Source organism: Emys orbicularis, chromosome 22 (genome assembly GCF_028017835.1).
Source record: "Emys orbicularis isolate rEmyOrb1 chromosome 22, rEmyOrb1.hap1, whole genome shotgun sequence".
NCBI lineage: Eukaryota > Metazoa > Chordata > Testudines > Emydidae > Emys > Emys orbicularis.
Window position 1 is genome coordinate 21634077 of NC_088704.1, and position 144179 is coordinate 21778255.

Genomic DNA, 144179 nt, shown 5'->3' on the forward strand with positions numbered 1-144179 from the left:
TTTATCTAAAACTTTCCAGAAATGAGGATGCTGGTTTGAAGTCTACTCAGTATTACCCATTAACACACAATAATCCACATCTAGAGCTGATTGGGAAAATGCAGACAAATTTTGCAAAAACTTTTCATAATTTTTCACAGAAATAATCATCAACTATGACCCCAAATGGAAACAGTAACCAGATTTTCATCCACTGTGGCCTATACAAATATAATTTATTTGTTTGTTTGTTTTTGTTTAAATCCTGCTAAAAGTAATGCGGGATCTTTTTCGCAGGCCTGCTTGGACAGTCCTCCAAAATGAATTAGACCTAATGCAAAGAGAATTCAGATCTTCTGCTCAAAATGGGTTGTTGAAAACCTCTGCCTGTGTTTTTTCTATACACTGTCTGTCCTTCACAGTTCTGTATTCGGTTTGTCCTTCATTTTTTTCCCCACTGTGCTGTCTGCATGCAGCATTCACACAGCGTTGTCACAGTGCTGTATCTCCTGGCAACTAGGCATTCATTCCCAATTAATTTCCATTGACAATAAGAATAGATGATCATATCTGTGCAGGTTTTATCACAATACCAGCCAGCGCTGCCCTACTGGAAACAGTTAAGAGAGTATTTTGTCTGGTTTCCTACTAAAGATGGCTGATAATGTGAAGAACAGTGACGAGACCTGCAACAGCAGCTTCTTCAACAGCAGATTCACAGAGTTTAATGCCAGAAGAGACCCATTGAATCATCTAGTTTGGCCGCCTGTATATCACGGTATTAAATTTCGCCCAGTTACCCTTGTATTGAACCCAATAATTTGTGTTTGACTAAAGCAAATCTTCCAGAAAGGCATCCAGTCTTTATTTGGAGACATCAAGAGATGTGCCTGTTTATTTACCACTTCTCTTGGTACTTGTTCCAACGGTATTAATACACAGTGATCACATCACCTCTCCATCTTCTTTTTCGATGTGAAACAGATCGAGCTCTCTAATGGTAAGGAATTTCTCCAGCCCTCGAATCATTTTTGTAGCTCTTCACTGCACCCTCTCCAATTTTTCAACATCTTTTTTACAATGTGAACACCAGAACGGGGCTCAGCGTTCCAGTCGCAATACTGCTGTATCGCCTTCCGGCTCCTGCTCGCGATCCTCCTGTTCATACACTCAAGGATCACATTAGCCCTTGTGCCACAGCATCACACTGGGAGCTCGGGGTCAGTGGTTTGTCTGCAATGAGCCCTAAAGCCCTTTTGGAGTAACTGCTTTCCAGGATACAGTCCCCAATCTGTAGGTGTGGCCTGTATTCCTTGTTCTAGGTGTGTAACTTTGCACTGGGCTGTATTCAAATACATTTTAATTGAATGGGCCTAGGTTAGTTTATGTTTTGAAGTCTATCAGTTAGCCAGTTCTAAATCCACTTACTGTGTGCTCTATTAACATTGTATGTGCTTATTTTATGCCACGCGTGGTCCCCACCAGGCCCAATGACTTTACCAAGTGCAGGGAAGGTTGTTAGATCCCAAAGCAAAGCTGAGACTTATGCCTTGTGGAAAATGCTCCTGTTAGAACATACGAGATTCAGCCAAGCACAAACATGGAGAAAACAAGAGAACACAATCCCTGTTCTTGCCCTTTGGGTGTCTCTGAGGCTGGATACTCAGTCTTTCCCATGCCCCACTTTGGCTTGGGCAGGGGGGAGGGTTGACGGAAAGTAAGGGTGAGACACGCCCTGCATGAATGACTCTTTCGTGCTGCAACATGGCGCCAGTGATTAGGGCAGTGCCACAGGCTCACCAAGCAGGATTTGGCACCAGCTCCCTGGCTCCAGTCAGTCAAAGGCCCTTTCCCCCTCCGCACCCTCCCTCAAGGCAACACCTTCCTCAGACCCACCTGCGAGCTGAGACTTGCGAGGTTGCTATTTCTGCCCTGGCACCAAGAGAAATGGGATTCGGAGCCTGATCTGCCCAGCCGGCCTTGCCCACCCACCCACCTTTCGATGCAATCTGCTTTGTACTTTCCCTGTTCCCGTTTCGGTGCCCTCCGCAGAGGACTAGCTCTGCGGCCGGCTCACTGCTGGCAAGAGCGCCCCCTGGAGCCTGATTTACCTTACGCTGTGGTTTCTCAGTGCTTGGTTACATGGCTGGTTTCAAATTGAAGCCATAAAACATGGTGGAAGCCTAAAAATATAGAAGAGAACTTTGTTCCTTCCTCTTCCCAGTGGTTTTCCTGAGATTGCAGCACACCTCTCCCCAGGCCCTTTGCTCTAGGGTCATGCTCCACTACATTATTATTTGTTGTTATTGGTACTGGGGGAGCCCCCAGGAGCCCCAGTCATGGAACTGCACCCCACTATGCCCAGCGCTCTACAAACACAATCCCTGCCCCAAAATTATTTATCTGCATCGGGGATTTACACAGCACCAATTCCCATACCGCACTGAGATACCATCTCCTGCTGTACGTGGCCATGGCCCTATAAGGTAGATAGAAGGCATCAAACAGAGCCCAACCCCAAAGATCTTGTGATTTGTTAGTATGAGGCCCCATAAATGCGCAAGGTGCCCCATCAAAAGGTCAAGAGACAGTCCCTATCAAACAGCATATAATCTAGAGCCTTGAACCTGCTCTCATGGCGAGTAACTCTAGTGAGTTCACCAGGGCTACTCCTGATTCACGCCAGTCTAACTCAAGCCAGGTCAACACTACAGACCTAATCGGTATAACGACGTTGCTCAGAGATATGAAAAATCCACACCAGTGAGCGATGTAGTTACACCGACCTAACCCCCCATGTAGACATCGCTATGGTGACAGGAGAGCTTTTTCCACAGCCATAGCTACCGCCTCTTGGGGAGGTGGATTAACTGCGCTGATGGGAGAAGCTCTCCTTTCAGCGTAGGAGCATCTTCACTACAGCGCTACCGCAGCATACCTGCACCGGAGCAGCTGCGCCATTGTAGCGCTGTACATGAAGACGAGCCCTAAGGAGAGAATAAGGCCTAGGTTAGGTATGGTATATGGCGGGGAGATATGGCCTTAGGCAAGGTGCAGCACCTTGCCTGATGCTATGTTGAGCAATGGGGATGAGGGATCATGAATCGTTGGCATAGACTCCAGAGGCAAAAGGCAATACAATATTGGAGAGGAGCAGCCTATAACACAGAGGTGCACATGGTCTTCACAATCTCCCCAGATACTGCCCCGTCACGTGCCTGAGTGTTCTGACGGGACAATCCCAGCAGGTGAAAAGGCAGTTCCTCCTCATGGCCTCCCTGCTGAGATTGCCAGCAAGGGGTCTACCTGTGAGGCTGTATCTGTGCACTGGGAAATGGACGGAGACTACCCACTCGTTTCACATAAGCCACTGCAAATTCATCACCCACTCGTCTACCACTCCCTTGCCTGCGGCTGAGCCAGTGCCCTAGAGGCGATCTTCTCCATTTTCAACCCTCTCCGTCAACTCCCTTTGTCTTGATTTTTAATATTAAACAGAGTTAGCCCAATTCTATCCCTTGACCTGTGGCCATAATTAATCTCTTTATTCCTACGTGTACTGTATCGCCTGATTCATGCTTTCCAGCTCCCGCCTTTGCCTTAGATCTGCAAGGGTCCCCTACCCTGAAACTGATACCAGATTTGGATGCTGTGTGCTCATAGATTAAATGAAATTCCGGTGTCAGACAATTTTGACATCTCTAGTACTCACCTTTAGAAGAGATTATCTTCTGTCAATTCAAACAATGCACAAGCTCCGAGCTGACTGAGTGATTTGAAATCACACAGAACCTGCTGAGCCTTTCTAGCCCCTGGGACAGTTCATAGAAATGCAGGTGATGGGCTGGATTGTGGAGAGCTTCTGATCTGTCATTTAAAGGGATTAGCGAGAGGAAGGGCAACCCAGATGCTTGCACCAGCATGCAATGGGGAGCTACTGGCAAACAGAAGCCTTGGAACAGAAAACTCTATGCTGCACTCCGTGGGTTCTGTGCAACAATTTAGATGAACTGGAATGAGTAAAGTACCATAAAATTGTCATCTTTGTGTACAAAATTCAGTTAAAAAACCAAAATACTTTAAACACACATATTCTGGAAATGCAGCTTTTAAAAATCTGTTAAAAAAAGAATTAAAAAAATAAAAATCCAAACAAGCTCACGGCCCAGCAAAGAATAACAGAAATAGTGACAATCGTCTGGACCGTGGCATATGGTATAAATATATAGGGATTAATTTACCATTTAAGTAGAACAAATATGGCTGTTACATCATTGGAGGTCATGTTAGTGTGCCAAGAATTCAGTCGGACAATAAATCATAGTGACTTGGCCATGGCTTGATTAGATAGAGGCAAACTGCAAAGAGGAAGGAAACACATCCTGCCAGCATGTGGGCTAGGTTCACAGAGCAGCTCAATCGGTTTTCTGTCTACAAACAAACGTGGTCGAGGAAATTCAGAAACAGAAAATCTATGGAGGGAAAAGTCTCTAAAGCTGATAACAACAGGACTCTGTCTCTTGGTAGGTGGAGTAAGATGAAAGCTTCGACAGATGCTCCAGGAACACGTCATTCTACTGACCCTCAGGCAAAGCCTCCTCTTTATTGATAGGCAACCTTCACACAGAAGGTTTCTTCATTCTTGTCTTCGTGGTCATTGATATAAATCAGAATCTCCTCCTCCCCGGTGCTCTGGCTTGGTGCAAACCGCAAGCCAATTGTGTACATCTCCCCTCCTCCAATCTGCAAAAAGAGTGAGATGACAGCGCTAAACATCTCCATTCTCCCTACACCAGCACGGCTCGCACTAGCACTCACATGTGCATTTGGCACCAAGCTGCAAGAGGGGTCTGTCAGCTGACAAAACAGGCATGGGAGGTGTGCCCGACAGTAACACATAACATGTCCCTGTGTCAGACATCCCAACCCACTGAGTTCACACAGCACCATCCTTCCCTAGCAAACCCTTACAGAGCACAAAAGAAGTCTGAAGTTTTCAAACCGCATGAAGCTTACTCATCTATTTCCAGTCTCCCTGAGCAAATGATGCCGTTTCACTGTGAGTGGAACATGCATTCTAGGATTCATGGTAAAAACCAAATGATGGACCACAAGAGAGCACGACATGCAGAAAAACATTCTCGGAGTGATTTTCAAACGTGTTCACCTCCCAGAACTCCTACTGAAGTCAATAGGTGCAGCCACTGGGCATTGGAGAAAATCATTAACTTTGGAAAACCTTTGAGGATTGAAAACCAGAGAGACAGGCAGGCCTGCTGCAAGGGTATCTGAGCTTCTCCCGCCACTCTGTTTGGTTTGCTACCTCAAAGGAATCCTCCTTGAACTGCAGCAGGTCAGCTCGGTTGGTATGCAGGAAGTACATCCTCCTGGAGGGATATGGGTTCGTGTATGTGATCCGCTTGTTGGAGCCTTTCCCTCCGCCGGCAGGGAGTGTTATTTCAAATGCCTGTGGTTACATATAACAAATCACAGCGTTGTCATTTCAGTTCTGACACAGGCCAAGTCTGAGTAAAAGCACAATGGTTTCCCATATAGTGTAGTAAACACCCCCAGGAAGATTTCCCTTTATTCTGGAGTCACTACCAAAATGTTCAGTAAATTTGCAGAGAGTAAGGACTACTTTATGGAACCCAGCAATGAGTTATTAGAACATGGAAGTGAAGTGATTATGACCCAATCGCAGATACTGTTCAGGCCATTTATGGAAGAAATAACAGAGACGTCTTCTGTTCTTGCTGCCAGGCATATAGACTAGAAGATCCGAAAGGAGCTATCCAGTCCCCAGTATCTATCGTTCTAAGGCTAACTGTGGATTCAAATCTCCTAGGACCATGTTCATAGGAACAAGAGGCAGGTGGGTCCAAAGTACTCAAGGCTGGCCTGAATCTGCTCCCACCGAAGCCAGTGGTCGAACTCTCATTAGGCCAAGGCTCAGTGTTTTTGAAAATCCCTTTCAAAATGTTTTGACCAGAAACTTTAAGGGGTGTCTTCAGGCTACCCCGATCAGCCCCCTCTCTCCCCACTGCACACCCCATGGCGATGGTGTCCGTGCTGGTTGCAATGCCTCGTGTCTGTTCATTAGTGCTGGTCAGAGGAACTTTTCTTCCTCAGTGGATCCTTTGTTAGGCTATTCCCAATGGGTGTGCCAGAGAGGGCCCACTTGAAACCCTTTATTGAAGGCTAAAGTGCTGCATAGGCCTTGCACGGGGGAAACTTTCACTCACTCTGAACACATTAGTTCCCTCACCTCCCCCTGCTTTCCTCTCAGCTCCCAGGCAGCTCCCCCAGCCTGAATTCTGCAGCGAGTCTTTTGTATATACGGGGTTATTAGCCTGAATGACAAAGGGACTCAGCTGGGATCATAGCCAGGCTCCTTCGCCAGCTAGCTAGCTAATTTATTTCCATTAGGACAACCACGGTGCTAATTCCCTCACATGGCATACGGGAGTGGTTCTGTCGTTACGAGGGAAGTGTAGCAGTGCTGTACTGTTGCGCTTAACTTCCCCCAATATGGAGTATTTCAGGGAAACGTTTAAAACTGAACAGTAGTTAAATGGGAAATCCAATTTACTACTTTGGCCCGAAATCCCAGAGCAGACGGGAGTCAGCGCTAATAGGAAATACCCCTGCTGTGACTGACTTTCAGAATGGGGGCTCTACAGGTGGAGCTACCTTCAAAACAGAGGCCGAACATGATTTTCTGATGGTTTTCACTGGGATTGTTCACAGGCTGAAAGTTAAGCACATGCTTAAGTGCATCCTAGATCCAGGTCACAGTGCCCAGCACGATGTAACCCATAACATACAGCAGGTTCCCGCTAAATCCTCTATGATATATTCTGAATACAAGAGCTACCCACAACTGTTACCATAGACACACATGCCACTACAGCCCTGATTCTGGAAAGCACTTAAACACGTGCATAAAGTCCCGCTGACTTCAGTGGCAGTTAAGCACGTGCTTTCCTGAATAGGCATGGATTTGTGCTTCGGTGCTTTCCTGACCTGGGGCCTGTATACATAAAATCGGGAGAAGGAGTAGTATTTATGTACAAAGGGAAAATCCACTAGTGCTTCCTCTGGTTATACCCAGGACCATATCTAAAGCAGCTGTCCAGACATAGTAATATAAAGTTATTATTATAATTCCTATGGCAATTTGATTGTATATGGCATGTGAAGGCAGTTACTTTGAGGCTAGTTGCTGTTAAAAATATTACTACTTTAAGGTGATTAACTCAAAGAATAAAGTGGTTTTGTCACTATCTGTCCCAGATGTTTAGGAATCAGTTTTATGATCCTATAATCTATTCCTGGTGAAGGGAAGAGTCTTTCAAGGTTGAAAAGACTGCAAAGAAAGAAAAACACTGTCCAAAGAATAATTTTAAAAAATCAAAATTTTCTACACACATTCTGGAGTTCTAACAACACGGGACAATAGTCTTGTCCTTCCTGTACAATGGATGATTTGGAAGTTTTTCATACTCAATGCAAGGGACTGATTTCTGACGAGAAGTGGTGGCTAAAGGCTATGGTGATGGGTGACAGAGATAGACAGTAAATAGATAGCTATGGATGGTAGTGACCGTTCCGGTAAAACTAGTCAGCTCACTTTACACTCAGGGCAGTTCCATCTTTGGCAAATAAGATTTAACTAGCAGCTAACAGCCCATGCTGTCGCACAGGGTAATTTGTAGAGTCAACATGGCTGAGAACTTAAAAATTTGATGGTAACAGACCACAAATCCCAGTGATGACTGAACTTGGCGACATTCTAAACAAAAAGAGCTCTCAGCCATGCTTGTAGCTGTTTCCATCACTTCACACTGACTCAACAGACATTCTAGGCTTACGAGTGACACACAGACAGAGTGACCTGCCTGGAATGTTGTTATATGGGTGCACCCAGGTACCTTGGAAATGACAGGCTGTCGGCAGGAGACACACACCAGCCAGGACGAAACAAGCTGGTGGTACTCCACATCCACCAGATTGAGGTAAACAAATCTGCTGCCAGCTTTCTGAGGCCTCACGCCGATATGCAGGTCCTGCACCCCGTTCGGAGGGAGAATAAATGCGCCTTTGGGATCCACCTACAGGAAGCGAGCAAAATGGAAACAGGCAGGAATGCCCAAAAGTTAGTGCAGCAACCAAGCTGTAGGAACACAAATTCTACACATGCCGATAGGGCCTCTCTGCCTCTCAGGAAAGACAATGAAAAGGTTTAATTAGAATCCCCAAATGATGTATCTCTCGGGTCCTGGGAATTAGGTCTCAATCTGGTACATTCCAGCTCAAAATGTTTTATATTAAAAATGCAAGAAAATCAGAATTGTCTAGATGAAAATGAAAGATGGTATCAGAGATGATCAAAGTTATCGGCACTGTTAATATAACATGTTATTGGGATAGTCTCAGCATGAGAGACAGTGGAGGAGAAATTAACCCAAACTTTTACATGTGCCATGAAAGATCTTTTTAGAGGCACCAACCTGGTGTCCTTTGATCAAGTCAGAAGGGAAGCTAATCTACTGTACCTTCTAGACGCCAGTTTGGAATATAAATTAGACACTGATCAAATGTCGAGAAATGTGTGTTTCTGAGAAGGAAATTAAAGCTGGCTGCATTAATAAACTAGGCTCTAACTTCATTGTCAAATCTCTGTCTGAGTTGCACATTCAGAGTCTGTCTGCAGAGGAACTTTGCTTAGCAGAATGAATTTCAATAACAAAAATGTAGTTAGCAACATCTAGAGTGCTCATCTCAGCTAGAAATGTTAACCCTGTTACTGCCCTGTGGATGCCTGATGCAGGATCAAAAAAATGCTTTCAATAGAGTGCTATACACTGAAGGTATACTTGAGGCATGAGATGCCATGTGCAAAACAGATGGTCTCTGAATATATTTGGTTTTGTTGAGTTATGTACTTTAATGTTACAGCCATCATTTTTATTTTATACACACACACAGCAAAGATAGTTCTGGCATTTTGTGTTTTACTTAAAAATTCTTTTCTGAGAGCCCTATCAATATGATATTGACTACCAGAATACCGTCTGATTAGCTAGAAGGAAAGTTATTTGTAGAGCTGGAACTTCCTACTTGAAGTGGAAAAGATACTTTGAAATATCAGAGTAACAGACACTTTCATTTTAGGTGCCAAACAGATTCATGAATCAGATAAAAGACCCATGTGACATTACACAGCAAACAAGGGGGGGAGGGGGTGTTTAATCTCCTGAGAGAGGCCCCAGAGCCTTATCTGACAGGGTCTAATGCTTTCCTCAACTGCTGACAAGCTCAGCTTCTTCACATTAGCATGATATTCACACTCCGAAAAGGGAGATGCTTATCAACCTGCTCTAGGAAGGAGAGTCTGGAGCTAGTCCTTAGAGTTCAATGAAAACCATTTGCTAAGGCCGTCAAAAAGAAACCTGCTTCACTTAGCACAGGCACAAGTTGTGAGATCGAGGCCCACGTTTTCAAAATTCTGTGTGCCTCTGTCGCTTGTTGGCCAGTTTTTCAGACTCACGGGGCCTGATTTTCCGAGCTGGCAAGCGCCCCAATTTCCAGCTGAGAGCAGGGCGAGTTATGGGTGCTCAACGCCTCTTAAAATCAGGCTCTAGGGGTTTCAAGCTAAAAGTTGGAACAGCCATAATTAGTGGACACTTTGATAATTTGGTCCTGAACTAATAACATTGATGGAGCAAAGCTCAAGGAGTGTCAAGAGGGTTTGGAAGAGGCCAGTCTAAAGGCAAAGCGGCGTCTATGTAAAATCTGAACAGAGTTTGATGTGCACGGTCACAGCGTGGCTGGCCCCTGTGCAGTAGGCCTAGCTCCCCTCTGCCAGGGCAGGAGTCCCCATTTGTCCGATGAAGAGGGCAGGAGGGCAGCACGTGGGTACTAATAAAGGTCAGGAAGAGGCCCAGTGAGTCAGAGCAGACTGGTTCAGTCAGGGGCAGGTTACACCAGAGGAGGTCCCAGAAGGAAGCAGAAGGTGATTCCTAGAAAAGGCAGGAGATCAGCAAGCGGTGTTTGCTGGCTGGTGTGTCCCCAAGCCAGAAAGCCAGGGCTGGAGGGCTAAGGAGGGCTGAAAGCACCAGGAGGAGATGGCTGTAGGCTCTAAGCTGAAGATCTGCAGCCAGGGCCACAGAGGGCTGAAGGCAAGGGAGCAGCAAAGGGGCTTGCCCACTGACATCTCCAGGGCCAGAACTGGACCCAGAGCAACCATGAGAGGGTCAGGGGGAATGAGGGGAGCTCCCCTGACAAGAATGTTCCCAGGAGAGAGGCTGTGGGGGTTCCCGCTGGGAAAAGAGGGTTTGCACTCTGGGTGGAAGGATGGCTGTTCTGGTACAAGGACAGGAGAGGGCTGTGCTGGAGAGCCGGGATGTGGTGAGGGACACCGGGGCTGCACTGGAGAGCTGGGATGTGGTGAGGGACACTGGGGCTGCACTGGAGGGCTGGGATGTGGTGAGAGACACTGGGGCTGCACTGGAGGGCTGGGATGTGGTGAGAGACACTGGGGCTGTATGTTACATGTACTAGTTGGACTATGTTGGGGGAAATCTGGACTCTGGCTGTGGAACTTTTGCAATGATTTATATACATGGGACTTTTGTAATAAATGAACCCAACAAGACCTATATTTACAGTAAGAAAGACTGTTTGGATTGTTTTGGAGGACTCTGAAAGGGGAAACTGAGGGTGCTCCAGGCAGGGGCTGCCTTCTCACACATGCTTCCCTGCAATGTATTACAGTTTTAATTACCACTTCAGCCAACGACAGCCCAGCCCCTACGTCACAAGAAGCTAACACAGAATTCAAGATGTACAACTCCCAACCATAATTCAGGTCACTGCAATGAAAGCCGCCCATTGTGGTAACTGAGCTCGCTTTGGACGCCGTCAAGGGGATTCATCTCCACGTTCTGCCTCAGTGAGGACAACATTTAAACACGGATTTCTTTATTTCCTAATTTATGGAGTGGCAATGGAATTTGTGTGTCTTTTATTATTCACATTTATAATTACGACTAAATGAATTCTAAAGAAATTATTAGTCTTCAGATAATCTCATTAATTCAGATAATTTGCCCCCTGGGGTTTTGTACCAATGATCCTACACATGACGACTTTAATCAAAAGATAATTATAATGAAGACTTTATGGCAGTAAATTGTTCATAATTCCTAATGGGATTGGTTTCATATTGGAGGGTTATTTTCACTGGGACTGTCAATGTAAGTCCATTCATAATTATAATTGTGAAGGATTTCACTAATTTTCAACTCACCCCTAACTACAGACTCTTCCAAATGAAAAGTTTCTCTTTGTGGTGGGAAAGGAAGAGAGGAATTGGCAGCAAACACTGATGAGTCCAATGGCAGAGCCTACCTTCAGCTCCTGGGTATGCGAGGTGTAAGCTCTCACTTTCCGGATGGTTTGGGTGCCCCTGAGAACCAAGGAAAGGCGGGTCAGCTGGCCAGTTATGCAGCTAACGTCCACACGTTGCAGCGAGTGAAGGTAAAATTGCCAGATCTGAATGGGAGCAGCAAGCCAGGCGTCCCTGGAGCAGAGAGAAGAGGCGCCTGTCATGACTGTACCAAAGGAAAAGGTGACACTGGTTCAGGAGGCATTTCCAAAATGAATGAAAACATACAACTGCAGATGGGAAGGAGGCAATTGTGCTTCCGGTTCCGAAGTGTTTGCACATGCTCTCACGTACACCTTGTAAAAGGCATGCACAGGAATTCCAGAGAAGACAAGTTTGGCTGAGATATGTGAATCGACTTCACTCCCAGGCAACCTTACGCAGGTGAAATTTTCCAAAGCCCCTGGCTGTTTCTGGAGTTTCAGTCCCGTTGAAAGTCAAGCTGAGCTACTGCCCCAAGGCTCAGACAGGCCCAGAGGATACGCAGGGTGCACACCCCGCAGTGATCAGAGAGGGGATGGAGTGAGTATTCTCCCCACCAAGCTGTACAAGGCAACCCCACAGAGCCCAACTGTGGGGAAATAATCCATTAAGCGAGACAAGATGGATTTGTCTAAAGCAACTAAAGAAAAAGCAGACAGCCAGAGGGAACTGCTGTTATTTCGTCTCACCTCAGCCCTCATTCAGAGCTCAAGGGGACATCAGCTGCCACAGACACAGATCACTGTAATGAACAGTTTCTCAAGAAGTGGGCTTTCTCGCTGTGGGTGTGCATTCAGTCCTCACTATATGTGCGTGTGTTTTCTATTGTCTCTTGTACAAAAATCTTCAGAACCCTCTAAACATCTTCCACCCTAGTCTGGGTTTTGCAAGCAGACGTATTTCAAGAGAATCATACAGATCTTCTTGCAGATTTTTGCTTGTCAGAAACATAAGTCATGCGCTGGAACCAGTGTCCTAGGAATGTTCCATGTGCATTTCCTTATCTGCTCTGACAAGGTTTCTGGAGAATTCTCGCTCTTCTACTTTTGGATTCTCCTACTTACGTGTAAATAGCAACAAAGAATGTTTTGATCTGTGGGCTTGGTCCTCCAGCTACTTTTAAGAACACATCCTGTGGCTCCCCGGGACCCTGAGTACAGAAATCAGAAAGCATCATTAGAATAGTTAACTGAGAGATCAAACCAGCTAACGAGGACCCCAGGGGTTCCTTTTCCCTTTATTTTAACCCCCCACCACTTCACTTCCACAAGCAGAGGGTTCCAGAACCCAGCTAAACTACCCTATTAAATTATTATACAGCTTGGCTTCTTCCAACATTTTTAATTACAAAAGAGGATACAAATGGCTCTCACATTCCAGGTCTGTTTCAGTAATTAGATTTTGCAGAGTTTTCCCCAAGTTTTCTAACAAGCCATAATCCAATTACCATGCTAGCAGATTTCTGCAATGGCAATTAACAAGCACCTTCATTACCATCCGCATTTATGTGTGAGTTTGTTTTTCATTTAAATCCCAACCGGCTGAAAATAAAACCCAGGAAACTTGGAATCAGAGCTAAAAATTACAACACAGAGCACATCATGAGCTGCTTTTCTATGCATCTCCCTCTGATGGCTTGATCCAAAGCCCATTGACAGTCAGTGAGAGCCTGTCATTAACCTCCGTGGGCTTTGGATCGGGCTCTGAAAGCGTCTCAGTTATGAAGTAGATACACTGACGGCCTGATCCAAAACCCATTGACAATCAGAGGGAGATGCAGGAGAACAAGCAACACTTGTGTGATGGAGAAATATCATCGCCTGAAAGGAAAGGGATCAGAAGTTAGAGCGATCTGTTTATTTATTGATTGATTGATCGTGTGGCCCTCCTCCTTGTAGTATCTGAGTCTTGAGCACTTGGATGCTGGCTTGGAATATGACACAAAGAGCAGCACCGCAATCCAGTTGAGGTTTTGCGGTCTATTCAGTCAGGACACATTTTTATTTCTTTCCTAACTGGTCGTTTTAGAACCTCTGATTTCTGAAGAATTCATCTGTGGCACCTAACTGGAAAGCTGGTGTTTCCATAAGTGGCAGTTTCCACCAGCATTTCAAATCTGGCCTTTCTTCACATGAGCAATGCAGGGCAGCATGACGAATGATGGTATAAATTGCGGTATTAAACACACGCTGCAAACATGATGAGATCAGGCTAGAGAAGTTCTGTTCCTTTTTGACAGGGAGTGAGGCAGTCACAACCTAGTAACACCCAATATTCTATCATTACAGATCAATGAACCATTGGTGCATGGTATCTCTGCTTTAGATAAAGGGATCAATAGAAAAGAGATGGTGAACGTGAAGGATACACTCCATTGGATTTCCGCTTGATTTTTGTAAGTAGTACCATTTTTTTTGTTTCGCAAATGATGTTGGGGTCACTGCAGCGGACGTACATCTCCGGTTCCCCACCTGGCATTCCTGCTGGGGCACCTGGGGAAAAGAGCATAAGATGACCACTCTCCCTGCTGTTAGGCATAGGCCCATCTCCTGCCCCTGTTATCAGGAAGGCCTGCAAGCTGGCAAATCTCTAAGCATGTATCTCTTTAAAACCTACAACCCTGCAAAACAAAACATGGAAACACAAGCAGACACAGTATTTGCATGCCAGTTCTCAGCTGGATGCAGACAGTTACCTGGCAGGGTGTACCATGGAGGTAACCGTATGGACTTCTTCAGGAAGGTGAGCTCCGGGTGATAGAATCGGAATGTCTGATCCACCACGTGGGGCTGAGGCTCCACATTAACACTGAGAATTGCAATGGGTTTGTCACCATTTGCCTTAAAGGAGATCTGTGCAAAACAAAAATAACAATGAATTCGCCGAGAGAGAAAGAAAAGAGACCGTCAACAAATGCTACAGCAGGGGTTGGCAACCGTCCGCATGCAGCCCATCAGGGTAATCCGCTGGCGGGCCACGAGACATTTTGTTTACGTTGACCGTCCGTGGGCACGGCCCCCCGCAGCTCCCAGTGGCCGCGGTTCGCCGTTCCCGGCCAATGGGAGCTGCAGGAAGCGGTGGCCAGCACGTCCCTGCGGCCCGCGCCACTTCCCACATTGCCTGCCTACGGTCAATGTAAACAAAATCTTTCGCAGCCCACCAGCGGATTACCCTGATGGGACGCGTGCCGACGGTTGCCAACCCCTGTGCTACAGCAAGAGAAAATACCATCTCTGGCTTTCATTCTGCTCAATAATGGGAACAAAATCAATTCTCAATCTGTTTACAGCTCTGAAGTAGTTACCACTGAATAGCATGGGACCCAGGATGCTATTAAGAAAATTCAATTTAAATAAATATGTGAGGGTAAAATCTAAAACTGTGAATGGAATCTCCAGGGCATTAAAACCATGTATTTCAGGGGAGTAGCTTTAAACCAATACCTGATAGAGGAATTAAAAACCAAGCACAGGATGCTGACATAGAGGTCAATAGATACGTTTGCAAACAAAATCCTTTTTAAAACAATGCTTGCCCTGGCTGTAAAGTCATTGTCTTTTGCTCTTTTCATAACAAAAACTGTATGAGAAGCCACACAGACAGGACTGGGTCCTAAATAGCCATGTTCTCTAAATATATACAAACACATAGAGCCTACCCTGCCACACTGGTTTGTGGTGGCATTTACAGCAGAGAGCACACTGAACATCAGCAGAGGGCTCACAATGCATTAAAAGGGATACTACCCTATTTCTATACACTACAATAGACATCCAATGAAATTCACAAAAGTTTATTTCCTGATAATGAAAAACCTTATGGCCTGCCATAAATGGGCAGTTAAAAGGAATTATATATGTGTAGGCTCAATCGTTGTCACAGGGTTTTGATCATTGTAACAGGCTGTAAAACTCATTGCAGTCCACCTAAACGACAGCCAGGGCCAGCTCCAGCTTTTTTGCCGCCCCAAGCGGCGAAGCGGGAAAAAAAACAAAGAGAGATAAAGCCGCGATTGGCGGCACTTCGGCGGCAGCTCTACTGCACCGCTTCATTCTTCGGCGGCAATTCAGCGGTGGGTCCTTCGCTCCAAGAGGGACTGAGGAACCTGCCGCCGAATTGCTGCTGAAGACCCGGACGTGCCACCCCTTCCCATTGGCCGCCCCAAGCACCTGCTTCCTTTGCTGGTGCCCGGAGCCGGCCCTGATGACAGCACTTCTTTTTGCCTCTGTTACCTTGATGCGTTTTGTCAGCATGGCACTGGACTTCCAGGGGGGTGCAGCTTCTGTGCCTTTATTGAATCTCAGCTCAGCAGGGCCCTGCTAGAAATAAAGAAGCAATAATCATGCAAAGAAGCAGTATACATCATGTCATGAATGCATTCTTTGGAATTTTCACCACTGTTTTGATCTAAATCTATAATGTTTAAGAAATCGTATCACAATGAAAACTAGTAAAGGTAAAATTCTCCTCCCAGAGCCTCCAGCTGTCCCTCTGCTCTTGATCAGCTGCTCTTTACATACACAGATCAATGAAAGTTCCCTGCACGTTGAGAGAGCAGAGATCCACTATACAGATCTGAAAGATAACGTTGTCCTGTAAAACAGGAAGTGCTCTGCTCTCCTTTGCACCTGGGAATTCAGGTACTAACTTTAAAACACCGTGAATTGCAAATTCCTTGCTGTTCCTGGCCTCTTTGCAGTGTTGTTGAGGAAGTGAGAGTTGCTTTTCTATATTTCTGCATGTTCTCATCATCGGTGGCTTTGCTAAAAACTGTGAACATCAATAAAATACTGCACTGTATTGCAGACAGCATCAAGAACCTGGGAGGAGGACTGTTATCATTTGAACCCTCTCTTCTGTCCCATTGCTGAGAGTTAAAGGAGCACTCTAGGATTACATAGCTGGCTTGTACCTCTGGCCTAACCACTCTGAATTCTACAAGCACCCAGCAGCTTTGCCTCGCCTATTCATTTATTCTGTGGCATTGAGCTAAAAAGGGAATAAAAGGGAACAATTTGGATACAATCTCATTTTAAAAGCCAGTTTTATGCTTCTAAAGAGCAGACTAAGGGTCACATTCATCCCACTGATGGAGTTACACCGATGAATTTGGCCCTAAATCTTAACACACAAGAACTGAGAAGCACAGGCGGACGTGAGCCAGTTGCAAAGGTAGAGGGGATTGTTCCCCCTGAAGCTAGCGCCCTGTCTTTAAAATTCAAGCCCTCTCTTTTTTAATCTTCATGTGAGCCTCACAACCTCACAACCACTGTGTGTTTGTTTGCTATGATTCAATCACAACAGATGGACAAGCCACTTTGGCCTCGAAGGTTGAGTCCCTTCTTATTTTTTCCAATTGTGTGTGTTCTTTGTTTCCTGGTTCTGGCTGGGGCCAGAAGAGAAAAGATTACAGAAAAGCCTCTTCCAGATATTTCTGACGTCTCCCAAAGACATTCAGCCATTGCTCCTCTGCAATAAAGACCTGATATTTTTAGGCCTCCCCTTATGAGCTAAGTCATATTTCTGTAAATTTCTTGGTGTGATACCAGACAGCAGGAACAGAAAAGTAGAAATGCTATAGAAAGCAATATAAAGAACAGCTGATGTTAAGCGATGTGGCATACTACCCATCATCACCTGCTAGAAATAGCATTGGTTATAAAATGGGCATAGAAGTTTATACAGTTAGCATCATGTTTAATTCTAAATAATGATGATAGGCAAATGGACCTTTTCCTCATTGTTTTATTTGTCCTATGTCATAATGTAGTAGAAGAGAGAGGGTGATATGTGTACCTGCATCATGACAGCGTGGTCCACAGAGAAGGTCTGGTACTTAAATGGAATGTGAATGGTCTCTTTGGGGCGCAGGTAGACCTGAGGCATGAGGTTGTCCTGAAGATGGAACATGTCCTCTTCTACTGGAGTAGTCATTGTTTGGGTCAGCTCTTTGAAGTGTCTCCACTCCCTACTGTCCACAATAACACTGTGGAAAAAAATCATAGGCAGAGTTACTTTGGGGACAGAAACCCGGGAGCTGGGGTTCCCCCCGATCCCAAAATGAGGCTGTGAGTTATACCTAAACCTCAGTGTGCGGGGCGGGTGGGGTGGGGTTGGAACAAAGACTGTGGCTGGAATGTGCACGCACCCATTAAATGGAAAGAAAACTCCAAAATCCACCACACCTTTGATCTGGGAAATGAAGACCTCTCCTCTCCCCCAATACACCCGCCCCCCGGAACACTGCACAGTGAGGCACGTGAATTACAGATGGTGGTTGCATTGGTCACTGCTAGCGGCAGGATAACTAGGGTGGCAACTCCTCTGTGCTTAGCTTCTCGGTAACTTGCATTCTCCCATCCCTTTGCATAGTGATACGGGACGTGGGAAGAAAACAAAGAAAAGTGAAATCTCTGGAGGGGTGGGAGCAGGTCATTGGTATATGATGGAGCCCTCATATAGACTGACCCCCTTTCCCAATAAAGCCTCAAACGCTAGATGGAAAAGCAACAAGCTCGATCCCAAAGACACCTCTTGTCTCGCGCTTCCATAAGTGCCTCTCTGCTCTGGGCTGGCTTTCCAAGTGTAACGTGCAGTATTTGGGAGGGGAGAATGTCTCTGCCTCCTACCTCAGCTCAGGGTGGTCGATCTCGATCGTCACCGTGTGCTGGACGTTGTATGGGTTTCTCAGGGCAAACTCAAAGAACTCTGCTGTGCCCAGCGTGGCATAGAGCGTGTAGTTGGTGGTGATGGCCTGAATCAGCATGCTAGAGATGCTCTCGGCCTTGATGCGCTCCCGGTAGGCATCAATAATCTGCAGGTCCCTGGAGTGCTGGATGCGCTCCTCACGCCGGCCCTATCGAAGAAGAGACGCCTATGACCAACACACTGATGTGGGCCCCTCCCCTGCGTGTCTAAGGATTCATCCGAAGGAACCCGACCCCAGCCCTGACACGAGAGATGTGACAGGGTGTTTTGTCAGGCCTGGCTCCCATTTGCTCTCTGGTCCCAAGATCGTTCCGACAGCGCTCCGTGCTCCTCACCATGCGGCTTGCTCTCCTCCCACCGACGTCCTCCTGGGCTTCGAGCTGTCGCACCATCATCATCCTCTCCAGCTTCCGCCTGCGGATGGCGCTGGCCTCGCGGCTGGCGTGCTGGAAGGCCGTGCTCACTTCCTGCAGGCGGCTGAACAGCATGGCAGCCAGCTCGCTGTCCACGTCCGCCAGCTTCTGGGCTTGGGACACGTTCTTAGCTGGGTGCAAAGGAAACAAGGGTCAGAGTCTGGGGCTGAGGGAGTCGGGGTGTGGACCCCATTGGGGGCTGTGCAGTAGCCAGAGGAGATGGAGATGGATGGATGACATGGGCAAACAGACGGATATGCTGACTTGAGTTGCCTCAAGCATGCAGGTGTTTGAAGCCTTCTAGACCGGCAAGCTAAGTGAAGCGGTAACCACCAGGAAGGGGAGCCGAGGAACAGCCACTTTGCGGTACATACTGTTCTTTCCTTGACCAAGCCTTAGTCTGGCCTATGGGGCCGGTTAAAACTGAGTAGTCCCGGTAGAAGCCTGGTAGTAGGTGGAATTATACCAAGGTCCCTCTCCCAGGGTTTGGCACTGAAATTGGCAGTGAAAGCAACACGCCCAGGGCTGTCAGGCAGTTTTTTATATTATGCAGTTTCTGAAGCTTTCCACAGACAGCCGATAAATCACATCTCTCCTGATGTGTGGCCATCATGCCAGATCTGAGCAAGAAGGAAAGCCAAGCGACACATTGCGCTATATTAATTCTCTCTGGCCTGTGGATCCCAACTGTGGCCAACAAAAGTTCCTCTCAGTAGTGACAACGTAACTACGAGGCCTGGATTAAATACAGAATAAATAACAAGCATCTGGGATTTATGGGGTTCTGGGTTCATCTGGATATTCTGGCGATTGTATAAATCAAACAATCTCAAGCTACCAAATGTTCCAAAAGAGAATTCTGTTCCTCTCCCTTAATTCAAAACCTGCCTGTTTCCTGCTGTACACTATACACACATCTACATTTTTATTAAAATGTTCTTTCGCTCCCCTCCCTCTCATTTCTCCACAAAATTGCCACTGGAGCAGCTCCCAATTGAAGTGCCAGCCAAATATTTAACATGTGAAATACAATCCACTACCAAGCACTTGATGCATGGGATTAAACTCTCTACATGACGTGTAACTCCACACATAGGCTGTTTGAGTCTTGCTGCATTACATTTTCTTAAAAAATTGGTAAACAAGGGTTATTTGCAAATTACCCACCTGAATTTAATTTTAAATCCATTTAACTGCTTCCCAGACATGGCAAATTGGGTTAGACATCTTGAGCCAAAATGCTCGTATTTTAGCAATAGTCATATTTCGGCAAGTGTCCACAATGTTTAACCTTATGGGCCATGTCAAAAAGTTAATGGGAAAGGAGGATGCCTGGCTGGAAAAGCCTGTCTCAGTAGGGGAGATTCTGCAATTTAAAAGCTGAATGTTCTGTTATCAAAACCATTCCACGGAGGGTGCAGTCATCCAGCGTGCACAGCTCAGCACACGGAGCACTCCACCTGGAGTGTGGCACCCAGCCGGGCATTTACATTTCCCATATCTCTGTGCTTCCTAACTCCTGCTGAATTCGAAGAACGTGTGCTGTGCGAGAGAGGATTCAGAGCGGATTTCTGAGCCACCGGGGAGGAGAGGAAATCTTGTGAGGGAGCATGTTTTTGAGGGATTTCCAGGCCAGAGAATTTGCTTCAAAATCTAAACCTTTGACTTTTCTCTGAACTGAACCTTATGAGGTTCTCTGGTGAACAGACACACACCAGAGAGGCGGTCAAAAAAGCAAACAGGATGTTAGGAATCATTAAAAAGGGGATAGAGAATAAGACTGAGAATATATTATTGCCCTTATATAAATCGATGGTACGCCCTCATCTCGAATACTGCGTACAGATGTGGTCTCCTCATCTCAAAAAAGATATACTGGTACTAGAAAAGGTTCAGAAAAGGGCAACTAAAATGATTAAGGGTTTGGAACGGGTCCCATATGAGGAGAGATTAAAGAGGCTAGGACTCTTCAGCTTGGAAAAGAGGAGACTAAGGGGGGATATGATAGAGGTATATAAAATCATGAGTGATGTGGAGAAAGTGGATAAGGAAAAGTTATTTACTTATTCCCATAATACAAGAACTAGGGGTCATCAAATGAAATTAATAGGCAGCAGGTTTAAAACAAATAAAAGGAAGTTCTTCTTCACGCAGCGCACAGTCAACTTGTGGAACTCCTTACCTGAGGAGGTTGTGAAGGCTAGGACTATAACAGAGTTTAAAAGAGAACTGGATAAATTCATGGTGGTTAAGTCCATTAATGGCTATTAGCCAGGACGGGTAAGGAATGGTGTCCCTAGCCTCTGTCTATCAGAGGGTGGAGATGGATGGCAGGAGAGAGATCACTTGATCATTGCCTGTTAGGTTCACTCCCTCTGGGGCAACTGGCATTGGCCACTGTCGGTAGACAGGATACTGGGCTAGATGGACCTTTGGTCTGACCCAGTACGGCCTTTCTTATGTTCTTACACACACTTGCATGCGTCCTGACACACATGTACACACATGCTCTCCACAAGATGTGGGCTTGATGCGAGAATTTCTGTGCTTTGCAGGAGATCAGACTAGGAGATCATAACGGTCCCTTCTGGCCTTAAAATCTCTGATTCTTCTTCTCCCTGCATCACATTTTTTAACACTTTGTGCAAAATGTCTAATTATTTCAATACTTCATGTGCCTTGTCATAGAATCATAGAAATGTAGGACTTGGATAGATCATCTAGTCTGCACTGAGGCGGGACTGAGTATCATCTACAATCCCTGGTAGGTGTTTGTCTAACCTGTCCTGAAAAACCTCCAATGACGGCAGGATAACTAGGGTAGATTTGACACAAACCTCCAATGACGGAGATGCCATAACCTCCCTAGGTAATTTGTTCCAGTGCTTAACTACCATTACAATTGAAAAGATTTTCCCCTAGGTCTCTGTTGCTGCAATTTAAGCCTGTTACTTCTTGTCCTGTCCTCAGTGGTTAAGGAGAACAATTTATCATTCACACTTTATAACAACATTTCATGTACTTGAAAACTGTTATCATGTCCCCCCTTAGTCTTCCCTTCCCCAGACTAAATAAACCCATTGTTTTCAGTCTTTCCTCATTGGTCAGGCTTTCTAGACCTTTAATAATTTCCATTGCTCTCCTCTAGACTTTCTCCAATTTGTCCACATCTTTCCTGAAGTGTAGTGCCCAGATGACCGCCCAGGTTGTTTCATTGGGAATACAGCTGTTGTATAAATCGCTCACGCACAATAGGGCACAATGGGACAACCTGTCCTATTGACACTCATCAGAAAGTCCATTAAAAGCATGCATAGATGCATAATAGTATTTCTGTACCCCCTATCTCCCCTGGGAATTCTGCTTATGGGCAGCTCTCTTTAATTTCACACACCACCTGGATCTCCTTTGGGAACAGGTGCTTAATTTGGTAAAATATTTCAATGACTCTTACTCAAGAAATATACCCAATTCCAGCTGCACAAACGCATCATGAATAGCACAGGGCAGAGAATGTATATGTATGTGTTCGTCTGTGCTCTTGTGCACTTGCATTTCGGCACAGATGTGCATTTAGTGAGCTGACAAGCAGAATGTGGAAGATTAATTTATCTCTCTAAGAGCCTGATTCTCATCTACACGATGGCGCAGACTCACTGATGCTGCGAGAGCAGTGTCAAGGAACCTAAACGTAAATGACAAGCAGGCCCGAAGTGTTTGAAAAATCTTACATGCCAGGCACTGACCATTGTTAAAGGCAGGGCTGGGTGAAATGTATGTTAAGCTCATCTGAACCTGGACATAATAAGGGGTTCCCATTTCCTGAATGCAACACACACCCCTTCGCAGGAAAGAGTTAAATTTGGGCCCAAGACTCTTTGTCCAGGCCTAGGTAAAGGCAAGCAGGCCTCTAAACTTCAATAATTACTTAAAGGAATATAATATTCAACTTGAGCCTTCCCACCTCTAAATATATGGGCTGTTGCTGCTCTCTGATATAAGGGAGTTTAAATCACCACTAGGCTGAAAATCAACAGCCATCTTTCATCCCCAGCAATTGCAGACTAACAGGAACGTAAATTCCACGTATAGGATCCCAGCTATGCAGGCTCAGAGCTGCAGAGTAAAGCTTGATTTTCACAGCGCCAACCTCAGCAAACACTTTGTCTGATTAAAGAGGTGAGAGAATAGGGCCTGTGAATCATGGACTCAGCTGATGGAGGCTCATACAAGTGTTTTTCTGACAACAGCTTCATTTCCAGCAGACAAGCAAGGGGATGGGCTTCTCCATTTACTAAAGGATGGACTCGATGCCTCAGTGCCTTAACAGCTAAGGATTTACCTCCTGGACCGGACCATATCTGGGAACTGGAACAAGTCTGGTGAAAAGCATCACCTAAGATTGGCCGATCATAGCTCAGCCTCTCAGTGTATGTTTGTCAGCACCCGCTGAGCAAACATCAGGTTCTGAACATTCACAGCACAGGGGAGTGAATCAGGCAGCAGCCGTGGGGGTAGATAATTTGGGGAACAAAATCCCCAATAACCCACCAGCAGATGGACCACTTCACACTGATAGAACATATGTTTGTAACATGATATTGTGGGAGAAAAGGGGAAACACCGAGTCCAGGGACCCAGTGCACACGGTACTTGTGTCTTTGAACAATCGTCACCTTTGGTACTTTTAATAGCGCACAGGAGAAAAGCTATTGCCAGGCCACAATGAGCTAGGAGCCAACGGGACTTACCCCCAGGCGTATGGAGGGAGAACAAGCTGCCTCCGTGGAAGTTGCTGGTCCCATCATGCGAGGAGACAATGCGAGAGCGGGAGGGTGGCAAGGAGTTTGATTTCTTCAGCCTCTGCTCACACAGGTGACCTGCAACAGAAGCACAGAGCTGGTGAAGCCGGGCAGGCGGGCTCCAGCCATGCCCAGAAAAAATGCCCTTTGCTAAGGGGATCTGCCTTGCTAGCGAGGAGTTGGAATGACTCCGGCCCAGCAATGATCCCCATCCGCCACAGGAGAGAGGCGTGTCTTAAGTTGGACCCTGAGGGTAGGATTTTCTGAAGTGCTCCGTTAGCCTAACTTGGCTTCCATTAAAGCCAACGGGAGAGTTAAAAGTGACTGCAATATTAACAGCAATACCTAGCACTTGTATAGAACTCACTCTCAGCAGATCTGAAAGCACTTCACAGAGGAGGGCAGGATCATTATCCCCATTCTACAGATGGAGAAACTGAGGCACAGAAAGGTTAGAGTGACTTGCTGATGGTCACCCAGCACGCCAGTGGCAGAGTTGGGACTACAACCCCGGTCTCCCCATCCTGTGCCCTGGCCACTAAGCCACTGAGCACCCACAAAAATACCTTTGTTTTTAATAACAGTTCAGTGCTCAAGAAGGTGCCAGATGGACATCCCTGGATCCCAATGCCTTCTGTTCATCTCCAGCAGAGACAGCAGCATTGCAAGGTTCACCCACACACGGGGTTAACATGCTTCAGCCCGGCCCTGGTGGGACCACCTCTTGGAGCCAGGAGAGTTTTGTCTGCACGGTCCACACTCAGTATTGCTAGCCAGGGGCCAGTTAGTATCAGTAGGGACAATGGAGCCTGACTGAGACCACTGTCTCATTTCACACTCCACCCATAGGTGACATTTATTCTAATACAGCACACTGTTCCTCCCATGGGTACCTGCTGCCAGCTGCTTCATGTCACTGCAGGACACAGATACCAGATCACAACATGCAGTAAAAAAAATTCCCTGCTGCTATAAATTGGCAAAATTCCAGTGAAATCAAGAATTTGGCCCAATGTATCTAACTTCTATCACAACCATAGCCCAAAACTAACCAGTTCTCTGGCAAGAGAATAAGAGCAACCATTTTTAAAAAAAATTGTTTTAGCTAATTCCATTTCTCAAAGTACTGTGATTAAAGTTCACTTTCCCTTCTCGGGCTGTGTATTTTTCTTTCCCTTTTCTCAACTCTCGACAAACTTCAGGCTGGTTCCTTTCACAGAACCAGAACAAATAAGCATACGAAACAAATCGACATACCCCAGAGCAATGTTCATAAAATATCCATCTGCACCAATGCGTGTGACTGAGCAGAGAGAGAGCTGTGTTTACAGCACGGTGCAGGACAGTTATGGGGTAGGAATGTTACACATATTGATCCAGCGCCCCCACCTGAACAGTTAGCCCGTATAATTTAAATACAGACGCATCAGGGCTTCCCTTTGTCAGAGCGAAGAGTGTTCCTATTACCCTATTTGTACTCATTTTTCATTGATTTCAGTGTTTCATTGAGCAGAACATAGCATGTGCTTTGTGACCTTGAAACATAACCGTGGATTTCTGCAGTCACTTAAGCAGACTCCAGTTCATTTATTACTGTCAATCATGTTGATTACAGTAGTGCCTCATGACCAACAAAGAGTAGGGCCGATTGTGTTAGGTGCTGTACAAAAACAGAGCAGCCAACAGTCCTGCCTCGAACCGCCGACAATCAAAATAAAGCAGACAGATGCAGGGTCGGGGAGGGGGAGACCAGAACAGCAGAGTGAACTATGGGATGGCTGCAGACAGCCTGGGGGTGCCCCAGCTGAGTTAGGTAACTAGGAGGTGATCAGCTGAATGGTAAGGACAGAGAAGGGGGCTGTGACGTTAAAAGGAAGAGGGGTGAAGGGGCAGGCCTGGGGAGAAGAGAGTGGGAGAGGCAGGTGTGTGGGAGGAGAATGGGGAAGGTTGGAGCAAACAGCCAGTCAACACAGGGAACAGCGGGTCCGACAGAGCTGTAGGAAGTTCCCTGAATGGCTCTGGCTGCTTCTGCAGCTGCTCTGACCAGCTGGAGCCTCGTCCTGCACCTCGGGTGCTTCGTTTCGCGTCGAACTGGAAAAGCGTCACGGACTATCCAAACCATCTTCCTTCTGACCCAGGGAAGGGTGTCCAAGGAGGTACCGTTAGGCTTTTTATAGATGCATGTCCTTGATTCTCGGTCCACAGGAGTCCTCACAGAACCTCACTACAGCCACTGCAAAACCTGCACTCTCTACTGGTGTAATGAAGTTCAGATTTAAGGAGTTGAGGCATCATGTATCTACAGAAAGAGATTTGCTTCCCCAAACACACACACTGCTGCATTTTAAAGTCAGTTTGCCCAGGACTGAAGTAGACAGACATATTTCTTCTGATTTTGTAACAGCCTCTCATGAACTTTGCCAAAGTTTTTCAGGTTTCAAAAGCACCACTGAAAAAGGAGCGTCTCCTCCTGCTAAATCTTTTATCACTCCAGCTTACTTCTCAGATGAAGTAAATGCAATTTGGAATTTGTGAATGTTGTTATGAGGAATGGAAATTACCAAAGGAACTGATTGGCTGACAAGACTTGCACTGGATAGGCCCAAAACAATACTAAACATTTTGGTAAGACAAGGTCAAGTTTGGGAGACTTAAAACATTGTCTTGCTTTCTGAGTGAAATTTGCACTCCCCAGTGGTTGCCACCGTAGAAAATACATACTGTGCATGCCAACATGGCCACAAGAAAATGTGCCCATTATAGAAAAGTTCTGTAGATTTTAATAGCAAATGATAACTTTTCTACAGGTCTTTTGGACCTTGCTATGAATTTAATAGAAAATTATATCCCTGCTATAGAATTCTGCAGGATGGTTTAAAAAAAAAAGTCAGCAGTAACCATAGATTCACGTCTCTGTTACATTTTCTAGATTTTAGGGTGACTGCTGTAGAACCCTATTAGTTTCATCACTGTTACATTTTATAGGACTTTTCCCATGAGGGACAGGATAACTGTTCCCATTAACTAACGATTTAGACACTGTTGGATTGTTACTATGGGTCTTTGCAGTATGTAAGTGACATTTTCTTTATTGCTACCACTGAAAATACATATCTTAAAAGAGCCAATAGCTGTCCAGAGTCCCTGGAGTCAGGGTGAGGGGCTTTCATTACCGACAAGAGGCCCAAATACTCCCTGGCATTTGCTTGTATCACTGGCAAAGTTTGTTATTCCAATGTCTCTTCCTCCCACATACTAGCTCATATATCAAGTGAAGAAAAACTAGCCCTAACACTGATCCATTTACTGTCTTGTCACCTCTCTGTGCTGCTGTAATTACATCCATATATAGGCTATCCCAAACTGTACAGGACGAAGCTATAAAGTTGTCTGCGGATTCACCTAACCTACAAATGCACTCTGTCCTTCAGATAAAAGCTCCATAAATGTGGAGAATTGGAGACATTTGGCTGCAGCACCTGAAATTGACTGTCAGTATTTAGGGCTGGATTCCAGTGGGCCCCGTACAAGTGTCTAGGGGAGGGCCCGACGTGCATTCTCCTCCCCACGCCCCTGAGCCTGGGCACACCCTCTCTAGGGAGCAGAGGAATTGCACCCAGCTGGGGCAGCTCCAAAGAGACAGGACCATGCCAGCGCCCCCAACGTGCAGAGAAGAGTGCACCCTGCAGGCTTGCAAGAGATGGCAGAACTGCTGATTCAAGGCACGCCTCCCCACAGCAAGCTGGGAAGGATTCTGGCACAACAAAGAGCCAAGTGGTAAAACTGCACAACCCTTAAAATGTGAGCTGTGATGTCATCTGCGATGAGACCATCCACTTTACCGTTTGTAGGACTGTCTTTTGTAAACACAGGCAGTAACGTATTGTTGCAGTGTGTGATGAACTGTCGGAAGACAGGATACCGACGAGATGGACCACTGGTCTGACCCAGTATGGCTGTTCTTATGTCTTAGGACCTACAAAATATAGGTACTAAGGTGACTGGCACTATGCAAAATACAACAGCTAGATACAGCTTTTGAATGTAAGGACACTCTATCAGTTATACATGTATACTCTTTTCATGTGTACAACTCCTGCAAATGCGTCATTAGCAGAAATAGCTCAAGCTGTTTAGGCATCTGAGAATATTAACACGGACAGTGAGAACATGAACATTATCCACCAGGGCATGTGCCCCGAAGCTCTCACAATGTTAAGGACAGTGTCAGTGCAACTCTGATCTAGAGTCTGCCTCTGCCAGCTCTGCTGCGAACACTGCTCCCAGGCTTACAGTAGTTCACACATTCTCCCACTGGAAACCTGCAACCCTACGGAGCTCATCTCTGTGAGATATGAACTTCGTTATTTAAAATTACCTTGTTGATCATTTCTAAAGCACCAAAAATCAGAAAAATATCATGCTATAAAGATGCCATTTAACTCCATTTACAGCTAATCCCGCCTAGCGCTTCAGTGTGAATGGCAATAGAAGGATTAGCCACTCTGAGTAGCAGAAGCTTCTTTTTCTGCAGCTCAGTTTAAAGGGTTACGGTTAATTTAAAAAAAAATCACTTTGATGGAGAATGTTCTGAGTAACAGCCAAGATTCCTAGAACGGAAGGAGATTTCAGACATCTTTTCCAGTTTGGTTACTGTGCAGGACAGCACTTTGTGTTTAGGCAGTATTGCCACTGCTCCTGGATGGTCAGTTTCCCTTTATTGTTTGTGTGGGTCTTTCACACAGCAACCAGGGGGAAGAGCATTTAAAAAAAACAGGAAAATGAGGTTGCACAACCATGCAAATGGGCAATGGGACCCAGGGGGAGGGGCAGTATCTGAAATTGCTTTGAACTTGCTTTCTGAAACTGCCTAGATTTCAAACTGATGATGTAGAACGGAGCAGAAATGGGTGTAGCAGGCAAAGACTGGAATACAAATGCCCTTATTTGGCTATGTTTAGCCCCATTTCTGTCTCTCTCTCAACACCATCCAGTTTACAGAACAGGCCTGCTGTTCAATGCTTCAAGCCCCAATGTTACGAGGGATTTAAAAAAACATACTAATAGTATTTTGAAATCAAACAAACTTTTCCAGAGAAATCAGAGTGGCAGCTGTATTGATACAGTATGGTGGGTGGGTTTTTGTGGTTGTTGTTCTTGTTGTTTTGCTAGTATTTGTCCTTTGTTAATCAGTTTCCTTTGCTGGGTTTGCATTGAACTGTTCTCTGGGTTATGAATCTCAGACTCTCCTTCCTAGGAGCTTATCACACTCTTGCAGGCAAAGTATGAAAATGACAATTTAAGATATCATATAATGGAGCTAATCTTTCTTCTGAAGATAAGATTTTAAAACCTGGAGTCACTGCACATTTATAAGATGGTGAATTAAATATATATAAAAAGTACCTAATAAATTCTAGGAAGCATAATGTTCTTACAAGTTTGGTTTTCTTATATGTACAGCTTTGTGCATCTTGTCTGTTTGTCCCATGTTTCTGAGTTATTTTGCTAGCACCTAATTGAGTGTCGCTGTTTCCATATTGTCTGTTTCAAAGCTGCCTCAGCCTGTACATTTGTAAACAAGCAGGCAGAAAACTCAAAACAGAAGTAATGAGCTGTGCATTTCCTCCTCTTTCTGTAGCCTGGTGTTATTACTTATTGTAGGCAGAGGGTGGGTACAGGATAATAGGAGACTGGCATTTAGAACCTGTTGATTTTTTTCAAGCAACTAAAAATTCTCTAAACAGCCCAAGCCCAGAGCTCTGCTGGGTCTCAAAAAAGCATTTTCTTTCCTCAGATGCACAGGAACCTCTAGGGCCAGATCCATCGCTCCAATGGTATCATGGGGGTGCTTTGCATTTTGCCAGAATAAAACAATTTTGGGAATACTGTCAAGAGTAACAGCCATTTTTAGTGCAGAACCCACTGGTGGCAGTGGGCACAGGCAGTTCTGACCCAGCGTAGCCTTGCTGTGACTCTCACAGGCTTCCGAAGAAAGACGAGAGCAGTCTGCCCTCGGTACGGAAGCAGGTGCAGAGGGATGGCTGCTTGAGGCGTTATAAAAGAAGTGTTTAACAGAAGCTACAGAGGCACTTGCAGAAGCATTGAAATTAGACAAACTTCTAGCACCACCATCAAATTATCCCCAGCTCCCATTTCATGGCTGGTGAACAAACACAACACAACTCAAAAATGCTGATAGTTGGCTAATGGAAACTCTGGAATAGCCAGGCACCAAATATGTCCCTCGGGTTGCAATGTCAGGATCCTCCCTTGTGTGTGAGGCTCCTAAGCTTTGCCAGCTTCCAAACAAGCTCATGAACACCACAAGAGCTGAGATTCAGCCCTGAAGGCCAGTGGGGCAACACTTCTCATGGCTACTAGCATTGAGATCACATTTCAATAGACCTTTCACTAACACGCTGCTGGATGTCTAGAGCTGTGCTGAGCAATCGTATTGCTGGAAAAGGAGCATGGAGCAGAAAGCTGGCCACTGCACTGGGCTCTGCTCCTGGCTGACCCACCTTGCGCAAATCTGATTTTTAGAAGTGCTTGTCACCTGTAAGTCCTATTGACCCTCACTCAACACCTCTGAAAACTCAGCACCTTAGTAGCCCCAGCTGTACAGCGGGGACAGCATGGTTTTCGTACCTTAGCACCTGCATAGCTCTTTTCAACTGTATCAAATCAGCGTGCAAAGTATTATTGCATCCTGGGGCAGGTAAAAGCATCTCTGTTTTGGGAGGTGATCGCTATGTGAAAATGGAGGGGGGAAGGTAACAGATCAGCCACCAAAGAGATTCCCAGCTATGCCCCAGAATGGTGCTAGAACTGCAATGATGAAGATAACCAGCAGAGTTAAGTGTCTAATGAGCATGCTGAAGAATACATGAGAAACCTTGAGTTACTCACTTTCTGAAAGAAACAAATTTTCATCAGAAAACATGGTGAATCAGCCAAAATAACTGGGATTCTTACCAACACTGGCCAAACTCAGGTGAAGTCGGCCTTTCACAACAGCATAGACTCCTATGGGCTTCACAGTGCCATGTCTGAGAACGTCCCCACTCATCACTGTTGTGTCCTGCTCGTATTCAGTTGTCATCACCTCCAGCTCATGATGGACCTGAACTGCTGTCCGACCCTGGCGAAGCAAGTGCTGTGGGGCAAGAGGAACATATCCTGAAGCCAAAAAACGTGTGTAGCTGTTACTGTCAGGAGGCACTGTCCAGAGTGGTACATGCCCAAGAGAGACCATTGGTTTTATCTCGCAAATGGTTTGTTACATCTATGCAATTCTTTGGGGGAGTTGAGAAAGGGGGTTCCAAACAAATGCTTTATCCAAAGCCGGCAGCCCCAGTGCTCAAGAGCAGTGTCTCAGTGAGCCGGTGTGTGCACGTGACACAGGAGAGATGGGAAAGGGGATAGGTTTCATTTCTGATCTCCCATCAAACAGTGAGATAAAAGGATATCTGGTAAATTATGAAAATTCTCATGACTGCCTCCCCTTCCTCAAATCAGATCTCACCTTTTCCTGGCTTATGCAAGAGCCCCCGACAGTCCTTCCTGGGTTCCTGCACCTGTCACCCTTTGCTCTTGCAGATCATGCTGAGCTCCCGGGTTGCAAACATTAACCACATTTAAGAACGGTTTGCTTTTACTACTTTTGTTTTGGTTTTAGGTTCCAAGAAACTCTTGTTTCACTTTTCCCCTCACTTGACTAGCACATCCTTGCTGTGAAGTGTAATACAGTGGGTACTACACCACACCAGTTAAAAGCACCTTTTTAGCTTGTGTACATTTGTGACATCTTTGGGGTTTTGTGAGGCTCAAAAGAGCTTTACTGGGAGGTTACTGTTTTGAGATGAGACAAATCAGCTGGGAGAAAGAACTTAAGAGAAAAATGTGAATGGTAATTGGGAACTGTTTGAGAATAGAGGCCCAAAAATCATGGCCCGGCCAGAACTGAGGTCACGCCAGTGTGGCCAGCTGCAGGGGTTAACGGTTAAAGTCTGGTTAACAGTAAGCCTAATGCTTACCAGTTAAACCTTTACATCCCTAGTGCCAGTATTTAAAAAGGTAAACAAAATGACCCAGGTAATTATAGATCTGTCACCTTGACATCAATCCTAGGCGAAATAATGGCTGATACAGGACTCAATAAGATATTAAAGGAGGGTAATATAAATAATGCCAATCAAAATGGTTTTATGGAAAACACATCTTGTCAACTAACTGGATAACTTTTTTCTATGAGATTACCAGTTTGACTGATAAAGATAACAGTGTTGATGTTAGCCTTGGTACTACACAACATTTTGATTAAGAAACTAAAATGATACAAAATCAGCATGACACATATTAAAAACTGGCTAGCTGATAGATCTCAAAATGTAATTGTAACTGGGGAATCATCATCAAGAATGTGTTTCTAGTCGGGTCCCTCAAGGATCAGTTTTTGGCCCTTGGTATTTAACATTTATATCAATGGCTTGAAATAAAACAAAATAATCACTAATAATGTTTGCAGATGATACAAAGATTGGGACAGTGGTAAACAATAAAGGGGACAGATCAATGATCTGGATTGCTTAGTAAGCTGGGCACAAGTAAACAATATGCATTTCAGTGTGGCCAAATGCAAAGTCAGATATCTTGGAACAAAGAACATAGGCCATATTTATAGAATGGGAGGACTCTATCTGGGAAGCAGTGATACTGAAAAGTACTTGGAGTCACAATGGATCATCAGCTGAACATGAGCTAACAATAGGACATTGTGGCTAATGCAGTGTTTGGATGTATAAACAGGATAATATCGAGTAGGAGTAGCAAAGTTATATTATCTCTATATTTGGCATTGGTGTGACCAATACTGGAATATTGTGTCCAGTTCTGATGTGCACAATTCAAGAAAGATGTTGAAAAGTTGGAGAGGGTTCACAAAACAGTCATGAGAATGACAAAGAATTGGAAAACATGCTTTATAGTGGAAGACTCAAAGAGCTCAATCTATTTAGCTTGTCAAAAAGAAGGTTAAGGGGAGAGTTGATCACAGTGTATGTCTAGATGAGGTACAAAAATGTGATAATAGAGAGCTCTTCAATCTAGCAGAAAAGGTGCAACACTTTCCAATGCCTAGAAGTTGAAGCTAGACGAATTCAGACTCTAAATAAGGTGCATTCTTTTCACAGTGAGGGTAATTAATCATTGGAACAATTTACCCTGGGTTGCAGTAGATTCTCCAGCAATGGAAATCTTTAAATCGAGATTGGCTGTGTTTCTAGAAGATGTGCTCTAGTTCAGATAGGATTTAACTCAGGGCAGGTCTCTGGCCGGTGCTATCCAGGAGGTCAGACTAGATGGTCACAATGGTCCCTTCTGGCCTGAGAATCTCTGACTCAGGCAAGAATCAGAGAAACTTCCATAGGAGACGTAAATTGCTGTACAATTAAACCTGATAATGAAACCCCCCATTCCCACCACACACACAAGGGAGTCATATTTTCTGGACATAGCACAACTGTTGCCTACTTAACATAGTGTAATAGTACAAAGAAGCTCTAGAAATGGAGACGATTGTTCTGGCCATTTGGACAGAAGGCCATTAGCACTGGTCACTGCATTCAGGAGCGAGGGGAGGGAAGTGGATGCTTTAGGCGATTCAGAGCAGGATACGAACCTTCCACCGCTAGGTCACTGCGCTGAATCCAGACAGCTTAGCAGTGAATAGAAATTCCCACTCCCCCGGGGCTGTTTGGTGGCCTGTTTGCAGGGAATTAGGGGGTCTCAGACCATTTCCCGGGGAACAAGTGTCTACACCACAAACCATCTCCTGCCATTTGGCACTGGTTTCCCCCTTCGTTGGCAACCTCAGTGGAGAAGCAGAGGAGTCAAGGGGCACAGAGACTGGCCCAACCTTGCAGTGCAGGTGGTGGTTCTCCAGAATAAGAATGCGGCACCCTGGCGGGGCCAAAGTCACATGTGCTGCTGCTGCCCAGAGTGAGCCTGTCCTGTGACTCAGCGGGGAATGTTCATGCTCTAGTTCTGCCCCCGCAGGCCCTCCAGCAGCACAAGGAACCTCACAGCACTACCCCTTTTTTTTAAACATTTTACACACTATGACAAATTGTTCAAATTTTAACACCAAAGAAATCCATGCACATTTGTAAGAAACTTCCTGAACTTACCCTATCCAGTAGCCATCCCTGCCAGCTACAGCATCGTTACTATTTTAATATTTATTTGTAGAGCAACAGAGCCTAGGGCTCTTCCGCATTGTGCTTGGTGCTGTACAAACACAACCAAAGAAGGTTCCTTCGCCAGAGTTCTTGTACTTTGTAAGTAGAGGTTCTGGCCTTTTTCTCCATTATCAGCAGCTATGGATTTAGTCTGGGAAAAGTTTCATACCTTCAGCTTAACTGCAGCAGATCCAATGAGGAGCAAAGAATCTCCATCCCAAATATCAATCTGTAGGTTATGGTCAGCTATATAACGTATAAACCAGCGTTGTTCTCCTGGCTTCAGAAAACCAGGATCCACCATATACTTTAGCTGCAACCCTGGAGATTCTGCAGGAAAAAGAATGTATTCCTGACAACGTAAATTAATCCTCCATGGCTTCTCAGGAGACTCATTGCTATCGAAGGGACCCCTGTGACTCCCAGTACCACTGTCTCTGAGAACCTCACAATCTTTACTGTATTTATCCCCACTACACCCTTGTGAGGCAGGGCAGGAGTCCTGCCGCAGGACAGGGCCATTATCCCCATTTTATCAATGGGGAACTGAGGCACAGAGTGACTGTGCCCAAGGTCACACAGGAAGTCCATGGCAGAGCAGGAATTGAACCTACGTCTGCCAAGTCACACGAGCACCCTAGCCACTGGACCAGCTTTCCTCTTTATAGCTGTAATTTCATTCTCATCAACCTATGGATCAAACCATTTATGAACTCCCTGAATCAGTCACTTTCAAGTTCATGTTGGGATTGACATCCACCCACAAAAAATTAAGTTAATGTGGATTTTCCTTATTAATTTTCATTAATTATTCCACATGGGGAAGGAACTTTACAAACTAAAAATGCTCTGTAGGAGGTGGGAGATTAGTTTTGCATCTCTTGGGACAAGAATTTAATAAGACATTAAAAAAACCATTTTGCTGATTGCATTACTACAGGTTGGTTGCTTAGATGTTTTCTCTCTCTCTCTACATCTGCTTAGCTATCGCTGGAGTCAGCAGTCTACATTTCTGAATCGTGTCACTGACACTTATTGATGTTTTGCCTTATGGCTTGACATTTTGCACACTTTTAATTATATGGTGTATAAACTAATGGAAACTTGATATTATAGCAGATACTAGTCCATTACCTTGACTTGGAGCTAAGCCTAAACCTGATTGACAAAAATCTCATTTGAACTATTCAAAAATGTAACTGAACTCTCCCAGTGGATTTTCCTCTTACCATAACATACTAGCCGAGCAAGAAAGAAACAATTTTGCTGATAAACTGCAAGAAAGGCTTAAAGCATTGACACGTTTCAGTATTCATTTTTAAACCCTAGAGAAAGGCCCAGGTGATTGGAAGAATTTAGCACCCAAAGAATAGAGCTAGAAGGCTTGTGGGTCCATCTGATCAAGCCTCCCATCTCCAACAGGCAGACACTTCAGAGGAAGGTACAAGAAACCCCATAGTAAGGAACTAAAAAATGATCAGGCCATAGGGAGGTTTTCTTCCTAGCCCCAATCAGTTAGCATGGAGATTTATACCCCTTATAAATCTGTATCCTCTCTGCCGTAACTCTGGTTTTCCATATACTTGTCTAGTCCAGTTTTGAATCCTGTTAAACTATTGGATTAAATGATTTATTGTGGCAATGAGTTCCACAAGTTAGTTACACATGGTATATTAAAAGGTTTCCTTCTATCTGTTTTAAATTTGCTGTCTTTTAATTTCATTGAGTAGCGCCTTGACCCAGGATGATGACAAAGGGTAAATTAGAATGTCTTATGTACCACCTCTACCCTGTTCATTATTTCATATAGCTCTGCTATGTCTCCCTTCAAACTGCATAGACTCTGGAGTATTTGGACATCTCATATAACTCCCAAACAATTGGCTACAGCCTCCAGGACTTCCTCAGAGGACATACCATCTGGCAAGTGCTGTAACATCCTTCCTTTTTCAAACACCCTTCCACCACTAGAGCTTACCACTCCTAAGGGTTCCATCTTTGTTGATCTGGAATAAGATTTGGGAAGATGCAGCTGAACTGGCTGTCCCAGACTGGTCCATCTTCACCAGCTGCAATCGTGGTGTTGTGGCCGGTGGGAAACGGTAAAACTGGAAGGTGAAATACATAGTCTTTGGCCACGTTGTCCCCATGCCATCCTGTGGAATCCTTGACCAAAAAACATCTCTGGATTAACTCCTCTTGTTACAGACCCAGTAATTTGTATGTGCTTTGCAAGTGCTTGTGAACCATTTGAGAAGCAGAAGAACTGGGGAAGATCTATGATATTAAGTGTATTCAAATTGGTTTGGGAGGCTTCCTTTGAAGCCATCATGACAGGAAGGACAAGGTTTTTTTTTTGCTTTCAATGAACTCGTAGTACATGTGACTTCTGCTCTTTGGTACAGAGTTCCCAGCTTCAAGACCAGGTGGGAATGGTATTTTACTTTCAGAATTACAGTGCACTGTAGTCAGTGGTAAATACACAAATGGTGCATAATCAAGATAAAACGACCATCACAGAAAAGCCTTTCCAAGTGAAGCTTTCCTGTCTGTAAATAAGGAGTTACTCTGTAATTAGTTTTACATTACAATCTGGCTAATGTGAACAAAAAAATTAATCTGGAACTGACTCAATGCATAAAACATCTAAAATGGAACGTTCATTGTCTCACAGGCACTTCTGGTGCTTTTGTTACCATGGCAGTTGCTCAGACGTGCCTCAGCCAAGCAAGGTGAAAGTCCTAAGGAAGGGGCATGGGAGATGGATACAAGGACCTGTCAGAATCATCAAGCCAAAGAGCAGCACGCAGATCAGTATGGAAATGGATGCTATTGCAAGAAGAGATGTGAATCCAACCTGAAAATGGGGCAGTAGGATTTCAGGGCATTACCTGGTGAAGGCAAGGAACTGCAAAATGATTTCATTGCTTTGCAAGAAGTCAGCTTCTTCCCTTTGAGGGTTGAAGTTCACAGGGTCTGCAGGGTCCACAACTTCTGCTGGCTCCTTGTTACAATCCAGGATTTCTGGAAAGCCAGCGGCATGCAAGCGAGACAGAGAGGCCCGAGTGAGGACAGAGCTAGAGCTGAAAGAGAAATGGCTTTGAGTTTCCTGGGACCCAGACGCCATTGGAATCCTGACCCTTTCTGCCAGGTCCCTCCTGCCACCCCAGCATCTTCCGGACGGGGTTCTGTGTGAGGTAGAAGCATTTAGGGACATTTTCAGTAAGAGGCAGGATGACATGTGCGGGACCGTTGAACATCACTGAACTCCACCCCCATGTGCTTGCATCGCTCAGGCAGCAATTCCCCTGTTCCCATTCCAGCTACCATTAGCCCTGCCTTAGAGCCTCACCTTCCAGTCTGTGTTCCCATGGCAACAATAGGCGCGTGCACGGGCGTGAACGGCAGCTCCTGCAGCTGGTCGCTTGCAGAGGAATCCAGGATCAAGGAGCTGGGGTTGAGGTCAGCTTCCAAGTGCGTTATGCCACCGCTGCTGCCTCCATGTGGGAGCTCCTGCTGAGAAACAAGGGCGCCCCATGAAACGGACCATCCCCAGCTGGGTGTTGATAGAGCGGTGAGGGGCAGGGCTCTGCAGGGCGCATTGAGGGAGCTGCCCTGCCCAGGCTGCTCCACTCAGACAACTGCTGCTTCTCTTCCTCGCAGGGCAGCGTGGGGGTAACAGATGTAGTGCAGACAGCCAGTTCCCCCTCTGTTCTCAGCAGAAGTGTTGTCATCACAGTCCTACTCAGCTGAGCAGAAGATGAGCATCACCTTTCCTATCTCATATATGTTCTACTGCACAGCTCACCGGGCAGGGCACAAGCAATGGGGGATGGGCAGAACCCAGGAGTCATTCCCACCACTGTACCCGAGGCAGCCTCTCCATAAAGGAAAGTGCCCCTGAGCAGGCAGAGTTCATGCGTTCTCACATACCTGGCTTGTCTACATTTTGAATTCAGATTTCCCACACACACACACCCCACATTTATTTTGGACTGCAATGATCATAGGAATGATTGAACCTGGCCCAGCATGTACTGTATAGCTCTGTGGGAAGGGACACACGCCAAACACACGCGGGTAGGAACATCCCTCTCTGCAAGGGCTAGCCAATGCAGGGGCCACCACATAAACCCAACCAGGAACCTTACTGTACGTTCACGTCGGCACATCCCAGGGGAGCGGGGGACTGGAGAGCCGGTTTGCCGTTTCAACGGGGGTTTGGACGAGTGGCTTACAGGAGGAGAACGGGGTGATGCAGACAACTGGGATATCGACAACTGAAAAGAAAATTATTATAATTAAGATGATGATATTAACTCTACTAATGAGGCTGCTGAAGGAGGAACTGCCAAGGTGCAATCTGGACTGTGGAAAATCTTGCTGGATTAGGAGGGCCAGGAACTCCAACATATGTTGGCAGTTTATTTTAAATGGTCTGTGCAAATTTAAATGGTCAGGAATGACCGAACTGAGCTACCCCTCTGCTGTTCAGATACGCAGCACAGCTCGGACACTTATGAGTTCCAGACAGGCCTGAACTACGTTTTCTAATTCAGCTGTTGATGCTGCAGTGTGCTGTATGTTGTTTTGCAGAAAAACCCACAAACGTTTGACAAGATCAAACAGTCTAATAATGCATGCTCATGAAGTATTACATTTCATCAAAAATATTACTGTGTAAAGATCTCTGTAACAAGAAGGAAAAACAACAAATAGGCTTTCAATGTTTGTATTTGGCCTTAAATCCTGAGAACTATCCCTGCAAAAATTATACGTCATTGTCAATACACTTCCCCTGTGCTTTAGAACAAAAGCCTGCAAATCTGGTCAGCTGCAAACGACTCCCTTAAAAAATAAAAAGTCCAGGGCCTGAGAACAGCTCAGAGTTTTCTGCCCAGCAAATGATATGTAGATTCTGGTTTGCTGCTTCAGGGGATATGGATTATAGCAGGAAATTGTTGTAGTTTGGCCACAAAGACCTTAGAAAGTGATACCCAGTGGGATATCGGCATAACTCAGTGAGCTGGATCGCACTATATGAAAATAGCTATTTTCAAGGAAATGCTGCTGTGTGTGCTAAACTTCTCCATTTAGCACTATACACTAATCATGTCTGTGTGTGGACAATTCACATTTTACTACCGAATTAGGCAGGTTCTCTACAACAGTATTTTTCAGGGCCTTATTGATGGGAAAAAATTTGACCTGGAACAAACAAACGAACAAACCCATAGAAGAATTATTTTTATTTGTCTTATAACTTAATGGTAATTGAGAATAAGGTAAATATATGATCAAAGAGAGATGAGCAGCAGAACCGGCTATTTCAAAGCCTGCCTTTTATGCAGTATTATGTACAAATATGATTTATGAAATACTGACTTTTCATCTAGTGATCTTCAAGGGCAGATTACAGTAGCCTAAACCGTGGTCATCTCTCACTGAAGACAACTATAAATTTCTCCTCTCTGCCTTCTCCTGGGCTACACAAATGACCACTGTTGATGTCCTCTTCTCCTGGCACTCTAACCAAGTCACCGCTCCTGAGCCCCCTTCTTTGCTTCCTGTCTCTTCTCTCTCAGATTCAAACTCCTTTATTTATCAGTAGTGACTGGGCCATGCTTCTCCGTGGTGTCACTCCATTAACTAACTAGAGTTACACCAGAGGGAAATTGCCCCTTTAGAATCTTCACATTTAACCTGTTATAGATTTGAAAACATAAACTTAAAAAAAAATCAGCTGCAACATTTCCCCTCCTGGCCCCTAAGAAAAAAAGACTCATCAAACTAAAATAATTGATGCTTAAATCTAATGTCCCAGTAAGGCAACGGCAGAGGGCACATGTTGCACCATCAGGCACTTACCCCAGGTCCTTGAGGATAGTCTTGAGTGGAAACCAACATCTGGGGTGAAGATGGTGCACCTACCGGGAAGCAGAGACAAGAGAAGGTGCAGTGAACCTCCAGAACACCCAGAGATCTAGCTGTCGGATTGATCAAATGCCAAATTTTGTTTCCATTGAAGCCAATTAAAGTTTTCCTAGATTCCAAGGCCGGAAGGGACCATTGTGATCATCTAGTCTGAGCTCCTATATCAGACAGGTCAGAGAACGTCGCTCACAGAATTCCTAGAGCAGATCTTTTAGAAAAACATCCAATCTTGATTTACAAATATTCAGTGATGCAAAATCCACCATGACCCTTGGTAAATTGTTTCAGTGGTTAATTACATTCACTTTTTAAAATGTGCACCTTATTTCCAGTCTGAATTTGTCTAGCTCCAACTTCCAGCCATTGGATTGTGTTATATCTTTCTCTGCTAGATTGAAGAGCCCATTATTAAATATTTGTTCCCCGTGTAGGTACTTACAGATCAAGTGATCCCTCAACTTCCCTTTGTTACACGACATAGATTGAGCTCTTTGAGTCTGTCACTACAAGACAGGTTTTCAAATTCTTTAATCATTCTTGTGGCTCTTGTCTGGACCCTCACCAATTTATCAACATCCTTCTTGAACTGTGGGCATCAGAACTGGATGCAGGATTCCAGCAAGGAATGCACCCGTGCCAAACATGGAGGTAAAATAACTTCTCTACTCCTATTCGAGATTTCCCTATTTCTTTATCCCAGTATCACATTAGCTCTTCTGGACACAGCATCACACTGGGAGCACAAGTTTAGTTGATTATCCACCATGACCTCAAACCTTTTTCAGTCACTGCTTCCTGGGATAGAGTCCTCCACCCTGTAAGTGTGGCCAACATCCTTTGCTCCTAGATGCATATATTTACATCGAACCATTAAAACACACATCGTTTGTTTGCATCTGTTTACCAAGTGATCCAGATCGCTCTGAACCAGTGAACTGACCTCTTCATTATTTACCACTCCCCCACTTTTTGTGTCATCTGAAAACTTTATCAGTGATGATTTTATGATTTCTGCCAGGTCATTCATAAAAATATTAAATAGCGTAGGGCCAAGAATCAGTCTCTGAGGGACCTTGCTGGAAACACACCCATTGGATGATTCCTCCCCATTTTCAATTAGATTTTGAGGCCGACCAGTTAGCCAGTTTTTAATCCATTTAATGTGCTCTTTTAAAACTCTTGGATGCAAGTTATCTGGACCTGCTGATTTTAAAATGTCGAACATTAGCAGCTTCTGTTTTAACATCCTTCAGAGCCTCTAGTGGAATGGAAAGAGTGCTATCATCACCATGTGATGAGACAATATCATCTGTTTTTCCTCCAAATACAGGACAGAAATATTTATTGAACATTTCTGCCTTTTCTGCATTATTATTGATAATTCTACCACTTCCATCTAGTTATGGACCAATACCATTGTCAGGTTTCTTTCTGTCCTAATATACTTTTTAAAATCCTTCTTATTGTCCTTAATGCTGCTGGCCATAGACTTCTCATTGTGTCCCTTGGCTTCCCTTATCAATTGTCTATAATTCCTAACTTCTGATTTATATTCATTACTATCTACTTCCCATTCTTATATATTATTTTTTGTAGCTGCCTTCACTTTCTCTCTAAACCAGGTCAGTTTTTTAACCTTCTTCCTCAGTTGTGGGATTGTGGCTTTTTGTGCATCTAGTAAGTTGTTCTTAAATGATTCCTAATTATCATTCAAATTTTTTTGATTAAATTCTTCCTCCCAGCTGATCTGGTGAAGACACTTAACTATGGGGATGTGAGACACTGTATTTCAGCCATTTGGCTGACTTACTTTTGCAATAAGATTGTCACCTGGAAAAAAAATGTGTAGCAGTTCTCCAGATTCACTGGGAGTTTTTTAAGGGAATTAGGCTAAATCTGCCATTTAGTACTTTCCTGTTGTAAAACATAGATTGTCTATCGCTAGACAGTACTGCATTTTCCCTTGAAGACATGTGGTACTGGCTAAGTGGATTGCTTAATGAGACGTGAACGTTTTGGGATACTTAAGGTTTTCATGGCTGTTCTATTATTTCTTGTCACTATTTCATCTGTTTGTACATTCATGCCCTGAAATTGCCTGGGTTTTGTTGTGTTTATCTTTGGCTGGTCTACTTGTTCTCTGGCACTAGATGAACTTGCTCTTCTACTAAGCAAGAAATCCTGTTGCACAGACTCCAAGCACAGATGTTTTCTGGCAATGCTGAGACTTAGTTTTGCTTTCTCCAATTCACACATTCCAGATATTTAATTGGGAACATTTCCCAAGGAAACTAGTGAGCTTCCCTTAGGCCTAAATTACTGTGTTCTTTCGATTACAATGGATTTGGCCATTAAAGAGGGTCATTATTAGAAATGCACAAGGCTCAGTAGTTGTCAGCACAGGAAAGGAGTAGAAGAGGTTTCTTGCTAATCAGTTCATAGGCCACTAGATCAGTGACTTAGATATATGCAAGAGCTGAGTTATGGAGAATATTTTAACAGATATTAACCTCGCATTGCCCACATGGGAGGAGACAAGTAGGAAGAAAGGCCAAGTCTGCCCAGGAGTACTGTGATTACTGGTAGTGGGTCACTTTCAAATGGTTTAGTAAAGCTAGAGTGACCACATTTCCTTATGCTGAATACGGGACAACTGGTAAAATTACTTATATTCAAGCGAATTCAATGGCAATCGTACAAACGTTCAAAATAGCATCAAGCTGACTGAGCCCTTGTTAAAAAGTAATACTGCGGAGTTGGATTATTTTTATCTACCTTCTTACCTTTAAGGCTTTAGGGTTACATGGGGAAGGGGGTGACACACACACATTCCCGTACACCTCTGTCACACAGCTGGGGTGACCAACTGACCCGACCCTCCCTGCCCGGCGTTCTCCGCCCACCATGCCTGGCTGGGCCCCCAGGACCCGCCTCTCCTGGTACCTGGCACCACGTCTTCCTGAGACAATACGCGAGGGGGGAAGCACACAGGGTCACATGGCCCCCTTCCCCAGATTTCTGCCAGAATGTGGCCAGCAGCAGCCTTTCGGCCCTGTGCGGGAGGGAAGGGACAGGAGCTGCTTCCAGTTGCAGAGGAGGAGGAGGGGCGGGAAAGGATGACCTGGCCTATGTCTTTGCAAAGCTCACTTCCCAACCCCCCAACCCCGGCTGGAAGCAGCTTGTCCCTTCCTACCCGCACACTGTTGAAAAGCAGTTAACATACCCAGGCTGCTGCTGGCCACTGACATAACCCTGCCGCCTCCTGTCCTCTGGCTACAGCACGGGCAGGAAGGGGTTAAGCCCTAAGGCTGCATTGTGCACCAGGGCCCCGGGAGCCAGACTGCAGGGGCTTCAGGGAACCGGCCAGAGAGGTGGCTCAGCAGGGGAGGGTGCCTAGGGGACGGAGGGACGGAGCAGCCCCGCGCTCCCTGGGGGCAGGACCCAGGGCGGCGGGGGGGGGGACGGGACATCTGAAGGATGGCTTAAATATGGGACTGTCCCTTTAAAAACAGGACGTAAGCATCCAAACATTCCGCTGCTGTTCCAGATCCTGTCTGAAGGATCCCATCCTATTAGGTTTGTCAAACTGCCTTGTAAATCTCAGGAGAACAGGCCTCCCTGGGGGATTTCTACTCTTTCTGCTCTTGAATGCCTTGTCTATGCCACAGGAAGAGCCCAACTTGTAGCATTTTGCAACTTCTACCACACACTGGTATCAGGAGGGGCAGAAACACAAACAAAATGGAAAGAATGTCAACCACCCAGTGCAAGTGAGAGAGAACTGCGTGTCAGTTCTCCGTTCCCCCCACCCTGTTTGCCGGCCTCTAGCAATGGCAAAGGCGAGATTTCAGTTTGGTTTCAGAATTCTGACTGCTGCTGCCCAGAACAGCAGGATTGGTGTGGGCTATAGGAACTAGGTATTGTCCCTTTAAACAGTTTGTGAGCCCTCTAGTGGCTCTCACTGTGTTCTATGGTTTAGAAACCACCAGGACCCAACCAGAGCAGCAGGTGTTTAGCTAGGCCCTGCACTGTTGTGTACATGTAGCACTGGTATTTGGATCCCCTCAACATGCCCATGTAGTTTCTTCATATTACGTCTATTGTGTAAGGAGCCAAAGACATCAGTGTGTGGCACAACAAGCAACTGGACTGATGGGAGGTCTATCCAAGCTTCTTTGGCCATGAAGTCCTGATGCTAGTCTCAGAGGGAGAGAAAACCTCCAATGAGGTAAAAAAGACAAGAATAAAATAGTCTTTGCACCAGTTTGGGATGCAGAACTATCTTTTGCATACAGCCTCTTTCGCAACTACTCGCTTTAATCTGTTTCATGTAAAATCACGGTATTTTTTGAGCGCTTCAAAGCTTATGTGCAACATCTGCTCAGTCCTTCTCCAAGAGTAACCTTTTTTCTCCAAGAGTAGCTAGAAAAAAGGTTATCCACACTGTAACTTGTAAGAGAAGTACATGCTGCATGAGTGATTATCTTTAACACGGATCTGACCTAACCGATTGTACCAAGTCCTGCTGTGCACTTATAATTACGATCAACTTCTAAATAGGTAAAACAAGCATCAGTTCTGATTACAGTGACTAAGCAGGGTCTGCAGCCATGAGACACCTAGAAGGAACTGCTGGAGAATTAATCCATTGGACGCATCCCAGAACAGAATTAATTCTTATGTCCCTTCTAATAAATGGGATGATATAGCAGCCATCCTATTGGCCAAAATAGGCAACACCATGGCCCTAGCAGTGCACAGCACTAGCTCTTTCAGGTGAAGATGTCCCCTTTATCCATTCAAAAAGGAAAGGCAGGTAACTTCAGTGGCAGGAATCAGCGTCTAAGTGCACTTCAGTCTGGAACGTTTGAATGACTGGGTAGCCCTTTAGGTAGCACATCAGATCACACACTGTCTGTTTTACTTACGCAATAATTCCCACTGCGGGGGGCGCCACTACACGATGCCCAGTGACAATAAGAGTTCTGTCTTTTAAGCCCAAGGCAAGGAGGCACCTTAAGGATGTCTCTGTCGGTTATTCTACTGCAGAGTTTAGGGAGAAAGAGGATTGCTGCTATCAGAAGATGTTACTTTTTTTAAGGAACAATGTGGGATTAGAAAAAACTCCACTAAAAGCTTCCACATGCCTTTGGGCTTCTGGCAGGGGTTGGAGACTGATGGGAGCTGATTGGTGGACTCTGTTCAGAAGTCTGTTTATGTAGCGTAGTCTCCTAGCTGCCTTCTGCTTTACAATGTGATCCAACGCTACTGCGCTTACATCAGAAAAACAGCCACAGGTGCTGCCCCAAATAATCGCCATCATTGCACTAACTTCCAGCTTCCGTCCAACATGAACACTGAAGGGGATTTCTAGGTGCACTTAAAAATAAAGGGAAGGGGGCAGGCCTTTTACAAATAACCCTAAAAGGCCCTTCTCGAGCAAACCTAGATTTGTTCAAGCGGGTCTGTGCACTCTCTGGATGCTCAGTACGTCCCCTCACATGCAGTTAGCTTTTCTTGAAGGGGCAGAAGCACTCATGACGTATGTTCAGTCAGAACCACTGTTGTCTCCCTGCACTTGGTCGCTCTGGGCAGCATTACAGAGCACAGCATCGCTCCTCGACAGCTCAAACACTCCTCCTCCTTACAACAACCTGAAAACTGAAACAATAAGCAGGGAAGGGAGGGAGCACGTGTTATGTTTTGTTCCACCTGTGTGCAACATCCCAACACAATGAGGCCGGACTTTTCAAAGGAATCTAGCACCCAACTCCCACAGAAGCATGCATCAAGTTATTGTTAAGGGCTAACTAATTGTGACTCTCAACATGCCTGTGAAGTGAGTAAACTTCACAGGAGAGGAAGCTGAGGTGGCACATAGTTAAGAGACCTGGGGAGTCAGCAGCAGATCCCGGATAAGAATTCAGATCTCCTAATTTCCAATCCCCTCTTCCACCAGGAGAAAACACCATTTCTCTACATATATACACACAACATAACAAATCCCAAGTCATTCTTATCGCCTAGCCTCATTTTTGGCATCCTGTTGTCCCCCCCCCCCCCTTTCGTCCCCCCCATACACACCCCTTTGAAGCCTGGAAGGTGCCAATTCCCACACCAGCTGAGGAAAGGTTCTGTCAGTTTCTGTTACACTCTTGATCAATAAATCAACTCAGCTTAAAGCAGCTTGACTGAGTGAGCTCTCCCATCACTGAACACAGGGTTCAGTGTCATTTTAGAAATTATTAGGCTTTGCACTGAGCTTTTAGTTTAAAACCATTACAGAACATTGACAATGTCAGATATATTTCTACTCAAGATTAATTGATGTTAACACCTCCCAAAAAAACTCTGAAAAAAACTTTATATTGGGACAATAATTAAAATACAAAGTCCAAATTTCTATTGCCCTACACTAACTCTGTTTCCATGTAAATGTGCCGTCTTATAAAATCCAAAGTAGTCTAAAAAGTCTAGGCTACAAGCAAGCAGAATTGTTTTTAAACAGACTTTTTTCAAAGTTCTCCAGGAGGCATTAGTCACTCTTAAGGAAAAATATCCCAGAAGAATTTACCATAAGATAGTTTCCAACTGTTTATTAAATATAACACAGAAGTCAAAGGCAGAGTCAGGGGCTGGAGTTCACTACTACCTTCCAACTGAATCTAAAAACTAGTGTCCATCTGAAAAGATTGCTTGAGACAAAGGTAAAATTAGATTGCCAACTGCGCAAATGTCCAGGCCTGTCCAGAGATTAATTTTTCCTGACATCCTATTACTCCACAGCCAGTCTCCACTCACTGAGTGCAGCTGTCAGCAAAATAATTAAGATTTTTCATTCAGCTTTTCTAACACTTGGTCACATACCAAACCAGACAGCTTTGAAGCCAGCTTGCCCTTGGCAGAGAAATCAGGAGCCAAAAGGGTTAATTATAAAGTTGCAAATGGACTTAGTTCTTTCAAGTTCGTGTGTGTGTGTGTGTGTGTGTGTGTGTGTGTGTGTGTGTGTGTGTGTGTGTGTGTGAGAGAGAGAGAGAGAGAGAGAGAGAGAGAGAGATCCATATTTCTCCAATGTCCCTCATTTCATTTTAGTCCCAAAGTTTTCTTGGGCCACACAAAGATGGTGTCCCCTTAATGTTATTGTTGAAAATTAATGATATCAGCAATCGGGTCTCATGAGGTTGAAAGCACCATCAGGGTTAACAACACTGAAGGCAGGAATCTCACAGCATTTTGAGTTTCCTTCATGAATGATTTTGGTGTCCCTCCTTTTGGATTGTCACAGCACACTGCATTCTGCATCTGGGTTGGGTGGAGAGGGATGGTGTGTCTGCCATTAACCGCCTTGGGCAGGTAAAGGAACGCTGCTTTTCAGCTGAGACTTAGCTGAGTTCTCCTGTCTGGATTCCCCTCCTGAAATTGGACTAAGGTTTAAAAAGAAACAAAACTGAGCTCTGCTTGTCCAAGGTGCTAGACTGGCAGCTCTTGGGCATTGAATCCGCTCTTTCCTGCAAGGCAATTACAGCATGTAGCTGTGCACATACAACAGAAGTGCGAGCTACCTATGCTCTCCTGCCACCGGTGTGCATCTCTGCTACAGCCTGCAGGAAAGTTCTAATAATTGTGTCCCACTGAGTCCTTGCTTCTCTGCTGAGATGGCTAACAAAGGTACCCCGCGGTTCTGGATCCTGTACCTGGAAATCTGTTCCTCCTCCTGCCTGGAACAGTTCTCACTACTTTCTAGGAAGCCCTCTTGAACAAGGGAAGTGACTGCATCACTCTGGCTTTCATTCTAAGCCTATTAAGGGAGCTGTGCTGCGGGAACAGAGCCCCCAGCATGCAAGTCTGGGCCGGACGAGCACAACTACAAAGGTATTTTTGCATAAATCACCCTAAGAGAATACAGCAAGATCAGCTCTAGCGTTAGAACAAAATCTTTACCGGACTGGGCACGCGACATGAGGACACTGCTGAGACCCACACAGGCAGCTCAGCACAGACAAGCAGGGAGGTGCAGCACAGTCCTGAGGACTGTGCTGGAGCTGGCTCCCACTGAACATAAAACAGGCTCTAGACCGGGATGCAGGCTGAGCAGTGGCGGGGTGGGACGTGCTTCCTGAGGAGGTTCACATCAAAGGAGGAGAATGGTGTGTCGCAATCACCAGTAAACAAACAAACAAAAGGGTTTCTGTCAGAGTTCACACACACACACACAAAAATCAATGTGAATTTGAAGCTTTTTTTGACAACCCTGAGGAATGAAGTCTCAGATCCCCAGAACAGGGACAGCCTGGACAGCAACAGTGCAAGCTTCCCTGCCATCACCCATAACCTGGGTGTCCTGCCCCTGTCCTGCATAGACCAGGTCTCCAGGCTCAATCTTTTTGGCTCTACAAACATTTGTCCTCTATGCTCACATGGCCAACAAGCACGGCAGTCATTGCTAATTTGGTGGAGGTCTGAACTAGGGACTGGACAAGAGCACCAGGAAGTAGACACAGACCATTAACTCATTCCAGAGAGGCCACCCTGAGCTTTCGCTAATGGCTTATGATCTCGAAGATGTCATGTCCCACGTGGAAAGTTAGTTTTAGTGGTCCCAAAAATTCACAGGGTAGCATTTCTGTCGTGCTACGCAATAGGAAAGCAGAATGTTGCAGACATAGGAAGCCTATCCAATCAAAGACACCCAGGAGTGGCAGGCTGGGTTTGAATCTTGCAGCTCTTTCTACTATGCATATGTGCTGGTCAGTCACTGATGTGCCAACAATACGTGGCACAATTCTGGGCCATTACTGAAGTCTCACACCTTCCGATGATCTCCCTTACTTTTTCCTGTCAGCAGGGGTGTCTATGGCATAGTTAGGGACACAAAGGTGGGATTGCAATGTTGCACTAGGATCAGTGACAGGAATACTAATAAACTGGGTGTTGATGGAAGCCTGCTGAGCTGCAATCCTTCCCCTCTGTACATCGAGGAGACAGGTGTTGTATGGACGGGATAGCCGTGCTGCCGCAGAGACTCAGGTCTTTTGGAGTAAGGCTGCCTCCGTTTCAATAAATGCTAATAGGAATTTAATGTTAACTGTGCAAACTGAAGGAGTTTGCTCAAGGATGGAAAAGCCAATGTGCATAATGTATTTAATGAGAGCCACTAACATGAGATATGCACAGTGAGTTTGCTGAATTTACGGGATGCAGAAACAGACCTGCCTATATTTAACTAAACGAATCTGTTATTAACCTGAAAAGTAGTGAGCGAAGAAGGATGAAGGGCCAACGTGATGAGGCTGTTGCTTAGCAACCTGCTGCTGTTCATGCACAGAAATGTGTTGGGATTGTTTCTGGATTGCACAATGAGGGTGAGACATGAGGATATAGAAATGGAGCCCAAGCAGTTGGTCATGCAGGATGAGGATGGGGTAGACGGAGCAGAGACACAGGCCAAAGATGGTCACTTTGTTGAAAGAACCAGTGTGGGAAGGATCTATTCTCTCCTGGGTACCCAAAAGTATCACTTGAATGAAATTCTGGAGGAATGTGCTCTGCAGCACCTTGTGGTTGGGAGACTGTGGTGCAAAACTGAACCTGCCTGGAAGGAAAGGTGGTCCGGCGTTGTGACATTAAAAGGGTAGGGAACACATGGCTTCCACATGACCCAGCATGACAGCTTCCTCGTGACCCCACAGCACACAGGGTTTCTAAGATGGCAGAAGCGCCTTTGTGTGAAAACTCTGATCAGTCCAGACGATTGGTTTTTAACTATAGTGACTCCACGTAGGTTTAGGAATTTTTCAAACAGGTCTCAGAAGTTGCTATGGGAACAACAGCCTCATCATGTTGGCCCTTTATCCTTCTTTGCTCCCCATACCAGAAATGTCTTTCTTTATATTAGAAACCATAAGCCCAAATGTATCTGGCCATTGGCAGGAGGGAATGGGAATCTGTGTAATAGCAGCAGGCAGAACAGAAACTGCTGCAGACATTTTCAAGGCAGGTTCTTCCCCGTGGCTGCAGAACCTAGAGACTAATGGTGAGCCCCAGCAAAGAGACATCCTGGGTCAGATGCTAATAGCAGATGTGCAGCCACGAGTGATAAACAGCAGAGATTAGAATCTGGTTGCAGACATACATGTGAAACAGATGAAGAGTCTGCCCCTTAAGTAAATGCACCTAACCAGCAACTATGTCTCATCACACAACCTGCGTGTTGCTCCATATTAGATTTTGAAACAGCTTGTTGGTCAGAAAGTTCTCCAGGGGCACTCTGGTTATGTGACTGGCACTAAATAACTTTTCCTGACTGAATGAGGCTGTGCAGACATCGCTCTCGAGCTGGTGAAGGTGAGCACTTCGAAGCCCCAAATCAAAACAGGCATGAGGGAGAGCGCTCTAACAAGTCACATGCAAGGCAAGAGTGTAGGAATGGGGGAATGCACTACTAGGAAGGCAACAGAATAACCCTCTCGGCTCTGTTTGGATACGAGTACCAATCAGCGACTACAGGGCCGGGTACAGCCTAGGAACCTGACTGTAAATCGGATAGATGGAACGAAATCAGCTTTTAGTTAAGGCCCTTTTGCAACAATCTCCTATTCAATTCTCTGAGGCATGCACGTGGCACCAAAGAAAGGAACCGGGTATTAGTGATGGCAACGGTTTGAGAGGCAGCCAGACGTGTGTCTTGAAATAACTTATCGGTAATTGTGACCCATAACCATCATGCAATCGAACCAGCTTCCTGCGTTGAATTTTAGGAGGTAGCACTTTCCCTGAATAGATATAATCAAGATCTCACTGCTGTCCATGAATAGACATATTCAGCAAGCAATTAAGTAGAGATCAGGAGACCAAATAAAAAGGTTCTCAGCAAATTATATTGAAAAGCACAGTGGGACAAGGTTTCTTAACACACAGCTAAGGCAGGGAGAGGAGAAGGGCTGACAAGCCTTGTGATGCTGCCTGAAGCACAGAAGTCTGTAAGCCAGAGACCCCCTTCCGTCAAATGACACACTTAATCTTAACAAGCAGTGAGCTGGAGGAGAAAGGCAGGAGGAGTGTAAGGATGTGAACAGTCCTTGCAGAGATTCAGACCGGATCCGGTGTCTCTTCATGATATATCCCTGAGGCAGCAATTTGGGTTACAAGTCTGTCTTCATCTCCAAGACACAGCCCCACAAGTTATGCAGACTGACATATACTTCAAGCTGTCCCTTTTCGGTTAGATAATGGATGCTTCTTCATTTGCCATCCCAGGCTGTCGTGTTGTGATGCTATGTGCTGTTAGATTTCACACTCGACCCCAGAAGTGGCTGCATTTCAGTGACAGGTGAAAGATTTCTGACATAAATCTTAATTCCAGAAATTACTTGGGGGATGCTCGGAGGTGAAAGGAAGAATATAAAATGTAAGGGCCAAATTTGGCAGTCCATAATCAAGCAAAACTCCCAATGGGAGTTTAAGGACTGCAGAATTAGGCCATAAGGGTTTTTTTTATTATTACTGCTACTTTTAGGGCGATAGCTTTTGCTGAATGAGCAGAAACTAGAGCCTCTACTGACATTATCAAAAACTAGCTGTGAAAGACACAAAGCAATAACTATGTTGACAGTGTTCTTTAGAGTAAATGTCATTGTCAAAGGAAGCATAACCTGCCAATGCTTCCCAAAGGTCTGCACTAGTCTCCTTTAAAAGTCAAGCGATCTCTCAAAGTGCGTAGGTAGAAAGGACAGGGACTGGGGAGTATATTCTGGTGGATTGACTGAAACTGTGAAATTCTGACAAGCAGCAGCAGAAGGGACTCTGGATAAATGCCCATTACGCTCATAGTCTAAATGCACGGACTCTGGATAAACGCACATTACACTCATTCTATTGGCTGCGGCTTCCATACCAAGCCTCTCCAAGGACGTTACCGGTGACTGCCCGACACTAGTCCCTGGTGTACATGGAACAAGATCTATCACTCTACCCAGGCACTAGGTTTGCTCAGAGTTCAAATGGCGGGCAAAACCAAGAATAGTGGACAGGTGCATTTTTAGGGCTGTGGGACCATAAACCAGTGTCCGATAAATGCCAATAGCGTTTGTACTCAAGTAATTTGAAAGAAACAGGCAGGAGGATTCATGTTCTTCTTGAGACACCAGACGTTAGAATTGTTTCTATTAAAGACTCTTGGCAAGTTTTCAAACCTAAGCTTACTTGCCAGGCATTGTGTCTACAAGCTTTTCATATCCATGTTCAGCATGTCAGACAGACGGATACCCCCAGCTGAGACAAATTACACCTGGTCTTTCCCAGTCCCATGGGGAAGTCAATGGAATCTGCAAGAGATTGGGAATGTTATTTATCTTGGCTAAAAGTCTGCCAGCAGGATTTCCGAATACGTGTCTTAAAATGATGGAAAAGAAGAGGTAGGTGAGCCGCTGGCTTTAGTGAAGAGACCAGAGCACTGCACTCACAGACTGCTTGCTGTCCTGGTGTGTAGTAAACTAACTCAGGTTCTCTAACTAGGAAAGAATTCTCACTAACATTTCCTGGTTCCCCAGCTAATTGTGAGGGTCTGTCAGGGCGGGGAGGGGGGCTTAACCTGTCACCACAAAGGGTAAAGTCTTGTGAAATAACCCGCACCAAACTATGGCCACCTCAAAGGGAGGCAGCATGACCAATGCATGAGATCTACTGTGTAAGCCCCAGGCAGATGCATGTAAAAACTGCTTGTGAATACCTCACCTTTCCTAATGGACCATCCTTTTACTTAGACTGTAAGATCTCTGAGGCAAGGGCTGTCTTGTTCTGTGTTTGTACAGCGCCTAGCGCAGTGGGGTTCATGACAGGGGCTCCTAGGCACTCCCACAGCACACATAAATAACACCAATAATGCCGACTAGATGGGACTTAATCAATTGGCAGTCATCATAACATTCTTCTAGGCAAGAGGAAATTTGGCTTATGCCAGCTCTGCTCTGTCAGTAAAATATTACCTACAGCAGCACCGGTGAAGACTTTACAGGCTCACCGCGCCACTTCCGCAGTGCTCTCACGGAGAGAGAGAGGCAGATGTCCCAGGATCTACACTTTGGGTTTCTCACTTGGTTACACATTGTGCTATTATTGTGGCACTGAGGTCATCCAAATATGCTGAGCGTTTTGTTTTGTTTTGTTTTTACAGACTATTAGCTACAGCATGTTCCTGCTCAAAACTGTAGCCCAGTGTCATTTCACATTCTGCACGATAGCTCAGGTTCCTTGCTCCCTATAGATATGGCACTGGAAGTACATGTTCAGATTAATTTACCTCTCCTTTTTCCACATTGTAATCCATTTAATTATATTGATTAATGCCAACTCAATTGCCTTTATGAAAAGACACTTCAAGCAAAGTCCTGCAATTATGTCCAGGAGATCCTAACTCAACATACCCAAGGAAACGCCACTACTGAAAAGCTTCAACTGGCCCTTTCAAGATTTCTGTTTTAAAACCTATTAAACAAACAAACCAACCCGACTGTGACAAGCCAGAAAGTTCGAACGCAGAATATGAGTCAGTACATATTTACAAGGCAAACCCCATGGTCCGACTGCCCTCTAGTGGATTTCATGATGCATAACGTGGCCCACATTTAGCCTGCTTTTAATACTTCAAAATATGGTGCATTATTCATATCTATAAGTCAAAGTGCGTCCCTAAAGCTGACAGCTACAATATCATTAGGGTTACCAAAGGACCCATAGCAGTTTGCAAAATATTCAAACAGAAAAGGTTTCAGTCATAACTTAAAAGCTGTTATGTGTTGAAAGTCTCTTACTGAGTCTTGGGAGAGAATGCACAGAAAGATTTTAACTGAAAACTCTAGAGGGAGCATGACAAAATAAGTTCAAATTAAATGCATTCAGCAGAGTCAGGCTGTATAGGCACAGTCTATGTATTTCTATGATAAGGTATAAACAGATGAATCTGCTAGACTATATTCTCATGATATTTCAGCCTCCGTTTCAAGTAGCAGACTCCTGTATTGTGCTGTGTGAAAGAGCAATGATTTGACACCCCCTCTCCCACACCTAGTGGGACAGTGGCAATGCTGCAGGTGTGGCTGTGCTGTTCCCAAGGAGAGATTAACCTCTAGCGTTAGTTCAATGGGAGACAGTGTTTCAAAGTGTACGTGCTACAAACACTCTTGGATCCCCAATCAAAGTTCAACAGGAGGCCGCTCTGAACCCCTGCTCATATCAACAGGTTCCAAAGCATGAAAATGTCATTCTGTTTTGAACAGAACCTCCAGAGGATAGAGAAGAAAAACAACTCTCCAGGAGGTCTCCACGCCATAGGGCTAGGAGAGATTCTCAAATACAGGCATGTTCTTACTTTACTTGGCAGCTGTGTAATAAACTGCACAGTCTCCTCTGCATCCACCTGGAGACTTGAAATGGGCTCCCTATTACGAACTACACATGCCTCTGTTTCCAGGGGAGGCTGGCCACCATCCCTGACAAGAACTGGCCACCCTACAGGCACTAACTAGTTAAAGATGAGACTTTATGCAGCAAAACATTTACTAACAGATGACATTTTCTGGCAGTTCCTCAAATACAGATAGTCCTATAGACTTCAGTAACAACACCACATTAATAAGGTAATAAACTCACACACTGATGTTTAAACAGGCAGTTAAGTTGAGAGCAATCTGGTTCGTGCACCCATAGATAAATTGAAAAAGATTAAAAACAGCAGAGGGGGGAATGGCTTTCAATGAGTCGTTCATTTTTTATAGTTCCTCCCACGGTGAAACTATCAATTACATCATTCCATATAAAGAGATGCTGCATAAATGGGCACATTCATTTTGCCTGATTTTGAACCCAGTCCAGTTCAACTCAAACTCTAGCATATTAGGTTTGTTTCCTGCTGAGGAAAAGAAGGGCAGTGGGAGAAAAAAAATATCTTGGAGGGGCCAGAGTTCAAAAGCACTCAGCTTGGACCTAACTCTCAGTGAAGTCAAAGGCAATAGGAGCAACTGGGCTGAATGATTTGGAAAATATCACCCTTCAGTATATTTTAGCTGCACGCATGAACACACATAGGGTACCACTTCTGCCAGACTAACTTTTGTTCCCAATGCACAGCAAAGCCTTCCCTTTATCTAGGAAAAGGTTGGATTTCTTTCCTTCTTTTTTAAATTGAATCATGCTTGTGGGAAAACTGCTGTGTTTAAATGACAGGAAAAGAGGGTTCACAGACCTGACCTAGTTTTGCAAACGTGATGAAAAATATAGTCAGCGAGAAAAGAACAGGAGTACTTGTGGCAGCTTAGAGACTAACAAAGCAAAAAAAGATAGTCAGCGAGGTTTCCCAACGTTTTGAATTCCACAAGTTTCCTCCAACCCTACTAAATGACACTTTTTTTTCTCAGCTAGACCCTAGAACAAAATACACTGGCATCACAGGTACATGCTGATTAAATAAGTGGTGTTTTCACATTTTATAAAGGACAATTAAATGAGGTTATTTATTTAGCCTATATCAATGACTCAAACCATCCGGAGGGTCTAGGGGTTAAAGAAATAAACCATGGCATTATACAGGAATGGTACATTTCAGGTGGTTGTTGGAGGCTACTCCATGAGGCTGTAGGGGTTCACATCTCCAAAGCCCATGACGGTCTGAAGATACTGGAGATGAAAACTTTATTGCAGAGACTTCCTGCCTTGCAAATACCTTCTCTCAGGTTCAACAGGAAACGATCCCGAGTAGCCCACATTCACAAAAACCTCATGCTATTGATAAGCTGGTTATTCCCCTGGGACTGACAGGTCGCAGTGCATGAGCCCATGCATAGATGCTTAGTGGGAGGTCTTAGTACTTTGCACAATAAAAGCACCTCTCATTGAAGGCTCTCCAATCACTTTACAAACATCAATGAATTAGCCACATAATTCCCCTGGAAGGAAGGATAGGAATCATTATCCCCGATTTTAAGATGGAGAATTGAGGTACAGAGAGGAAGTGATTTACCCGAAGGTAGTGTCACATCTGGGACTAGAACTTGGGAATGGTCAACACACGCTCAGGTCCTTTGCACAGTTGTGGTCAGGCCTCGTGCTTGTTGATCTGGTACAGAGACTTTGCCCAAACTTCTCATCACCAGGCACGATCTAGGCAGGAAAGATTTGGTCCTTTGTCTGTGTACCTCACCCCTTTTGACACAACATAGGAATGTGCCATACCAGATGATTCCAATGGTCCACCTGGTCCAGTATTCTGCCTTGACAGTAGCCAGATCAGACACTTCAGAGAAAGGTGTCAGAGACCCAGGTGACACATCCTGGAATAACCTGCCCATTGGAGTTGTTGTTCCCTAATCCCCATCAGGCAGTGGTTGTTTTATACCTTGAAGCATGTGGGGTTATACCCTGTCTACATATTTTATCCTACTGTGGATGTTCATATTGTCCATTAAAATGTCCAGTCCTGTTTTAAATCCTCCAAAGCTCTTGGCCTCAATGATATCTTGTAGCAGTGAGTTCCACAAGCCAGTTATATGTTAAGTAAAAAGTGTTTCCTTTTCTCTCCACCCCAGGGCCTTGCACAGCTCTTGTTCCAGGTAATGGGTAGCAGTGAAACAACTCCTCCACTGTACTGGGGTCTCACAGACAATATGTTGCCAAGTTCTATGCTGTCACAGTTGAATTTTGCAAGCTTAAAAGCAGCATAGGAAGTGAGAATCCAACTAACCAATTCAAATTAAAATAAACTTCAGTCACTACTGTAGCTGGTGCATTCAATGCAGGGCCGACGCTTCCACTAGGCGACCCTAGGCGGTCGCCTAGGGCGGCAGGATGTGGGGGGGCGGCATTTCGCCACCCTCAGCGGAATTTCAGCGGCGATTCCTCTGGGCGGGAAGAAAAGCGGCCATGGAAACGCCGCCGAGAACCAGGGCCGCCCAGAGGGGCTTCTTCCACTCCGGGTCTTCAGCGGAAATTCGGCGGCAGGTCCTTCACTCGCTCCGGGACCCGCCGCCAAAGTGCCCCAGAGCAGAAGGATCCCCGCCGCCAAGAACGCAGCTTCAGAGGAGGAGCTGCCGCCGATTACTGAGGAGGAGCGCTGCCGCCTAGGGCGGCAAAAACCCTGGCGCCGCTCCTGATTCAATGCCTTCTGTATTGTGTGTTCAGTGTTTTTTTGTTTTTGTTTTTTCTTTTGAGCCAAGATTGAAGCCAAGCAATGTGCTTTACAAGTTACCAATCTGGAAAATACTCACTCAGAGATGGTGTGGAGGGCTTCGCTGAGCGGAGGAGCTCTGCTCTGGTGTTACTTAAGGAATTTGCAGAAGTCCCGAGATGTTCCTCTGAATTGGTGGAAAACTGGAACTGGACCGTGCCAGACTCAACCTGCTTCACCTGAAATTTAAACAGATGTAGAAAAAAATGAGATCTGTGCACACCCTTTTTACCCGCTCTCTGGAACAAAAAGAGTTCTTCTGCCAGGCATCCAACAAAGTTAGAATAAGAAATTGTAACGCAAGGCATATGGAGACAGAACTATCAACAGATTATTTTTTTAAACGGGGTTCCCAGAAAGCTTTGGTTCTGTCTGAAAGTTATTTTCCTTGAGGCACGAGGGTTGTGGAATGACACTAAACTCCAAAATTATCATCAAATTTTCCTCCAAATCTCAGGTAGGATGGATTAATTACCAGAACTGTAACTCTGATTCTACAAACTGGGGTTACTGGAAGAAAGAAAATTATCTTCTATATAAAGAGGTTTATGTTACAGTTTGTTAGTTCAGTTACAGCATCACAATGTGGTTTGTGTGCTTTTTCGCACACATTGGTCTGTTCATAAATGTGTCCACCAGATCGAGAGTGAACTTTGGCTTTCCACTAGCAGACCAGCACTAGGAAAGAACTCTAGCAAATAGGTTTGGATAAAAACAGAAGGAAGCAACATCTTGGCAAGTGTTTGGGGGGAACACTTTCATTAATCTACAGCATGATTCCCCATACAGTCCTGGACATCAGTGCAGTCACCAAAAAGGAGCAGAGGTTCCCCCATTACTGCATTAGCTGGAAAACCCTTTGGACCCCAAGAAGGCATGGCTGCACATTTCCATGTGATTCTGCTAACTAGCCTGTACTACTGCTGTGTTCTTGTATTAAAAGCAGATCAAAATCTTCTGTAGCTAAAACTCCCTTTTAGAGAAACCCTTTCTAAATGTAAAATAGCCTTCAAATAGCCTTCTCAGCAATTAGAATGAGTCTCTTCTAGCTCAGGAGACAAAAGGAAGGGGAGATTGCTCTCTTTCGTGAATCTTTCCACCAGCCAATAATGAAATACACTCAACCCCCAGCTGTAATAGATTCATTTTTATCAGGAACCAGGCACCTAATTCCTGAAGCACACAATCCCATTCCAGGCATTTCCTTCCAAGGCCCCCACTGTGTTGGCTAATTTCAATTCTTTTCTATTATTTCTCCATTTCTATTTTGCCTGAACAGTTCTGCCTGTGCTGCACCGCATACAACATTCATTCTTTATTCATTTTATTTTGTTAAACTGGAGCAGCCTCTACTATGGATTTACATGCTGTCATTGAGATCAGAATCTGGTTCCTAATCTCTCAAACTGCCAAGGCTCAAATGCAGGAGAAAGACTTAAAATGAGAGACGTGAGGGGGGACAAAAAAGCTTGACCCATAGGACTAACTAATTTCTTTAGCACCTTCTGCCTTCTCAATGAGGTTCATATCTCAAGAGTTGCCGCCAGATTATGGTTAAAACTATAAAATCATCTAGGAACAGTATATTTGTCAAAAGCTTGCACGCTTTCCCAATTCCTATGAGATGCAGATGAACAAATTTTCATTGAGGCTTCCCAGTTAGAGCCAGAAAAAGTCTTGGGAAAAGACTGTACGTGCAACGGAATGGACGAGCAAAACCATTCAACAATGTTTGCAAACTCTCCTTGCCCCCACCCTGTGTGTGAAGTTTAACAAAGTTTAAGCAACAGGCACATATCTTCACTCTCTACGCTATCAACAGTTAGGATCGAGAATAGACTCCAATGTTATGGCTTTTCCCTATTAGTGTGTGAATGTGAAGGACCCGGTTTAGTGTTATAATGGAATTCTGTACAGAAAGCATCTTTCTCAGAGATGGGTGCTTGTTCTGCATCACTAACCACAGACCCTTACTAAGCCACCCAAACATTGGTGGTTTCCCTTTGGCCTCTCTAATATTAAAGGGCAGCTCCAAGGGACGTGAAGATTCATATAGAGCAAACAGTCTTTGCTCTGAAGAGCTTACAGTTACGTGCTATTTTTACGTACATCACCTAGCACAAAAATGGCCCTAAGCCTGATTGGGACCTCCAAACACTGTCAAAATAAATAATTTTACAAAATATATGACAGTGCACTTGGCATGAATGTCATATAAATAATGAACACCAAACAGCTGATAAAATAAATGCACAATGTGTATTTTCTGATGCATTATCCTTCCTTCTTTTCCCATGTGTGTTCGCTCAATGGCTGGTTTGCATTGGGTTTGGGCTACTTAGCAAGATTATTGAACGAAGCGTTTAAAATAACAAGAAAGCTCTGTGCCATGTGTGTACTGAAAACAGCGTGGTTTTGATGCACCTTTGCTAAAGGAGAGCTCAGAGGAGCTTCTTTTTACCTCTTCGGAGCTCATACTGGTGGGCGGCATCTTGTAAACTAACACATGGCTGGGGTTCTGCTGGGCGCCTCCTTGAAGTGGTAAGCTCACTTCCGTGGAACTCGAGTCCAGCAAAGGATTCCAAACAGTCCATCGGATGGAATGCATATAGGCTGCTTTAGTCAAAGAGGAAATGGACAATGCCTAGGATTAAAAATATATATGAGAGTAAATAACCAGAGATGAAGAACATTTGGTATTGTGCCATGACTCTATCTCTGGGTCACTCTAGACTGCTGTCATCCAACCCCAAATCAAATAGGAATTGGCCATTAGCCATTTTCTGCCTACTGAATGGTAACAATCATCTGTCTTTAGCCATCTTTCGTTGGAACCTCATCACCTCTAGGCAGAGTGACAGGCAAGTTCTCTGCAGCCTTTTTCTTATAAAAGAAAGATCAGGTTTCTGTTTGTTTGGCTTTCAACCATCATCAATATTCAGAATGAACAGTGCATCGCATCATAAGCTTTGACCTAGAATGAACACAGATGCATATACATTTCTGCACAACCCATGAACATTAGAAAAGAAATTAGCCTCTCATCTCACTGCAGTTGCAAATATTTGCAAATACTCCACATGATTAGGCCTATGTTGGTTACTAATTTACACACACAATTATTGTTATTGAAGAGACTGCTATTGCATATCTGAAAAATCCTAAATCTCTGCATGTGAAGGCTGGGTGTTCCTAGGATACAGGAGGGAAGCTATATTTACTGAGAGGCGAGATACCATATTCTCCCATCTACCAACACAGAAGGGTAATTTTTCCAGCTGAACAATAATAAATAGGAGGGACACAATAAAGGACTGTGAACAGCAGTGCTCCAATATTAGTGCAATATAGAGAAAATGAATACCATCCACTACCCCAGGATTCTTCCCTTCAGTTACGTATTTCCCCTTGTGACCTCAATATTGTAGCCATAACTTCCATTGTTTCAACACAATTTTGAGATGTACTATTTGAAGCATGTTATCTGTCTTTCCAGGCCCACATTTTGCTCATAATGTAAAAAATTCTCTTCAAATCCCTGAATTTGCAGGTTGTTAAAAAAGTACCAATATTAGCTTTCTGTGTTAAAAGGAGCTGTTGAGCCCTCATGGAGAACTTGGAATAGCTTGCTACAACTGTGCTTAGATTTAGCACAAGTTTTTGGTTGTCTCATCTACATACTTTGTCACTGGGAACATCTGCATGAACAGGATCAGCTGTCTGAGGTCACATATCATCTCAGAGGCATGGCTGGAGACAGTCCTGGCTCTTAGTTCCCTGCTTTAACCGTTGGACCACATTTATCTCTAGAATGTTTTATTTTACAAGTACACATCCAGTTTATCCACAACGCAAGTGTAACAAATCTCTGCCATGTGTGCTGCTGATACAACATTTCCTGGCAATCAGGCTATGTGATAACTGCACTTCATACCTTTGTGACATAACCAAACAGCCTTTCCTCCTCTACTTTTGGATTAACAGCATGCAACATTTTCCATACCAAGCGCTCAAAAATGACAGCCCCATTTCTCCTGCACTACGACTATCTGGCCAAATTTCAACCCAGAGCCAACATAAACTTTGCCTAGCAGGGTTTACAACGTGAGTGCTAGCACTAACCCTGCTGAGGGATTATCATCATTGCCATAATCACTGGGACTGTGTTCCCCACGATGACATATTGCCTGTACGGATACGGTGATTTGTTTTCTGCCGCAAGGACCAGTGAGACCATTAAAAATAATTTTAATTCCCGCATTGACATAGCAGTATAAATAGTATACGTCTGGACCTGGTCCTCCAAGATGGGAAATGTATTCTAAAAAGAAGCTAAAGGGTTCCACTCAGACAATCACTTTAAAAGCCTCCCCTTAAAATCAGGCATTATAGAAGGGTCTGTATAAAAACAAGCTTACAGGTCTGTCAGTGATTGAAATCCCTCTTGTAGCTCCCTGCAAAGTGCTGATCGTGGCACAGAAGATGCTGTGATTAGCGTGGCAATCAGCTTTGGGATTAACCGCTTTGCATAAAGGGAGTGCAGAGGTTAATTGGGTTCACTCTGAAGCCATTGATGGCCTGGCTTGACGGTTCCCATCGGTGCAGTTTACGGCACACCGGCATGTCAGATGGATGCTAATCCCGTCTCAGGTTCAGTAACCCTTTAGGAATGTGAAAGTCACAGACAGCCGCTCTGAGGGCGGCCGAGGATACGGGGTTGCCCAGGTAGCATTTGTGTGCTAAATGAGTTGACACTCCAGGCTGAATTATATGTGTCAATTTCATAGGCAAGGACAACGGCGCGGCCAGCATCCCGGTGCATCACACAGGAGAGAAGGAGAGAGGGCGATGTAGGCAGGGAAGCAGCCTCTTCGGTACAGCATTTGCTGCAGTGGTAGCTGAAAGGAGGGACATTGCCATGGGCATGCCAAAGGGATTCAGAATCGTTTAAAAGCACCCACATTGGTCCAACTTTTCACCTATGGGAGTTTTACCCATTCTTAGGCTAGCGCTAAAATCCCACCCTTCTTCTTTTCTTTTTTGATTTGAAGCACATGCAGCAATGCCCACTTCCCATCAGCCTCGTTCTGAATGTAATACCCCATTGGAGGCATGCAGCTTAAACGTCTCCCCAGTGCTGCCTGATAACTCTGTAGGGAAGGGGTTTCCTCATTCTGTGCCTAGTTTAGAGCCCAGGACAATGTCAGCACTTACATAATGACAACAAGGACAGAGAGACTTCGAAGAAGTTTGCAGAGACTCCATTTTTCGACTGGGTTTATTCTGCCAGCAACAAAATCTATGAACTGGGCAGGAAGTTGCAATGAATGACCCTTCTCGAACAGTCACAGGAGAGTGGAGACTGTGGTTGAAGACCTGTTATTTACCAGCATCCTCACAGACTGCAAGCTTCAGGCACGATACAGAGCAGCATTTGTAGGTGTGTTTATAAATCTCTGTTGGTTGCACAAGGCAACAGGGAATGGAACTAGGAGCATTTCACCTCAAAGTCGGCCCACGTCAGCCGTGAGCAGTCAGCCAACATTGGGTGGGTAAGGAGACAAAGCTTTCTCAGCAGCCAGAAGGTATCATAACCACACCCCTCAGGACCCTCAGGACCAGATCTGAGACCAGCTTCCTTGAGCCACCCAGTCTGGCCAAAATATTTAAAGGCTAAATTAAAAGATCTCCATTTGAGAGGTGAGAAGAGAAATGCAGAGATTCTGAGTTCTCTGGGAGTATCCGTTTGGAATTGATGTAGGTTCTGAGTTCCTGGGGATGAGCCTGGTGAATGTCTCTGAATGGAGAGACGCAGATATGACTGAGGCCCAGGTCCTATTGTACAAGGGACCATATCACTAAAACTACTGTAAACTATTAGCAGCCTCGGCTGAGGGCATGGACTGATTGAGCCCTGGAGGCTAAACTGATCTCTTAGCAGTGCTCCTTCCAGGGCAGCTTTAAAGCACATTGGTAAGGAGACAATGTGGGACAAGCAAGCAGCTCCCGCTGCTTGTGCTGTACCTGTTCCATGGCTAAGCAGACGACTTCAGCCTACCGAGCTCTCACTCCGGGACCTTCTTCCAGAATTAAATACACTTTGATTCTTTATTTTTTTTAAACTACGCCTAGAACTGGACTTTCGCTCGAATACATTTAAGTTTCTTATCACTGTACAAAAATAAATAAATAAAAATCTGCATTCCAATACCCAGACCTCTGCAGGTTCTTGGGGTTTAACTTTTTAAATTTGTTGAAGCCAATATCTAATTTTCCAATTGTATGGTTCCCTTCAGCTCGTCTTCTCCCAATCAATACAAATCCCATCTGCCAGTAGGGCATGTGTCACTTATATAAATATCCATTTCCCCCCCCCGTTTTCCTTTGGACAGCTCTAACGAGAGACGACATTTACTGCATTATCAATGACCCTCTCACAGTCCTCTTAGCAGGACAATTAGGGACTCATAACAAATCAATTGCTATTGATTAAGCTGCACATTCTTACTACAAACTAATGGCTGGAATAGTAAAGGATCCTTGTAGGTGACAGCCTGCACAACACGTGCTAGAAAATTCCCCAGCCCTAGACAGAGAGATGGGCAAGCCATGTACATGGAACAGGGCAAGAGGACCAATTTATCAGTCCACCAGGATGAGACTCCCCTGCTGTCTGCCTCAGGCAGTGCATGCAAAACAGACCATTTTAAAATCCCTTGTCTCCCTGAATTCGGTCATCTTTATCCAAGTCATTAGGGTCTCAATTTACTAAAATAACGCAAAAACGGCTCATCCAGACAGTGCTGGCTCACACAGCTGAATAATTTTAATGCAAATCTATGTGTTCTCACTCTAACTATAAGCTAGCAATGCAAAGCACTGAATGATTCTGGCCATTGTAGCAATACTTTGTGGCTACCTTCTATTAAAGCATTAGACGCAATTGTTACAGGAGGTTGCACTTGTAACAGAGAATCTTGCATTAGTGAGCTTTTCTGTATGGAAAAAATACAAAAGCTACACTCTTCACCAAAGAAGCGAAAATGTTCTTATTTTGGATTTAGATACTATAAATATAACCTACTGTAAGCCAAACCTGCCCCCTTTTTGTGATAAAAGCATTAGACGGATCTTTTTTAATTCCAAAGATTGACTCATTTATTATTTTACATATTTACTTATATTAAATATGAACTCATCATGGGTCCTAATTACACACACACAATATTATTAAAATCCATTCACACTGAACCGACGTCCAAAACCTAAAGGCTTCCTAAGCCCTCTTCCACTCTCCATGAAGCTCAAATTGTCCCACCGCAGCCTGAGTCCCAACTACTCAAACCCTCCAGGTTCAAGACCACTGGGATAAAATGGAAGACTGCAGTAAACAAACCTATCCTGGTGTCCATACCTTGCTGAGAGCTCTCACAGGGATAGCCTAGACCTTTATTCCAATGTGTGGCTGCTAAGAGACAGAATCCAGGCACAGCAACCAGTACAGGTGATGAAGACAAAGCTGAAGGCATTCCTAAGGGAGATTCCTATCTTTAATGGAGGATACATTTATATAGCATTAACTGGACTTATCCTACCTGGTATTTCAAGGAGTGAAAACTACCATCTACGCAGGGAAGAACATAGTTGCAACATTGCATCAGATCACTGACGCATCTTGCCCAATGTCCTACTGCTGGAAATGGCCTATGCTCACTATTCAGGATATAGGTGGAGAAGCTCACGTCCATTCTCATCCCTCCCACTACAATATAATGTGAAGTTTTATCCCATTGAAATCAACTCAGTGCACGAGTTTGGTGTTGTGCCTAGGGACCAGGCAATCACATCTCATGGTCTGGGTATGAGATGTTCATGCGTGGGGTTTGTGTGGGGAGGAATTTATTGCATGATCCCCATTTACAACACAGATTCCATGGAATTCATCAGCGTTAAAGACAATAACAGTATGAATAGCTTTCTGTCTGTTTGCCACAATTTTGCATTGCTCCAGAATTTGGACTGAAAAACTGGATGAAATAATTTAAATGTGTGTACTTATTTCAATAAATGTATGCTGGCATGCATAATATTGGTACAGGGGATTCATCCAAAGTAGGAGAATTCTTATGATTTTGAAATCCTCAGAACAATAAAAGATTTAAACTCACACATGGAGTTAAGGATTCAAAAGAAAGGATGAATTATTTTTATAGTGCAAAAATTCAATTTTGTGCTAAAACCTAAAGAAGAATTTGCTTTTTAAAAGCTGAAATTCTCCAAATAAGCTTGCCAGAGCACTCCAGGACTGCTGCAGGCTAGGTTTCTCCATCTATAGTGGAAAAAATTAACATATAATTAGAAAGATTTCATAAGCCCATTTGTGCCACATTACATGTGGGACCGTTGAAAAGCACTTTGTCATTTTGATGGGTGATATTTGCCTTTCTATCCTACAGACTGAAATAGTTCTTTAGAAGCAATATGTGAGCTACAAAAGGAGCTATTGTTTGATTCTGAAAGACACTTTACAGTCAAGTACAATTTTTGCTCAAGGTTTTATAATGTTCCAACATAACATTAAATATTTAGATCAACACAAGGTGGGAGTCAGATTCTCAATTAGTTATGATTTTAGCACAAAGGGATCCACATTAAGAGCCTGATCTAACTCCTGCTGAAGACTTCCATTGACTTCCATGGGTGTTGCATCAAGCCCTAAGAAACAACCACCACTTTCTAAAGAGTGGGGTGAATCCTGAAAAGTTGTGTTTATGCACGTGTTCAAATTCTGTAGTGCTCTTCAGTTCTGCCACATTCCTGACACCTTACTATTCGCTCCTTAAAAAGACTGACGCAAACAGGTTTTGTTCACATGAGTGTTTGGGCAACGGCCGATCCTCATATACATACTTCTATGTGCCTGAGAGGTTATTTGCTATTCTCCTTTCTAAGAAGGTTCAGTGGCCCAGACATGGAGAACAAGCAACGTCATGTGATTTGGGTGACCAATATAATGAATAGTGAATAGATTAACTGAACCAAACAACCCACAGGCTGAAAACTGTTTGTCCAAACTACCTGGAGAATACTTAAGAATGGATTCATGCACAGATGTTAAGAGCATGAATCATTCAAGGACAGAACAAGCAACTAAATTCCCAGCTAATATGATTCGCAGCTCTTAATTTGACCAGCTCTACTTTCTAGCTTGCAAATCAAAGGGAATACAGAACAGGATAGAGCTGCGGTGCCCAATGATATTAACAGGCAAATAAGCCCAAAGAACTTTTAACATTTAGCCTCACTCAGCACTCCCTTCAGCAATAGCAAATTGCCCTGAGAGCCTATTGTTAGGGGCAGGTCCAGTGATGGCTGGCATCCAAAGGTTAACGTGTGGGTAGCTTCTTTCTATGGGATGGAACATTTTAGATATGCCTCTGAGTGACTGAGCTACTGACCCTGCTCCTTTGCTCACTGTCTATCTTTCCAGGTGCCCTGTAGCATCAGAATGCTTACCAAGAGGAACAGTGATCGTTTCTCTCTTCTTCCTCTGCAGAGCTAGTGCGGTTTTTCTCCAACCTACACTGTAGCCACACCAGGTTGTGAGTTCTAGTCTCGACGCCTCGTGCACTCTATCTGATTAGCAGACAACAGTCTGCACGACACCTCTGACCACTACAAATCCTCTGAGAAATCACGTATTCACAGGATGCCTCACCTGACAATTTTCATTACATCTGTAGTGACCCATGGATAAGAGGCAGCTGCACTTTTATTTGCAATGGTGAGATCTTGTGAGGGAAGTGAAGGCCGATTAGGCACAAGAGGGGAGGTGGCTGTTGTTAGTGACTCTTACCGATAGTGTGAGTGTTTCTGTGTTTCACTAGCAACCAAAGGATTCCATTACAGATCCCGCAGCCCAGACATTCCTGAGGCAGCTTGAGATGCTAGGGGGCCAGCTGAGCTCTACATTCAAGCCACTGTCCACGTGCAGAATAGGACAATGGGTAAACAGACAATAGCAATCTCCAGGTGCTGAATTAAGTGACATGCCACACAAGCAACTCAGCTGTCAAGGCCCAATCAGCTTCTCGACTGTACTTGTTCCTAAAAGCACCTAAAATAAAACGGAATAGAAAGCCACTTCCATATTTATCTGAGGGCCTGTAAAGTTAACAGAAGAGAATGAACTGAAGACTAGGAAACCAAAGCTCTTATCTTCTGGGACTTTGTTTAGAGAGTGAAGGAGAAGCCGTTGCCTGAGGGGTTTGGGGGATTGAAGGAGAAGGACATGCAATGCTAAGCAGGAGCGTGAAGGCGCTGCTGCTGTCACAAAGCAAAGTGACCTTCTGGTTAACAAATAAAGACGTTTCAATAGTTTCACCGTGAGACAATCAGAGCTGTTCTCCAAGTCACAGCTGCTAAGTGCAGAACATTGTAGGCTAACATGACAAATATAATCAAAATTTCCAATTTGCAAGACCAGAGACACACAGGGATTAAGATAGATAATTTAATTAATAAAAGCAGAGGAATCTATAATTAGCAATAACAATTTCATTCTGAATTTTCACCAAAAGAAATACGGTAAATCTGCTGTACAGTCTTTGAAGGATCACTTTGTTTAGGGTGCCTTTCTTCGGGTCTGTGTTCAATATCTGTTATGTTGCAAATTTGAGATTTTTAGTGAATAGCCATTTTTAAAGAACACATTTTTGTTTTTCTTTCATCAATGCGCTTACTGGGTAAGTAGATTGCTACTCAAGAGTGATGTATTGTGAGAAAAAGCAACAGGGAGGAAAACCAGAGCATTACCAAGTGCATTTGCAAGAGCTAAGACCCAGTGATCATTTGTATTAATGAAAAGGATTAAATGTGCTAGAAATAATTATCAATAGGGAGCGATATGTTACGGTAAGTAAAACTTCTAATTCATCTGATAAACCAAAGAAAGCACAAAACACTAAACCACTGCTGAAATTGGAGTGTGTGAGATGAGAACTCCTAAGCCTATATACCCTAGGTGCCCAAATCAAGAGCACCTTATGAAATAACAAAAGTTTTAAGAAGAAAGAGCCTGGCTCTGCACACATTGAGGTCAATGGGAGTTTTGGGCACCAGGGGCTTAACGTCTTTTTGTTCTACAATGTCAGCAATTTCTGGGAAAATCCACTTCTTCCTTTTTGGAACACTTGACTTCCACTCTGTACTGAAGAAAGAACTTTGTCTGGCTGTTAACTGGAATCCAGTACTTTGTTACGATGAAACCATTCTAACAGAGAGAATTTATGAAGTATCGTACAGCCTCAAAAGCAAGGCAAGAGGAGCGTATGTGCCAAAACAGTCTACCATGGCTCAAATATTTCAGAGAAGACTTAAAAGCAACCAAATTTAACATATAACTCACAGTGTGTAACACTCAGAAACAGCTGTAAATCATCACAAATATTCTTGGGGACCTCAGCTTAGTGTTTATAACTTTACCATGGGGGTTGGAAAACCGTAAACTTGTGGCACAGCTCTGAGCCATAAGGCTCCAAAAATGTTTCTTTCAAGATTCTTGAAAACAGGTTTCCCCTGGTATAAATTCTCATTGCCCCTCCTGTATATCAAAGGTTGCACTGTAATGCAGTATTAAAGTTGTCTTTATTATAGATGTCGCACAATGTATATTTTTTATCTGAATCATTTTGTTCACTTTACCAGAAGGTCAAGCTTTCAACAAACAGTCTATCATTTCCAGACCTTTTTTGCAATGAAAACTTTCCACAAACTTGTTTCTGAGCTTAATTTTAAGTTGTTCTGGTGATTAAAACAAAATATCAATGCAGTCCTGAGAAGAATGGCTTCATTACAATAAATGTAACCAATAATTTTGAGTTGCAAGTATCTGACTCTTCAATTTTTCTCTCATCTAATCTGAGAATACTAGTTTAGTGGGCTGAAGGAGCTAAAATTATTATCAAACTAGACGACATGCAGTACAATTCAGCATTTCAAAAATTAGAAAGCCGGGCATTAGCAAGAAACTACTCAATTTTTCTTTACAGGGCTCAACATCTTAACCTTCTCATAAGGAGTTGTTCAATAGATGGCACCTGTCTTAAATACCTGCACTAATTATACAGCAGCCAAGAATTGCTCAGAAGGTGCCATTTGTCTATTGTCTCGGTAACAGGATTGTAAAACTTGGTCAGAATATATAGTTACACAATAGCATTCTGGTCTATCAGGTACAGATTTGTGTTCTTTAATAATTAATCACAGAAAGGCTAAAAATGTCACCGATGAACCAGAATAGCATCAAGAAGCTATTGTGGTCTTTTGGAAAAATATGATGTGTGACTAGTTCAGGAATGTCAGCGACGCTGTACATGCACAGTTTGTAAGCACTTTGGATCCTTCAGGACAAAATGGGTAGTAGAAACAGTTATTCGTGAGTGTTACATTCATTCTTACCTTCCTGTCAGCTCCACTTGGTGCAGAGAAGACATACTCCAGCTGGAAGACAATTGCGAATGCTGGGTGACGGACCATCTCGGTCAAACGAATGCGGCTTCTCAAAACCAGAGCTTGACCTACCATGCTGCGTTGGAATGTAACAAAATGACAGATTAAATGGGGGCTGTTTATTATAGTCCTGCAGAAATTAGCTTCCAGCTGATCCCAGCTGCACTGCATTCCTTGCTGGTGATCTGTGGGTACTGCATGGCATTGAGCACAGTTCTAGAAATCATTATAAGTTGTTATTTGTATTGTGCATGCATCTAGGAGCCCGGGCCACGGACCAGGACTCCATGGTGCTAGGTGCTGTACAAACACAGAACAAAATGACGGTCCCTGGCCCCCAGAGATCTTACAATCTAAGAGCAAACCTGATACAGACCTTGGGAAACTGCTTCTAGAATCACTCCTACAAGTTCAATTAATTCACTGACATTTTAACAGTAAAGGCTTAGTACAGCCCGAAGAACATGGCTGAACTGTAGTAGGCCAACCACCAGCCCCTGAGAAACATTCTTCTCTCGAACACCCAGACTTCTTGTTGGTGGTTGTTCCACCTCAAAACCACCATGGGCCTTTTTAAGAAAAGGACAAGTCATTCAGAGCCCCGCTGACCCATAGCGGCATGGGTTGGACAGGACCTGAATCTGCAAACTCCTCGGCTCCCTCTGGAGATGGGAAGGAGCTCAGCGCCAGGCAGGATGGGGCCCAGAGCTGGGTAATGAGCTTGCTCCCTCAGCCCTGCCCATTTTCCAATTCCGATTTCTCAGAACTGAAATCCAGGGAGGGCAGGCAGGGAAGCCGTCTGCCGCTCTAGCCCCGTGGACTGCAGCCCATCTGCCCCTGACAAGAGGAGTGACATGGAGCACCGTAGTGCAGCCAAAAGCAGAAGAAACCAGCCACTCTTCAGCAGTTACTGGTCCTTTCACCTCGTACCTTGGTTTGGCGCTGAGGCCTTGTTTCCTGTGGAAGCTGGCCGAGCGCCCCCGCGCCACCTCGGCCTCTGGCACCAACACCACCACCTGAGGCGTCTGAACGAAGCATAAGCCATTGTGGACCCCGATGTGCAGCCGTCGTTCCTGAATGAGAACTTCGCTCCCATCCACCGTGGAGCTATCCTGGGAAACGGGCCCATTTCACCAAGGTTACATCACAGGCTGAAATAATCAACCCCACAGGAAACACGCAGCAGTGGGCTGGGAGCTGGGCTTCCTCCCCTTCCTTCCCCCAGCCAAGAAATGGCAGTGGAACAATCCTGCAGAAGCTGCTCCATCATTACGGCTGGAGCAGCCCTGAGCCTCCATGACCCCAGCCCCATCTCCAGCTCTGCTGGGAGAAGCTGGGAAGACCATTGCATTAACATTCCGATCACGCCTAGGGATGGGCTACACACTTCATAGGTCCTGCCTCTGCCACCCAAATCTGGCCAGCAGGGACTCCCCGTAGTGGCCTTGGAGAAGTGTATCTTTCCTTTTTAACATGCTTAAGCATGCAAGGAGTGCTATTCACATCCATGGGACTACTCCTGTGCTTAAATTTAAGCACATGCTTAAGTACTTCGATGGATCAGGGCTGAAGCACTTGGCGCCTGGCGAGATTAAAACCCTCAGCCGGGACATGGCACAATACGACATGGAGCAGAGCCCTGCAAATCCATTTTCATTTGTGAGTTATGTTTGCTCTTTGCCTGGTTCTCATGCCTCTAGCCAATGAAGTGGCATTTGGAAGATTAGGAAGGAAAATTTAGGCAATTAATCATAAAGTCATAAAAATGGAACCTGCCCCAGAGTGATTGCTAGATATTAAAGTGTTTTATCTTAACAGAAAATCCACAGCAAATATGACAAACAAACAAGGATTTTCCTCCCGGTCATTATTGCTTACTAAATTATATGATATTTGAAAATGAACATTAAACCTTAAAGTTCCTTTATCTTCCCATTAATCAAAACAAGTTGACCAAACTGCAACCTATTAGTGTTTGAATATTCAAAACATAAACCACGGAGAACAGCTTTCTGATGATCAAAAAGAAACCCAAGAAGTAAAATGCTAAAACATAATAAAATTACTTTCATGGTGGAAAATTAGCACACTATCCCTAAAGCAATCTTGTGCTAGTGCCATTTCTATAAATGTTTCTATTCTATACAAAAACAAAGCAATAGCGTTAATGTACTTTCTCCTTGTTTGCTCCTTAAAACTAAAATAATTGCCTGTTTTTTGTGTCTCAAAATAATTTTGTGGAAAAAAACAAAAGTACTGTAGCTGTTGCAAAATACCCAACCAAAAAAACCCCCCAGGCCCACTGCTAATTTTAAACCTTTCACATTCCTCCTCAGCTGGGACAGGGTAAGTGGTAAATCACTGTCATGTGAGATGGGCACAGACAGAGGACAATGCAGTTCATCGTGCAAACATGCCATTTTTTTGCTTCTCTGGTTTTTAGGGATTTTTTTTTAATCCTGGGGGGACAATAGTACCGAGAACTGGAAGCACTGCAGAAATAGCTCCTCTTTTGGCCAGTGATATTTCTATATTTCAAGGAAAATGGCTGTGCTTTAAGTCCCTGAATAATTATTTTAAATACTGAATCAGGAGCTTGTACCTAATCCCTCCTTTTTAGCTACCTGGGGCTTTAATAACAGGATTGTGACTGCAGGGATTTATATCACAAATGCTGTGTGATAACATCAGCTGTAGGCAATGCCAATACCACGCTCAGTGATCTGCTGACTTAGCCAGAAATAAAACTGGCAGCTACACATGCCTATCTTCTACCTGTGTTACCTCCAAATACTGCAGGGCTTAGGCATTTGCACAAACCCCACACTGATTGAGCTGTTCAGGGCAAAGGCTTCTTCAGTACAAGTCCTGTCCATTGTCTGGCGACAGAGTCTGAGACCAGTCGTATCAAGACTAGCCATTGCAGACAGATAAAGTGGCGCCTGCTCACCTTAACAAATGGGAGAAGTATGCCAGAGAAGGACATGCCAGTGCTCACTAACGATCATGTATTGCCAATGCATCTGACGGAGAATCTCCATCTTGTAGCTGAAGATTCCTGGGCCAGACACCATGACTGAAGCAAGGCTCGGGCAGATCATTACAGGGTTGGGAGTCTGAGAGAGAGCCCGGAGGCTTTAGAAAATTGTGGTGGCCATTCACTAGGCAGTGCTTCTTGCCCTTGGCCAGTACTGAGCCAGTGCCTCGCCATCGGGCTAAAGGGAGGTTGGTGCAGTCTTTGGGAAAAGATGTAAGACCCAGGTCTTGCTGTCTGTGGTCATTACATTTCCTAAGGTGCTTCTCACAAGTATAGGGAAGTTACTCTCTGGATCCTAGCCAGGTTCTCACTTGGCCAATCATATTGCACCTCCCTACACAACCCTTCAGTTAGATACGGTATTCTGCACACCTTGCTTTGAACTGTTGTGTAGCGTTGCTGTGTACTGTTAGACAGCTACCACGTTTCATCCCAGAGCTTGCACTTCAATGGTAGGCAAAGTAATTCATAGATATGGTTTATTCAATTGCCAGCAAAGCTATTAATATGCATCTAGATGAAAACCTTCTTATCAATGTCAGTTTATTAACATGATAAAAATACCAAGATGATAAAGGAGTTACTAACGTTGCCATGATATTTACAGTACCTTAAGTAAACGCTCACTGTTGAGTAAATCCAGCAGCTCTTCCTCAAATTTTTCTAATGAAGGGTACAAATTAATGGACAGTTTGTCCAAGTACCACGTGACTGATTTCATGAGGTGGGGTTTTCGAAAGAAATCATCTGAAAAGACATCCAGCCATATGTTACACTGCAGTCACCCAAAGAACGTAAAAATATCACAAAATATGGCCTTGATATTCAATCCCATTCTCTGACCAAAGCAGACAATACAGCTGAAATACGTGGTACTCACATGGAACTCACAATAATGAGCCCTCATCTTTCCACAGCTAAAATTAATAAACAAATGCTAACTTCGGGAGAAGTCTATTTTCTCCTCCAAATTCCTCCAGAAACAAATTCTACAATCTAGTCATTAAAAGAAAGTAGATTATAAAGGCAAAGGAACATCTGTTACTTCTTCAGCTTAAGTATCAGAGGGGTAGCCGTGTTAATCTGAATCTGTAAAAAGCAACAGAGGGTCCTGTGGCACCTTTAAGACTAACTGAAGTATTGGGAGCATAAGCTTTCGTGGGTAAGAACCTCACTTCTTCAGATGGGAGCTTATGCTCCCAATACTTCTGTTAGTCTTAAAGGTGCCACAGGACCCTCTGTTGCTTTCTTCAGCTTAGTTTCTTTTTACATCTTATACTCTTCTCCAGCCAGAAAGAAAGGCAGCTGTACTCCTCCTCCTCCTATTACATCTGCTGTGAACCATCCTGAGTCTAACACACTAGGGAAGCCAACAAGTCAGCCTGATAATTTAACTGGTACCAAGGTGGGGAGCCCCAAGTCCACAACAATTATCCCTATGCACTCGCTTGAGAGAGAGCTAGAGTGCCACACAGCAATCTGAGGAGAAGAATGCATATTCAAGCGCCAGCATGAGCTGCAATGGGCGGAATGCTCTTGCAGTTGCATATTCAAGGAAAGGACAATGAGGGAATATGTGACAGCCAAAAATATTGGGGGTGGAAGAATAATCCCTTCTTGTTCCCTGGACTAGCCCATTCCTGGGTTATTTACTTCCCCACCCAGCTGCATCACCACTTTTTATATGCACGAGGCCACTACTTCCAAAAATGAAATCTACGTTCCGATCCAGAACAGCCAACGAGCAAGAACAGGATAAGGATGACATAAACTGAATGCAGCTGTCCATTGCCCATCTCTCTCCTGACTTCTGTTGTTCTAGCAGGTCACGGTATCACTAGAGAGTCTTCTTTAGCCCAAGATACCCATTCATCTAGATCAGGGGTTCTCAAACTGGGGGTCGGGATCCCTCAAGGGGTTGGGAGATTATTACATGGGGGGTCGCGAGCTGTCAGCTTCCACCCCAAGCTCCGCTTTGCCTCCAGCATTTATAATGGTGTTAAATATATGAACAAGTGTTTTTAATTTATAAGGGGGGGTCCCACTCAGAGGCTTGCTATGTGAAAGGGGTCACCAGTACAAAAGTTTGAGAACCACTGATCTAGATTAATAGAGGCTGGAATCACATGGCTCAGACCTGCTCCATGAATCCAGACTGACTTTGAGCAGAGTGTTTATTAAATTTGCAGCAGCAAGCAAAGAGTTTTGAGCCAGAGAGATGGGAAGTAGTGGATGTTTAAGAGAACCTGGAAAAATTACTTTGACCGACCCCCTCAACTTTGCTGGCAGTAGCAGGAGGAGGGATCATACCGGAGTCCTTTAGATAGGAAGGCAAACACATGCTTCGGATAACCCAGACCAGCAGCTACTCTATTGTACAGAATTACATTTCACTTACCAAGACTGCCTTGGGGGAAATGCCAGAAAGGATAAACCCAACTCCAAGCTGTGCAAATTCTTTGAGTGCAGAGTGGTAGAGTGACAACAGCAGATTTAGAAAGTTTTGCATGGCAGGGCTTGGAAGGAAAACTGAACTTGAGTGACCCCATACTCTACTCTGTTTTGGCTGCACTTTGCTAATGGGCAGAGAGCCGAGCTAGGCTCCGTGATGATGAAAGACACAAATTGAACCATGGGTCACAGGAAGGGCATGAAATATGAAGCTATATAGAAGAAACAGTTAAAAATGGAACAGCCAGTCTCTAGCATTGACAACTGCAACCAGGACCTTTCCAAGCACCTAAGCAAACAGACCAAGGTTTCATGCAAATTTAGAAATTCAGAGATCATTGCTAGATTAAATATGCAAATAGATAAATAATGAACCATTTATTTATGGTAAGTATTTCCATGGATCTTGGTACTGCGGGGTCCCACCAAGTCCACCATTTCCCCATTATTAAAATAATATCAGTACGTCACATATAAATATCCCTTTGTCACCCCAAGAGAGCTGGACTGTACAACTCTTACTCTCCTGAGTGAGCATTTATTCACAAGAGTAGTTCCTCTGACTTCCAATACCCACAAGTTTTAGGGAGGGATTTCTACAGTTTAGTCCATGGTGAATATCACCCATATATTTCCCACCAGACAAGCCTATGGCAAGTATTCTGAACTCCAGCTGTTTTATTTTAATCACAGCTGAGTTTTCTCTTGCCCTAAAAATACAAGGCTAAGCAAGTTACAATTCTGGTCACTGCTGAGGCTGTCAGTCATTCCCCCTTGCAGGAACTGGAGGGGGCTGCAAGTTTTGGGAAGTGAAAGCAAAAATTAAGGGGTAGGAACACCTTCCTTAGGAGCTTTTTCCACAGAAAGGCACCTGGATAAGATTTTATCCTCCTCCACATGACTCACAGTTGAGCATTAACAAACCTACACTACGTACTTAAAAACAAACCCTGAAGTCTATAAAGGGCCTGACAATAGAATTCAATAATACAACATCTCAGGGCTAGTCAGAGCTGCAGGAGCTGTGAGGAATGAGGAAGTTCATAACAAATTAGTGCTAGTGAAGCGAGAATCTGCCTTAATTTGATTTTAGAAACCAAATATACCTTCCTGATTTCATCTACTCTGTTATCTGAAGAGTCAGTCTATCAAATTACAGGGTACATTTTCTTTAAACTTCCCATTTTAAACCAATTTCAACCACCCTGTTCCTTTATGTCCAGCTTCCAAGCAATATTTATTGCTTAATTCTTTTGCTTAAGGCAGGGGAGGGGAGAAGAGCAGAAAGAAGAGGAACTTGTTAACTTTTCCAGACAAAGCTTTTCTCGACAACCAAACAGCAAGAAATCACTAGCCTTGTTTTAGTAATGTTGTTAGGCTTTTAAAAATGAATTAACTAACTGAAAGCAAAGATGTGACAGGGAATAGGCAGGATGAACAGCTCCATGCTTGTGTATTGGTGGGCTATTTGGTAATAACACTACTACATTTATACTGAAGTCAGATGTTTACAAATATCCCTGACTAACCTTATTCAGGGCCCCAGTTCAGCCAGAACTTAAGCACATGCCTAACTCTAAGCATGTGAGTAGCCTCACTGAATGAATGACTGAATTAAATTAAATTAATTGAAAGTCAAGATGTTAAAGGCAATAGAAAGGATTTCCATGGGATTACTCACAGGTTTAAAGTTAGGCATGTGCTTAAGTACCTTGCTGACTTGGGCCTGGTCTACACTACGACTTTAATTTGGATTTAGCTGCTTTAATTCGAATTAACGCTTGACCCGTCCACACAACGAAGCCATTTAATTCGAATTAAAGAGCCCTTTAATTCGATTTCTGTACTCCTCCTCGACGAGAGGAGTAGCGTCAAAATCGGTATTGTTAATCCGAATTAAGGTTAGTGTGGCCGCAATTCGAAGTTATTGGCAATTCAATGTTATTGGCTACCCACAATGCAACGCTCTGGAAATCGATGCTACTACGGTAGCTTGGACACACACCACCGAATTAATGGTGCCTAGTGTGGCCGAATACATTCGAAATTATAAAATCGGTTTCCTAAATTCGAATTATATAAATTCGGATTAATCCTGTAGTGTAGACATACCCTTGGAGTCAGCGAGCGATTGTGTCTCTCATCATTGTCTTCCCTCTGCAAACTGCTTCACTTTCCACTGCTAGTCAGATTCAGAGGCCACCCCCGGGAGGCTGCAGCTGATCAAACTCTGGTTGACGGAGGCTGACGACTGTGTGAGTGTGACTGCAAGAGGCTGCGTATTGCTAACTGTGTGGCCACGGGCTTGGGGAGGGTGTATGGAACTCAGCTGGACTTTCCCTTATAACACATCTACCTGATGCACCTTTGCCGCAGCTGAGCTGTATGTAGGTGAGCGGTGGAGATGCACAGCCCCAGGTGATCAGCTGGTGTCTGTAAGGAGGATGCTGAGTGCACTTCCTTACCACCAAGCAAAGAACCATTCTTCCTCTGCAGGACGTTAGTGTCTATCTCCCCGCCACACTGTACCTACCCTAAAAAGCAACAGAGGGTCCTGTGGCACCTTTAAGACTAACAGAAGTATTGGGAGCATAAGCTTTCGTGGGCAAGAACCTCACTTCTTCAGATGCAAGAAGAAGTGCATCTGAAGAAGTGAGGTTCTTACCCACGAAAGCTTATGCTCCCAATACTTCTGTTAGTCTTAAAGGTGCCACAGGACCCTCTGTTGCTTTTTACAGATTCAGACTAACACGGCTACCCCTCTGATACTTGTACCTACCCTGTATACCTGAGCAGCTGATTTAGGGTTACGGGGAAAAACAAAGAGGAGCAGGAAGCAGCGAGCTAAATTTTCCCTGCAAGGTACCTCTCAGACTATCAATGTACTGGTTTGGTTGTTTGTTCTGCCAATTGTTTGACTGGTAGCTGAATTTGCAAGTAAAACCCAGCAGGCAGATTGGTAAGGCTTTGTGTGACTATAATGCCTAAAACACAGTTCCCCTCGTCTGCCACAAGGTGGGACTGATGCTCTGCAGCTAGAGGCAGAGCTCAGAGGATGTATAAGGATACTGGGCTATACACTGAGGAAATCATCTAAAGCCGCAGGGAAATGATGTCTCCCTCCTGCTGGCAAGAGCAAGGAGCTCCAAAGTCTGGAGCAACGGGAGAGATTGGAAAAGAAAATCCTTTGGAGACATGCATTATGAAGAGTGGCACTACTCCAGCTTTTCAGATTACTGGCTATTTACTAGCCACAGTTAATGCACTCACAAGGCAACCTGGCATCTCCAGAGCTGTGTTATTGCAACCATGTCATTGTGAAGCTCTGCATGTGGTGACTGTGGCTCTTGTAGGGAGCTCCTTTGCTCTGGAGATCTCACATTTTCTGATAACGTGATGGCTGTGTCCTCAAAGAGAGGCATCCATGGGAGTTATTATTAGAAGGATCTTCTAAGCAGAGGAAGTCACCACTGAAGAACTGATGATCTTGTCTTTATCCCTTAACTTTTCTGAATCACATGGAATTAGCCACCAAGCCACCACTGAATGCAGAACTCTGAAAATTCATGGGTAAAGATTAGTAAAGCTTTGGTGTATCAGAATCATATCCCACTGCCCTTGCCAAATCTCCACTTATCCAGAACAATGCCGTGAACAAGGATAACTTTGATACAAGCTATAAAGATCTCTCCTAAGGCTCCACTAACTGACTGGCTACTTAAAGCGCCCATCATTCATCTATAGCAGTTTCCCAGGAAGAGAAGCAATTAGCAAAAAAGGGGACTAGATTGAAATGATTCTGTGTCCCTTTTAAGGATTAAAGATACAAACTGTTGTGATTACATTTGTATGAAAGACAAAAATTCCAAAGAATGTACAAAATACTTCCAAGATATTTAACCTCAAGAAAACAGTATAACAGAGAGGCAACTGGAGTCTGAAACTAGAGAGGAACAGTTTAAGTTAGACATTAGGAAACCTTTTATTTTCCCAATACGAGCAAGTAGCCAGTGGAGTCGATTCCACAAGCACCATTCATAGATGTTAAGGCCCAAAGCGAACTTTATGATCATGTAGACTGACTTCCTTCACAACACAAGCCGAAGAACCTCATCCACTAATTTCTGCATCAAACCCATAATTTCTGGTGAAGCTAGAGTAGATCTTTCAGGAAGATAACCTGTGATGGAAAATCTATCACGTCCCCAGGAATCCAAGCTGGTCCAATGGTTAATTACAACTGTTAACATTCCATCAACTGGATAGATCAGACACTTGGAAGAAACTGTCCTTTGAAATCCCAGGTTCAAAGGGAGACCCCAGCCCCACAATAGTTCTGGTCCTTTTAGTCAGGCATCTGTAAAAGCAAAGCCCGGCATGCTGCCTGGGAACAAGGATGTTATTTCAAATAAGAGACGTCATTTTGCTGGGTTACTGTATGTTCCCCTGAGGTTTCAGATTAGCACAGATTAATATGCCTGAGCTTTTGGGAGCTCAGGGTGAGCTTTACACTACCAGATCATTTTTTTCTTTTTATTCCCCAAAGAATAATTCATTCTCTTCAAAGCTTCACAGTGGGGTTTCTCTTAAATTACAAATGCTTTTAAGCTACATATTTCATTGCCAGTGTAAATATTTGAGGTTATATAGTCCTGCTTCTAGGCACTGGACAGCTGGGTTGGGCTCACTGTCAAATGGTCAAGCTTATTCAGCTCCCGGTGGATGTTTAAGGTGTTAAGAAATGAGATAATTTACGAAAAGGGGATGAATGGCTGGCTGCCCCTGGTAGCCCTTTATTTTCTCTTACCTTAATTCCCTTTGGCACTTTTTTCACCAAACCATTTCATCCCCTCCTCCTCCAGAACAACTTGAGGTATGTCTCCAACAATTTACACTCTTTGCTTCAGCCTGCTCTCAGGGCAGTTTATTCCATGTATTCAATACCCTTTGCATGAAGCAATTTAAGCCAAATTCCTCAATGACTCCTACGTGCCTTCTCTTCATTATTATTATTGATGTGCAGTGTCATAGCACCAAGGGGCCTCAAACACTGCGCTAAGTGCGGTCTCTGTAAAAGACACGTGTTGACCAGAAGACTCCAGCCTTCTCAAAACCATACGACAGGGGGGAAGGAGGGTGACAAGTTCTCTACTACTTTGATGTGCTACATTGATGAAGGAGGGAATATGTCTAGAGGTGAAAGCAGGGGACTTCGAACAGGGAATACTGGGTTCTAATTCTTCCTCTGCCACTATCACTTCACCTCTCTAATGCCTCAATTTACCCAGCTGAAAATGAGGATATTTACCTATTTCACAGAGAGATTGTGAGACTCAGCTAATTAATATCTATAAAGAGCTTTGAATCCTCTGATGAAAGGTGTGACATACATTCAAGGAATCATTATTTCTCGTCACATCCATAATTGCACTTACTTTCCCTTTTCCTGTAGATCCGTTTAGCAGTCTCTGTGCTATCATTTAAAACACACTAGGACAAACTCATCCCTAGTCTCGTTCCCATCACTTCAGAGCTGATTCACCAGGGATAAGATTAGCCCAGAGTTAGGTCATTTATCCAGCACGCCCCCGTGCTTTCGTTCCCTCTGTGGAGGAGACAGATGCTAGCAGATGATTCATTCCCAGAAGTGGCACCTGATGCCTTGTCAGGCTGCACAAGCAGTCGTGCGGATGTTACGTATGGGGCTGCGATATGTTTAGGCTGTTGATGGGCTTTTTTCAGCTTCTGTTAACTATCTTTATACCTCTTTGACTTTGCTGTATTAACGGGCTGTAATACATGATGATATCAAGTCATATGATTGATCCACATGGACTACTGAGCTTTTGCCTCTCCCATTTCTCTCTCAAAAATTTCCCACGACTGATCTTATCCTCTTATTATTATTCTATCTTCCCTTCCCTCCAACTCCCCATTCAAAGAACAGGCAGAGCAGTTTGCTTATTTTCTTTTGTGCCATTCTCAGTGGCTTTTCAGGAAAGCTAACGCCAAAGAGGTGGGTCTTAAACTTTCCCTGAAAGCCGTCAGACTTTCATCCTCAGCTCCTGGGGCAGCCAGTCCTCAGCACACTGGCTGGCTGCTGAAAGGTCTGTTCCCAGACCTACTATGATCAGCCTCTCTAGTAAGAGTTCCTTTGTCCCGGAGCAGATCTCTTTGGGTATGCATTTCTTTCAGTGGAATGCCCATTCCAGTTTCCATCCTATAGCAATTGGTCTCTGTGCTGCATCATTCCCTGCCTCCTTGCCCATCTCTGCTCTGTGACTGTGTTTGTCAGTTCAGATCCACAAAAGCGAGATGCACAGACTGAGAACTAAAAAGAAAAAAGAAAACTAAACATCTGTGGACATTAATATCTAAGGTGTCTTTTACCTACAGGCCTATTCTTCAATCCTCACTCACCTAAACAGTCCCACTGGTTAACACAACTATTACCATGATGAAGGGATGCACGACAACCCCTCATGTGTATTTAGTCACAATCAGCGCTATCTCCCCTCCCAACACTTGGATCAACAGTCCAGGTAAAGTGCCCTAATTAAAAGAGGCCAGGCAATAAAGGACACGGCTTTAAGATGTAGCAATAAACATAAGATCTTGTTGTAAAATCATGAAGAACTCAGGTATACTGTAACCCATTAGGTCTTATTTTTTGCCAATGATTTCTCCATATAATTCATAATAAAATAACATAACTTAGTCCAATAAAACCAGCACAGACTCTGCCGTGCTCCGACAGGCATCAGCAACTCAAGCAGATGTTGATTCGTAAAAACTGGCTGAGCAGTTCCACTGTTCAATCAGCAAACTATAAACTATTATTGCAGGGTCTCTATTTACAAGCAAGGGATATGCTGCAGCAGTGAGACATGAATAATTGATCGTGCTGTTTGTTAGCAGGCTCTGCTACCCCAGTCAAAGCAGAGCTAATGTTCCCTGCAGCCAGAGGGAAGTCGCATGAAAACGATTCTGGCAGGAACACGTGCTGTGGGTCTGGTGTGGGGTTATGGCTCCGGGTCACAATCACTCCCTTCTCGGCTGAGATTCCAGAGGCACTAACAGAAGGAGAAACTAGATTTGTGACCCTTATTGATGGTGCGTTAGCCTCTGTCCTGACAATTGGCAGGTCAAGGGACTGAAACTGGCCTGAATTATCTCCCCCAGACACATTAATGTGGATTTCCACCCACAACCCCCTTCCTACATGGAAGGAGGCGAGCTCAGCTGCTTATATGGCACCATCCCCTGGGCCACATGAAGGCTGGTCTGCACAGGGGAAGGTGGGTAGGGGAGAGTGGGCAGGGCAGAGATAGGGCTGCACACAGTCCCACTCTCTTGCCCAATGGAGTCTAGGTGAAAAATTAGAGGCCAGGGTTGTATTAGCTTTTCTGTAGAGCCCCAGCATGTGGGGCCCAGGCACTGGAGTGGCAAGGAGAGTCCAAAAGGGCCATGGTGATGGGGGTGCATGCAAGGGATACTGAACCAGACCTGGTGCAGAGACGCAAGACTCTGAGCAGATGGCTCTGACCTCCCAAAGTACCTGGGGGCATTCATGAAGTTTGGCTGCATTCCTTGGCCTATCCATGGGAAGGGTGGCAAACTCCACTCTCACCCCCGACAGAATAAGAGGCACACTGGGAAGGGATCCCACAGAGATTTATCCAGGGATAGTCCAGGCTTTCATTATCACGTGTTAGTGAAAATAAATGCTTCCCAACTGCTCTGCAGTTTAGCATTTTACAAGGGAACGCTCCCTAACCTCCTTGTTTATTGGAAAGGGGCTACCAATGATGAAAATGTAGAACACTGTGTACACAAAGCTGCTGCCTTTCAGAACAGCAAAACATCACGTGTCCATAAAAACCCACCTTCAGTTTAAAAGCCATAAGAAACCCAAGGAAATGTCCACCGGGAGGTGACACAGGCTGCAGAAGAGCAGGCCCAACGGACTCATCGGCGAGTTGTTTTATTAGCCATCGACAAGGTTGGCTGCACCTCAGCAAAGAGCTGAGTCAAAGTGATTCTTGCTCGGATGGCCACTGAGAGAGAGAGTTGATGTGAAAATCCTGCTTCTCTTGTTTATTTCTCAGAGGAGGTGTCGCTGTGGCTCTGTTGTGGGTGAGCACAACATTTTCACGGCTAGATTTCTCATTTATAATCCCTAATTATTGGCACTTACAACAACAGCCCACGCTGTGCGTCACACACTCTGTGTTGCAGGCACTGCTTGCATCTATTCAGCGCCTTGGTAATTGATGTACTGCGTTAGTAGAGGAAAGCAAACGCATGTGTAATAAAGCCACATTCACCTTGAAATCCCTTCCCATTGAAAACACCCAGATGAGCACATTATATGCCATACACAGGAAAACACTGGAAAACACTCCTCTTTATTTAACAGCAGCAACCCGACTTTTCTAGCTGGCCTAAGCTTCCCCTTCCCCTTCAAAGTAACAGTACTGGGGTGGAGAAAACTGTAACATTTCCCTGATGGTCTCTCTTATGCCTTCTGCGCTGCTACTATTCCTCCGGGTGCCAAGGAAATGTGTGTCTTTGTCTGCTAGGCTGTGGCAGGCTTTTCTTGGGCCCCACATCTGGCACCTGGTGTATTTAGCAGGAGCACACTAGTTGTGTTGTAACGAGAAGCAGCTGGTGCATTTGGCAGCTCAGGTTTGACCACAAACCAGCAACAGAAGATGTGCGTAAACGTAAAATGGGTGGGTCTGAATCGCCTCCGGCTCACATCAGCATGAGCCCATTGGCCTTCATGGAGCTGCTCCCACTTTGTGAGGGTGCAGTGGCTGGGAGAATCAGGCCCTATAAATAAATACATTTGTGCAGTGCAGTGCGTTCTGGGCACCAGATGTTCTGCAATAATCCCTCCCCCATTCCCTTCAGCATCCCCTTCCCTTCTCTCCATTCCCACAGCCCCTCGCTCACTCCCTGATTGGGGGACCAGAGGTCGGCTCGTCTCTTTCCATCCCACAATGGTCACACTGGCTGGTGTGTGTTTCAGATCTCCCTCCGGTAATAACTGGTGGGTGGAGAAGACCTGGGGCCTGTCTCAGAGAGCTCACAGGGCTTTTTTCTGCCAGTAAGATAAAGTCCAGCTGAATCCCCAGATCTGGCAGGCCAAGTCCATAATAATACAAATGCCCACAAATCTATAAGCCGGCAGAGTAACTCACAAGCACTATAGCTTGGTGTGTGTGCTAGGCCAACCTTACTGTCCTGTGGTCTGATTTACACATGCAGGAATCAGAATGAAAGGATCCCTTACTTGTTTCTCCATGTGTTAGCAGCAAGCCAGGAATTTTCTGCAGCCCAGACACCAGCATATTCTCAGGGAAGAGGTGATACATGGTCTCGAGGGGCGGGTGTGGCCTTAAGGTGTACTGAAGGTGAGTGTTCTCTATCACCGTCATGTATTTATTCTCTAAAGAGGGGAAAACATTATGCAATATCTGAAAAACACAGAGAGACAGACTTGCAATAGTGCTGCCCGTTGGAGAAGCTGATCGAATGATGGTGTCAATACACGCCCACTTTATCAGCAATGCAAAACCTATTTTTAAAAAGTCTGTTTTCTTCATTAATGAATACGCAGCCTTTTCAGGCTTAGCTTTGTTAAGAGTTCTGGGCTTACAAATCCTCACACTGCAACTTCAGGGTAAGTGGAAACAATGCACAGGCTCTGGAAGATTATGATTAAGCAACTTAAAATTACTTGGATCTACTCTCACTCAGCTGTGAAGAAGTAAGAAGAAAATCCATCCCTTCTTCAATAGCACTGCAACTAAATGCTCTTGTTTAGGTTGCTCCTTAATCTTGTGTGTTCTATTCAAGTCCCCATCTAGGCATATCTTCAAAAGACCAGCATCTGAGTCCCATTCAGAAAAGAACAGGGCCTGCACACAGCTGAGCTGGGGTGCATTATGGTATTTCTGTGCCATCTTAGTTCACAGTGAAAGGCAAAATCTTAATCTATAACGGCTGGCAAAGACTCCCTGGGACACTTGTTTTAAATTGAACTTCCCGAAACTTCTTGTGCCAACTTTGCTCCCTCTTCGTAGTAAAGCATGAGATGGGACTAGTGAAACTGGCTGCATCTCCTGCCGTTTCACTGCATGCATTCAGAAGGGCGACCCTTTTATCTTTCTGCTGCACATCTTTGTGTCATGAGTGATTCATTTTGATGGGAACACATTGTGGTGGAGGTTCGGTTTCCCCTCTGGAGCTGAAATGCAGGAATCAGTGGTACACACCCTGATACCCAGCATCTCCCAAGTGCTTTCAGCATTCTAACAATGGTCTCTGCTCTCAAGCTGCTGAGACGTATTTGCTACTCATGGGCTTCTCACTGAACATTACAGCAGCCCCTGCGCAAACTGGAAAAACTAGAGTGCTTTCTTTAAAAAATAAACTAACTCCTTCCTAGGTGATACATTATAACTGCCTCTAGTGGCTGGGATCCTGAGCACTTGGAAAGGAACATTACTCACATACAGGTTATTCCTCTTAAACTGCAATAAACACAAGCCACCTTCTCTGTGTAAGGCTTCAATACACAGACAGCAGACAACTTTCCAATGGGCAGTCACAGCTGAACTAGTGTTCATCATTTTTCAGACATGGTTATTGACCAGCGTCACCAGGCAATCACAACACCTATTTCTGCCGCTTACCACTGAGGCTCAGTCTCTGCATTAGTGGACATGTATTTGCTTTGTTTGCTAGTACGGCCAGTATTGTTTTCCTTACTAGGAAAGAAAACAGTCTCTAGAAATGACTTTTCACAAAGACCCTCTATCCTGGGCAAAAAATGCTACCTGGCTTCTAACTCAGGAAAACAAATCTCTGTGGAACAGCAACCAAGCCTGAGCTACTACGTTTTGTTCCAGTTACATTTTGCTTTTGAAAGCAACTTTAAATCCACCCCCTTGCCCATTTCCTTTGAGCAAACTGTAGAATAAGTTACTCGAAAGTTGCTAAAACTGCTCAGTATATTTCTCTCAATGGTCAGTTTTAGAGGTGGGCCAAAACCATAGCCATGTATTCAAATCCACATTGGCTCCCCGCATTTTGACAGCCTGGGTAAGTTCAGTTAAATGGGACCAAGAACCAAACACCTCCTAGGTTTGAATCTGCAAAATAAAAACCTACCAAACAAGGTTTAGCAAAATTAAAATGACCCCTGGTTTAACCTGTTCTGATTATGTGTATATGTTTTCCCCAGTTTCTAGCAGCAGATATTGGAGTCATGCTGTCATCATTAATATCCTAGTACTGAAAACCCCCATGCGTCCCTGATATTTGAAAAAAGGAAAGCGTGTGTCTGACTAGCACACTAGGAGGTGGAAATACAATGCAAATCCTTCCACGGACTCTAATGGGCACGGGATTGGACCCTTCGTCTCTGCGAACAGGAAAACAGCCTGGTGGTGGGATGCAGGGCACTGGAGAGCTTGTAAAAAAAATGGTCTTTCAAACCAAAACTGGTGAAAGTGCAACTGAGCCTCCTTCCTGCTTCCTCTTCTGGGACAACCCCAAGGGCTCTCAGGGCGATCGACCGCCGCCCAGCTTTGCTACAGTTCATCTAGCAAATTCAGTACCGACCTTCAGGAAAACAGTGCACAAAGGGACAAGAGCCAGGCATGTTCAGAAAGACAAGGTCCTTGTTACATGCTTTGCACGGCAGCTTGCTCTTATATTTAATATTTTATACTACACTATTCCTGCTCTGTGGGCCGTGTTCAATCAATACATATATATAAATAATTGAAGCCCATTTGTGTTTAAACTGCTGTGTCAGGTTTTCTTGCCAGTATCCATAGAGGGACCTTTTTCCATACATTGCCCATCTTTCTCCTCTCCCTGCCTGTACAAAATATCCAGTCTGGGCCGGATTGAGCAGTCAGCGGAGTGCTGAGCTCTGCTGGGGTCATCTAGCCCTCTCTCTTACAGAAGTGGGAATTAGATATACCCCCATGGTACACAGAACTATCGGCACCACTGACACGTGGTCTTCCTCCAGCTCAGGGAGGACATTTGGCACTAGAAAGGACAGATTGTGAGCCCATTTCCCAGGCAAAGGATATAGAATCCCTCCTTCTTCCTTCATGACAGCTTTCTGCTTAGCTTTAGCTATCCATGTTTTTAGTCTGGGTCTTTCCAACTGAAATCCTGAGGTGGCTCACCTCAGTGTCTCTGTAGTGGGCTGCCTACTGCCAGGTGAGAGAGAGAGAGAGAGTCAACTCCTGGGCTCACTCACTCATTCCCCTGGATGTGGTGTACTCAGAGAACTCCTCCTGCCCTATAGCTGACACGTGGGTGATCTAGGAGCTCTGTAGGTCAGCTCGCCTGACCAGCCCTCTCTGGAGCCGCTATGGTGCAGGATTAAGTGTGAGAGGGAGACACGGTCGGGGAATCCTCCACTGCAAACTAGAAAATGCAAACTTGTAGACTAGAGGTGAATCTGCGTGACAGAGGCATGCACCAAGCTAGATTCAGACTCACTGCCATGCAAAATACCTAGAAACCTCTTAAAGGCTGGGTGGGGGTTTGGTGGGCAGATTGTTTGATACACTATGCTCTGGGCTCGTTCTGCCTTCCACAGCAGATGCGTCAAGGATATTATTTGCTTGTTGAGAACTGACAATGGTCTTGGTGCTGTACAAGACCCTAAATGCAGACTCCATGCCCCAAAGAGTTTACAAATCCTGCAGAGACTCACATCCACGGTTAACTTTATTCATGTCAAGCAGAGCCAACCGGACGACTCACGTATGCTAAGTTGAGTCCGTGTGGAAGTCTCTGCAGGATCAGGGCCTAGCCAGTGGACATGCTGTCAGGGGATGGGATTTGATCGATGCAGCAGAAATTAAGCCCCTTTTCTCCTTACGCCCCAGCAACAGGCCCTTGCATGAACGACATCCGTTGACAATGTTGTAGAGCACGTTGTCATAGCTGCGGCTACTGGCAGCCTCGGCAAAGAGCCTTGGGGTGCTGCCAACCCCACTGCCCAGGAGCAAGAACTGGCCCTGGCCTCGAACAGGCTGGCACACAGCACAGGGGCATTTCACAGCAACCATCCAGCACCCTTGTCTTCTGGGCTTTTCTTCTGATCCATTTTGGGTGGCTAACCCCGAACCTGAGCAGCCAAAAGCTTGACACACTAACACAGAAAACAGCCTATGCTACACTGAGCAAACAAATCAGCAGACGTGTTACTGAGCAGCCCAGGAAGCAAGTAAAGTAGAAAGCAGTTCTATACGCTCTTACGTTCTATCGGGTCCTGCAGAAGGGGGTGCAGGAGCGCTCGCGGTGTCCCATGATACAGCTGGAGCCTAGAATTAAAGAGGAGCACAAACCAAACATGGCGGTTTAGATGGCTACATTCAAAATGAATTTCCCACAATAGTTCTCTTGATCAATACACAGCAAACCCCTGTTCCAGTCCCGTGTACTCTCCGCCAGCAGACTGGTCTCCTTAGAGCCCTGAGTAGGAAAGGAGGGCAGGTGACTGAGATGCCAGGTCCTTTGCTTCAGGTTGATTCCCCAGGGAGTGGACATAGATATTCCCTTGAAAACCTCCCTGGTTTGAGAAGCTTCCCCAGTGGCGATGGCTGGTGGGTAGGCAGGATCCAGGGTACAACGGGGGTCACACTGGGTATTCACAGTGAGCCTGACAATGTCAGCCTGACAAAGTGAAGCAGCCACCTGGAAAGGGTTCCGAGAGCCTGGCCTATCACGTGGTGGGGGGATACGAAAGGAAAAGGAAGCAGGCCGGGCGGGAGAGTGTCTCCTCTTTCCCCTGGCTGGCGAGGACGGTGGGCAGCTGAGCTGCTTTTTTGGGGGTTATGTCTTTCATGCCCCAAGTGTTGGGTGTGGTGGTGTTCCCCTTCCCAGGTGCGAACTCAGCTTACAGTCAGCCTGGCTTCACGAATCACAGCTTAAAGGCAGAAAGAGCTGCCTTCCTCTGGCCCTGGAAAGGGGGGCTTGGCTGGGTCAAGGCTGTGAACTCTGCACACACGCGGGACTGCACATGGGCATCGCTGGCCAGGCTACAAATCCAGCAGCTGCCCTCACCCAACCTGCCACCTCAGGCCTGTCAGCTGAGGTGAATAAAGGCCCAGCCACAAGCAGCCAGGGCAGCTGTAGTCCATGCAATCTTCATATATGTAGCCAAGAATGCAAAAGGCTCAACCATAAACCTGTTTAAAGTATGTATCTGACCCCCATGACTGGTGTATCCTCATATGCTCTAGTTATCCCCATTTTAGAGATGGGGAAACTGAGGCACAGAGAGACGAACTGACTTGCCAAGTTCACACAGGCAGTCTGTGGTGAAGCAGGGTTTCCAGGTCCCAGGCTAGTGGCCTAACCACGGGACCATCCTTCCTCTCTAAATGGAGAGCAATAATTCCATGTTGCCATAGAAACCTGACTCCACCTTATAAAATGCTATAGCGACTCACAAGTCCCGCTGTCCCTTGCAGCCAGCAACACCTACCCTCTGTCCTTGGTGGCCACATCTGTTGGCTCTGACTTGCTGTTGAACAGGTGCAGAATTCCAAACCCACAAGACAGATCCTGGTGGGTCCCCTCTCGCTTCTTGGCTGCAGCCACCACTTCCACCACGGCGACGATGCTGGGATGGTTTAAAGATGTGTGAAAATAAATGGTCTGGGGGAAGAGAAAGAACATGGCAGATTTTAGACCTGGGTGGAGTAGCTGTTAGCAGCTTAACGCATATTACAGTTGGAGAGTAAGGTCCAGGTATATTCAAAATAAATATCCAGAAAAATATCCAGATTGTGAAATGTAGCACTCTGCAGAATAATCTCCAATGGGAACTGATGGAAGCTCCATTGCAAATGAGCCCTGGGGTCTGGGAGGATAACTAACAGTAATCTGTCATCTCCCACACACTGTCACTAGGGAATATTTTTTAAAGGGATCCTACTAGAAAGTGTAGAGTTCTTGGGGCCCGTTTACCAGTGGGACTTTGCCTTCTTATGTCTGCGCAATGCCGAGCATATTTTGGGTACCACTGTAATAATAAAAAAAAAAAAAATCTAACCTTCAGGTCAGGTTGATTCCCTCCTATGAAGAATTAGCCTAAGAGCTGGGACTGCGAGAGAAATCTGTGCTCTCTTAGTGTCTATTATCACCCACTCGTTTAACTGGATAGTCGGTCTGTGCCTCTGAATGCCCTCCCCTCTCCAGTGTAGATCCACCTGGCCACCTTGAGGCTGGACTATTGCAAATATGCTCTGTCTAGAGAACGACCCTGCAGGTCGTCCAGAAACTACAGTTAGTTCAACAGACAGGAGCCTGCTGGGATCACATCATACCATACGCCACCCACACGCTGCACTGGCTGACAAGACCAGTACTGGTCTCTACTTTTAAAAGCTCTATACAGTCTTGTATTTAGCTTCTCATTACACTCCTCCTTAACCGCCTTGGAGGGGCTCTTAGAGCTGCTGGCAGCCAGGGCTCATGCTCAGTGGGGAGAGGGGAGAGCACTCAGATGAAAGTGCCTTCAGGTGTAGAATTCCCAGCTGTCAAAGATCCAGCAGAGCTCGAATTTCCCTCCTGAGGTGAGCGCTCTCCTAAACTGGAGGAATGGCCCTGCTTGCAGGTTCCAAGAATGGTGCCACCAAGTCCTCACCACCCAGCACTAATACGTTCCAGAGGAGAAGTGATTTGTGCACTTCTGTCCTACGGAATTCAGCTACCGTGTGCACAATGCCACATGGGAATGGCACCTAGGAGCAACCCTGCCTCTGTCCTGTTCCCCAACTTACATTGAGACATTTAGGACTAAAGCGAGTAAATGTCACAAATCCTGAGAATGGACAGCATTGTTAAAGTGGCCCAGTGGCCCAAACAATAAGGATCAGTTATTCTTAAGCTGCAAACGCCATACAAGTATGGTTCAAAGGTTTCAATTGACCTGAAGGTACCATTGCGAGCTCTAGGCTAGAAAAGCAAAGTGACTGGAAAAATCTAAGGCCAATCATGACCTTCACCTACGCTGATGGGAAAGAGAGTCGTCCATGAGGAGCAACAGTATGATATGGACCTAAGAGTACGGGGGTGAGGGGGAAGAGAGATGTCTGCCAGCGACATGACTGAAAGCCAGGCTAATCTTTCTATTAAACAGTTATTATCATGGTGTCACCAAGAAAACAGTTACAGTAATCACAGACTGTCAGGAAGGGATAACAGAGAAAGGCATTAAAACATCATCCCAGAAAAATAAATCATTATTCTATTAACTTTTATTGCAAAATGATGAAATAATGACCACTAACTGCTGACAGGTGGCTGGACCGAGAGAGAATTATGCTTTGGCTTTTGCAAAGAATGAGGAAGCTGTTAAAGTAGATCGGTTATAAAATTAAGTTTACCATTGTCTCCTTAAATGCTAATAAAAGTTTTACTAACATACTCCTCTCCCTTAAACTCTGCTATAAAGTAACAATAATCATCCCAATTAGGGGTCACCTTGAGATCATCACACTTCAGCTCTCTGGAGCGCTTTTTTTCTCCCTTTGCATTTTCTTGTAGAGAACTAAGCTATGCCCAGTTCTTTGGTTAATAAATTGCCAGAGGGCAATCTGTGCCAGAGAAAAAGCTTGGGAGACGTTATCTCACGTAGCCAAGAGTTCAGAATGTATTGGGTAGGAACTGAGGACCTGATTCTCCTCTTGTTTACTCCAATGTAAATCAGGAATCACTCCACTGTAAGCCAAAGTAGTGCCTAGGAGAATCAGGCCCTGAATCCCTAAAGGGGAGATAAAACGAGTCCAGTTCACAAATATGCGCACAGTGGATCTGATACAATGGAAGTCAATTGAACTTCCCTGGGCTGTGGATCAGGTCCCCTGCTGTTGCTCTAGATACAAATTAAACATCACTTGTATTTGTTTATTCCAGTAAGTATTTTGTACCTCATCCCATTTGTAATGTCAACGGGAAACTGCATGTCGTTCACACAGTTCAGAACTGTCTCCCCCATCCAGAAGGCTGGCTTCAGCTTTATACCAGCACTTTAATTGTTTGTAGCTAAAATATACTTCCAGAAGGTGAACAAAATTGTAATTGTTTACTGAGACAGCTTAGCAGTAGTTATAAACAAGGGCTGATGAGTTCTCCTAGGGGAAAATTATTAAATAAACTCAGAAATATGAAATTTGTATTCATCAGTTAGAATTACGTGATTAGAAAATTCAAATCAGGCTCAGCAAATTATCTGTAAAGGATTCATTCTTGTGACAGAAGAGATGATATTTTAATTCACCTTACCATCATTGCTTATCTATATTTGACTGTTACACTCCATGACGGGGTAAACAGATTTATAAATTATTTAAACACACTCTATTCTAATGCTTTCATCTTACACACACACAGGTCATTTAGCACTCGTACCATGCTTTCAATTTTCATCAGGACTAGCATAATCTAAAGTATGCACCAGATGACATGCTTTCTCTGAGACGTTCAGAAATCTTCAGCTAACTTCCTTGTAGATGTTTATGATCTCTTGAATGCCAGGTATTAGCTCACCTCACCTTGTATGAATCATTAGCCCTGCTCCTGTTTGTGAATAAAGATGCAATTTAAGAAGCCAACCACTTCTTTCCAAGGCAATCAGTATCAAAATAACCTAGCGACATAGCGAAGCCTATGTCCACAGCACAGCAGCATTTCCCTTTCCTATTGTTTGTTTTGCAACACTCCTTTGCGCCTACAGCTCAGCCCTGCTCTTTCTCCCAGGCGTCCACTTCAGTACAGCTTACCAAAAGCCCAACACATGCTGAATCTGCTCCTGATGGCAGTGAAATGCACCGTGGAGATTTCTCTTCAGCAGGAGACCAGACCAATATCCAGAGTGCTACACAAAAGCGAAGTCCCAGCAGCTGCTAAAGGCAATGGGCAACTTGTTCAGCTTCCCAAACAACCTCCATTTTCTTCCCCTCCTTTAGAATGCGTAGGGCGTCAGAGGGGATTAGCGGGCGTTGAACTAGGACTCTCCTCAGCCTGCAGATTCACAGCTGTTAAAGGCAGTGAGGAGAGGGGCCAAAAGGCCAAAGGGGAGCCCAAGACTGAAGGTTTCAGGATGAGAGAGCTGTCTTCAAGAATGGACCCTCTATTCTGCAGCCGGACTAAATCCGCACGTTGGAATTCACAGGAGGATAGTGACCCTGAGACCCCTCTACTTCTCTGCTTCTCCTCCTGCCTCAATAGTCACTGCTTTAGCATCTCCAACAACTCCTCCTCTCCCCGGTTCCTCTCCTGGGCTCCCTCCTTCTATCCCCCTGCACTTGCCCCTTAGGTGTCCTCATCCGCTACCATGGTGTCAGCTACCACTTTTATGTGATGACAGACAGATCCACTGATGTGCCCCCAGCTTCCCCCCTTCCAGCCAATCCAGGCTCTCCGCTGGTGTGGATCCCACTGCTGTCTAAGGCCCTGGTACTGGAGAGAGAACAGCATAAGGTGGCCCCTACACCCACCCACAGTTCTCTTGAGGTCACTGGGACTGTGTGGCCTTATCCATAAGAGGCAGTTAACCCTGAGGGTAAATCCCTTGCAGCCAGTGGAGTTACCCCTGGGATGAAGTCACGCCGTTATGTCATTGGAACTCCATGCAGCAGATCCTCGGCTGGTGTAAATTGTCAGAGCTCCATCGGTGTCACTGGAGTTCTGACAATTTACTCTAGGTGAGGATCTGCTCCATCTTTCCTCTAAAACGCACTCCTCTTTCCCTGCCTTTATCACCACGGACAGCTCCACTACCCCCAGGCCCACAACTTCAATGCTGCTGTCAGTGACTTTCTAGCCTTCTTCCCCAAATCCAGATGCACATACAAGTATGTAAACCATGGGACGGAGAATAGCCCTAGGCCAGATTTGTCCTTTTTTCCCTGCTTAAAAACCTGGGAAATTAAATGCACCATTAACTAAATCAATGAGGCATTAATGCAACACTGAAATTGTGAAATCAAGTACTTAAAAGTCAGGTAATTCAGAAATGTAAGGTGTTAGCCATGATGTTAACCAGGTCACATGGCATCTATGTAGTATTTCCTACTGTGGTTTAATGTAGGTTATTCCTAACAATGTAAGAGCATTATAAGTACATACTGTAAATTATACAGGATGTGTAATATAGTTTACTTAATGCTTTGGGGAAAACTTACGTGCAAAATAATAATTTTAATGCAACTTTAAGGTTGTGAAATCCAGCACTCTAATATAAGGAAGGTCCTAAAATTTAATTCATTAATTGAACAAAACGCACACACCTACTGACCTAGAATTCATAAATGCAACTTAGTTTACAACTTTCAGGTGTTTACAAAGAGAAAATGTGCCCTGACTCTGCTAGTGCATGAAATGCTGGTGTTTATCTCTACGTGTTGCATTATGTTTGCCTTACTGGTACATTTTTAAATTTTTAAAAAATCAAGACATTCAGTTGACTCATTATTCAAACAGCCTGGGAAGTAACGTATATGCCAATAACACAACTAATTTCCTTTATTTAAAAGAGTGTTTCAGCAGCATTAGATTTAGAGTCTTTAATCTATGCGAAATTGCACACTGGGCAATATTTACCATTAGAACTGGAAAACAAACATAATTAGCCACATCAGGGAAAAGGACGCCAAATCTCATCTCAGATCAGTGCCCATAACAGACAGGTGGATCTTCTCTTTGGCTTTCAGATTTGTACAAACACAACAATTACTCCGAGTCAGACACTCAGGTTGTTATACCAATTGTGTCTCTAAAAGTCTGCCCTAAGAAATTTTCCAAGTTTTTATCTAATATATAAGTGGGGAAAAATTCTCTTTAGTTGATTAAACTTGTAAAAAAAACAAACTGGTTTTATGAATTACAAATGTCAGGGTAACGAGAGGAAACTGCTAGGTTTGAAGGATGTTGTTAATTTACTTTCTAATTCATTTTCATTCCTAGAGTAGCACTGCCCTCTGCTGTCTGATCTCTACCATAACACAAGACGAATCTGGAAATTATTAACTATGTTGTTGTTGTAGCCCTGTTGGTCCCAGGATAGAGAGAGAGAAAAGGTAGGCGAGGTAATATCTTTTATTGGACCAACTTTTGAAGTTGGTCCAATAAAAGATATTACCTCGCCCACTTTGTCTCTCTAATCATTAACTTATGCCCATTACCTAACACCAGGATTAACAAAAAGCCTGGGTTTTGCATTGAAATTCAAATTGATTTGACATAATAGAGACATAATTGTATCCTAATGAGACATCTGAGACAAATCACAGCCATATCCAATACTCATTTGTAAGAATTGTTATTGTTCTAGATGTATAAAAGATATGAGTGAGCGCATATTTAGGAGAAGAATGAAAGGCATCCAAATGGTGAAAAATGAACAGCCCCACTGAAGCTTGAATGGGGAAAATATGCATGACAGAAGACACCAGAATCTGCAAACAATTAGGGCCTGGTTTTCAGAAGTGCTAGGCATCCAGAGCTCCCACTGCCTTTGCAGCTACAGCTGTGTGGGATCAGCACCTCTGAAAGCAAATGCCCAGCATAACAAACATACGGTTTCAGTGGGATTGCATCAGATATTACATGTGCATGACTGAGTCACAGAAATTAGCAGCAAGAAGACTGATTACGTCCCATCTAAAAACCAAGGGAAGGATTTTGCCATATATTTTCTAGTGTTCTCCCCACTATTATTTAAAAATAATCTGACCCAACCTATCTTTATCCACTCTGTATGTATGTACCCTACACTGTGGTGTGGTGCCTCCTTGTAGGATATTATCCCTGGAGAAAGAAAATTACCAGAAACCGTCCCATTTCCTAACAGAAAATACAAAATAGTCACATTATTAAAATATGTCAATCAAAGCAGTCACATTGTTATATGACTAACTAATAATCTGACTTTTAAGCTATTTTGGTAAATGTCTCCACAAAAAGAGCTGCTCTGCTGCTCTGAACTGTACTGTTCCAGGAAAGCATTTGTTTGGTCAGTAACCTCAGGACACCATGGGGGATGGAAGCACTTTTTCATCGACTGAGGCTGGATATAATCTCTCTTGGTCAGAAAATAGCTTACGCTTGTTAAAAAATTCCTTCTTTGTTTATTTAAAGTGAGGTTTTGATCAAGAACCTTGCACTGAAATGGAGAAGTTCTCTGGTCTATGCAAACAGCGGCATATGCAGCTTCTAGGATTAACTGTGCGAGCAGATAAAATTCAACCAGGTTTTCTCATTTCAAAAGAAGCACAGAAAAAAATAGAAAAGATCCAGACAGGGGAAAGAAAAATTATTAGAAGCAGCTGGGACTGACGAGGGAAGTGCCCTGTCATTGGACATAGAGACCAGTCATATTGACTGGATATATATCACCTCATGAAGGGATGCAAAGATAAAATTTCTAGACATTAAATGACTGCTTCTTGGAGCAGCTTCTCATAGAATTCGCAAGGGGAGAGGCAATTCTTGATTTAGTGCTAAGTGGAACATAGGATCTGGTCCAAGAGGTGAATATAGGTGAACCGTTCAGTAATAGTGACCATAATGTAATTAAATTTATCATCCTTGTATGGGGGAAATGCCAAAGAAACTCACTACAGTAGCATTTAACTTCAAAAAGGGGAACTATACAAAAATGAGGAACCTAGATAAATGAAATTAAAAGGAACAGTCACAGGGATGAAATGCCTGCAAACTGCATGGAGACTATTTAAAAACACAATAATAGAGGCTTGAACTAAATATATATCCCACATAAAAAAAACAGTAAGAGAACCAAAATAATGGCAAGTCAAAGGTAAAAGTATAATTAGGCAGGCCAACACAGAATTTGATGAGCAACTAGCAGCAACACTTTCTTTAAGTGCATCACATGCAGGAAGCCTGCAACGCAGTCAGTGGGGCCATTGGATGATCAAGGTGCTAAAGGAGCACTCAAGGAAGACAAGGCTGTTGCAGAGAAGCTAAATGAATTTTTTGCATCAGTCTGCACTGCAGAGGATGTGGGGGAGATCCCCACACCCGACCCATTGTTTTTTAAGTCACAGATGTGAGGAACTGTCCCAGACTGAGATGTAAATAGAGGAGGTTTTGGTACTCACCCAAGAGTTCTGAAGGAACTCAGATCATAGGCACTGACTCCGTGGGTGCTCCTGGGCTGGAGCACCCACGGGAAAAAAATGGTGGATGCTGAGCACCCACTGGCAGCCCGCCTACCAGAACCTCACCCTCACCCCAGCGCCGCCTGCCCGCTGACAGGCCCCACCAATCAGCGCCTCCCCCTCCCTCCCAGTGCCTACCGCCTGCCACGGATCAGCTGTTTCACGGCATCAGGAGGTGCTGGGAGGGGGAGGAGCGAGGGTGCAACGTGCTCGGGGGAGGGGGTGGAACTGGGCGGGGAAGGGGCAGGGCGGGAAAAGGCGGGGTGGGAAGAAGCGTGGGGGCACCTTGGAGGAAGGGGTGGAGTGGGGGTGGGAGTGGGGCCTGGGCGGAGCACCCCCAGCAGATTAGAAACTCGGCGCCTATGCCCAGATATGAAATTTCAGAACTACTAACTGTGGTATGTAACCTATCCCTTAAATAGCCTCTGTACCAGATGACTAAAGGACAGCTAATGTAATGCCCTTTTTTAAAAAAAGGCTCCAGAGGTGATCCTGGCAAGTACAGGCTGATAAGCCTAACTTCAGTACCAGACAAATTGGTTGAAACTATAGTAAAGAACAGAATTGTCAGACATCTAGATGAACATGATATGTTGGGGAAGAGTCAACACAGCTTTTGTAAAAGGAAATCATGCCTCCCCAATCCATAGAATTGTTTGTGGGCATCAACAAGAATGTGGACAAGGGGGATCCAGTGGATATAGTGTACTTGGACTTTCAGAAAGCCTTTGACAAGGTCCCTCACCAAAGCTCTTAAGCAAAGTGAGCTGTCATGGGTAAGAGGCAAGGTTCTCTCATGGATCAGTAACTGGTTGAAAGATAGGAAACAAGGAGTAGAAATAAATGGTCAATTTTCACAATGGAGAGAGGTAAATACCAAGGACCTATATTGGGACCAGTCCTGTTCAACACAATCATAAATGATCTAGGAAAAGGGGTGAACAGTGAGGTGGCAAAATTGGCAAAACTCAAGATAGTTAAGTCCAACGCTGACCGTGAAGAGTTACAAAAGGATCTCACAAAACTGGGTGACTGGGCAACAAAATGGCAGATGAAATTCAGTGTTGATAGGTGCAAAGTAATGCACATTGGAAAACATAATTGCAACTATATGTACAAAATGATGGTTTCTAAATTAGCTGTTACTGCTCAAGAGAGAAACATTGGAGTCATCATGGATAATTCTCTGAAAACATCCAATGTGCAGCAGCAGTCAAAAAAGATAACAGCATATTAGGCCTCATTAGGAAAAGGACAGATAATAAGGCAGAAAATATCACAATGTCACTATATAAATCCATGGTATGCCCACATCTTGAATACTGCACACACTGCTGATCACCCCAGCTATAAAAAAGGTACATTAGAATCGGAAAAGGTGCAGAGAGGGGCAAGAAAAATGATTGGAACAGCTTCCATGTGAGGAGAGATTTAAAAGTTTGAGACTGTTCATCTTAGAAAAGAGACAACTAAAGGGGGATATGATAGAGGTCTATAAAATCATGACTGGTGTGGAGAAAGTGAATAGGGAAGTGTTATTTACCCCTTCACATAACAAAAGAATCAGCGGTCACCCCAATGAAATTAACAGGCAGCAGATTTAAAATAAAACACATGGAAGGACTTCTCCACACAATGCACAGTCAAGCTGTGGAACTTGTTGCCAGGAGATGTTGTGAAAGCCAAAAGTATAACTGGATTAAAAAAAGAATTAGGTAAATTCATGGAGGATAGATCCATCGATGGCTACTACCCAAGATGGTCAGGGATGTAGCACCATGCTCTGAGTGTCCCTAGCCTGTGACTGCCAGAAGCTGGGACTGGATGACAGGAGATGGATCACTAGATAAGTTGCCCTGTTCTGCTCACTCCCTCTAAAGCATCTGGCACTGGCCACTGCTGGGAGACAGGACACTGGGCAAGATGGACCATTAGTCTGACCCATTATGGCCGTTCTTATATTCTTAAGTTCTTAAGAACAGGAGACACAGCCAAGGCATGTAAAACTGTGAATGGCAAAGATTCAAACGGTTACAAAAATGGATGTACAAGCCTCGCCTCTGACCTGGGTGGCTCCCGCACTTCGTATACACAAACCATGGAAGGCTGAGTGTATGGCAAAGCTTTAACAAATCCACCTTTCTTGTCCTTCCTTTGTATAAAGTCAGGGAGGCAAGAGCTGTGTGCGGCTGGCAGAAGCTCCTGCACATGCGGAGAAAGCGAAGGATGTACAGAAGGATGAAGCAGGCGATTAACAGTTTATTACAGTCTCTGTAAAAACTTGCGGGGTTTATGTGCTGAAGTGAAGAAGGGCTCTTCCATTACAGTCTCAAGAGCATCCATCAGATTTATGTTACTATTTAGAGGAGCTCTTTGGGGTTACAATATCGGGAGATGTCTGCATGATTTATAATGGAAAAAACCCCTTTTACATTCTAACATTGAGGGGCATAAGAGCCTTTGATACATCATTATTACTCATTATTTATGCAGGTCCGTTGGTACGCATGGTATTTTATCTACAGTATGAAATGGGCTGGATGCCTGTATCTCTGAATTCTTTACATCACTTGTATGTCAGGTATTTATCTCCAGGGTTTATTAAACTTACTGTTTCACTGTTCATTTGACTCTTGTTAATGCTAAAAAGTGTCCAGCTATTGCAACTCTGGAGACTGAGCATACAGGAGAGTTCCATAGATGCAGATTGACTGTAACTGAACAGGCTCCCCGATCTCTATATTAATGTGCAAATCAACCAGCTCAGGACAGCAAAGTCAGGCTCGCTCTGTGAAACACACGGCTACTCTTGCAAAGCGATTGCACTGGCCTCTATCCAATGTGACCAGTACAGCGCCGGATCTCTTGGTGAGGCTGCATGTACATCACAGTACCTGACATGCAAACAGATTCCACCATGTGAACCAAAAGGGCATCTTCGCTTTGCAAGTGGAAGGTGCTGAGCCGAGTTAGTCTTGTCTATACAGTGGAGTAACGTGCACTAGAGGTGTGATTTTTATTTAGTGTAGTGCTGTTACAGCTCTCCATTAAAGCGCACTATGGAACATTTAACACACACCACCAAGATCTACACAGATCAATTCCAGCACAACACATTAGCACGCTTTAGAAATCACACTCCTGTAGTAAGCATTACTCCATCGTGTAGACAAGCCCTTTGTCTCATTTGAGGGTCATGCCCCACTTACAGCGATTGCTGGAGCTGTGCTGAGTGGATCACTCTTTGCTTGCCTTATGGCTGAAACACTGTGCATCTCATATAGCAAAATACCTATGTTCATCCAGGAAAATATCCCTGTCCACTCAATGGGTGTTGGCATTCTGAGATGAACTGTGTTCTCTGCTCTTGCCCTACCTCATTGAAAACCACTTTGGGTGGCTGTCCTGGCACAGCTTTGAGAGGTCTTGTGGTACTTTTCCATGTTCTCCCAAAGAAATGACGATACGTGATGTCAAAGAGGGACAGGCGGAGCTGGTATTCAACTTCTGACAAGCCTTCTAGCACTCTCTGGAATATAAGAATAAACACCCTAAGTAGGAGATTTAAGAGTTTCTGATCGCAGCAGCACTGAAATGTGTCTGAGAGATTAAAAACTTTGGCCTTATAAAAATGGTTCTAAACAATAGTTAGTAGATAGCTCTGAGTGTAGTCAAAAAGGAGAGGAAATACCAGGACATTTTCTTCTGACAGTTACAGTCCAATAGCTCAAACTGTATAACCCATAAACTCAGTGACGTGCCCCCATGTTCAGACAAGCAGGTCTTCTCTATGCCAGGTAGTCTCACCCTGCAATATGCAGTGTACTGATACACCAAGGAATAGCTAGCTATGAACTCAGATGTTGAGGTCATCCTACAACAGAAGGTGACTCTTTTCCCAGCAGTGAGAAATCCCAAGACTGGCAAGCAAACCTTTATGCATGTAAATGTTAAGCATCCACTTGGTTTAACATATGTGAGTAGTGGGCAAATTATGTAAAACATTTTCCAGAGACACTTGACTGAAGCACTCATTTAAAAAAATTCAGTCACATTCATGTCTCTTCTGCATTTCCTTTCTGATTATTGTTATGATTTATTATTTGTAATGCGGTAGCCTCTAGGAACCCAAATCAAGGATAAGGGTCCCATTGTGCTGGGCACAGTACAGACACATAATAATGACCAATCTTTCCCCAGATTACTTCCAATCCACATGGCAGGCAGACAAGTGCAGTGCGGATGAACAGGAGGCCGAGGTAAGAAAATTAACAGAGTTGAGCAGGAGTCACAGCTAATCGTTTGCTTAAGCAATGCCAGATGGGGGTGATCTGGGGGCATCACAGCAGAAATACGTTTTAAGCAGGGATTTTAAAAAGGAGAAGACGTGATCCAGTTTTACTAGCACAAAATTTTACAGAATACAAATCTCAAAACTGGATTTGTGAGTATTCATGTCAGAAGTGCTTGGATGCTCATCCAGTCATGGAATAGAAACAATACCATAAGGTTTTTCTGGTTAATTACAACTAACCAAGCAAGTTTATACAGCAAGTGAATCAAGTCATCACAGAAAACTTTGCAAACAATCCACAGAGTTAAATAAAATCATACAAAAAATCGTTGAATGATTTCAAACTCCCATCCCCAAAAAAACACAAATTATATTGTGGACCTATCACACTTAACCATTAACCATTTTATTTGGTATAGTTCCACAATTTTTTGGCTCACTAGTATTTTGTCAATTCTCCAAAACTCTTGTAGTCCTTTATATTTGTAAGAACATATGAACGGCCATACGGGTCAGACCAATGGTCAATCTAGCTCGGTGTCCCGTCTTCTGACAGTAGCCCATGCTAGATGCCTCAGAGGGAACGAAGCAATTTATCGAGCGCTCCATCCCTTATCGCAGAGTGAAGAACAGACCACAAGTGTCATTTTCCCAAGGGGATGTTTTTGGGGAGCAGGAGGGAATATCTGCTTTTGAAATTGCTCCCTCCAAGACCTATTCTGTGAACTGGAGCCTCTTTCAGACTTGAATTTCGAAAGCAAATTTTACTTAAAGGGGCTTTTTCTGAGAACTCCTGAAGTCAGTATTTGCAGGGCCGGTGCAAGGAAGTTTTGCGCCCTAGGCAAAACTTCCACCTTGCGCCACCCTCCCACCCAGCTAACCCCGCCCTCCCGCAGCAACTAACCCAGCCCCCTGCCCGGAGAGCCCCCCCCCCCCCCCGCAGCAGCTACCGCGGCACCTAACCCCACCCGGGGAGACACACCCCCCCGCGGCAGCTAACCCCACCTGTGGAGCCCGCCCCAGCTCACCTCCGCTCCGCCTCCTCCACTGAGCATGCCAGCGCCGCTCTAATTCTCCTCCCCTCCCAGGCTTGCGGCGCCGATTCGAGGAGACTTAGAGCGGGGGCTGTGTGCTCAGCGGAGGAGGCAGAGTGGAGGTGATCTGGAGTGGGGAGCGGTTCCCTTGTGCGCCCCCCCTCCCCCCCGTTACTGCGGGCAGCCCTCCCCAGGCCCCCCACACCCCAGCTCACCTCCACTCCACCTCCTTGCCTGAGAGGGCTTTTAGGCGCCCCCAACCACTAGGCACCCTAGGCGGCCGCCTAGTTTGCCTAAATGGTTGCACCGGCCCTGAGTATTTGATTATTTTACTGTCATTGATCATGAACAAATAACTGTAGCATGCCTCACAACTAAAGAGTAATGATACATTCTTTTTCTGTTACCAAGACAGTGGCTGTAGTGCTGAAAAGGCCTGCACTGGAGAATTTCCTTAAAACCAGAGGGATTTAAAAATATATTTGGAACTTGGTCATTATGTAAATGCATAATAATTTAATAAAAACAGTGATGGAGTTAAACAAATGTTAAAACAATTAATGTGCCACAGTTTGGGAACAATTAATGTACCATTGTTTGGCATCCCATCCATTCACTTCACAGCAATTTTTTAAGACATGTGGAACATGAACCAAGAGAATAGAGTTGGAAACTGCTAGTCTACTGACATGTCTCCTAGAGATATGGACATTCTCATCAGAGTTCAAAATTAGCGTGTGAAACTTGGCTGAGATTTTCAGCTCAAAACCAAGGGACACAACTCCCATTAATGCATCATGCATCCGAAGAAGTGGGCATTTACCCATGAAAGCTTATGCTCCAATACATCTGTTAGTCTTAAAGGTGCCACAGGACTCTCTGTTGCTTTTTACAACTCCCATTAATGTTACTAGAGGTGTGACTACTTCCCTTAGTTGGTTTTGGAAATCTCACCCTGTGGCACCTTGGGCCTGGAATCAAAACAGCTGTTCTTCACAGTAACACAATGTGAAAATGCCACAGAATGCACCTGGAAAATTGTGCCAGTCTGCAGAAGACAGGGTGAAAGGTCCTTCCGCACACCTCTTGGGTCCAGCCTAAACTTCAGTAGTCACTGTGAGATTTTAAAAATTAGAACTCTACTCAAAGCAGAGAATGTCAACAAGAGAAGGGTATGAGAGCTACATTCCCACAAGGCAGATGGAATATTTCTTTACCTGCTTAATTAAATTCCCCTCAACATACTTCAGGACACACTGAAATGCTATTGATTCCCTCGGGAGATGTCGTTTCCTTTGGGAGTGTGGAGGAACAGTCAGATTTTGCACAAAAATCTTTTGCCATTCACTCATCTTGCTGCTTAGAAGGTCACCTCTTCCTCTAGGCATCTGCTACGGCAAATGTTCATCTAGAAAATAAAACTCATTTCAGAAAAAAACATGCTCAGAACCTGTTATCTTAAAACTGGCATGAGAACACTCCAAAGCCTTTTAAAAAAGCACAGATTTACTATCCAAATTGTAACCTGATTTTAAAAAATGTTTTATTGGAATCTCCTCCACCCTCAAAGGCTCTGTGTTAATGCAACCCTCTTTCCCATCCAGATGCAGAGAGCTGGACATGACTCTCTGGAGCCAGGCAGCACAGCTGTGAGTATCTGCCAGAGGTCACTGGGTGATGCTCTATTCCTTATGGGTTGAGCACTGATGGTTGAGGAATTGAGCGACGAGCTCAGTACACACCCATGAGAGAATGCCGTGGGAGGGTACAGAACAGGGAGTTGTAGGAAAGGTTGCCCACTAGTCTAGCATCAGAACTGATAGTTGAGATTCTGTGCTGCACCTCCTGGAGGCACGTCACAGAAGGTGCAACACGGGGCTGGGAGAACAAGGGTTGTAAAATACCCTTGGGATTCTGGGTTCCTTCAGAGATCAAAACAGCCAATGGAGTAAATGAGCAGCCACAGGGATGCTTTACTTTATGGGATGATCCACAGTCCAGAGCAGCCCAGAATTTCCACAGCAGCATGTGCTACAGAGACTTCCCAGCATGCTCTCTGTGCTGGGGCTTGTGAGGGGGGCCAGCATGGGGCTACCATGTCAGTGCTGGAGGAAGACAGACTTTTCTAAGCCCTTTAGGACAGGCACTTTATCTTCCTTTGTGTTTGCATATCATCCAGCACAGTGTCAGCTGGGGTGGGCATTACCACAATATAAACAATAAACAACAAAACACTGCTTGAGATCAGAAAAACAACATGCTCACACGGTTTAAAGCAAAGGATTCTCCTGAATGTTCCACAGGCTAATAACATCCTCTGTTTTGAATGAAGAGTTGCTGAAGAGGGAAGACAAGCAATACCGTAAGAGATGATCCTACGGTTATGGCAAAGAACTGGAACTCCGGCAGCTGGAGTTCAATTCCCAGTTCTACCACAGACTCCCCGCATGGCCTTGGGGAAGTCACTCCATTTCTCTGAGCCTCGGTTTCCTATCTGGAAACAGGAATGCAAATATTTCCCTACATCACAGGGGGATTGTGAGCATAAATGATTAATGCCTGACGGGCTGAGAGGTTACAGGAATGGGGGCAATATAATTAGACAGATGAGGGATCACTTGGTGCAATCCCCTTGCATGAGACATGGCTCCTTTGGTGGTAGTGCACTGGAGCGATAAGCAAGTTAGGGTACGTCTGCACTTGGAGCTGGGGGTGTGATTCTGGAGGAGACATACTCACGCTAGCACTCATCAAGCTAGTGCGCTGAAAACAGACTGTACCTTTGGCAGCACAAGCCCAGAGCATGTACCTAGGGTCTCTGACAGGCACGGCTTTGTGATGTTAGCCTGTCCCACGGATCGTACTGCTGCAGATACATTCTACATTTCAGCACACTAGCGCAATGACAGCTAGCACGAGTATGTCTCCTCCAGCTGGGAATCGCACCCCTCGCTCCAAGTGTAGACATACTCTAACTTAGCTATCAGAAGGCAACATCCAGTGTTGCTGCTGGATGGAAACTCACCTTATTACTAGAAATTCTGGGCAAAATTCTCTTCTGCTATCTGCACTCTGTTCTCCCTGCCTGTGACATCAATGGGAGATATCTGCAGGTAGGAAGGATTGCTGTCCAAGGGCACGTCTACACTTACCGGGGATCGATACTGTGGCGATCAATGCACTGGGGGTCGATTTAGCAAGTCTAGTGAAGACCCGCTAAATTGACCACAGATCACTCTCCCATCGATGCAGCAGGGTGTAGACACGACAGTAAGTCGACCTAAGCTACATCAACTCCAGCTACGTTGCGTAACTTAGGTCAACTTACCTCCATAGTGTAGACAAGGCCCAAGAGAATTGTTGCCGGCTATATGCACCTGAGAAGAGAATTGTGCTTTCAGGAAAATCTCCATTCCAAACTTCCCAACTTCCTCTTCTGGAAACTCTTTTGTGAAATGTTAAATTAACCAAAAATAGTCCCAGGAATCTACAAGAATTATTGTGAAGTTAGGCAGTTTTAAAGAAATTAAAAGAATGTACCTTACAAGTGCTTTGAAAGTCATCCGATTATCATGTGTTCAGGTGGGAACGGCATTACTGGTATCCTAGTCTAGAAGATAAGACTGTCAAAAATAATAATAAATACATTTTATTTGTAAATTTCTTACCCAGAACGAGGGACTCAGGGCCCTGTACAACATAAAATAAAATGTCCAAAGTGGCAGCTTCCTGCAGGACTAAACATAATTTTAAAAGAATAATTAAGAGACTTTTCTGGGTGACTTACTCTTCCTGGAGACTGAGCTTTCTAAGAGAATAATTAGAGTATGTCAACTTTAGATGTCAACGAGTCCTGACTGAGCCCACAGAAACTGGATTGCTAAGATTTTGACTGCTATCACAGACACGAGCAATCCATGTTTAACACCCTTGGCAGAAGTTGTGCTCTAGGTCCTTCACTCCACATGAACCTTGCTTCCATGAGCAATTTTATTCAAATTTCCCAAATCCCACCCATTTAGCTTGAGTAACAATGCTGAAAGCACTAGGGTAGACAGGCTGCTAGTGACCACTGACATTTTAGTGATTGTGGTGCAGTATTGCCAACCTCAAGAATTCAACAATCAGGAGTTTTAAAAAATAATAAATGGGGGTGGGGGTGAGGAAAGGGGATATTAAGCTTTCAGGGTTCACATTTTCAAGCTTTTCTCCACTACCATCAAGGCTAGAAACCTACAGTACTTTAAAAAAAAATTAAAGGTAAGATTTTCATGTAATCACATAATCTAGGATCTGGGGCTTTCAGAAAGACATCAAATATTGTGAGGCTTGTGAAAAATTATGAGAGTTGGCAACCCTGGCTGTGTCATCTTTCTTTGAATATGGTCGGATGACACAGATGTTAACATGACAGCGTCTGGTCTATCCTTATCTTCCTACCACCACTGGAGTTGCACCAGAGCTAAACCAACAGTAGGAACACACAAGATGCTAATAGCATCTATCACAACTTCTGTAATGAGTGTTGGGAAAAGTTTGAGGCTGTCTACATTAACAGCTGAACTGTTTTCAGTCCCAGATAAGGAGGACTCATTGTTGACCTCCATGGCACCACTCTCATGTTTAAAGTGAAGCACAGCTTTGCTTACCAGTTCTGAATCCTGTGGGGTGCAACTCCCACAGTCTCATTTTAGTATTAAAAAGCCACCATGAACCAAACTGGGAAAGAAAAAGCCCCACCTACTGGTGGGAAAATCAGAGATGTGAGTCACAGGGGGTTCACTGAAGTTTTGTCCTCGTTTTACCTCTCACTGCTTTGCACCATAGAATCATAGAAATGTAGACTGGTCATCCACCCCAGCCCACTGGGCTGAGACAGGACCAAGTATTCGTAGACCATCCCTGATAGATCTAACCTGTTCTTAAAAACATTCAGTGATGGGGATTCCACAACCTCCCTTGGAAGCCTGTTCCAGAGCTTAAATCCCCTGAGAGTTACAAAGTTTTTCCTAATATCTATCCTAAATCTCCCTTGCTGAAGATTATGCTGATTTCTTCTTGTCCTACCTTCAGTGGACATGAAGAAACTCTCCTCTTTATCAACAGTCCTTAATGTATTTGAAGACTATTTATCAGGTTCCCCCGCACTCAGTCTTTTTTCTCAAGACTAATCATGCCCATTTTTTTTAACTTTTTCTGATAGGTCAGATTTTCTAAACCTTTTGATAATTTTTGTTGCTCTCCTTTGGACTCTCTCAAATTTGTCCACATCGTTCTTAAAGTGTAGTGCCCAGAACTGTACACACTACTTCAGTTGAGGCCTCACCAGTGCTGAGCAGAAAAGGTCAATTACCGCTCACGTCTTACATAGGACACACCTGGCAATGCACCACACAATTATATTAGCCTTTTTTGCAACGGCATCGCATGGTTGGCTCATATTGAATTTGTGATCCAGTACAGCCCCCAGCTCCTTTTCTGTAGTAATACTGCCTAGCCAGTTATTCTCCATTTTGTGTTGGATTTTTCCTTCCTAAGTGAAATACTTTGCCCTTCTTTACTGACTTTCACCTGGTCGATTTCAGGCCAATTCTCCCCTGAAAGTCCAATTTAAACAAAGACAAAACTCAACCCGAACATTTCACAGTTGCCACCCAAGTCCCTCATCTTACCCTAGGTTCAGTTAGAAGTTTTCTGAATCTCAGAAGCTGGGCACACATTTTGGACCCACCCATCTCGCTAGCGCTGTAGGTAGCTGTACCTCAGCCATCACTCCCCAGGGTATCTGGACCGAGGGGCGCTGCGGTCTCTGGGGGCTGTGAAACCAGCTGAGCTGGGTGTGTGTTTAGGAAAGTTTTCCCCAGTCCTGCCCTGCCCTGCCCGGGCTGCTGCTGGGCCCAGGTGTCTTTAGTCTGGTGATTTATAGAGTAACCCCCGAGCCTGCTGCTCTTCGGTTACACCGGCTTCAATCCGGAGTAGGGAGGAGGCGAATCGGGCCCACAGGGCAGAGGCCGCCGCCCCTAGGGCCTCCCAGTGCGGCCTGTGCTCGGGGGAAGCCGGGAGCCGCTAGTTAAAGCAGCCCCGAGCTGGCCCCGGGAGGAGCGGGGGGAGCAGAGCAGGCACCAAACGGAAACAAGAGAAACTGACACATTTACCTGCCACAATGTATCCATCTGCCATCTTCCCGGACTGCACCAACTGCGCCGGCCGGCGGGGGGACGCCCAATCCGCTGACTCCCATCCAAGCCGCCGTCCCCTCTCTGCCCCCGCCAAGCACAGGCCTAGGGACCGGGTCCCGCGGGGCAGGGCCGTGTCTCCCACCGCAGCCTCAGCCCCGTGCTGGAGTCCGGCCCGGGGCCCCCGAGTCCCGGATGGTTCGGCCCTGAGCTTGGCATCAGGTTACTAGGGCGATGGGACTCCGCGGGGGGTGGAGGGCGGCTCAATCTCTGCTCCTGCTACAGCCGGGAGGGAGCCGGGCAGCGCTGGGTGAGCGGGGCAGCCGGCAGGGGGCGGGCTCTGGGGCAGGGCTGTGGGGTCACAGTGCCTGGAGGGAGGATGGCTGAGTAATGGCTGAGCTCTGGGTACCCAGGCAGGGATGATGCTGGGGGGTGTGGGACGCTGGGTCCCCAGTTGGGAGCAGGCTGGAGGGCGGGGTCTGGGTCCCCAGGCAGGGAAGATGCTGGGGGGGCACTGGGTCCCTAGTTGGGAGGATGCTGGGGGGCGGGGTACTGGGTAACCAGGCGGGGAGGATGCTGGGGGGGGAGCTCTGGGTACCCAGTTGGGAGCAGGCTGGGGGCCGGGGTCTGGGTTCCCAGGCGGGGGGGATGCTGGTGGGGGGCGCTGGGCACCAGCCGGGAGCAGGGGGAGAGTGGCAATGCCGGACAGTGCGGGACGTGAGCGCGGCCCTAGGGGGCGCTGACCGCCTGCGGGGCCGGGGGCCTCCCTGTTCCGCTCTGTCGTAATCAGGAGGCGGGTCTCTCGGCACCCAATCAGCGCCGGTCTGGTCGCTCGTAATTTGCATGACTGTGAGCGGCAGGGCTAAGCGGCCAATGGGCAGCTGGTGGGCGGAGTTTCTCCCCCACGAGGGCTAAGATGGTCTGAGCTGGACGGAGCGGAGCAGCTGCCAGGTGCGGGGAGCCGCGGGCTGCGGGCGGAGGGGCCGGGCCGGGCCCGGGGCGTGTGGAGCAGCAGCAGCAGCAGCAGCGTGGGGCCGGAGCACGGGGCACCGGGACGGGGGCAGTGTGGGGCCGGGGCGCGCGGAGCAGGGGGGAGCAGCATGGGGCTGGGACCGGAATGGGGGGCGCGGAGCATGGGGGGGGCGGTCCCCGGGATGGCTGGCGGGGGACGCGGGGGGCCGGTACCGGAATGGGGGGCGCGGAGCATGGGGGGGGCGGTCCCCGGGACGGCCGGCGGAGGACGCGGGGGGCGGTACCGGGATGGGGGGCGCGGAGCATGGGGAGCGGTGCCCGGGGCGGGGAGCCGGTGCCCGGGATGGGGTGCGCGGAGCGTGGGGGGCGGGTAGCGGGGGGGCTGGTGCCCGGGGTGTGATGCCCCCCAGCAAAGGCCGTGGGGTGGGCAGGGGCTGTAGGGAGGGTGCGAGTGGCGCTGGCACCCCGGAGATGGCAGTGGGTCCTTCCCCTGGCCCCCTCCCCCTCCCCCTCGGGACTGTCCCGGCGCGCTTTGCCCGGGGCTGAGCGGGGGACAGGAGCCGGTGGGTGTCCGCACCCGCGGGCCTGGTGAAGCCGCCTGAGATGCTGTGCGAGCTGCCAGGCAAGGCGCCGTGCCCGAGCTGGGAGCTGTTCCTCCTCCGAGCCCAGCTGGGTCGGGTGCTCCAGGGCCCTCCACCGGTGTCTCGTCTCCCCTGCGGGTGTCAGGGCTCCTGTTTTCCCTTTACTGCCCTCGTAGGAGCTGGAAGTGATTTCTGATAAAGTGACACATTCATCTTCCCTTCTGGGGCTCCCCGGCACAGGGGCTGGACTTGGTGGCTTCCCGAGGTCCCTTCCAGCCCTGCATTTCTATGACCTCTCTCCACTCCACCCCACCCCACCCTCCAAAACAACACTGCTTCCCACACCTCTTTCAGGATCTCATCGCTTTTATAGTCATCAGGAATTAACGGGTTTTGTACCTGCTGATTTTTACCATATGTGTGAGGCCAGACCTGGTCAGCCTCAGTTGCTCATAGCTCTCAGATGTGTGTAATGCATGAGGTGACACAGCAGTGTTGCCGTGGACATCAGTGACTATCGGTTTAGTTGCCTTCTTTTGCTCAGTGCTAGGTGGGATTTTTATGATGAACCTTATTGTAACTCAAGCTCACAAGGGGGCAGAGTTAAGGTTGCAGTCAAAATTAGAACTCATTTTTATGGCTGTTTGTGGAATTAAACTCATATCCTTAATGCTGTGTTAATTTAAGTCTCTGTGTTAAATAATACAGATTTCAAATAGAATGACATTCGTTAATTAAGTTCACAAGTTCGCCCAAGGTCTTAGGAATGGGTGATGCATAGGCCAAAAAATGTCACTGTGAATGGAGGGAAAATGTATTACATGTCTGAACATTTTTTAAAGCTATTTATAGTGTGTGAGGCAGTTATTTCTCTTACAAGACAAAGGAAGGCTCTCAGGAAATTAAAGGATGGTGGGCCCTTTACCCGTTGGGGGAATCAGATAACTGAGCAGCACGGGGTCTGACACTTTGCCAGTACAACCGTTCCGTAACAGTGAATGTTATTACTCTTGTTATTAAGTATTTGGATTATAGTGGCCCATCCAGGATCAAGGCCCCATTGTGCTGGGCTCTGTGCAAACATGTAAAGACAAGATCCCTTCCCTAAACAGCTTGCAGTATCAATGGTAGGCTGAAGAAGAGTTATCAGGAGTAATCTGTAATTTAGTCTTTAAAATGTCAGGGAATGCCTTGAGCAAAGAATAGATGTAGTGAACAAGTGTATACATCAAAATATGTAAATAAAAACTTTGGAGGGAGGGGTGAAAGCAATCAAATAGATACAAAGTCTATTTATTTTTTATTGTCTGTTGTTTATAATTTTATACATTTCATTGTAAGATGTTGCTCCTGCTCTTTGCAGTCTGTTCTACAAGAGCCAGAGGAGCAGCAAAGGATTCTGATTTCAGTGTGGAACCTGTCACATTCAGACCTGATTAGCAGGATTTGCTCAGTTTACTTGGGGCTTCTTCCTGTGGTTGAAATGATTCCAGAGTCTTTGCCACACTGCCCCAGGCAGCTCACCCAGATAAGTTTATTTAACACCTAGTCAGCATTGAGAAGTGACTAGGAACCAGAAAGGTGCTCAGAATTCAACAAGGCTGGTTGGAAAAGGCTTAAATGAAAAAATTGCTATTTTGTCTCCTAGATTCATAGATTCCGGGGTGGGAGTGGGAGTGGGAGTGGCACTATATGTGAAAGAAAATGTAGAATCAAATGAAGTAAAAATCTTAAATAAATCCACATGTTTCATAGAATCTCTATGGATAGTAATTCCATGCTCTAATAAGAATATAACAGTAGGGATCTATTATCAGCCACCTGACCAGGACAGTGATAGTGACGATGAAATGCTAAGGGAGATTAGAGAGGCTATCAAAATAAAGAAATCAAAATAAAGAACTCAATAATAGTGAGAGATAAAAAGGCATCTTTTAAAAAGTGGAAGTCAGATCCTAGTGAGGTAAATAGAAAGGAGCATAAACACTGCCAGATTAAGTGCAAGAATGTAATAAGAAAAGCCAAAGAGGAGTTTGAAGAACGGCTAGCCAAAAACTCCAAAGGTAATAACAAAATGTTTTTTAAGTACAACAGAAGCAGGAAGCCTGCTAAACAACCAGTGGGGCCCCTTGATGATCGAGATACAAAAGGAGCGCTTAAAGACGATAAAGTCATTGCGGAGAAACTAAATGGATTCTTTGCTTCAGTCTTCACGGCTGAGGATGTTAGGGAGATTCCCAAACCTGAGCCGTCCTTTGTAGGTGACAAATCTGAGGAATTGTCACAGATTGAAGTGTCACTAGAGGAGGTTTTGGAATTAATTGATAAACTTAACAGTAACAAGTCACCGGAACCAGATGGCATTCACCCAAGAGTTCTGAAAGAACTTAAATGTGAAATTGCGGAACTATTAACTATGGTTTGTAACCTGTCCTTTAAATCGGCTTCTGTACCCAATGACTGGAAGATAGCTAATGTAACGCCAATATTTAAAAAGGGCTGTAGAGGTGATCCTGGCAATTACAGACCGGTAAGTCTAACGTCGGTACCGGGCAAATTAGTTGAAACAATAGTAAAGAATAAAATTGTCAGACACGTAGAAGAACATAAATTGTTGGGCAAAAGTAAACATGGTTTCTGTAAAGGGAAATCATGTCTTAGTAATCTATTAGTTCTTTGAAGGGGTCAACAAATATGTGGACAAGGGGGATCCAGTGGACATAGTGTACTTGGATTTCCAGACGGCCTTTGACAAGGTCCCTTACCAAAGGCTCTTACGTAAATTAAGTTGTCATGAGATAAGAGGGAAGATCCTTTCATGGATTGAGAACTGGTTGAAAGACAGGGAACAAAGGAATAAATGGTAAATTTTCAGAATGGAGAGGGGTAACTAGTGGTGTTCCCCAAGGGTCAGTCCTAGGACCAATCCTATTCAACTTATTCATAAATGATCTGGAGAAAGGGGTAAACAGTGAGGTGGCAAAGTTTGCAGACGATACTAAACTGCTCAAGATAGTTAAGACCAAAGCAGACTGTGAAGAACTTCAAAAAGATCTCACAAAATTAAGTGATTGGGCAACAAAATGGCAAATGAAATTTAACGTGGATAAATGTAAAGTAATGCATATTGGAAAAAAATAACCCCAACTATACATATACACTATGATGGGAGCTAATTTAGCTACAATTAATCAGGAAAAAGATCTTGGAGTCATCATGGATAGTTCTCTGAAGACGTCCACACAGTGTGCAGCTGCCGTCAAAAAAGCAAACAGGATATAAGAAATCATTCAAAAAGGGATAGAGAATAAGATGGAGAATATCTTATTGCCCTTATATAAATCCATGGTACGCCCACATCTTGAATACTGCGTACAGATGTGGTCTCCTCATCTCAAAAAAGATATACTGGTACTAGAAAAAGTTCAGAGAAGGGCAACTAAAATGATTAGGGGTTTGGAATGGGTCCCATATGAGGAGAGATTAAAGAGACTAGGACTTTTCAGTTTGGAAAAGAGGAGATTAAGGGGGGGATATGCTAGAGGTATATAGAATGATGAGTGGTGTGGAGAAAGTGATTAAGGAAAAGTTATTTACTTGTTCCCATAATATAAGAACTCGGGGCCACCAAGTGAAATTAATGGGCAGCAAGTTTAAAACAAATAAATAGAAGTTCTTCTTTACACAGCGCACAGTCAACTTGTGGAACTCCTTGCCTGAGGAGGTTGTGAAGGCTAGGACTATAACAGGGTTTAAAAGAGAACTGGATAAATTCATGGAGGCTAAGTCCATTAATGGCTATTAGCCAGGATGGGTAAGGAATGGTGTCCCTAGCCTCTGTTTGTCAGAGGGTGGAGATGGACGGCAGGAGAGAGATCACTTGATCATTACCTGTTAGGTTCACTCCCTCTGGGACACCTGGCATTGGTCACTGTCGGTAGACAGGATACTGGGCTGGATGGACCTTTGGTCTGATCCAGTATGGCCGTTCTTATGTTCTTAGAAGGGACTATTGTGATCATCTAGTCTGACCTGTATAACACAAGCCATAGACCTAAACCCCCAAGCTCTCTTCTCTTCCCCAAAATACTCTGGTGATTGATGCTTCTCTGTATTTTGGCTTTCAGTTGAGCTAAGCTATGAGACTTTATTCTTCCAGAGAAACTTTAGTTTTGTTTGTTTTTGTTTATTTGTTTTAAAGAAAAGAAATACCTTTATTTTCTCTTCTTATTGACTGGTTAGCAAGACTTTGCTGCAATCACACCTATGATAGGTCTACACTGCACACGCCTTACAGCGGTGTGTATAGTACATAAACCCCATGTCCCCTAGGCCGGGTATAAATTCCTCCTGTGGCAGGGAAAGGCACCAGCAATGGGGATGCGACAGGATGCTACACTGCTAAAAATAGCAGTGTAGATGTTGAAGTGCTGCTTAGGGAATAAAAACACGCCCGTACGGGTCTCGACTTGGCCAAGCATTGCCTCCGCCAGCCACACTGCTGTTTTCAGCAGCGTAGTGTCCCACTGCCTCCCTGCCGCTGGTGCCTTTCTCTGCCTCAGGGAGATGCTGGAGCCCTTCCCCACCATGGGGAAAGGCTCTGGCAGGGGGACGGCAGAGGGGAAAGGCTCCTACAGCTCCCTCCACTGGAACCTTTCACTAATGAACTACAGGTTGCTTTTCATTGCGACTTGTAGCTACGCATACCCTACATGCCGCCACCCGTGGTATGTCGTGTAGACGTAGCCCTGATGTAAGGAATCTCGCTGTGTTTGAATGAATTGAAATAAGGCTGCTCCTCTCTTGCCCTGTTTCTTGTTTCGCAAGGCAGGTCCCCTGCCCCCTTCTTGTTTTCTGGCCTTCAGTGATGCTTTGCAGGATCATTGTACTTCCATGTTGAAATTGGCAAGGGCATGAGTGGCTGGTGACCTGGCCATTGGGGGAGGCTAGCCCCCAGCCCCTCCCCTTCTGCCTCAGCCCCTCCCCTCTCCATCTGTCCCCCTCCCTGCGGGAGCCCAGAGCACCCACACCGCGGTGGCCGGGCGGCGCAGCAGCAGCAGCCCCGGAGCTCTGTGTGGTGCGGTCCAAGTGCCGGGTGGCCATCTCAGCCCCAGCCGCCCCGAGTCCCCGCAGCAGACTGGCCAGCTCTAGCCCCAGCCAGCATAGTCTGGGGCAGAGCACCAGGAGGGGGACTGGAAGCGGAGGGTGGGCAGGGCCACGCCAGGCTGTTTGCGGAGGCACAGCCTCCCCCCGCCTATGATACCCGCCGCCCATGAGTTTGGGACACGACTCCCTTGGTAGTGGTGGGTCCTCAGCAAGCACAGCGTTGCTTGGCTGAGTGATTTTTAGTGACCGCACTGCAGAGGTGAAGTGCAACCTAAGCAATGGCGGTGCCCGTTTCCCCCATGCTGCCCTGACAGTCTGTCTCGACCCTGATGCATCAGGATCGCCTTTAAGGGGGGAGAATTTCATTCACCATACCAGGAGCTGATTCCTTTTTTAGTGGAAGAAATGCTAGTTCGAACTAGAGTGAACAATAATGTTTGTTTTCTCCCTGTAACGTGCAAGGTTCTCTGCCAGGCATGATTTCTGTATAAAGCAGCTGTTCTTTCTGGGGCTGTGGCACCACTGCCAGGATGTGGGCTGGCATGAACCCGCTGATCTCACAGGGGATGTGTGAGATCTTTTGATATCCTTAGATATGGAGCGTGTCAGGCTCTTCTGTCAGTCTATTTTTATTCAGTTGCTAAACTGTTGTCGCCACATGTACTAAAGCTGGGACAATACAAAATAGGTTCAGTACGGTTCTGCATGAAGAGTTCTGAATTGTGAACAAGAATCCTGTTTTTTCATGATATGTTCTCCAATCAGGGCTGGATTTGACCCAGTAAACTACAGGTGAAAGTCTTTGTATCCTATTTCATCAATCCCTGGAATCATCCTGCCCTAGACTGTAATTATCTGTGGTAGTGAAAACATTAATTAGTGAAACATTTTAAATACAGATGTAGAAAATATCAGGCAAATTTTATCCTTTTATCTTACTAAAAATGTGAGGAAGAGTGACTCCAAGCTAATGTAGCTGCAGGCAGACTGTGGTCTCACATTTCTGTAGCCACATCTTGTTCAGGGCTAGCAATCATTCATCAAGCTCCCACTGTTAACAATGTATGGAGTGAGTAGAATATATTGGCTTTATAAAAATAATAAAGAAATAAACCAATGTTTGGGAATTGCTCCATGTGGTTAGAGAAATTTGTTTATTTATTTGTATCCATATTAGATCACCAGGAACAGTAATTCACATTAACTTTGTGGCTGATACAGTAATTGGATTCAATTTTTAAGAAATAGATTATGCCAACTGTTTGCCTTTAACTTCTGGCCCTAAGATCTTTGCTACGACTCACCTCTTGGCTATAAACCTTCTTGTCAAACCATGGTAGCTACTTATTTTTCTGTAAGTAGATTAAAAAACAATCTCTAGTATTTAAAAAGCTGATTGTGTCTTGAGTGCATGTGTCAAAGATGAATGTTGGATTTTTCTAATCCTAAAACCCACTTTCTTATGAGCAACAGAGTTTAAAGGGACCCCATCAACTTGAAGTCTGCTAGGCTAAAAAAAAAAGCAAGCAGGGTGGCAGGAATTAAAATAATTTGCAGATGAACACCATATGTGCAAATAAATACACCTTCTCAGAGCGTAGCTGTGCAGATTTATAGAATATTTTACCATTTTAGTGTGTCAGAAAAAAGAAGCACCTCTTGCTTCATTTTGTCAGTTGTATTCATAATGCTTTGCATTATCTTAAGGCAATAGATTTTATATTAAAAAGAGAAGACATTTGAAGAATTACATCTTCCCCTGAGTCCGCCTATTAATTTTTATTTTCCTTTAAATCTTTTTCTTCCTTTTTACTGTATCAAAGGTCTATATAAACAAAAGGAAGACAGACTGACTAATTATACACTACAACTAACTAGACACAAATTGCTGTCAAGTGTACAGAGCAAACAAATGTGGGGGAAATTGTGTGTATGTATACATATTTTTTTCTCTAAACTCTTTTGCTTGTGTTGCTTTTAGCAATAGGAGGGGGGGAAATTCAGATGCAGGTAATTTTTTTTGAGTTGATGCTATCCCCTCAAATTATATTGTCCCATGTGAGATTTGAATCCACTGTTCAGAAATATGCTTCAGGCCTCAGATGTACCCTTAAATCTAGTCTCCTCTTCCTCTCCTCCCCTGTTGATAGCAGAGCGGATCAATTTGGCAATTAGAATGAGTATCCAGTTAGATATGATTATTAAAGCATGTCATGTATGTTTCATGACGCAGTTACCCTGTATGGTATGACTGCCTTGTTGTGTCACTCAGTGTTCTTTGCTGTTAAACAAGAAGCTTCATTTCAACAAATATGAAATAAAATCCTCACATAAATATTTCAAAAACAGGCAGCGTCCTTCAAGGAAAGTAAGTCCCATGCAACATGCCAGTGGGATAGTTCTAAGATTAGTAATGTCTTTAAAAAAATATATAGTGTGGGTCCTCATCAAATGTAACACACAAAAAGAGCGTGTGTGTGTGTGTGTGTGGTTTTTTTGGGGGGGTGGGAAGACCTTGCCAGACTGATGGGTTTCCTCCTCTTGTAATAAAAATATTTGGTTTTTGTATATCTATATCTCTCTAGCACCCCCTTGGGGAGAGGGTGGGCACTGCTCCTGTGTCAGCATCCAGGGCACAGCGCTCCAGCTTTGCTATCAAGGCATCATCGCCTCTCTCTTGCTGGGGGAGGTGGAGTTTAAAGTAGTCCAAACAAAAAGTCCATATGCTTCCACATCCCACAAAAGCAGAGTCCTAGACCTTGGGGAAGCCATAAAGGAAAAAAGAGGAGATCCACATTGAGCAGAGATCCTCCCTTTTAAGGACCCACCCATCTCCAGGCAGGAGAAGCCTCACAGGTGTGTAGGGTTGAGGCTAAGCGTGACCAGAGGAATTCTTTAACCTTTTCCCGACTGGGTTGGGGATCTGCCCCATCACACTCACTCCTTCTCTTTGGGTAATGATCACAGGAGCAAGGGGATTCTTAGGAAGCACGGGAACTGATGCCTTTGGGTGAGGTCTGCCTGTGCTCCTGGCTCTGCCCTCGCTTCCAAGCATAAACTGACTTCTCCATTGTTCCCTACCCTAGTGGCTACTCATTGTATGCTTCATTGTTGATTATTTGCATTGTATTGCACCTAGGAGCTCCATTCGGGGGATCACTGCCTCATTGTGCCAGGCCCTGTACAGACATGTAACGAGGAAGACAGCCCCTGTCCCAAAGAGCTCACCGTCTCTGTAGTTCTTCTTAAACATTCGTGACTCTGTGTCTGTATTTTTAAAAGAATCAAGTGAGCATTTCATACTATCCTCTTCTTGGAGGATGGGAGTTGCCTCAGTTCCAAGGAGAAGGAAGGCAGTTGACCAGGAATGTGATCGTTCCGTTTTCTCTTGTTACTAACAGAACGGGGCCAGAGAAACCAATAATACATCGGCTTATTCCTTTGCTAACTGATCCAGAAGCCTAGATAGTTGTTTTTGCAATTTAATGTACGTGTAAGAAAGAAACTCCTAAACTTTACTATTTGGTATGAAGATTGCTGATGTTGCTACATTAGTTTTTGTATATACATATAAATATATCCTCAGATTTTACCAGCTTTTTCCATCAGCTGATAGTGATTACTCAGCCACCTGAAGTACAGATACAGAGATTCTGTGAAGAACCTGTATTGGGAGCTGGATCCCTTGAAAGTTCCAGGTATTCTACCCACCGTGGTTAAGTTTTCTGTGTCCACGGCACTCGTTCTCATAAGGTGTTTTTCTCACGGTGGTTGTCTCTTGTCATTCTAAAGAAGGCAGGTTAAATTTTCAAAAATGCCTGAGTCTCTTTGAAACTCCGTAAGACTTAGACTCTTTAGTCACCTAGTTGCTCTTGAAAATGTTACTGTGTATCACCTTCCCCAAGCATCACAAAAAGCCTTTGTGTTATATGGACAGGAAAGGTATGGAAGTCCACAGAAAACTTCTTCCTGTAACGTCCCTTTCCCATGACAGATTATTTCCCATCAGAGTGCAGAAAAAGGAACAGCTGTTCGACACATTCAACTTGATCTGAGGGCAAACTCTTCCAGCTGCCATAAAGAATCATCCATTCTGCATGTAATCAGATTACTGAGAACACTTCCTGAAGACTTAAAAATACATATTTTTTTAAACTTTGGCCACCTGGGTGACCCTTTCAAATGTGTAAGTCTTGGAAAATGTCTGTTTTCTTAGACTGGGCAAACTTGCTATGTGGCTGTATATTTCAGTTATTTCCAATATCTTTTTTAGTGTTGTATATTATCCTATAGCAGACAGTTTGTAAGACCATGTTAAAAATACTGGGTGCACAGGGTCTCTGAAAACCATGATCCAGGTGACAAACTGTGCAGCCGACATTATAGGTTAATTTTAAAATTGTTGCTCTAACTGGCTTTCCATCGTTACTGATCAGGTCAGTAGCAAAGGCTGTTTTAGAACCCTGGAGTTCCATGCCCCATGTTTAGCTCAATAGACCACAATGCGGTTGTGTGGTTTTTTTTAAGGTTGAAATAGTTTTTGCCTCATAAATTTCACTAGTTAGGAAATATTTTCAAATATTAGAATATCTGAAATGAAGTGATTAACTTCTGACAGGGTTCTTATCCTGGTAAAAAGCAAACTGTGCAAAACCCCCAAACCTTGCTGTTTGTTTAATGGAATGTGACATATGAAATGAAGTAAATTGCTGGTGGAAAATGGTACTACCTTATGGAAAATCAGTACATGTTGTGCCATATTTTGGAGGGGGAATGGACAATTCCTAGTTTCTGACATATTCCCTAATGTAGGTTAGAACTGCTTTGAAAAGATGGGGTCCCTGTTCAATTCAGCAGGCAGCTGCCAGCATTTAAAACACCTTAAAAACAATCCAGAAAGATAAACTGACAAACTAAGTCTGTTTAATTCTACATCTCTTACTAGGGAAGGTGCTTTCAGTACAAGTTGGCTTAAGGAGGAAAACTTTATTTCCCAGAGAGAGAGAGAGAGAGAGAGAGAGATCTTACAGCTTAGAGTGAGAGAGAATTGGAATACTGGAGAAGAGTTCGGTGTCTGAGAATGTGAGCATTTTGGATGGATGTTGTCCCAAAGCAACAGGAGCCTGGTGACTGAATAAAGAAATACTTGAGTCTCTGTGAACCAAGGGAAAGATGTGTAGCCAGGACAGGACCCTGTCTTCAGTAGAACAAATTGAAGGAGAATAATTCCACTAATTTTAAACATGTTCAAAGACATGAACATTCAAAGAGGCTGGTATTGATTAGTAGTATAGCCAGTTGATTTGACTACACTTGTGGTTCATTATTAAGTATGTTCAAGAGACCAACTTACCGAGCTTAGCCAAATTTATTTGCTAAAGACATAAAAGTACAATACAAAAAAGACAGACATACCCTCCTTCCAAGAAGCAATTCTTATCTCACAGCATGTGCACCTTCCACAGAAGGTGTGCATCAAAGGTGTGCCCTCAAACCCACTTCTATTTATGTTGTCATTGTTTACAACCTAAAAGTCCCTATACGTCTCTTAAAATTTAAGTTTAACCCATTAGTTTGTGCCATCTTTGTCCTTGGTGCCTCCCTGTAGTTTCCCATATCTTGTTTTGTCTGCTAGATTCCAAGTGCTGATGATCCATGAAAGTATTCCTTACCTGTACTTGGTACAAAGTATTCATACATCTTTGCTTTGACAAGTTTCTAATGCCAAAGCTGGCTTTAGCTTTGCAAAGTGTTGTGGGATACTGGATGTGGGTGAGCAGAATTGTGGGAAGACCATAATATATTCCGTTAACATAACTTCCCAACATCCATATGTGTAATGTATATTATATTAATACCATGCAAGTAAAAACCATTCATGTGGTGCATGCGCTGCCTAACATGTATCTGCTAACACTGGTACGGTATCTTGCTGTAAGGCAGTATAAGGATGACTGTATTAAGCATTTCTATGCTGCACCTTAACAAACATTAGCATAGGATATTGCCAGTCTATTCAAACCAACTGGCTGAGGTATTGGGAAAGCAAATGCAGCCAGTGCAGATAAGGACTGTGGGCTGGGGATGGAAATGGAGCCCTTTCTGCAGCTCTTCCAGTTCTGTTGCCTACACAATCCCAGTAAGAATTCCTCATGCTGTAATGGGGCCTGGATCCCTGAAAAGAGGATGTAATGTATACACGTACAGTGATTCTCATGGGGCTGTACCAAGTGCCATCAGGGAGATGTGATGGTTCTTTACCACTCGGAGGATCACCCAAGCGGAAGGGCAGCTGTGTATGTAACTGGGGTAATAGGGTGGCAGATTATAGGACTCTGCAGGATTTGTCTGTTGTCAGGTGCTTGGACCCTGCACAGAGAGAGCTAGGGAGGAATTTTGGTAAGTCATGTTAGCCCGTGGCCCTTAACAGAGTGTGGAGTTTGTCTTGGGCAGAGGGGAGTGTGGGCTGGGATGCTGGAGGGTTCTGCAGCAAACACTACAGACAGGCAGGATGGGGAAGGAAGCGTAGGCTGATCATAGTCTTTATTGTTAACAAGGCAAACCAGAGGAGGAGGTAAGTGGTGTTTTTTTTATTACCTCCTCTGGCTTTTGGATGCTTTGGCTAGGCTGGATCTGATGGTTGACTAATACTCGACGTTTACGGTGCAAGTGTAAATGGAGTCCCCCAGCTTCTTCCACCTGGTGTTTGAATGGCTTTTGTAGAGCCTGCTGCTGCTGTTCATGCACACAAGTAGCTCATTATCTGCCACAAAGCACACTGAGGGTGGGGTTTCTTGATGCAGGTTATTCCTTGGCATGCTCATATCGTATTTTGAAAAATACTGTCTCAAGAAAAAAACTGACCACCTCTGCTGCATCTTCCATTAAGGCTTCTTCTCTTGGGGCCGACCCTGAGCTTGCTGTTTAAGAGGAGTATGATGGATATTCTTTTGCCCTAGACACTGCATGAATCAGCATCCTCAGGCATGAACCTTGGATGGAGCAGGTGTCAGGAGTTTATGCTAAAAGATGGATCGTTTTAACTTCTTGGCAAGCTGCGACTCCTCACTGGTTAACAAGAAATGCCTTTGCTGTGCGGCACTAACAGAATCGGCATGCAGAGCTTCAGTGGGGCAGAGAGAAAAGAGAAATGTTTGAGCTGCATTCAATGAAAGGTGGCGCTGGGGTGTGCTGGGCTGGGGGGGCCGCAGCAGCAGCAATCCATAGGAACTTGGGACAGGAAGTGAAGGAGGGCACTATCCAAATGAAATGGAGAGAAATTTAAGCCAGCAGAATGTAATTACTTGAGTTGGAATTTGTCCCGGACAATGCAGTTAGTAATGGGAAGTGCCGTGTGATCCTTAATAATTACAAGAGGAAAGGACCTCATCTTTACTATTTCTCCGAAAGTCGAGTTCAGTCTGATTTTTTTAAAACTTATGTTTAGTAGGAAACAAAATATAGTGTGATTGACTGTACTGACCTAAGAACACGCTTACTCTGCATAATGTGGGGCAGCTACGGGAATATTTGGGATCTGAAATGCTAGGGTGCTGATTTTGAAAGATGACTGGCATCACTTTTTGTATAGTTCCTTGTTTACAGGCACGTGGGTAGGAAGATTGGCAGAACAATACTGAAACACATCAGATCTGATGAATCAATATGTTTGTGCAAGTTCACTGAGGAAACAAGGCTGTATTGCTGATGGTGGCAAAACAGTCCTTAAAATTATTGGTTTTTTTTTTTTTGTTAGTTTGATTAGCCCTCCTGTCTTATATTCCCTGTAATCTAAAACTTTTGCTGTTGAGGGGGAAAGCTAGTATACTCAGCAGTTCAGTGATATTTATAGTTCCTTAAGTTAAAATGAATTTAGCAAAATATTAAATAAAAATGGGAAATGGGGCTATTTTAGAGTAAGGACATGTCTAAAACTGGAGCCTTTAAAACAGTAAGGAAATCAGAGAGTTGTAGAGTGAAATGGGGAACTGCAAAGGGGCCTGAGACAAATGCAGAGATTTTCCCCCCTAATAATCTCTCCTTTCCACACTAGTATCTGTATGGCACACAGATTTATCACCCTAACAATGCAAACCCTCTTTCTTTGGTATTTTTCCCCCTTAGGCTTGCTTCAAGCTGCAGGAACGGGGTGTGTGTGTGTGTGTGTGTGTGTGTGTGTGTGTGTGTGTGTGTGTGTGTGTGTGTGTGTGTGTGTGTGTGTGTGTGTGTGTGTAAAATGGAAACAGATCCTCAACCACCAGCAGATTTTTATGATATGGGCAGAGTGTCTTATAACTTGTGCATCCTTTCTCCATCTGCTGCTGAGTCCCTTCTCACAGCTGAGTAGTCGGTAATTGGTAACCAGTCTGTGACAGAGAGGCAGAACGATGCCAGGGGATAGAGCTCGCATGTCCCACATTTCTAGGACCATTAGTCCTTTTAGTCCAAAAGTTACCTCTGTTCCACACACACTCAGCATGCACTCACTTGTATTGTGGATTTATGGTGGTGTTTGTTTTTGTTTGTTACATCAGAAATAAAGGCTCTTGAGACTGAGGTCACAGAGTTGTTTATGCAGAAGAGTGAATCACACAGCATTTTAAGTTGCTTTTGTGTCCCTCATTTTGGGTCTGTGTCACACATTGTGTTCTATGTTGGGGCCTTGGCAAGTTGAGATGTGTGATGCTAGAGTTCTCGGTTCTGAGCTCTGAGTCATCCTCATGTCAGGTGCTTGAACTCTGCAAAAAGGTGCCGGGGAGTTGTAGCAGCTGGAAGGCCCTAGTGACAGCCAAACTTTGGGGGGAAAGCTTAGGGTTCTTAAAAGCCTTGCTAAATGGTGACCCTAAAGCATTTTATTCCCAAGGGCGGGATGCTGGCTGGGAAGATCCATCTGACAATGGCAAGGGAATGTAGGTGTTCCAGGGCCTTTCTCTCTTATCTTGTAAAAAATTTTCTGTAAGGTAAATCCCAATTAAACCCAGAGCAGAATGGTATGTACATGCTGCTGCAGTCAGCAAATCTAGAGCTCTGACGCTGCTCTAGGAATTGGCTCTAGGAAGATGTACTTGACTCTAATTTCCAGGGCTGCAAACTAAAATTAATCTATCCTTGGTAAGCTGTAAGGAAGATTTTGCTAGATCTGAGGTGGTCAGAGCATGGCCCCTGAGGTTCTGCAATGCAGCCTCCAGCTGCCCTCCTCTCTGATACGAAGCTGGAGCTTGCAGAGACTGCAGGTCCTTAGATTCCATCTTGACCTGGGAGGAGGCTGCTGAGATCAGGATTCAGTATTCCGTATGGGGACCTGTTGTCTCAGTATCAATTCAGTTCTCTCTGTTCCACTAAATGTAAAGTAGTTGTGCCCCTGGCCAAGGCAGCCCTCAACTGGACAAAGTTTGGGTGCCCCTGAGCTAGACAAACCCACAGTAGGAAATTCACATTGGAAGATTACCCCACCGAGACCAGTGATAGGTAGGTCGGTTCAGTGTGACTCTGCGGCTCACGTGCCCTCTCTAATGGAGGTTTAATCCCTCGCTGACTGTCCCAGTTTGCTCAACACACTGTCCTGGGCTCTCCCGTTACAGGGGCTGAGGAGAGCTAGATTAGACAATGGTATAGTTCAGTGATTCTCAACCAGAGGTATGCGTACCCCTCGGGGTACACACAGGTCTTCCAGGGGGGTACATCATCTCTTCTAGATATTTGTCTATGGAATTTTAGTTTGTCCTGACTTTGCTAGTGCTTTTTATGTAGCCTGTTGTAAAACTAGGCAGTTATTTGTTTATACTGCTCTGTATACTAAACACTAAAATGTAAGTACAATATTTATATTCCAAGTGATTTATTTTTATAATTCTATGGTAAAAATGAAAAGCCAGCAGTTTTTCAGTAACAGTGTGCTGTGACACTTCTGTATTTGTATGTCTGATTTTGTAAGCAAGTAGTTTTTAAGTGAGGTGAAACTTGGGGGCACGCAAGACAAATCAGACTCCTGGAGGGGGTAGAGTAGTCTGGAAAGGTTGAGTGCCACTGGTATAATTTACTCAAATCTGTGGTGGGCCACCATGTTGTTGAAAGTGGCCTTTCTTGTGATACAGGCAGTGACTGGGAGCAAATCTCCAACATCCCAAATGAGATTTGAGCCTGGTTCAGCAGCCGGTAGGATGACAGGAAGCATGTTGCTGTTTTGTTTAAATGTTACACACTGAAGTTCATTTCATCTGCAGTAACTAATCTTCAGGATCAAATTTTTGAAATGTAGCTATCTTCTGTGGTTTTGGGCCTTAGTTGCCTGGTATTGAAAACTTGGCCCTTACTGCAGTGGTATGTTATCCTCTTCTAACCTTCAGGGGTTTTGATCTTAAAAGAGAAGCTGCTTATAAATCCAGGAATCCTCATATAATCATAGAAATATAGGGCTGGAAGGGACTTTGACAGGTCATTTAGTCCATCCCCTTGCTCTGATGTAGGACCAGGTAAACCTAGACATTCCTGACAGGTGTCTGTCCAACCTGTTTTTTAAAAACCTCCAGCGATGGGAATTCCACAACCTCCTTAAGTAACGTGTTTCAGTTCTTAACCATTTTTACAGTTAGAAAGATTTTCCTGATATCTAACCTGAATCTCCCTTGATGGACAACTCAATGAAAACGTAGGCCAATGTGCAGCAGCAAACAAGATGCCAGGTTATATTAACCAAGGAGGAAGAGTATAATTCTGAAAATATTACAGTGCCTTTATATAAGTTAATAGTATGCGCTGACTTTGAGTACTCTGCTTATTCTGTTTACCCCACATCAACAGTGAGAGGAAATTAAAAAAAAAAAAAAGGTTCGGAGAAGGACAGTGAGAATAATTAGAGGCATGGAAAGACTTCCTTATGAGAAGTGATTAAAAGATTAGGACTACAAAGATTAGAGAGGAGGCAAATAAGAGGGGACACAACAGAGGTGGGTCTATGTATTTAAAAATAAAAATGAATAGAGGAGGTGAATCAGGAGTTTCTATTTACCCTTTTTTATAATGCTGGAACAAGGATGTACCCAATAAAATATCAGTTTTATAAGTTTCAGAGTAGCAGCCGTGTTAGTCTGTATCCGCAAAAATAACAGGAGTACTCCTGTTAGTTTTATAAGTGTTGCCCTTTAATTTAAAGGGTTTTTTACATGTATAATTAACCCGTGGAACTCATTGTCACAATATATTGTGGAAGCCAGGAGTTTAGCAGGATTCAAAAAAGTTTGAGGTCTGGTCTACACTTAAAAGTTTTGCCAGCATAGCTGTGTTGGTTAGGAGTGTGGGGAAAAAATCACACCCCTACCTTACATAGGTATGCTGGCAGAAGCTTTAATGTAGATGCAGTTATACCAGCATAAAAGTGTTTAGGCTAGTATAGCGTACTTTGTTCATGGAACTGGTATAATAAACCATAGTGGCAAAATTTGCCAGCACAAGCTGCATCTCCACTAGGAGGGTTTTCCAGTAGAGCTGTCCTGGCAAATCCTTTCTAGAGTAGACAAGGCCTTAGACAGTTACATGGGTAATAATTACAGAAACATTAGATGGGATAAAACAATATGATTGATATAAACCCTCATGCTTCAGGGCATAAGACAGCCATAGCTACCTGTGGTTAGGAGGAAACTTCCCAGAGGCAGGATGTTCCTTAAGCATCTGTCTTGGAATTTCTTGCATTTTCCTCTGATATACTTTCAGATTTACCACTGTTGGAGAAGCCAGATGAGCCATCACTCAGACCTGATAGGGAGATTCTTCATTCATATATCCTATATCAGCCGTTGTACAAAAATAATCTGAATTCAGTGACCCCTGAAGCCAGGGACAGAGAGGACTTGGGCTTTTTCGACCCGAATACAGGTTTTCAGCCCAATTGGAATTAAATTGTGTATTTATCATAGCAGCACCTGGCAGTACAGTTACAGTTGAGCAGCTGCTAGAGGTTCCTTTTGTGTGTGTGTGTGTGTGTCCCTAGGATTCTCCCGGGGATTCTAATCATGGTGCTGAGCAACAGGTGCCCACCGAGAATCCCAAGGAGGTCCACAGTGTGTGTTAGCTGGCTGTGTTCCAGAGACAGTTAGCTGTGCAGTGCTGAGGACGGGCAGAACTGTGAGGCTGCCAGGCCCTGGAATATAGGGCTGCAAGCTCTTCTCTGACCATATCTCCTTGAAACATAATTTTTTTTAAAAAGAGTTCAGTAGTTTGGGGTACCGCACTCATCTGTAAGTCACTCCTTTGCAGCTTGTTGTGGCTTTACAGATTTCCCCCCGCCCGCCATATGGATTTCTTTCTGTTGTTGCCCAATGAAATACCACGCAAATTGGAGGAACTGATTCCAAGGGCAGCAGTGAAACTCCGTGTACACCAAGTGCCATCAGATGCTCAAAGGAAAGAGACTGAAAAGCAGAGAGACACAATCTCCCTAGTAGTTCTTGTACAGGTGATGCGGGGTCACGTGCCCCCCCTCCCGCCCCCCAGATTTCTGACAGGGTTTATATTTTTATTTCTTTTTTTGCAGGAGTGGGTTCAAAATACGTCCCCCACCCCACTATCAACAGTTACGGGTCATCTTTCGGTGGTGGTTTAACACTAGGAGGCAAAGTACATTCGGAAAGGAGAGTGCTTGACAAGTTGTTGTTTGCATTACTGTAGTGCCCGCAGACCTTACTGTGCAGTACAAACACGTAGTGAGAGAGAGTTCCTTCCCCAGAGATCGACACAAACAAGACAACGAATGGGAGGGGAAACAAAGGCACACAGACGGGAAGTGACTTGCCCAAAGTCACTGAGTAGGTCTGTGTCTGTGGCAGGGCTGAGAACAGAACCAGGTCTCCTGACTGCCCCGTCTGCCAGATCCCACCACCTCTCTGCAGCTGCTGGCATCCCTGTTTTATTCAGCCTCTGCAGCCAGATTTTGAGAAGTGCCCAGAACTCCCTTGAGAAGGGCAGGAGCTGATGGGTTTGAGCACTTCAGACGTTCTGGCCTTTTGTGTTCGTGCTGGCAACTGGTTTTAATGTTAAATCAGATTTCCAGCCGTATCAGTTTTATTATCGCTGCACTGTTACAATAATATAGCACGGCTGTCTGTTTGAGGGCAAGTGTGGTTTAATTATAGGGATGTCTTTCCATTCTCTTCCAAACCACATGTCTCAGAGAAGAACATTCCAAGATGGCAAGGAAGCAAAAGCCAATTAACAGTTAGCATGCGCCGCGAGCCAGGATCTTTATTAAATGTCTCCCTCTAAAGAGAAATGCCCACGAGGCAATCTCGTCACCTGCTTGGAGAGCCGAACAACACAGAGGGAATTTATTCTTACAAGAAAAGGGCAGTTCCTACCCAATGCAATGCTACCGTCTGACTTCTGACGAAATGGAGAAATTAACCCATTTATTATCTGCAATACACTAGTGTGTGGAGAACCCAACTGAGATCCGGGCCCCGTTGTTCTACATGCTGTACAAACACATAGCAAGAGACTGACTCTGCCCTCAAGAGCCTGCAATCCAAATAGGCAAGACAGACAAACCATGGGCGGGAAGGGAATATTATTCCCATTTTACAGATGGCAGAGTCAGAAATTGAATCCAGATGCCCTGAGTCCCAGTGCAGTGCCCTAACCACCCTACCGGGTTAGCCAATGACCCTCCACCTCCCCGGAGATACACCATTAGAAGGACTTGCTGTGTTTGCACCTTTAATTATAAAAAGAACAGGAGTACTTCTGGCACCTTAGAGACTAACAAATTTATTTGAGCATAAGCTTTCGTGGGCTACAGCCCACTTCTTCGGATGCATAGAATGGAACATATATTGAGGAGATATATATACACATACAGAGAGCATGAAAAGGTGGGAGTTGTCTTACCAACTCTGAGAGGCCAATTAAGTAAGAGAAAAAAAACTTTTGAAGTGATAATCAAGATAGCCCAGTACAGACAGTTTGATAAGAAGTGTAAGAATACTTACATGGGGAGATAGATTCAATGTTTGTAATGGTTCAGCCATTCCCAGTCTCTATTCAAGCCTAAGTTGATTGTATCTAGTTGGCATATCAATTCAAGCTCAGCAGTTTCTCATTGGAGTCTGTTTTTGAAGCTTTTCTGTTGCAAAATTGCCACCCGCAGGTCTGTCATTGAGTGACCAGACAGGTTAAAGTGTTCTCCTACTGGTTTTTGAATGTTATGATTCCTGATGTCAGATTTGTGTCCATTAATTCTTTTGCGTAGAGACTGTCCGGTTTGGCCAATGTACATGGCAGAGGGGCATTGCTGGCACATGATGGCATATATCACATTGGTAGATGTGCAGGTGAACGAGCCCCTGATGGCATGGCTGATGTGATTAGGTCCTATGATAGCCAACTCAATGAGTGTTGCAACCTGCACACGCAATCGCTCCCAAGACAAATGCTCCTGGCCCCATCCAGCCCCTCACAGCTGGAGGGGTGTTTTCTGCAGTGGGGAGTTCCTGGAGGGACCAGCAAACGTGTAGTTTGGAAGCATGGGGCCAAGGCAAAAACAAGAGTTGCCTAAACCTCACTGTACAGTATCTACAGCTGCCTTAGCTAGAATAGGAGGTGCTTTTCTTAGAGTCTTTGAGAAAGCAGCTGCAGTATTGGGCACTTTGGGGCCGATTTCCTACTGGTGTAGACAGGTGCTAGTGGGATTTCTCTGCAGGATATTTCTAAAAGTCTGGCCCTTAGCACTTACTGAGTGGACAAGTTTGCTCACTGAGATACAGACCTGGGGGTGGCTTCAGAATGTCAGCAACAGCATTATTCTCATTGGACCTAAGCAAGTCAGTCTGAGGACAATGTGTACGTTGCCCTGTTTTCACTCTTCTTCGGACCACAAGGAGCTGATTTTTTTGGGTGGGGAGAGGGGGTTGTTCTTCTGTTAACATCTGAAAAGATAGCCCAGACCAGAACAAAGTGGACATTTCTGATTTGGATCAAGTTTTGCTTGCTGGCTTATGCAGAGAGCTCTTCGACAATATTCATAGAGTCATAGATTTTCAGGCCAGAAGGGACTGCTATGGTCATCAAGTCCAGCCTCCTGCATCACACAGGCCGGAGAGCTCCACCCCGCAGCTCCTGCATCAATCCCATCACTTCTATTTTGTGCTAGAGCAGATCTTTTAGAAAGACTTCAGGTGATGGTGACTTCCCTCGGTTCCATAGCACTGCACTCCACGCAACCTACAGCTTTCTTGCATTCTTATGGCACTTGAGTCTGAGCTAGGTCCAGTGATGAAGAACAACGCAGTCTGGTGCCGTGTCATGCGTTCGTTATGCACGCCTACGTTCAGCCTGTGGGTGAATATGATCCGTTCATCAGGTGTTTTGGAAGGTTTAGGTAGGTTTGGGGGCTGTGGTGTAATCTCTCTACCTTTGGGCCTGGTACTTTTCTTACTTACACGGGATAAGTCAGGAGCAATTCCACAGAATGGAAACTTTCTTTGTTTTACGGGTGGGAGCGGGAGAGTCTTAACAGGAGGATTTCCTCCCCACCTGTCCACCTGCAGACTCCGGCTCACAACCTTCCTTTTCAGCTGAGATTGCCTGGGACTCGTGTCGCTCTCCTTGCTGAACTGGCCAGAGGGATAGCTGCAGATATTTTCATGCAGATCCCTTTTTGGTTCTTGCACTATTAAAAAGTAGTATTAGATTCTTTATCCACGTGACCTTATCTGATCCTTCCTATACTCAGCTTTTGTTAACTGTCGTGACCAAGGTGTTCTGGTTTCTTTTCCTCTCGTGGGCATACTAACAGTAGTGATCTTAACAAAAGTTTTGTTTGTTTGGGATAGCCCCAGGATGAACCCTATAATACATGCAGCGTGGTCTAGTGGGTAAAGCAAGGGACAGGGAGCTGGGACTCCTGGGTTATTCCTGACCCGGCTAGTGTAAGGATTGCCTTGGGCAAGTTGTGTGTCTTCTCTGTGTCTCAGTGTCTCCACCTGAAAGTTGGGGTTAGAACCTCCTAGTGCGGGATGAGAGGCTTAACTAATAGTTGTGAATGGCTTTGAGATGCTGGGCTGAAAGGCTCTGCCGAAGTGCAGCGTCTGTAATTGTTCTATCCTTAACATTTCCACAAATAGTATAATGTCACCCCTAGAGTGTAGCACTGAAACTCCTAAATTGCTTTTGAATTGGGGAGTAAATTGTGTCTGTGTTTTTCTTTCTCTTCCTCTGGTGCTGTGCACGTGTCAATAGGTCCGTCCTAGCCTGGCTGCTGGACTTCGTGTGATTTAGCATTAAATTAGGTAATCATCAATTTACTGTGCATATCACCTGCTTTGCCAGCTCTGCAGATCCCAATGTTAGAACTGCATTGTACTGTGAGTAGCAACGCAGTGGAGGCAGTATATAAAATCAGCCTGTGTGACATCTAGAAATGGAACAATATTCTTGTGAATCATTGTCGTTACTCTGCTGCAGCACTTACACAGTTAAAAACAATTCCTTCTCGTGCCAAACGGCCCAGCCTTGGTGCATTAACAGTGGACAAATGAAGCAGTGTTGTGTTCTGATCCATAGTCTGAAGCACTTGTCAGTACAGTTAGTGTATATTGGCTGGCAGAGTGAAACTTGCCGAGTCAGGATTTGAGACCAGCATAAGATATTTTTGCTGCAGTAATAGCAAAGGGTTTTATTTACTTCTGCCTGCGCTCAGTTGAATGGATTTCCGCCTGGCCGTGAGACTAGACTAATTGGCTGCTTTTTTTTCAGAGAGTGAAAGGGAATGGGGTAAAAATAACAAAATAAAATACCTCCTGTATTTGTATCCAGCTGTCTTGGTTGCTCATGGTCCCAGTGGATTGGTACTTCACACTGTCTGTCTTCTAGGTTCTTTAGAACCTCCTTCTCTGCCAGTTTGTTTTTTAGTTGATTTTTTTTTTCAATTGCACATCTTCATTCCTGGAAAAAAATCCATTCAAAATTTGAGTTGAATTTTTGTGTCCTCTGATCGTAAGGCAAGGTAGGTGCATTGCTTTGAGGTGATCCATGCTTTGAAAGGTCTAAAAGGCTTTTGTATACAACATCATTGTGCATTTTCATTTGTACTTCTCTAGCAGATGCATTCCAGCAGGGAGCCTAACTGAGAGATTAAAAAATAAAAAAAGTGACATGTATTTCCACAGCTGCACATCAAGGAATTGTCTGTGCTCTGTTGCATAATGGGCAGTGTTGCTTTTGTGCTCAGATCGTTGTCACTTTTAAATGTTACTATAAAATGTTACTATACTTCTTTGAAATGTCATATCCGATCGTGGGATTTGGTAATGATTCGTGGAGGTTAGCTATGAAGGTTGCCTAAGCTTTAGAACGCACAAAAAAATAAAGTGGCAAGTTGCCACAGTTGTGTTGTAAATGAAATACCTAAATAAAGAAGGTGCAGTTCTTCACTAGTTTATTTTTTGGAATGGATCATGAGCATAGACGTTTCCACAGCAGCTCATGAATTCATCGAAACTAAGAGTCCAGTGTAATAGAAGATTTTAAGCTGGCTAATGCATGGCAAGACATTTTACCTAGTCCTGTAACAAAGAACTGCTCAGGTATAGAGGGGAAGCATGGTAAACAAATCATGACCTGGGTTTGAAGGGTCTGACAGAAGATGAGAGAACTTGGAATGGCTGAGGTTGGGAGGTTGTTCATGTGGAGGAGTGTGTGGAATGAAGCTCTCTGTCGCTAACCTGCGTTGCATGAGGAGGGAAGGTATAGTAACACTGGCTGTTATGTCTAACATCACGATATCAGGTGCAAGTATTGGACAGTATCTTTAATTGTCTTAAGTCGCATTTGTGGTGATGTTCCTCTTCATTTTGGCTATAACTAGAGCTGTTTGTTGTTAGATCCCGTAGAGCATGTGAGCATGGGGTGTATTGTATTGACTCTGGGAGCTGTATTGTTGAATGCCTTGTGAAGCACCGTTTGAGTGAACCATTGCAAATGGGGCTGGCTCTTGGCACCAGGCAATGTACTGTGGGGCCTGGAGGATAACGTGGCTGGGCACGGGCATGGCGGGGTACAAAGAGGAGTTGCAGTGTTTCCATGGAGCTCACGTCTGGGAATTAACCCCACACGGCACAGCCTGGCTCTGCCACGGAGGGCTTTGTACTTCAGTGGCATCCCTCATTTTTGGCTTCTGGCTTTGAAAGAGGTTTATTAAAAAGAACCTAAGTTCCGTGCTGAAACTTGGAGCAAGAAAGTGTCACGCTCCAGCTGGGCTTTACGCACTGCATTCACGGGCAAGCTGATGAAAATCTGCTCCGGGATGTACTGACGCACAGCAGGGGTTGTGGGTGGGGAGGGAGCTTCCCAGGCAAGGGGGAGCTTTCCCTTGTCCTCTCATCCCCCCACCATGGGCTGTTCATGGGCTGTGTGTGGAGGGGTCCTCCTCATTACACACCTGTGTACATGCTCCTCTCTTGCTGCAGTGAAGCCTCTGTGTTTTGCTCTTGGTTTATCTTCCGAACTCGTCTTTCCCCAAATCTCTCCGCTTTCTCTGGCAGTCACCACTGCAGCATCAGTGGTACCTCATCAGGAAAGAAGAGATCCTGCCGTTCTCGGACCAGCCCATGGTATGGCTGTGGGGGGGCCATACTCGTGTCGTGGGTGGTTGGTCTGGGGTGTGTGTTCGCTGCTAAGCCAGCGCGGGTTGGCTGCTTGGTTCATTCTCTCCATGTTTGTGGCTAGCGGGCAGCAGGGGCTGTGTTTATGGAGGCATCAGCTTGATTGCTGCACCTTGCCCATGGTGGCAGCCTACGAACTCCAGATCATAGTGGTAGAAGCTGGCAGGGCATTGTGCCGTGCAGCACTCGGATAGCCTGCCTTAGACAGGGAGTGGATAGATTTATTTCCCACCACCATCTCCCCACACACTACATCCCTGGTTCCTGTGAGGCCCACTCCCAACAGGGAGCTTTTAAAAGGGGTTCTGGGGTCTGGTTCTCACTCTTTATCCTTATGAAGTTGTATGTAGCTATCTGATAAGTGACTTGTATGTTGTGGGATTCCAGAAGCAAGAACCTGAGACATCCTCAGTATCGAAGTCCACTATAGCAGCTTCAGCTTTTCTCCCTGGTGCAATCACTTTAACCTGACTGCTTGTGAATGCTGTCTTTTGGACCAGGGGCTTGCTGTCCTGCTCATTTGATGCTGTGTAACGTAGTGTGAATGTGTGGCTTTTTCAGAGGCCAAATCCCATGAATGCAGGAGCTTGCTTGTGCTGTCTTTCCTCCATCTTCCCCAGGTGTGTGTCATCTTTGATATCTATCCAAGAGTAGAAATTTAAGGAGCTGGCTGCCCCCAAAAGGACAGCAAACCAAAGGACAAAGTGATTCTACAGAAGGGATGCCCCTGCAAGGTGTTCCCCATGTTCCTGTTCTGGCTCCAGCTACCAAATTTAGTAGTTAGAACTTTAGGACAAATTTCCCATGTGTGCCTGTACTGTCAAAGAGCAGAAGATCTGCCCTCAGTGTTGAGCCTTTTCTCCTCTTCCTTCCTCTCCCGGCCCACCCTGCTTCCCCTAGAAGGAGGAGGAGAGATTGGGGGGGCTCTAAGCACACTGCATTTGTTTTTGGCATCGGGGAATATTGGAAGCCTCTCAAGGTTTTACAGAATGGGAATACGGCGACTTGCAGAAGTAATGCCTTTAGCAATAGGTCACCTGCAGCCCTGGGCGGTTGAATGGCTTCTGTCAGGAGGAGGCGCGTTGGCTGGGATACCGAGGTTACCCTGCGCTCCTGGGAAGTGCGGCGAGGCCGCTAGCTCCACCTGAAGTGAGGCAGGCTCAAGAGACGGGCCCGCTGAGCGCAGCGCCTCCGGGTACGGCACTGCAGTGCCGGCATTTGGAGCAAGCCCAAGTCTGAGCGCATTCCGAAGGCAGGGGGTCTTGATGGAAGACACCCTGTTGGCAGCTCCCTCTGGCTGTGGTGCTAGTGCCTCTCGTGATGGCTCAGCCAGTGAGATGATCCAGCTCCCAGGCCATTTAGAGTTTCATAGATCAGCCTTTTAAGCTCGCCCAGAGAGTCCCTGTGTAACAAGCAGGGCACTGGGTGCTGCCCCAGCGTCCATTTCAGAATAGATTTCAGGTGGCGCTCCACGTAGAACGTGTTGCAGTCATGAGGTGTGTGATGCAGGTATGGGTAACGTAGATCACTGCAGCCAAACAGGTGCGTGATCAAGAACATGTCGAATCTCGAACCCCATGCACCTCTCGATTGGGTCTGAGGTCCTAGGTGGATATTGAGGCTCAAAGTCTTTCAAAACAGCTGCTGATGCTGGACAGCAGACATCACCCAGAGGGTCTGGTTTGGGTGATCTGGAAGGACCTCCAGCTGCAAAGCTCTGTGGCAGAAGCTCTTATACTTAGTTTTGTTTGTGCCTGATATGTTGCAATCTCCACCCATCTTCAGGGGTACGTTTCAGATTTACTGTTTTTGGAACAGTCTTTATGAACCAAGAGCTAATGTTGACCCATTGACTTCTGAAATACTTAGGACTTGAATTGTGGCAGAGCTTTTTTTAAATTAGAAAAATCCTAAATTGTGGGCAAGAACAAGAAGGCTTTAGTGCAAGGATTTCCCAAACTGCCAGATTTTGGGGTCTCCATTTAAAATAAAACTGTACTGCTTTTGCCACTGCAAAGGATTTTGTGTGTGTGTTATCGTTGCACTATTGGGGCTTATGTTGCTGCCTCACATAGAGTGTCAGCAGCCGGTGCTCTTGTCCTGGTGCTGACTGATTTCAAGCTCTGCGAATGCGCCGGTGTAGTTAATATAAGAGGAGAGGAGGATACAGCAAGGGGAGGGAACCTACTCACAAAAATATGCCGGTTCACAAACAAAATACTTTACAACATTTTCTAGGCCAGTCATTTCTGCATGTTAATCTGTACATGGCCTGTGTGTGGGCAAAGGTGTTTGTACTGGTTAATCCAATCACCCAGGTGCTGTGCAAAGACTTTCCCTTCCCTTAGAGCAGGGTTTGCATATATTTCATGGGAAAGTACCTTCCCCCCACCCCCCTGTAAATAAGGGATATTTGAATAATACTGCAACCTGTCATAGTTTGATCTTTGGAGGCCTGGGCTGTAAGGGGCTGTATAAGTGCCCTTTGGTTGTTACCACCTGTTGCTGAAGAGCACCATTAAAGGTGACTGACAATTTTTCTCTCTGCTTCTGCTTTTCTTGGCGTGTGAGGTGCATCCTGACAGCACAACTGCATCCCCCTGAATTCTGCTTTTAGAATCCAGAGCCTCGAAGAACAGAGTGAACGCCGGGGGAGGAGGGCAGAGGGAACACCGAAGGCATCAGGAGCTCTCCAAGTTGAGCTGCCAGGTGTTCCCGGCTTTCAGACTTCTCCAGTGAACCCTGTTATGCTTCAGAAAAGCTATCAAGGCAATGTGCTTAAACCTGTGATGTTTCTACCCTGATATGTATTATTGACTCTCTCCATTTCGATAATAAGGAATATGTTTAAAACCCAATTGGCAAAGGCAGGAGGAGTGGAAGTGGTGGCGAAGCTCTGGACTGTGTGAGGATGCACTGTCCTGCCAGGAATAGCTGAGAGCTTCCATTTCTCTTTATTTTCCCAAAGATGATCGTCCTAGCCTCTTGGTGCAGTTCAGGAGTGGCATGCAGACCAGGGGTTGCCCAGGATTGCTTGGCTAATTGAATATCTGCATCGGGTACCTTTCCCCATTTCTCAGCAAGACAGGTCAGTCATGTCATCCAGTCTCCCACATGTTGTGAATGGTGACATATGGGTTAACACAAGCAGTGTGTGTGATCCAAGTGCATTGTGAGACATGGAGTCCCTTCAGTCCCAAGAGAAACAAACCAGACTTTCTCCTCCTCAAGAGAGTATGCATTTTAGTGTGTGACACTGATAAAGCGATCATCTTGGGGAAAGAGAATGGATGATACAGACTTGATTTCATTAATTCTGGGTGTAGTTTCAAATTCTTGTGTTGTAAGGTCTGCTGTAGGACCCTGTTTTGTCAAGTTTTCACACTGGAACTGAGTTTTAAAACTTCTCTCAAGTTAGTTTTTTATATGAGAGCAACTTTCTCTGTTCTCCCATAGCTCCCCCTCTCCCCTCTCAGTCCTTTCTTAAGCCCCAGAGCTGTCCCTGCTGAGCTGTAGTGTCACTTTCAGTGCACGCTGCTGTCACGGGCAGAGCTACTGGGATTCAGAGGCCAGCTGCAGGCTTCACAGCTAGGAGGTTCCTAATGTCTCAGTTTTTGACCACATTGGGTAAAAGATTAAATTCTTTTAAATGTCCGGTGTTTGGGCTTTTTCCTCCTTAGTATTCTCCCTGCCTTTTCATGCGGTTCTGATGGGACATGCAGAAGCAGGGTGAACTGAGCTGGAAACATTCCCCCTATCAGGAGACCCAGAGACACTTGCCTACCGGTTTGCTCACTTCTCCTCTGTAGCTGCCTCTGCATCTTGAGTTCCATCTTTGGGGCACTGAACTCTGAAAAAGTTGAATTTTGTGTGAAGACCTAGGATGTGCCTGTATCTTTTCCTCAGTTACCTAGAGATGCTCAGAGACCTGCATGGTAGAGCACATGAACGCAGCAGCTCTGCCTTGCTGTGCTGTGAAACCATCCTGTTACTATTCTCTAACTTTTTAATCCGCACGCACAGCCCCTGTTGTCCATGTACCAAGTGTACAGGCCCTTCAGGACTGGGGCAGTTCTCTGAGCTGCTCAAAAAGAGAGGCAGGGTAGGTTTCTTGCCACCTGTTAAAAGTCATGCTTCTGCAAATCCCACCCAGACGCTGCAAAACATTTTTGGATTTCTTGACATCCCACCATTTGTCAGTCTGCATAAATTGTGTAACCACAAAGATCTGTGGACTCAGACAAATTTCTGGTTAGTGACACTTAGCTTATATAGAAAAATGGTTGTTAGCTAGCAATGCATAAATAGCAGTAGTCGCATCATTTAAAAATGCAAAAATTTATCAAGTATAAAAAATAAAAACAAAGCATAAACTACCCAGGAAGCATAATGTATTTTTAATATGGTTTTAAATAATGTGGAGTTAAATGTGGGGGAGAGATAGGGATTATGGATTTGTCACTAAGTCACGTGCTGTGCTGCTAGGCTTACAGTGAGGCATGGCTAGAAATCTCAGTTACCAGGAAACTACCACACTACTTTGTGGTGTCTGTTTGCGAGAAGATGGTATGAAAGGATTAGACTTAAAGCCTCCAATAGAGAGAATGTATCTGTTACTGCAGATCTTCCCTGTGTCAGTTATTTAAATCGCTATTCAAACTGCACTGCTCCCCTCTGCCCCCATGTTCAGATTCTTTTAATTGACATAAACCACTAAAAAAAAGCATAGTTTCTCTAACTAAAAAGGGTTGATTTCTGAAACACCATTTAAAGAATGACCGACGTGGACTCCTGGTTTGATATTATAACATCATAGCCTGTTCAGGGGGCTGAATTTTAATGTAGAGGCTTCCGGGTGACCCTCCAGGCCGCGGCAGCTGAGCGCCTCTTTAATGAATTCACCACCACCACAAATGGAGAAGCTAACTCAGCAGAGGCAGTCTGGCACCCTATGCAAAACTTCTGTGTGCCACCCCTCTCCTACCCCACTACTGAAACCACCCCTCCCTGGGGTGCGCCAGATCGTAATGCCACCCACTCGAATTTGGCCTGGCTGCTCCCAGAAATCTGCCTTTCTAGGCAGCTGCCTAATTTATCTATGGCTAGAGCGGACTCTGCAGTTCAGGCAGAGAGAGACTAGTAGCCAGATTTTCAGAAAGGCTTAGTGCCCAGTAGCTCCCATTCATGCCTCGTCCTAGACTAGGATAAACAATGTGGTGTTAGCTAACGTGTTCTCAAACTAATGCATTTGAAAAGCCTACTATAGACAAGGCCGCGTGTCCTGGAACTCCTGCTAAGCTGCTCCTGTTCGAGTTTTGGCTCCCCAGCGCTTTGTCTAAAATAGACTTTTCACACGTCTTCACTACCACATTCTATTACACCTTTGTCCTCGTCGAAACAAGGCTGAAATAGGAGCTGAGGTCACTTGAAAATCTGAACAGAATTAACTTTTCCAAGGACTCTCAGGGGGTCTATTAAAGAACCAGGAATTGGGATCTCCCAAGTCCCAGTCCAGCATCTTACCCACAAGACCATCCTTTTTCCTCAGTGGACTCCTGTCCCCGCTTCCTTGGCATTTCAGTGCTTCTTTTTAGGCTAGAGGCCGAAATGTGCTTTGTCTCAGAATGGGAGAGAGGCTCCACCTGCCCCAGTTCAGTAGAATCTCAGAGTTACGAACACCTCGGGAATGGAAGTTGTTCGTAACTCGGAACAGAACGTGATGGTGGTTCTTTCAAAAGTTCACAACTGAACATTGACTTAATACAGCTTTGAAACTTTACTGTGCAGAAGAAAACTGCGGCTTTCCATTTATTTTTAGTAGTTTGTTTAACACCGCACTGTACTGTATTTGCCTTTTGTTTATTTATTTTTGGTCTCTGCTGCTGCCTGATTGGCTACGTCCAGTTCCAAATGAGGTGTGTGGTTGACTGGTCAATTTGTAACTCTGGTGTTTGTAGCTCTGAGGTTCTACTGTATTTTTGTCTCCAGAAAAATGTGACAGACCTGTGTTAGCTTTTTGTAAAGCAAAGGTGTGTGAAAGATTCCCTCCCCTCATTTTCACAAGGGCTTTTAGATACATCACTCTGCATATCAACAGCTTTCCCTGTATTTCCATGTGTTAGCCCAGAGCAGTTAATACAATAACTCTAACTCTAATGGATTTTCAGCTAAGCCTTTAAGACTGATGAAACTGAAACTGGTTATAATGGTTTTAAGCAGGCTGAAGAGAAATATAAAATGACTGGGTCAGAAGAGACAAGTGATTTTTGGCAGTCATTTTGATCTACAGAGAACCTTGATTCACATGTAAAAATAAAGGAAGAATACAATTTGTCTTTAAGAGAGCAGAGACCCCAGCATGCCAGACTGATGGGAGCAGTTGGGAGCATTATTCACAGAAAATACCTTTTAGGGAAAATAATTGAAATAACACACACTATTATTTTTGGATGGAAAGCTGTGTGTGTGAAAGAACATGGGACTAAACATGTACACTGTCTGCTGCCGCACATGTGCAGTGATGATGATTTAAATTGCGGCTAACCCTCCTTGGAGGTTTTCGAGACTGACTGGTGGATGGAGGGGTCTGAAGGGCAATGTACAAGGGCACAGCTCCGAACCCTTGCTAGAAAATGAGTTTCCTGAAGCCAAAAAGGTTACATTTTGTGTCTGCTCATCCTTTGATGTCGGGGGAGTCTTTTTGTTGACTCCATTGGGCTTTGCATCAGGCCCCAAGTTCAAGACCAAGGACAAAGGGCTACAATTTTAAAAAGATGTTATGAAAGTTGCGGTTTTCCTTCCACTACTGGTGGGGTGGGGGTGGGGGTGGAGGAGCAGAGGGAGGGAAATTGCCCATAGTGTGCCTGCGGTATGAGGGGTAGATAGGGACCTGTCTGGAGACTCAATGAGCAGCAGGGTAGTTAGAAGTTAGTTACTATGAAGCTAGACAGCTGTACAGTCTGTTTATCATAGTGCTGCAGTTCCTATATCAAAGAAGTGGAAATAATTACAGTTAAGCAATGGAAACCAATCGGCACCCACTGTCAGTAAATGTAGAGGTTAAAAGGAATATAAAATAGGTGCATAACAGACCTATTGACTCTTATCTCCTTTAAAGCAGCAGGCAGCAAATGGAGATTGCAAGGTAATCAACCATGTTGACTCCTGCATGCATAAAAGAACACCATCAGCTTGCAAACTGCACTTCTGCCTGTAAACTCTTTCCCAAGTTACTGTTAGGAACATAGGAATTGCTGGATGAGATCAGATGCATGGTCCATCTAGCTCAGTATCCTGTCTCTGACAGTGGCCAGTACCAGATGTTCCAGAGGAAAGTATAAGAGCCCCCACACTCAGCATATATGGGATAATCTGTGCCCCCCACGTTGTCTCACCCAAGTCTCTGATAGGTAAAAATAGCCCTGAAGCATGAGGTTTAATGTCCCTTCTGAAATTTTTGTTAGCAAATAACTATTAATACTCTGGGTATTCTTGAATCTTCCAAAGTTTTTGGCTTCAGTGACATCCTGTGTCGGTGAGTTCCGCAGGCTAATTTTGCATTGTGTGAAAAACTATTTCCTTTTATCAGTTTCAAATTTGCCATGTTTTAATTTCCTGGAGTATCCCCAAGAACCTGTGCTATGAGACAGGAAGAACTGAAGCTCCTGATCTACTTTCTCTATAACTTTCATTATTTATATATTTTTATAATGGTCCCTCTTATTCATTTCCTTTCCAAGGTAAACAATCCCAATCTTTTCCATTTATCTTCATTATGTACGTTTTTTTCATGGTCCTCATCATTATCATTGCCCTTCTGTGAACCCCCTCCCCCCACGTCCATTTTGAGATGGGGTGACCAGTAGTTCACGTGCTATTTCAGATGTTCTCTTGAACACTAAGATTCCAGTAACTGCAAGAGACCAGAGAGAAAAATTCTTTATTTCTTCAGTCTGCTTGCTTTGTGCATTTGACAGCACTTTGTATAGTCAGTTTCCCCATTTCCCCTCTATCATGCAGTATTTCCTGTCATGTGGGCCAAATTCTTCTCTTGTTTATACAAGTCAGAGTCTCCTGTTACTTCACAGGCTTCAGTGGGATGACTCTGGATTTACGCGAGTGTTTCTGAGAGAGAATTGGGCCCATTATGTGGGTCTTTCACTCAACAAAACAGGGGAGAAGAAAACATTTAAAGATAGGCCTATGCCATAAAACCACAACACTTGGCAGGGCTCTAAAAGACGCGGGCAGTATCGGAAACTACTTTGAACTCAGCTGACTCGGTTTCAAGTTGATAGTGTTCCTTTTTCATTTGCCAACCTGATCTCAGCAAGGCACTTTACAGACACCTTGTTGCACACTGCATTTGTTGTGAAAATAACAAAAATCACCCTGAATTTTAATCACTTATGTAACTATCGGAGGTCAAGGAGAACTGGTGTGTTCAGTTGCACTCACAACAGTGTTTAATTGGAGGGAGTGTTGCACTGGAGCAAACTATACAGTTTCTGCAGCAAGTATTTCTCTCCCCCCCCCTCCGCCCCCCGTTCCCTCTGCTGGATCAGATGTTTAGTCTGAGCCATCGCCCTATGACGAAGTCTGTGTTCTCTTCTGGTGACAATGCTCTAATGCTCTTTCTGCCATACTGGTCAGCGTTCTGTGAGAGACCTCATTTAAAATATCCTGATATTTTAATCTGTGTGGGATAAAAGCAGTGGGGAACAAGAGAAGTCCAAGGATCAGGGTTGAGTTAGGCCTGATAAACTGGAGGTTTCCCTCCTCCCCAGCCTGCAAGTCCCTCTCTAAGTGACATTGAGAGAGCGTTGTCAAGGTTTTGTGCTAAAAATTGGAACAGGAAGTAGGCCGTCCTTCTCTCTCATCTTTTAATTATAAGCAGTGTCTCTCGCTGAGGCACTGCCAGTGGTTTTGCTTTACGTTTTACATCACTGTAGCTTTCCCCAGAAATCTCCTTGAAATTGCACCTTGGCTGAGCCTTTGTTAATCTTTTTGTGCAGCAAAATAACTTTTTGTTTAATCTGGATGGGATAGAAACAAATTGCATTGGCTTGTGTAATGTCAGGCAAGCTTTTAAACCCAAGTGGTTTCTATTAAATGGGAAGAGCAGAATCATTCCATCCTACCTATTCCTACCCCCAGCATAGCAACAAAATAGCAGCTAGTCAGCTTCTTTTGAAGTGCTGTGTTGAAAATTAGAGGCATTTCTGTGCAGTGTTACTTGGCTGTGGGTTGCTTGGTAATTGACATGATGCTGCATTTCCTGACTTCTAGTAATACTAAGTCAAACCAAAGAGATGTTTCAGTGAATTGCTAGTTCCTTTTTTAATATTAAGGCTGATGTTCATGGAAAATGTTAAATAACGGCGCATCCTGTTGTTTTGCTAGCTTTCTGTCTTGGTTATGGCAGCTGGATAGTTCAGTAGGGCTCTCTCGGCTAGCCTAATTGAAGAATTGTAATTTACTAGTCGTTTGGGAATGGGTTGTCATAAAAACAAAAGTGATCCCAATGAAACTAAAATCACATTGAAAACCAAAGACTGCATCACCTGTTAAATTACACAGTAGCTAGAGCATAGCTGAAAAGAACCAGCCACAAACTATATAATAATTGTAAACCTCTCGTTTGCTGATGTGCAAATCAAAGTAACATTGCTGCCTCAACTAAAATGTCAAGGAAATGGAAGATCTCTTCCTGAAGGGTCCCCAGACATTCCTTGCCGGTCATTCCAGCATCGCAGTCCCTTGCTGGATTACTTCTTCTACGTTTGTCTAAGGCTCCTTGACCGAGAATGCTTGGTCTGTCGAAGTTATCCAGCAGAAGGGCCAGCACCAATCTGATACCACCCTGGCTCAGCAGTCAGCAGGTGTTGTTTATACCCCTTGTGCGAGGGGGAGGTTAACTGGGATTTTTGCATGTTGGACGAAAACAGTCGTTCTACTGTCCTCAAATGGAAGAGCAGAGTTCAAATCCCAGAAGTTCCAGGTGGGATTTCACCTTCCTCCAGAACTTCATAGCCAAGAGGCCATTGATAGTCTTGCCTCTTGTCCGTCAGGAGCACTCAGCAGCGTCCATCCTACCCATTTCACCATCCCGGAGAGGTCAGTCGTGGGTGGTAAGTGTGTGACTGTCTGACGCTCAGAGTTACTGTATGGCTTGGTTTATGTGGCTTGGTACATGTACTAGGTCCTCCAGGCAGAGCCTGAGTTAAGCATTCTTTGCTGTGCCTCTCCAATGGCAGCGCTGGGAATTCTGTCTGTCTGAGGTATTTCTCCAGCTCCCATCACCTCGCAGTCTGTAATGCATTTATCTTCACAGCATCCCCTGGAGGCAGGGCAATGCCATTATCCCCACTCTATCAATTAGGAACTCAGGCACAGAGAGATGAA

General features: G+C 44.9%; 1 protein-coding gene across 1 annotated transcript; it reads right to left on the reverse strand.

Moving 5' to 3' along the window:
• Positions 1-4581: 4581 nt before the first annotated feature.
• On the reverse strand, positions 4582-103675 carry NPHP4 (nephrocystin 4). Its single transcript, XM_065421349.1, has 29 exons — positions 103505-103675; positions 100336-100488; positions 89255-89427; positions 88024-88088; positions 84023-84178; positions 72884-73020; positions 70167-70348; positions 69186-69312; positions 59188-59370; positions 56767-56905; positions 39446-39504; positions 37729-37857; positions 36930-37093; positions 36469-36660; positions 35556-35743; positions 33747-33907; positions 30315-30495; positions 23286-23414; positions 18457-18665; positions 18043-18269; positions 17210-17399; positions 15646-15732; positions 14109-14265; positions 13820-13905; positions 12478-12563; positions 11395-11566; positions 7914-8093; positions 5303-5446; positions 4582-4722 (listed from the first exon to the last, which is right to left on the reverse strand). The coding sequence occupies exons 1-29, from the start codon at positions 103673-103675 to the stop codon at positions 4582-4584; spliced, it is 4368 nt and encodes a 1455-aa protein (XP_065277421.1).
• Between the last annotated feature and the right edge of the window lie 40504 nt (positions 103676-144179).

Bases quoted from the DNA above. Each gene is read 5' to 3' on its own strand.
- NPHP4 (XM_065421349.1), bottom strand. From the start codon at position 103,675: ATGCCTAGAGGAAGAGGTGACCTTCTAAGCAGCAAGATGAGTGAATGG. The intron at 36,661-36,929 runs GTGAGGCTCTAA...TTTCTCTTTCAG, and splicing joins ATGGGAACACAGACTGGAAG to CTCTAGCTCTGTCCTCACTC. The intron at 18,666-23,285 runs GTAAGTCCCGTT...CTTTGCACCCAG, and splicing joins CTCCCTCCATACGCCTGGGG to CTAAGAACGTGTCCCAAGCC.